Raw genomic sequence first — 144,179 nt, 5'->3', positions numbered from 1 at the left:
ATAGCAGTCCCCTGTAATTGGAGGTAGAGGACTTCTTTAAACATAAAGAAGTTATGGGTCAGGGCAAATTCCAATAATGTAAGCAAAAATTCAATTAAATCATTATCATTGGTAGACATGTAGAGGAAATATCTAACCGCTTCAATCCCGTCGTTGTGACGGATGGACGTGTATAATGACTCCACATCGAGGGTCACTAACCACATGTCAGTCGCTAAGGGAATGTCAGCCAGTCTATGAAGAACGTCCCCAGTGTCCTGGATATACGACGGGAGACTCTCTACCATAGGCTTTAAGGCACGGGCAGAACAGCTGACATGTCCCGGCTTTGATGCGGGCTCACCGCCAGAGCCCGCATCAAAGCTGGGTTTCTGACCTCGGACGTACTATCCCGTCCGAGGTCAGAAAGGGGTTAATGGTATGGTTATGTGTTTGAATGTTTTCCTTCCTTCAATTGTTGCTTTTGAGAGGTCAGCATATAATTTAAGATACCCATATGGCTCTGGGAAATTTTTCTTTTCTTTTAAATTCTGAATCTGTTCTTTCACATGATAGAAATGGATTCTCATAATGGTGTCTCTTGGGAGTTCTTTTGGGATGTTTGGTGGTTTTGATAAGTGGTGAATTCTATCTATTATTAAATCGCGTTCAGTCAGAGTAGAGATTATTTTTTTGTATACTGCTTTGATATAGTCTTCAAGCTTATTTGGAGCAACACTTTCAGGAATTCCTCTTATTTTTACGTTATTCCTCCTATTTCTATCTTCCATATCTGCAACCTTAATTTTCAGTCTGTGTAATTCAGGAAAATATCTTTGTTTTCTTTTGTCATAGTGTGCGTCTTTTTTTCTACCACTTTTAGTCTTTCTTCATGGTTCTCTAATTTCTTACTGAATAGGTCAAATGTCTCTCTAAAAAATGTTGTTTGCTTGTCAAAGTTAGCTCTCATACTATTGCTGATTTTGTCAGCTAGGCTGGACATACAGTATATACTTCAATAGTACTTTGGTCAAATTTGTATGTTTCAGCAGAATTTTCTCAATTTTGATTTCTCGGGACTAGGATTAGGTGAGTAGTCTTCTGAGTCCTCATCTGTTATATCATGTGGAGATGCATATTTTTCTCTCTGTAACCCTGGGATTTTCCTCTTAGAGGAGAGGGAGGTGTCCATATCCTCAGGTTTTTGGAGGGTTATTTTTTGAGTTATCAGGATCTATTAGTTTGTTACTATTGTCTGCTTTGTTTGACTTGGGGGATTTGTTAAAGTCTTGTTTTTCGTCCCTTCTGATTGGGGACCTAGACTTCATAGGACTTAAGGTATTAACAGAGTCTTCCGATGGATTTCGGGAAGATCCTTTATACCTATGGGGTCTTTGGTATGGAAGAAGTCATGTTTGTTAGTTTATTTTTATTATTACTCTGGCTCATTTTCTTTAGGAACCTTGTGTAAGATCAGTGTCTCAAATAGGATAAAAGCAAATCCCTTTTTCATATTTTGAGAATTCTCCACAAAAGTGACCCCAAGCAAAGGGGCTGGTTTAGAGAATTAATAAGTGAGTAGAATCAACCACTTAATGTGGTTTCAGAACAAAAAATTCTGAATTGTAGCGTTAGGGGGATTATATTGTTGTCACTGCCCCTTTAAATAATAAAAGACTAGTTGGCCTGTGCAAAATTTTCGCATATTGGTCGTCGGGGGCGCAGGCAATTTCCGAAAAAGCAAGCTGGTCAAATGTAAATGTATTTAATGAGATGATGAACACAGACAGGTTTGAGCTACGTGATCATTCTTTTCAATAAGTGTCTGAAGTTCTTTACAAACTGTAATGGCATGTAATTTAACCTTTCCCTTGTGGCAACAGATGAAAGCAGATTGGTCACAACCAACTTCCCCTAAACAGAGCTTTGCTGAACAATGTGGACATACTATATCCATACTCCCAACACCGTGGGTTTTAACTTCATTGCCTGGAAGTATAAGCGAGCACAACAGTATGTCTTTGGAAGTGAATGTTGGCACCTCCTTGCACAGATGTCTTGTTGTAGACGCAGGAAGGAATCAGGTGGAACTAAATCAATACAGTGCTCTTGCAGTAGTGTTCTACCCTGATTCACTATCTGTTGTCTGTGCTTCTGTTGAGCCTGTCTATGGTTTTCAAGTCTTTGTTGCCTTTGTTCATTAGTTTGTAGTCTGTTTGATGTTCACTGAGATGGTGTCTGAAGAGGTCTGGGATGTTTCATTCGTGTTGGCCGGCCTCGTGGCCTGCTTTTTACACGCCTCTTCCTAGTCATTCTACAAAGTAATTCCAAACCCAAACAATGTCAGGTCTTCGCTCCAAATGCAGCTTGAAATGTATAGGCAGTGTATATTTCCAATAGAATAAGCAGTGCATGTTTCCAAATGCGTTTGCATATGAGACTCACCTGCAGTGAAGTGTGCAATCTGTTTGTATTTGTTTGTGATAGTGTGCTTTGGGGTAGTGTGGTGCCACTTGCAGGTCATTTTTCTTTACTGCAGGTTTATGAAAATTAATGTTTAAACTGTATTTTGTGATCGCACGGTGGATGTGTGGTTTGTTTGGCTATTTTCTTGTTGAAGGGGGCAAGTGTACCTTTCAAATGGTGTATCATTTGTGTGTGTGTGTGGGGGGAGGGGCAGTATTAATGGAGATACAAAGTAATCACCAAAAGAGTGTTTAGAAATAATATAGAATTATCACTGAGAGTGGTCCCAAATCAAAGATTTGAAGTAAAGATATTAGTGAGGTATATTGTTTATTTGATATTACACTCACATTACCCACACCTTGTAGTATTGATTGTGGGGTAAGTCACCTTTGTAGATCTATAATGCAAAAGCACCTGAGTTTCAGACAAATAATTCAGTGTCACATAAAATCAAAGCAGTTTAGCATCAAGTCCTGCTGTAGGGTATAGGCAAATTTGAGGATTATACAAAAGTTCTCTAATAACAGAACTGTAAGAGTTCTAGTATGGCACCTTATTCAGCATTAGTAATAACAATGATATTGAGGCCCAAAAGGTCTTATGTCCATGAAGACAGTAACTTTTATATCTGATAGTTGTCTCTCTTGCCCGCTGGAATCAGCCGCTTCCTTATTAAGTGCTCCAGTGGCAAGTGCTGTGGAGAAAGACTACCTGAGTCCTCTAGAGTCCCAGAGATAGCGTTGTTCGGGGTCCCAGTAGTGAAGGATCAGTCCTATACAGGACTTTAATAGCACCTCCTTTTCTTTTGTCCTGGGGGTTTCTGCGGTCCTCCTGTGTTCTTTACGGGTCCCTCTATCGGTCTCTGCCTTTTGTCGTGTTGTACCAGAGTGCTATTACCCTGGGAGGCTTGGGGTTGTCAGCCGCCGAGCAGGACAGTTCCCATTGCAGTTGCAGTGTCCATCCGTCTCGAGTCTTTCTGTGTCCCCATGGGTTCACCGTTACCTATTCAGGGGCTTCGCAGTACACCTGAGCTGTTTCTACCTCTGCTTCTGGTTGTGCGCCTCTCCGCAGTGTTCTGGTGGCGCGCTATTTCCCCCAAGGTTCGGGGTTGTCAATCGCCCACAGAAATGAGCAGTCGCGTCTTATCGGTCCGGTCTTGATCCCGCCGAGTGCCGTGGCTTAGCCTCTTATCTTTATACCGGAGAGTCTTGTAACTCCTTAGGGGGCCGCGTTGCTAGGTTCTGGTGTGGTCTTCCTCTGTGAAAATTGTGTGGCTTTACCTCCGGGTCCGCCTTACCGCTTCTCTCTATCCCTGCTGGGTTTCTTCTTTATACCCGGGCAACCTGGGGTTCCGTCAGAGAGTTCTTGCCGTTCTGCCCTCTTTTATGACTTCTGTGTGTGATTACTCCGTACTCCGTAGAATGTAAGTCCGCAAGGACAGGGTCCTCTCCTCTCTGCACCAGTCTGTCATTGTAAATTTGTTTACTGTAAACGTTATCTATAACTCTGCACATAACCCCTTTTCTCACGTACAGCACCATGGAATTAATGGTGCTGTATAAATAAATAATAATAATAGTAACACACCCGCCGGAGGGATGTCACTTCCAAGACGCTGGAAGGCCTCACCATGCGGCCTGCTAGTCCCTGTGTAACAAAGATCGTTTTTATGCCTGGTAGCTTCAATAAAGGCAATATAGGGCTCAAAATGTTCCTTTGTTAGGAGTATTTAGTCTCCCTTGCAGATGGGTGAAAATATCGCTTTCTTTCGTCGATTTGGGTAGCCCTGAAGGATGCCTCCTCGGAGCTCAGGATCTGCACGTCCTACACCATTGCAGTCCTAGGCCATGCCCAACCCCCCCTCCCCCCAGCTTCTAACGAAAAAAATTATGCTTCAAAAATTGTGTTGATGTAAAGTAGACATGTGGGAAATTTTATTAACTACTTTGTGTGACATAATGTTAGGTGTCGAGTTCCTGCCTCTGCACAGGGGGAATCTCGGGCCATCTCCGCTGCGGTCTCCCATTCTTCTCCTGCCGCAGTGGAGCCTGCTCAGCAGAGACATCGGTCCCAGCGTCTCGCTCAGTCTGACTCTGTACAAAGAGTTACTGCTGCTTTTCCTGCTTCTGCCATTGGAGTCAGTGCTGGGCAGCGGCGAGCAGACGCTTCTGGGACTAAGTCCTGCTTTTCTCGTTCTTAGCATACCCAGAGTAAGATCTCTCAGTGGAGATCGAGGGTCACATGATCAGTTACTGCAGCCAGGGCCATTGGTCCTTCAGGAAGGTCCTGTAGGTGCTCATGTTCTGTGGCAGCCTCTCATTGGTCCTTCTAGGAAGGTCCTGTACGTGCTGTAACTATTTAAAGGGACTCTGTCACCTTAATTTGGAGGGAACAATTTTCAACCATAGACAGAGAATTAACTTCAATCCAATATTACAGCCAGCATGCAAGGAAAGGGTGAATCAAACACCCGAAAACCCCGCCTCTATGGCTGACAATTGTTCCCTCCAAATTCAGGTGACAGAGTCCCTTTAAGGCTCGCATGGCCATGCGCTAGTATTGTTCTATGTTATGTGCTTTGCGCCAGTGTGGTCACGTAAGAGTATGTTCAGGGACCCGGCTGAAATAAGCCCCTAGAATGCTGGCACCTCTGGCGAGGAGATTGTCTTTGTATGTATTCAGGGACCTGGCTGAAATAAGCCCCAAGAATGCTGGCACCTCCGGCGAGGAGTTTTGTGTGCATGCGTGACCACTGACTGCTCTCTGTTTGGGCAGTTAGCCTGTGCCTTTGTGAAGTCTAACAGGGCACAGTGCTTTGCTTTCACGGCTACTCGGTGAATTAACTGAGTTAGTCCATACCGCCATATACTGCTGCCGTTTGCTAGCAGCAGGTTCTCCTGCACGGTGGACCCCGGGCTGCGAACGCACCAATAACAATAAAAACATCTATATTTACTTGGTGCGTTCCGCTAGCCCTAACACATAACTCTCTGATATAAAGGCATAAAAATTAAAAGTTTGAAAATTGTGAGAAGTCGTATCAAACAAATTTGACTACTATCATGAAGTACAATATGTCACGAGAAAACGTTCTCAGAATCGGTGGGATCAGTTGAAGCGTTCCAGAGTTATTACCTCATAAAGTGACACTGGTCAGAATTTAAAAAAAAAATTAGCCTGGTCAGGAAGGTGAACGCAGGCTTTGGGGTGAGACAAGATGGTACAGACCTTCTATAGGTTTTTACCTGTTCAAATCAAATATTTGTGAAAGACAAAAAAAAGTCTTAGGGTTTTTGAAATAGAGAAAGGAAGAACATTTACAGAGTTTATATATGTGAAAGAACGCCATGGCCACAGTTTGCCATAGATTTTTCTTTCAGAGACATATTAAGATTTATATTAAAAACTTGTATTTTGCACTTTTTGTGGAGTATCAGGACCTCGGAAAGATGTATTGTCTTGAATTTATCATGTTGTCCTGACTTCTACTTGTCTGGATGCAACGCTTGAAGCAAAGCCCATTAGACTTTCCCTTTTTATGATCTTTGTAACTTTTGCAAAAGAAGTAAACAAATAACCCGTTGTGAATATTTTCTAATACCCATGTATGTGTCTAATTTGTGACAAAGATTTTTCACTAGTTTTTAATACCACTCTCCACTTATCTGCAATCTCTTTGCCCCGGCGTTTTGTGCTGCACTGGAAGAGCATTTGGCAGTAGCCACTATAACATTGATACTTATTTGGCAGAGAATAATCTGGGTTTTAGTCAATATTGTTTTAGGCTACTGGGAATTCTGACAAAAACAATATTTTGCTGAATTCAATATTACGGAGTAAAGCCCCATGGGAAAAGCATTTGTTTACAGCAGTTTATCTGTTCATATGGGATTTTGAATCAACCTGTTTGAAATTGTGAGTCCCCCAGAGGAAATCTTGATGACAGAAGGCGCCTGGTGCAGGTAGTTTACTTTATCAGCTGCTACCACTGGGAGAATCACAACTTAAATTCTCATTTAGCGTGTAAAGACTAGGCATACCCTGATTTGGATTCTTAGTGTCCGCCACATCAATATTTATCTGTCTTGGCAAATCCTCCTGCATGCGTAATATTAAATTAAGCTTTTGGGATTGCAAACCAGGCAGCTGTAAAGTGTCCAAACATGTGATACTACGTGGCTATGACGCCCCTCTCAGTGGTGGCACAAGCCCGCTTAGTGCCCTAGGCTTGCATTTCATAATGCTCCACTAGTCATTGGTGTTCAGCATGATAGCGGTCATTTGTTTAATTGGAGCATTTATAATATATCTTAATCTGACAAACAAAGGTGAATCAATCTAATTGGTTGGAGGTTCTTTAATCGGCCACACACAAACTGTCCTGTATGCAATTTGAGAGTGTAAATAGATTAGGGATGCACCTCCTTGCCTGATCTGAGAGGCACAATGTCAGATTGAACAAATCCCAAGAGCCACGGTAAAACTCAAAGGGAATCTGTCACCAGGTATTTGCTACCCCATCTGAAAACAGCATAATGTAGAGGCAGAGACCCTAATTTCAGTGATATGTCACTTACTGGGCTACTTGCAGTCATTTTGATAAAATCACTGTGTTATTTGCTGTAGAGCAGTTCTCTGAATGTTGAGCCCCGTATAACCCCCCCCCCCCCCACCCCACGGATTGACAGCTCTCTGCCCATGTACATAGGGGAAGAGCACAGCTCTGTCAACTGTATAGTAGCCACAATGGTTATTGCAGATCCACTCCCATTTTTTTCAAATAGAGACAGATGTACAGTGGGGAAAAAAATATTTATACAGCCACCAATTGTGCAAGTTCTCCCACTTAAAAAGATGAGAGAGGCCGGTAACTGACATCATATGTAGACCACAACTATGTCAAAATGAGAAAACAAATCCAGAAAATCACCTTGTCTGATTTGGCAAGATTTACTTAGCAAATTATGGTGGAAAATAATTTGGTCATTAACAAAAGTTCATCTCACTATTTTGTTATATATACTTTGTTGGAAATGAAATAGCTCAAACGTTTTCTGTAAGTCTTCACTGGGTTGGCACACACTGTTGTTGGTATGTTGGCCCATTCCTCCATGCAGATCTTCTCTAGAGCAGTGATGTTTTGGGCCTGTTGCTGGTCAACAAGGACTTTCAACTCCCTCCAAAGGTTTTCTATGGGGTTGAGATCTGGAGACTGGCTAGGCCACTCCAGGACCTTCATATGCTTCTTACGAAGCCACTCCTTCTTGCCCTGGCGGCGTGCTTGGGATCATTATCATGGTGAAAGACCCATCCATATTTCATCTTCAGTGCCCTTGCTGATGGAAGGATGTTTGCACTCAAAATCTCACGAGATATGGCCCCAATCATTCTTTCATGTACAGGTCCTTCTCAAAAAATTAGCATATAGTGTTAAATTTCATTATTTACCATAATGTAATGATTACAATTAAACTTTCATATATTATAGATTCATTATCCACCAACTGAAATTTGTCATGTCTTTTATTGTTTTAATACTGATGATTTTGGCATACAACTCATGATAACCCAAAAAACCTGTCTCAATAAATTAGCATATCAAGAAAAGGTTCTCTAAACGACCTATTACCCTAATCTTCTGAATCAACTAATTAACTCTAAACACATGCAAAAGATACCTGAGGCTTTTATAAACTCCCTGCCTGGTTCATTACTCAAAACCCCCATCATGGGTAAGACTAGCGACCTGACAGATGTCAAGAAGGCCATCATTGACACCCTCAAGCAAGAGGGTAAGACCCAGAAAGAAATTTCTCAACAAATAGGCTGTTCCCAGAGTGCTGTATCAAGGCACCTCAATGGTAAGTCTGTTGGAAGGAAACAATGTGGCAGAAAACGCTGTACAACGAGAAGATGAGACCGGACCCTGAGGAAGATTGTGGAGAAGGACCGATTCCAGACCTTGGGGAACCTGAGGAAGCAGTGGACTGAGTCTGGTGTGGAAACATCCAGAGCCACCGTGCACAGGCGTGTGCAGGAAATGGGCTACAGGTGCCGCATTCCCCAGGTAAAGCCACTTTTGAACCATAAACAGCGGCAGAGGCGCCTGACCTGGGCTACAGAGAAGCAGCACTGGACTGTTGCTAAGTGGTCCCAAGTACTTTTTTCTGATGAAAGCAAATTTTGCATGTCATTCGGAAATCAAGGTGCCAGAGTCTGGAGGAAGACTGGGGAGAAGGAAATGCCAAAATGCCTGAAGTCCAGTGTCAAGTACCCACAGTCAGTGATGGTGTGGGGTGCCATGTCAGCTGCTGGTGTTGGTCCACTGTGTTTCATCAAGGGCAGGGTCAATGCAGCTAGCTATCAGGAGATTTTGGAGCACTTCATGCTTCCATCGGCTGAAATGCTTTATGGAGATGAAGATTTCATTTTTCAGCACGACCTGGCACCTGCTCACAGTGCCAAAACCACTGGTAAATGGTTTACTGACCATGGTATTACTGTGCTCAATTGGCCTGCCAACTCTCCTGACCTGAACCCCATAGAGAATCTGTGAGATATTGTGAAGAGAAAGTTGAGAGACGCAAGACCCAACACTCTGGATGAGCTTAAGGCCGCTATTGAAGCATCCTGGGCCTCCATAACATCTCAGCAGTGTCACAGGCTGATTGCCTCCATGCCACGCCGCATTGAAGCAGTCATTTCTGCCAAAGGATTCCCGACCAAGTATTGAGTGCATAACTGAACATTATTATTTGTTGGTTTTTTTGTTTGTTATTAAAAAACACTTTTATTTGATTGGATGGGTGAAATATGCTAATTTATTGAGACAGGTTTTTTGGGTTATCAGGAGTTGTATGCCAAAATCATCAGTATTAAAACAATAAAAGACCTGACAAATTTCAGTTGGTGGATAATGAATCTATAATATATGAAAGTTTAATTGTAATCATTACATTATGGTAAATAATGAAATTTAACACTATATGCTAATTTTTTGAGAAGGACCTGTACATGGATCAGTTGTCCTGGTCCCTTTGCAGAGAAACAGCCCTAAAGCATGATGTTCACAGAGTAGGTATGGTGTTCTGTGGATGCAACTCAGCATTCTGTCTCCTCCAAACATGATGAGTTTTCTTTCTACCAAAGAGTTCTACTTTGGTTTCATCAGACTATATGACATTCTCCCAATACTCTTCTGGATAATCACAATTCTCTCTAGCAAACTTCAGACGGGCCCGGACATGTACTGGTTTAAGCAGGGGGACACATCTGGCACTGCAGGATCTGAGTCCCTGGCGGCATAGTGTGTTACTGATGGTATCCTTTGTTACGATGGTTCCAGCTCTATGCAGGTCATTCACTAGGTCCCCCGGTGTGGTTCTGGGATTTTTGCTCACCGTTCTTGTGATCATTTTTACCGCACAGGGTGAGATCTTGCGTAGAGCCCCAGATCGAGCGAGATTGTCAGTGGTCTTGTATGTCTTCCATTTTCTTATTATTGCTCCCACAGTTGATTTCATCACACCAAGCTCTTTGCCTATTGCAGATTAAAGTCTTCCCAGCCTGGTGCAGGGCTACAATTTTGTTTCTGATGTCCTTCGACAGCTCTTTGGTTTTCACCATAGTGGAGTTTGGACTGTGACTGTTTGAGGTTGTGGAAAGGTGTCTTTTATACTGATAACACGTTCAAACAGGTGCCATTACTACAGGTAATGAGTGGAGGACAGAGGAGCGTCTTAGAAGGAGTTACAGGTCTGAGAGAGACAGAAATCTTGCATGTTTTTAATTGACCAAATACTTATTTTCTACCATAGTTTACAATATAACTCTTGCCAAATCAGACAAGGTGATTTTCTGGATATGTTTTCTCATTTTTACTCTCATAGTTGTGGTCTACCTATGATGTCAATTACAGGCCTCTTTCATCTTTTTAAGTGGGAGAACTTGCACAATTGGTGTCTGACTAAATACTTTTTTTCCCCACTGTATATGCCCCGGCGTCTCCTGTGCTGTATATATACAGTACAGACCAAAAGTTTGGACACACCTTCTCATTTAAAGATTTTTCTGTATTTTCATGACTATGAAAATTGTACATTCACACTGAAGGCATCAAAACTATGAATTAACACATGTGGAATTATATACTTAACAAAAAAGGGTGAAACAACTGAAAATATGTCTTATATTCTAGGTTCTTCAAAGTAGCCACCTTTTGCTTTGATTGCTTTGCACACTCTTGGCATTCTCTTGAATTTCACCGGAAATGGTTTTCACTTCACAGGTGTGCCCTGTCAGGTTTAATAAGTGGGATTTCTTGCCTTATAAAATGGGGTTGGGACCATCAGTTGTGTTGTGCAGAAGTCTGGTAGATACACAGCTGATAGTCGTACTGAATAGACTGTTAGAATTTGTATTATGGCAAGAAAAAAGCAGCTAAGTAAAGAAAAACGAGTGGCCAACATTACTTTAAAAAATTAAGGTCAGTCAGTCCGAAAAATTGGGAAAACTTTGAAAGTGTCCCCAAGTGCAGTGTCAAAAACCATCAAGCGCTACAAAGAAAGTGGCTCACATGAGGACTGTGTCACAAAAGGAAGACCAAGAGTCACCTCTGCTTCTGAGGATAAGTTTATCTGAGTTACCAGCCTCAGAAATCGCAGGTTAACAGCAGCTCAGATTAGAGACCAGGTCAATGCCACACAGTTCTAGCAGCAGACACATCTCTACTACAACTGTTAAGAGGAGACTTTGTGCAGCAGACCTTCATGGTAAAATAGCTACTAGGAAACCACTGCTAAGGACAGGCAACAAGCAGAAGAGACTTGTTTGGGCTAAAGAACACAAGGAATGGACATTAGACTAGTGGAAATCTGTGCTTTGGTCTGATGAGCCCAAATTTGAGATCTTTGGTTCCAACCACTGTGTCTTTGTGCGATGCAGAAAAGGTGAACGGATGGACTCTACATGCCTGGTTTCCAGGGGGGGGGGGGTGCTTTGCTGGTGACACTGTTGGGGATTTATTCAAAATTGAAGGCATACTGAACCAGCATGGCTGCCACAGCATCTTGCAGCGGCATGCTATTCCATCCGGTTTGCGTTTAGTTGGACCATCATTTATTTTTCAACAGGACAATGACCACAAACACACCTCCAGGCTGTGTAAGGGCTATTTGACCAAGAAGGAGAGTTATAGGGTGCTACGCCAGATGACCTGGCCTCCACAGTCACCAGACCTGAACTCAATCAAGATGGTTTGGGGTGAGCTGGATTGCAGAGTGAAGGCAAAACGACCAACAAGTGCTAAGCATCTCTGGGAACTCCTTCAAAATTGTTGGAAGACCATTCCCGGTGGCTACCTCTTGAAGCTCATCAAGAGAATGCCAAGAGTGTGCAAAGCAGTCATCAAAGCAAAAAGTGGCTACTTTGAAGAACCTAGAATATAAGACATATTTTCATTTGTTTCACACTTTTTTGTTAAGTATATAATTCCACATGTGTCAATTCATAGTTTTGATGCCTTCGGTGTGAATGTACAATTTTCATAGTCGTGAAAATACAGAAAAATCTTTAAATGACAAGGTGTGTCCAAACTTTTGGTCTGTACTGTACCCCAGCGTCTCCTGTGATGTATAAATGCCCCAGCGTCTCCTGTGCTGTATATATGCCCCAGCGTCTCCTGTGCTGTATATATGCCCCAGCGTCTCCTGTGATGTATATATGCCCCAACGTCTCCTGTGTTGTATATATGCCCAGCGTCTTTTGTGTTGTACATATATGCCCCAGCGTCTCCTGTGTTGTATATACAGGTCCTTCTCAAAAAATTAGCATATAGTGTTAAATTTCATTATTTACCATAATGTAATGATTACAATTAAACTTTCATATATTATAGATTCATTATCCACCAACTGAAATTTGTCAGGTCTTTTATTGTTTTAATACTGATGATTTTGGCATACAACTCCTGATAACCCAAAAAACCTGTCTCAATAAATTAGCATATCAAGAAAAGGTTCTCTAAACGACCTATTACCCTAATCTTCTGAATCAACAAATTAACTCTAAACACATGCAAAAGATACCTGAGGCTTTTATAAACTCCCTGCCTGGTTCATTACTCAAAACCCCCATCATGGGTAAGACTAGCGACCTGACAGATGTCAAGAAGGCCATCATTGACACCCTCAAGCAAGAGGGTAAGACCCAGAAAGAAATTTCTCAACAAATAGGCTGTTCCCAGAGTGCTGTATCAAGGCACCTCAATGGTAAGTCTGTTGGAAGGAAACAATGTGGCAGAAAACGCTGTACAACGAGAAGAGGAGACCGGACCCTGAGGAAGATTGTGGAGAAGGACCGATTCCAGACCTTGGGGAACCTGAGGAAGCAGTGGACTGAGTCTGGTGTGGAAACATCCAGAGCCACCGTGCACAGGCGTGTGCAGGAAATGGGCTACAGGTGCCGCATTCCCCAGGTAAAGCCACTTTTGAGCTACAGAGAAGCAGCACTGGACTGTTGCTAAGTGGTCCCAAGTACTTTTTTCTGATGAAAGCAAATTTTGCATGTCATTCGGAAATCAAGGTGCCAGAGTCTGGAGGAAGACTGGGGAGAAGGAAATGCCAAAATGTCTGAAGTCCAGTGTCAAGTACCCACAGTCAGTGATGGTGTGGGGTGCCATGTCAGCTGCTGGTGTTGGTCCACTGTGTTTCATCAAGGGCAGGGTCAATGCAGCTAGCTATCAGGAGATTTTGGAGCACTTCATGCTTCCATCGGCTGAAATGCTTTATGGAGATGAAGATTTCATTTTTCAGCACGACCTGGCACCTGCTCACAGTGCCAAAACCACTGGTAAATGGTTTACTGACCATGGTATTACTGTGCTCAATTGGCCTGCCAACTCTCCTGACCTGAACCCCATAGAGAATCTGTGGGATATTGTGAAGAGAAAGTTGAGAGACGCAAGACCCAACACTCTGGATGAGCTTAAGGCCGCTATTGAAGCATCCTGGGCCTCCATAACATCTCAGCAGTGTCACAGGCTGATTGCCTCCATGCCACGCCGCATTGAAGCAGTCATTTCTGCCAAAGGATTCCCGACCAAGTATTGAGTGCATAACTGAACATTATTATTTGTTGGTTTTTTTGTTTGTTATTAAAAAACACTTTTATTTGATTGGATGGGTGAAATATGCTAATTTATTGAGACAGGTTTTTTGGGTTATCAGGAGTTGTATGCCAAAATCATCAGTATTAAAACAATAAAAGACCTGACAAATTTCAGTTGGTGGATAATGAATCTATAATATATGAAAGTTTAATTGTAATCATTACATTATGGTAAATAATGAAATTTAACACTATATGCTAATTTTTTGAGAAGGACCTGTATATGCCCCAGCATCTCCTGTGATGTATATATATGCCCCAGCGTCTCCTGTGTTGTGTATATATAACCCAGCGTCTCATGTGTTGTATATATATGCCCCAGCGTCTCCTGTGTTGTATATATGCCCCAGCGTCTCCTGTGTTGTATATATAACCCAGCGTCTCCTGTGATGTATATATATGCCCCAGCGTCTCCTGTGTTGTATATATGCCCCAGCGTCTCCTGTGTTGTATATATAACCCAGCGTCTCCTGTGATGTATATATATGCCCCAGCGTCTCATGTGTTGTATATATGCCTCAACGTCTCCTGTGTTGTATATATATGCCCCAGCGTCTCCCGTGTTGTATATATATGCCCCAGCGTCTCCCGTGTTGTATATATGCCCCAGCGTCTCCCGTGTTGTATATATGCCCCAGCGTCTCCCGTGATGTATATATGCCCCAGCGTCTCCCGTGATGTATATATGCCCCAGCGTCTCCCGTGATGTATATATGCCCCAGCGTCTCCCGTGATGTATATATGCCCCAGCGTCTCCCGTGATGTATATATGCCTCAACGTCTCCTGTGTTGTATATATATGCCCCAGCGTCTCCCGTGTTGTATATATATGCCCCAGCGTCTCCCGTGTTGTATATATGCCCCAGCGTCTCCCGTGTTGTATATATACCCCAGTGTCTCCCGTGTTGTATATATGTCCCAGTGTCTCCCGTGTTGTATATATGTCCCAGTGTCTCCTGTGTTGTATATATGCCCCAACGTCTCCTGTGTTGTATATATGTTCCAGTGTCTCCTGTGTTGTATATATGCCCCAGCGTCTCATGTGTTGTATATATGCCCCAACGTCTCCTGTGTTGTATATATGTTCCAGCGTCTCCTGTGTTATATATATGCCCCAGTGGCCAATGTGTTGTATATATGCCCCAGCGTCTCATGTGTTGTATATATGCCCCAACGTCTCCTGTGTTGTATATATGTTCCAACGTCTCCTGTGTTGTATATATGTTCCAGCGTCTCCTGTGTTGTATATATGTTCCAGCGTCTCCTGTGTTGTATATATGCCCCAGCGTCTCATGTGTTGTATATATGCCCCAACGTCTCATGTGTTGTATATATTCCCCAGCGTCTCATGTGTTGTATATGCCCCATTGTTTGATCAAATATATAGCAGGATAAATTAATTTCAAGTTAATAATTTTGTGTGGCCCCAGATTGATGTTATAGATATCCAAATAACCCAGGCAGAAAGAAAAGTCTCCACCCCTGGCCTAGACTTATATTTCATCCAAAATCAGATTTTTATGTCTAATATAATTTAAAATCTACAGAAGCAATTACAATTATGCAACCCCGCATTACAAATTAGTTTTATTAGCAACATTTACAAATGTTCCCCTCTTTTCAATAAGCAAGTGAAAGATGAACAGTTTGCACAGTCCAGCTATAACTAATATAACAAGTAGTTTCTAGAAACTCAACGCTAAATGCCACTAGTAATGAACTATCCAACCTCTTTATGACAAGTATCCTCAGTGCTTAATAGAGCACATTTGGCTGCAAACATGAAGCACAGCCATACACCAGCTTCTGGCAGTGTTACCGAGAAATCTTTGGCGTTTCCTCATTGGCAGTGACTTCCGGTTCACTGATATTCTAGGGTTTGTGTGATGTGACCGTCATCTTCAAATTTAGATTTTAATTGCACAAAGATAACTGATGCAAAAACCTCTTCTACCGCCACAACGCTGTCCTTCATTCATTCTATAGAAAACATCACAAGATCCTTCCTTAACATCACGTGTAGATTTATCCATATGTCGGCACGCATTCTGCACATTAAAGGAATACAGGTGAGAAGTTATGGCTTAAGACGTGCTATATGCTCTCATGTTTTATTAATGTTGCCTAATGTAGTCAGTTAATGTTTAACCTTAGTGCTGTGCATTTTAATCTGCGTGTATTTGAACTTTCCCATACTAATGAGTGGGGAGAAATCTGTGTTTTGCCTTTGCGTTTTTCCTGCGAAGAGATGTAGAAGTGGTGCAGAAATGTCTGCACCAAATACTGAACGTATGCACATACCCTTACTTGTGATGAGCGAATATACTCGTTACTCGAGATTTCCCGAGCACGCTCGGGGGTCCTCCCGAGTATTTTTTAGTGCTCGGAAATTTAGTTTTCATCACCGCAGCTGAATGATTTACATCTGTTAGCCAGCATAAGTATATGTGGGGATTGCCTGGTTGCTAGGGAATCCCCACATGTACTTATGCTGGCTAACAGATGTAAATCATTCAGCTGCGGCAAGAAAAACTAAATTTCCGAGCACTAAAAAATACTCGGAGGACACCCGAGCGTGCTTGAGAAATCTCGAGTAACGAGTATATTCGCTCATCACTAACCCTTACACTCAGCAATCACCCAATAACGTTCAAAGCCTCCGACACGGTCATTAACTTTGGTAACCTTTCCAAACCAAATCTAGGCACATGTTTTATATGTAGAAGTTTATTAAACACTTTACATTTATTTTTATTACAGTTTGTAAAAATATAAGTCGATACATTTATAAATATAAAATGTTTGTAGGATAATGCTTGGAAAATATGTTATAACAGAATAGGAGTTAATTTTATAAAAATTATATGAAATGGAATGTAAGTATGTGGCAGTAATATATAAAATACATCTGAACCAATAATGTGAGACTATTCACAGAATAATCAGGGTAAACAATCTTTTCAGCCACATAAATAGCCAATGAGATTTGCAGCAAGAAATAGGAATATATTATTTACAATTCAAATAACTGCATTCAATATCTTGAGCCCAAACTCCCTATATATACAGTACACGCTCACATACACTTTAGATGGAGTCAGCTGAAATCAGTGGCTAAATGTAAAGGGTTTGCCCCATGTGAGACATTTCGGGCACATCAATAGGATATCGCCGTATAGATGCAGGTCCCCCCGCTGTCCCTTGGATCCAATGTGTACGATCACCTGAACACTACTTTCTAACAAATGTATTGAAAAAGTTTTACTCAATATGTTTCCTTGTTGGTCCATCATCCATGTTAGAGACCCCTATGGTCAGTCTGAAATGTGATATATTTTAAGGATACAAGGACTTTTACTGATATGTACACAGATGTAGTAAATTCTTATACTGTATATAAAACATAGTGGGGTCAACTTGCATTGAACACTTTCACCCATGCACACGTACCTATTTACATCATAAACATCCGCCTTTTATCAGTGTGCAGTATCAATATACATTTTACACTAAATCAGTAGTTCCAGGCTCTGAAACTCAATTCATTAACAAAGTACAAGTTCACATTTGCTGAGAGACTCATTAATATAGAACTATTGGAATATGAGCAGAAATAATCCTATATTAGAGCCGAGTATACACAAGGAATATAATCTGCCCTGTGAGTCTGCAAGTAGCCCATAGGTTTCTATTGGGACAGCTTGTATCTGTGGTGCAGCAAACACGGCCAGGCATAGAACAGCATGTCTGCTAATGACTGGCAGGAAAGCATTGTCTCACTGCTCTATCAGAACGCTTCCATTTATAACTGAAATCATTGGAATAATATATACAGAATTCAGCCATAACTTGAAAATCACCTTCCTAATATTCTGGAGGTGTCCCCGGTGGCTGCAGCTGCACACTGGCTCTGCCATCATGCTTCGTACTGCCTTTTCTGCTATGGAGGTGGTACACAACCGACCAGCCACATGATGGAAAAGAAAGCATGGCTATACTAGTTCACCTTCTTTTCTAAATTTACAAACCAGTTGTGTTTCATATAAGCTCAGCATACCCACTTTCGGTTTAGAGAAGGCCAGCATGTGTGTTCAAACTTAAAGGGGCTATCCGGAACTTTATGGAAAACAATAAAGGGGCCTAAGCACTAAGACAGGTAGGTGATACTTACCTGCTTGTTGTGGCCAGCGCTGTCGCAGCCCGCTCTTGCCAGCGATTCAGCAGCCTATGCCGATGTCACGTCTACAGAGAGCGGACACTTTTCTGCTCCTCTCTGTTGATAGGGCGGGACTTACAACATCATTCTGATTTACAGAAGGATTCCCGCTGCCTAACTGGGGGAGACGGCTGTCTATCAGATTGATGTCAGAAGTCCCATTCTGTCGACAGAGCAGTGCAGAAAAGAAGCCGCAGATCAGAAAAAGTGACCTCTCTGTGTCGGGGAAGAACAGCGCCATGTCCAACATGTAGGTAGCAACTACCTGCCTATTAGAGTTTAGGCACATTTTTTCCATAATGTCCCGAATATAAACTTTAAGTAGCATTATACAAATAAATTGTGACACACTGTCTGTTCTGACACTTTTCCAGAATAGGCAATATTATCTTTTTTTATTTTTTTTTTAAGCAAATTATGCATAGGACCAGATGGGCCAATCTAATTCTCAAAGCCATGATACACATTACCCTGTAACCTGTTCCTCAGTTGTCCTTCAACCACTTACTGTGGGTACGGAAAGTATTCAGACCCTTTAAATGTTTCACTCTTTGTTTCATCGCAGCCATTTGGTAGATTCAAAAAAGTTCATTTTCTTCACATTAATGTACACTCTGCACCCCATCTTAACTAAAAAAAGAACAGAAATGTAGACATTTTTTCAAATTTAATAAAAAAAGAAAAACTGAAATATCACATGGTCATAAGTATTCAGACCCTTTGCTCAGACACTCATTTTAAAGTCACATGCTGTCCATTTCCTTGTGATCCTCCTTGAGATGGTTCTACTCCTTCAGTGGAGGCCAGCTGTGTTTAATTAAACTGATCAGACTTGATTAGGAAAGGCACACACCTGTCTATACAAGACCTCACAGTTCACAGTGCATGTCAGACCATATGAGAAACAGGAGGTCAAAGGAACTGGCCATGGAGCTCAGAGATCGAATTGTGGCAAGCCACAGATCTGGCCAAGGTTAAAGCCAAATTTCTGCAGTACTCAAGGTTCCAAAGAGCACAGTGGTCTCCATAATCCTTAAATGGAAGAAGTTTGGGACCACCAGAAGTCTTCCTAGACCAGTCCGTCCAGCCAAACTGAGCAATCTTTGGATAAGAGCCTAGGCAACAGAGGTAAAGAAGAACCCCAAGATCACTGTGGCTGAGCTCCAGAGATGCAGTAGGGAGATGGGAGAAAGTTCCACAAAGTCAACTATCACTGCAGCCCTCCACCAGTCGGGCCTTTATGGCAGAGTAGCCCGACGGAAGCCTCTCCTCAGTGCAAGACATATGATTTTCTGCTTTTTTTTCCAGTCAAGAAGGGGTGCAGAGTGTACATTAATGTGAAAAAATGAACTTTTTTGAATTTACCAAATGGCTGCAATGAAACAAAGAGTGAAAAATTTAACAGGCTTTGAATACTTTCCGTACCCTCTGTATGCCAGGTACTAACTCCAGCATATTTGCAGTCGTGAAGTGGTCTGACCCAATCATCTATGAAAACTTAGCCTTTTTCAAAGTTGCTCATATCCATATGCATTCCTATATATCCTGCTTCCAAGAAATCAACAATAAAAAAAAATCCAAAAACATCAGCTCTTATCCACCAAATGTGATAAAGCAATGTGTCAGATTTTCAATTGAGGCATCAACACTAGATATTCAATGTCTCTCACTTCACCTGTCAGTTGCTGTAATTCTATGGCTGATGATCTATATTACTATACTGTATTAGCTAAATATATATATATATATATATATATATATATATATATATATATATAGTTTTACAATGTGCACATACATTTGAAATTCCATTGTTAATCTTTATAATATTGTCTCATGATACAATCTGGAAGTGCATTAACCTCTTCACGCCATGGCCATTTTCAATTTATTATTTTATTTTTTTTTCTCCCCTTCTTTTTTTTTCTCCCCTTCTTTCCCAAAGCCATCATTTTTTTAAAAATTTTTCCATCAATCTAGCCATACGAGGGCTTATTTTTTGCGGGATTAGTTGTACTAATAGCACCATTGATTTATTTATCAGTGCAGTGAAATTGAAAAAAAAAAGGGCAATTCCACAATAGTGTGTTGGGTTGTTTCTTTACCATGTTCACTATATGGTAAAATAACTTGGCAGTATAATTCTTCAGGCCAGCACGAGTATGTAGAATCCAAACATGCATAGTTTTTTATTTTTTGGTGCTGGAAAAAAATTCCAAAATTTGTATGAAAAAAGTTTTTGCATTTTCCGTAGCATTTTCATTTTTCAGGGGGCTGGGTGGTGGTTTCTTTTTTGTGACCCGAGCTGATAGTTTTGTTGATACCATTTTGGGGTAGATACAATGTTTTGATTGCTTCTTATATTAACACAATGTTGAGGCAGACCAAAAAAAAAAAGAAGTCATTCTGGAAGTTAAATTTTTTGATAGAGCAGAAATTTCTGAATGCAACAATACCAAATATGTGTATTTTTTATTCTTTTGTTTTCAATGGTTCAAAAGTGGGGTGATTTGAAAGTTACTGTTTTTTATTTTTATGCTATTTTTATTTAAAAAAAAAAAGTCACTTTATTTAATAGTTCTCTTATCGGATTTGAATCTGTGATCGTCTGTTCACCTGTGCTATACATAGCAGTAATCACGATCTCCTAGGAATGCCTGCCATAAGATTGACAGCAGGATTTATCTGGTTAACAGCAGCGGGTGGAGCGCCGATCTTAATGACACATGACAGCTGATTAAATCAACTGTCGTGTGCAGGGAAAGATGCGGGCTCAGAGCCGGAACCCGCAACAAAGTCAAGGACACAAAACCAGGGATTCAAGCTTCAGGAGGCTAATTTGCATATTCCAGGTGCCTTCTGGGAGAAGCGAAGTCTCCCTAAGCTAGAAGATCGTTGGGTACAGCCGGGACCAGCTGCTTCGAAAGCATCACCAAACCAGGGATTCAAGCTTCAGGAGGCTAATTTGCATATTCCAGGTGCCTTCTGGGAGAAGCGAAGTCTCCCTAAGCTAGAAGATCGTTGGGTACAGCCGGGACCAGCTGCTTCGAAAGCATCACCAAACCAGGGATTCAAGCTTCAGGAGGCTAATTTGCATATTCCAGGTGCCTTCTGGGAGAAGCGAAGTCTCCCTAAGCTAGAAGATCGTTGGGTACAGCCGGGACCAGCTGCTTCGAAAGCATCACCAAACCAGGGATTCAAGCTTCAGGAGGCTAATTTGCATATTCCAGGTGCCTTCTGGGAGAAGCGAAGTCTCCCTAAGCTAGAAGATCGTTGGGTACAGCCGGGACCAGCTGCTTCGAAAGCATCACCAAACCAGGGATTCAAGCTTCAGGAGGCTAATTTGCATATTCCAGGTGCCTTCTGGGAGAAGCGAAGTCTCCCTAAGCTAGAAGATCGTTGGGTACAGCCGGGACCAGCTGCTTCGAAAGCATCACCAAACCAGGGATTCAAGCTTCAGGAGGCTAATTTGCATATTCCAGGTGCCTTCTGGGAGAAGCGAAGTCTCCCTAAGCTAGAAGATCGTTGGGTACAGCCGGGACCAGCTGCTTCGAAAGCATCACCAAACCAGGGATTCAAGCTTCAGGAGGCTAATTTGCATATTCCAGGTGCCTTCTGGGAGAAGCGAAGTCTCCCTAAGCTAGAAGATCGTTGGGTACAGCCGGGACCAGCTGCTTCGAAAGCATCACCAAACCAGGGATTCAAGCTTCAGGAGGCTAATTTGCATATTCCAGGTGCCTTCTGGGAGAAGCGAAGTCTCCCTAAGCTAGAAGATCGTTGGGTACAGCCGGGACCAGCTGCTTCGAAAGCATCACCAAACCAGGGATTCAAGCTTCAGGAGGCTAATTTGCATATTCCAGGTGCCTTCTGGGAGAAGCGAAGTCTCCCTAAGCTAGAAGATCGTTGGGTACAGCCGGGACCAGCTGCTTCGAAAGCATCACCAAACCAGGGATTCAAGCTTCAGGAGGCTAATTTGCATATTCCAGGTGCCTTCTGGGAGAAGCGAAGTCTCCCTAAGCTAGAAGATCGTTGGGTACAGCCGGGACCAGCTGCTTCGAAAGCATCACCAAACCAGGGATTCAAGCTTCAGGAGGCTAATTTGCATATTCCAGGTGCCTTCTGGGAGAAGCGAAGTCTCCCTAAGCTAGAAGATCGTTGGGTACAGCCGGGACCAGCTGCTTCGAAAGCATCACCAAACCAGGGATTCAAGCTTCAGGAGGCTAATTTGCATATTCCAGGTGCCTTCTGGGAGAAGCGAAGTCTCCCTAAGCTAGAAGATCGTTGGGTACAGCCGGGACCAGCTGCTTCGAAAGCATCACCAAACCAGGGATTCAAGCTTCAGGAGGCTAATTTGCATATTCCAGGTGCCTTCTGGGAGAAGCGAAGTCTCCCTAAGCTAGAAGATCGTTGGGTACAGCCGGGACCAGCTGCTTCGAAAGCATCACCAAACCAGGGATTCAAGCTTCAGGAGGCTAATTTGCATATTCCAGGTGCCTTCTGGGAGAAGCGAAGTCTCCCTAAGCTAGAAGATCGTTGGGTACAGCCGGGACCAGCTGCTTCGAAAGCATCACCAAACCAGGGATTCAAGCTTCAGGAGGCTAATTTGCATATTCCAGGTGCCTTCTGGGAGAAGCGAAGTCTCCCTAAGCTAGAAGATCGTTGGGTACAGCCGGGACCAGCTGCTTCGAAAGCATCACCAAACCAGGGATTCAAGCTTCAGGAGGCTAATTTGCATATTCCAGGTGCCTTCTGGGAGAAGCGAAGTCTCCCTAAGCTAGAAGATCGTTGGGTACAGCCGGGACCAGCTGCTTCGAAAGCATCACCAAACCGCGCGCCGTACGGCGCGCAAATTTTTGCCTGTAGGACATTATTGCAAGAGAGCTTGGCTGAGTAGATTACCCAAGAAGGAAAACACACAGCAAGTCAGCAGGATCTAGGAGCAACATGGCAGATGTGACAACCTACATGGTGAGCTGCAGCATGTGCTACATGTTCACAGATCGACCAGAAGAAGAATCCAATTTCACCTGTCAGAAGTGTAGACTAGTGGCCCTTTTAGAAGAAAAGGTGCGGGGTCTGGAAGAAAGAATAGCAACTTTGAAACTCATCAAAGAGAATGAAGACTTTCTAGACAGAACAGAAGCATCTCTACTGGTCACAGAAGGTGCAAAAAGTGTCAGAGAACCTCCAAAAGCAGATGAGTGGAAGCATGTGACCAAAAGAAGCAAGAAGACCATGGAGAAATCACCAACCACACAACTGAAGAACCGATATCAAATCTTTGTAGAGGATGAAGATGGCACACCTAAGAATGAAGCAATACCAGCAAGCAAAAAAGAAAAGGGCACACAGCAACAAGTGACAGCAAAAAGTACAGCCAAGAAGCAACGAAGAGTGGTGGTGGTGGGAGACTCACTACTGAGAGGCACCGAAGCAGCCATCTGCAGACCGGACATAACTGCAAGAGAAGTATGCTGCCTTCCAGGTGCGATGATCAAGGATGTGACCGATAGGATACCAAAGCTCTTCAGCTCCAAGGACGTCCACCCATTTCTTCTGATACATGTTGGCACCAATGACACGGCAAGGAAGGACCTACCGACAATCTGCAAGGACTTTGAAGAGTTGGGGAAGAAAGTAAAGGAACTGGATGCACAGGTAGTTTTTTCTTCTATCCTTCCAGTAGACGGGCATGGCACCAGGAGATGGAACAGGATCCTTGATGCAAACAACTGGCTAAGACGATGGTGCAGACAACAAGGATTTGGATTCCTGGACCACGGTGTGAATTACTGGTATGATGGACTCCTCGCCAGAGACGGACTACACCTCAACAAACCTGGGAAACACACATTCGCCAGAAGACTCGCTACACTCATCAGGAGGGCGTTAAACTAGAAGAAGAGGGGACGGGAAGAAAAACATTAGACTCGAACAAAGACGACCCAGGAAAACATACTCAGAAGGGAGGTAAGAACATTTCTAAAACAATCCACAGTGAGGAGATTGGAACAAAACAAAATCCTCTAAACTGCATGCTCGCAAACGCCAGAAGCCTGACAAACAAGATGGAAGAACTAGAAGCAGAAATATCTACAGGTAACTTTGACATAGTGGGAATAACCGAGACATGGTTAGATGAAAGCTATGACTGGGCAGTTAACTTACAGGGTTACAGTCTGTTTAGAAAGGATCGTAAAAATCGGAGAGGAGGAGGGGTTTGTCTCTATGTAAAGTCTTGTCTAAAGTCCACTTTAAGGGAGGATATTAGCGAAGGGAATGAGGATGTCGAGTCCATATGGGTTGAAATTCATGGAGGGAAAAATGGTAACAAAATTCTCATTGGGGTCTGTTACAAACCCCCAAATATAACAGAAAGCATGGAAAGTCTACTTCTAAAGCAGATAGATGAAGCTGCAACCCATAATGAGGTCCTGGTTATGGGGGACTTTAACTACCCGGATATTAACTGGGAAACAGAAACCTGTGAAACCCATAAAGGCAACAGGTTTCTGCTAATAACCAAGAAAAATTATCTTTCACAATTGGTGCAGAATCCAACCAGAGGAGCAGCACTTTTAGACCTAATACTATCTAATAGACCTGACAGAATAACAAATCTGCAGGTGGTTGGGCATTTAGGAAATAGCGACCACAATATTGTGCAGTTTCACCTGTCTTTCACTAGGGGGACTTGTCAGGGAGTCACAAAAACATTGAACTTTAGGAAGGCAAAGTTTGAACAGCTTAGAGATGCCCTTAATCTGGTAGACTGGGACAATATCCTCAGAAATGAGAATACAGATAATAAATGGGAAATGTTTAAGAACATCCTAAATAGGCAGTGTAAGCGGTTTATACCTTGTGGGAATAAAAGGACTAGAAATAGGAAAAACCCAATGTGGCTAAACAAAGAAGTAAGACAGGCAATTAACAGTAAAAAGAAAGCATTTGCACTACTAAAGCAGGATGGCACCATTGAAGCTCTAAAAAACTATAGGGAGAAAAATACTTTATCTAAAAAACTAATTAAAGCTGCCAAAAAGGAAACAGAGAAGCACATTGCTAAGCAGAGTAAAACTAATCCCAAACTGTTCTTCAACTATATCAATAGTAAAAGAATAAAAACTGAAAATGTAGGCCCCTTAAAAAATAGTGAGGAAAGAATGGTTGTAGATGACGAGGAAAAAGCTAACATATTAAACACCTTCTTCTCCACGGTATTCACGGTGGAAAATGAAATGCTAGGTGAAATCCCAAGAAACAATGAAAACCCTATATTAAGGGTCACCAATCTAACCCAAGAAGAGGTGCGAAACCGGCTAAATAAGATCAAAATAGATAAATCTCCGGGTCCGGATGGCATACACCCACGAGTACTAAGAGAACTAAGTAATGTAATAGATAAACCATTATTTCTTATTTTTAGTGACTCTATAGCGACAGGGTCTGTTCCGCAGGACTGGCGCATAGCAAATGTGGTGCCAATATTCAAAAAGGGCTCTAAAAGTGAACCTGGAAATTATAGGCCAGTAAGTCTAACCTCTATTGTTGGTAAAATATTTGAAGGGTTTCTGAGGGATGTTATTCTGGATTATCTCAATGAGAATAACTGTTTAACTCCATATCAGCATGGGTTTATGAGAAATCGCTCCTGTCAAACCAATCTAATCAGTTTTTATGAAGAGGTAAGCTATAGACTGGACCACGGTGAGTCATTGGACGTGGTATATCTCGATTTTTCCAAAGCGTTTGATACCGTGCCGCACAAGAGGTTGGTACACAAAATGAGAATGCTTGGTCTGGGGGAAAATGTGTGTAAATGGGTTAGTAACTGGCTTAGTGATAGAAAGCAGAGGGTGGTTATAAATGGTATAGTCTCTAACTGGGTCGCTGTGACCAGTGGGGTACCGCAGGGGTCAGTATTGGGACCTGTTCTCTTCAACATATTCATTAATGATCTGGTAAAAGGTTTACACAGTAAAATATCGATATTTGCAGATGATACAAAACTATGTAAAGCAGTTAATACAAGAGAAGATAGTATTCTGCTACAGATGGATCTGGATAAGTTGGAAACTTGGGCTGAAAGGTGGCAGATGAGGTTTAACAATGATAAATGTAAGGTTATACACATGGGAAGAGGGAATCAATATCACCATTACACACTGAACGGGAAACCACTGGGTAAATCTGACAGGGAGAAGGACTTGGGGATCCTAGTTAATGATAAACTTACCTGGAGCAGCCAGTGCCAGGCAGCAGCTGCCAAGGCAAACAGGATCATGGGGTGCATTAAAAGAGGTCTGGATACACATGATGAGAGCATTATACTGCCTCTGTACAAATCCCTAGTTAGACCGCACATGGAGTACTGTGTCCAGTTTTGGGCACCGGTGCTCAGGAAGGATATAATGGAACTAGAGAGAGTACAAAGGAGGGCAACAAAATTAATAAAGGGGATGGGAGAACTACAATACCCAGATAGATTAGCGAAATTAGGATTATTTAGTCTAGAAAAAAGACGACTGAGGGGCGATCTAATAACCATGTATAAGTATATAAGGGGACAATACAAATATCTCGCTGAGGATCTGTTTATACCAAGGAAGGTGACGGGCACAAGGGGGCATTCTTTGCGTCTGGAGGAGAGAAGGTTTTTCCACCAACATAGAAGAGGATTCTTTACTGTTAGGGCAGTGAGAATCTGGAATTGCTTGCCTGAGGAGGTGGTGATGGCGAACTCAGTCGAGGGGTTCAAGAGAGGCCTGGATGTCTTCCTGGAGCAGAACAATATTGTATCATACAATTATTAGGTTCTGTAGAAGGACGTAGATCTGGGGATTTATTATGATGGAATATAGGCTGAACTGGATGGACAAATGTCTTTTTTCGGCCTTACTAACTATGTTACTATGTTACTATGACACAACATATGATGTAAATATATGGCATATGTCGTGAAGGGGTTAAAATAAAGTGTTCCTGGTTTTATAGATTAAACAAAATTTTTATGTAGAGCTAAATGGGGAAATCTATAAAATTGCATCTGCCCACAGACATATGTATCAACCTAGTAACATCATACATCCAAAGATAAAAAGTAGAAACTTTATTGGTAAGTGCTTCACCTGTACTTTTGTGGTCTGATTACATGAAAGGGAATATGTCACAAGGTTTTTGCTACGTAATCTGAGAGCAGCATAATGTAGGGGAAGAGAAGAGACACGGATTCTAGCGATGAGTCACTGAGCTGCTTGCTGCAGTTTTGATTGCAGCCTGGTTTACCTGCCACAGATCTACCAGCTTTGGATGCTGAGCTCTGTGTAACCTTGTGTACACTACTGATTGACAGCTGTACACTGTGCATAAACAGAAAGCTGCCAATCAGTGATGGGGGCGGGGTTATACAGAGCTCATGAATATGGAGGACTACATGGCAGCAGATTTACTATACCTTTAGTGATAATCTCCTGCTGATAAAACTGTGAGTTTATGAAAACTACACTTAGCAGCCCATTATGTGATACATCGCTGGAATCAGGAGCTCTGCCCCTACATCATGCTGTTATCAGATTAGGTGGCAAAAGCCTATTAACAGATTCCCTTTAAGATTCATTTGCCATTAAAACTATGGGCTAAACAGACATTAACTACGTGTCTCTATTGCTTACATGTCATTACAAATATTTCCAGTTTATGTAAAAATGTGTTCTACCTCTATATTTGTGATGCAAACCAGGGACCATGGGCCAGTATAACATACTAGCCCTTATGCACACTGCTTTATTAAAGCACGGGACAAGCTCTGAGCCGCATAGAGCTGTATGCACGAGACCTAATATCAGAACAGACACCTATCTCAGAAATAATTCTATAAAACATATTACCCATTTTATTTACTGTGGTAATGGTGCGTAATTATCATTATAGCGATATACCATATAGATATTATATGTATAAGATGTCCAGCAATGCAGATTTTTTTCCATCCATAAACAGTTTTCTTGCCGGATGGTTTCCCATTGGGAAGGAATAAGATTATTTATAGATTTATGGTGTATGGCAATGGCAAATATCTGGACTCTGATTATTTACTATGGGCAGCCACCATTTCTAATGAGTAATGATGTCGCCTGCCGTTATATGTCCTACAGTAAGGGTTATAGGTAATAAATAATGATCGCTTCATAGGAGCATGCAGAGTACATACACAGATAACTGTGCTACCTATATATTCATATGAACTGACATAAATCCTTACAAACGTCTTAACATTCTGTACATTCCCATAACATTTCCCACATGCTGATACTCTCTGTTCTTCTGTCTTCTATATTCCCTTCTTGTATCCCGGCCGTTTATAGCTTGTGCGTTCACATATCTTCTTCTTTCCTGTAAATACATAAGATCCATTCAGATTAATATATGTATACAAGTGTTCTCCTGGATCTATAACTCCGGGGCCCGTGGGGACGATATGATCTGCGTTTTAGGTCCCTTCCTTTATTAAACTCGCCAGATCTATGGATTATAAAATCTAAATCTCTATCTGTGGATTTCTATAGCAAATAGAGCTAAACAACATGAATGGAGACTTTAGTACTAACCCCCACTACATAAACTGTAAGGCTGGGTTCACACTGCGTTCAGTGTCTCCGTTAAATGGACTACATTACACCGCGGCATAACGTGGTGTAACGTAGTCCGTTAACGCCGCCATTGAATGCAATGTCGGACGCATCGCTAGTGCATGCCCACAATGGGTGTGCGCTAGCGCTGTGCCAAAGTCGGCACTTGCGTTAGCGCAGTCCGTTTAACGTATGCGTTGAATGGACTGCACTAACGCAATGTGAACCTAGCCTAACAGCGGCAGACTGCAATCATGTCTAAGATCTGCTTTTTTTCCAGAAATAGCGCCACACTTATCCATAGTTTGTGTATGGTTTTGCAGCTCACCCCTATTGACTTGAATGGAGATGCAATAATTAAAGGGAATCTGTCACCCTCAAAATCGTATATGAACTGCGGCCACCGGCATCAGGGGCTTAACTCTAGCATTCTGTAATGCTGTAGATAAGCCCCCGATGTATCCTGAAAGAGGAGAAATAAAGGTTACATTATACTCACCCAGTGGCGGTCCTGCTGCGGTCCGGGTCCGACGGGTGTCGCGGTCCGGTCCGGGGCCTCCCATCTTCTTACGATGACGTCCTCTTCTTGTATTAACGCTCCGGTGCAGGCATACTTTGTCTGTCCTGTTGAGGGCAGAGCAAAGTACTGCAGTGCGCAGGCGCCGGGCCTTTCTGACCTACTCGCGAATCCTGTTTTGGGGAGGTTCCCGACGGGGTCATCAAACGAGTGTCTGAATGCAATGTGACAGCACCCCTACACATTGTATAAAAAAACCCTCCAGGAGCGAGGGGAAGATGTGTGCTGCTCTTATGCTTAGCTGCCCGACGATTGTCAAGACTTGACACAATAGTGTTTACCGCACAGCTGTTAAAAGCATTAGGTTTACAGGTGAACTAGAATGTTTCTAATTAATGAAAGGAAACATCTTGAAATAAACGAAGACTTGAAATACACAGTATAATCTCACAATAAAATGGAAAACCTCTTAACATAGCATTTACCTGTTTAAGACATACAGACTGGACCAAGAGTTTTCTCTGCTTACATTCTGTCCAAACACAATCATAGAGTTTCTGTCTCCTCTCTTAATCTCACCATGTATGAGATCTGGCCTGGTAAAAAAAAATTGCATTATATGATACCGTACTCTATAAGCAGAAAACAACAAGATGAGCGCGCAATGTAATTACAGCGATGATGAGAAGTGATTGCACTTGAGTATCAGGATGTGTCAGTGCATCTGGAGGTGCTGGACACACAGCAGAAATATATATCCACATTCATCATTTCTTGTGATTCACACACAACACATTCCAGTCTCAGCCGTGGAAAAACACATTCACGATCTCAATACACATTCATAGCAAATTGGTTTTAGTTAGTAATAAACAGGAACTTAACAATCAAGACGATCATTCAGCGGTAAATATATATATGTACTGTATATATGCTGTTAAGGACCGGCGGAACGCACCAAGTATAGATAATAAGAAACTAGGTGCGTTCGCAGTCCAAGGTCCACCGTGCAGGTAAAAGACCCTGCTGCTAGTAAGACGGACTATATGGCGGTACTAAGTATACACACATGGGTTAACTTCACCCTGCGTGAAGGAAGCGATCCTGTTGCGTCACAGGACCGCAGTACCGCACATAAAGCGCGAGCAAGAAGTCAGCGGACTCAACCCCTACACAGGATTGAAGTCCGATTAGACACTTGCTGGCACAACACCACAACTGGGTGTGTCAGAGGAACATAAATAATATTATAAAGGCACAAGAGTGCGTGCGGTGCCGCACTGACGGACGCCACTAACCACCCAGGCTTGGGTCAGCAAAGCGCAGAGCAAGCGCACGGCGCCGTACTGGCGGACACAGCAACTGGTAGCTGTAATGTGTGTTTCGTGCTGTTGGATAAGTCGGGCGCTAGATAGCAAACATACACCTTCCGCGAACAGACATTCAATAGGGAGGGTTATTTAAAGAGCGACTTTCACTCACAACACACACACATATTTACAAGACAATACTAGCGCATGGCCGTGCGGTCATGCGCAGTTTATATAGTAGCAGCACAGGAAGCAGCTCCAGAAGTTTTGCCCTTTCAGGACCTGCCAAGAGGACCAATGGGATGTGCTGCAATACCTGAGCATGTGACCCTCGATCTCCAACGGGAGATCCTGCCCTGGGCATGCTCAGACAGAGAAAAGCAGGACTTAGATCCAGAAACGTCCACTCGCCGCTGCCCAGCACTGGCTTCAATGGCAGAAGCAGGAAAAGCAGCAGTAACTCTTCGCACAGAGTCAGACTGAGCGAGACGCTGGGATCAACGTCCCTGCTGAGCAGACTCCACCGCGGCTGGAGAAGAATGGGAGACCGCAGCGGAGACGGATCGAGATTCCCCCAGTGCAGCAGAGGAAACTCGACTCCTAACATATGCTCTCTTATTTTTAAATTTTAAAACTTACAAAAATGAAAATGGGCTGATGCAAAAGTTTGGGCACCCTGCATGGTTAGTGCCTAGTAGCACCCCCTTTTGAATGTTTCACAGCTTGTAAACACTTTGTGTAGCCATCTGAGAGTCTTAATTCTTGTTTGAGGGATTTTCATCTATTCTTCCTGGGAAAATTCTTCCCTTTCTGTGAGATACTTGGGTTTTCTTGCATGCACTGCTATTTTGAGGTCTATCCACAGATTTTCAATTATCTTCAGATCAGGGGACTGTGAGGGCCATTGTCAAACCTTCAGCATGCACCTTTTGAGGTAGTCTATTGTGGATTTTGATGTGCATTTAGATCATCCATTTGTAGAAGCCATCCTCTTTCAACTTCAGCTTTTTTACAAATGGTGTTCTGTTTGCTTCAAAAATTTGTTGACATTTCATTGAATCCATTCTTCCCTCTACCCATGTAATGTTCCCCATGCCAATGGCTGCACGACAACCCCAAAGCATGTTTCATTCACCCCCTTGCTTTAATAGTTGGCGAGATGTTCGCATATACCTTTTATCATTGTGGCCAAAGAGTTCTATTGTAACCTCATTGGTCCACAGGACTTGTCTCCAAAATGCTTCAGGCTTGTTTACATGTTCTCTTGCATACTAGTTACTCTGAATTTTATGGTGAGGATGCAGGAGAGGTTTTCTTCTTATAACTCTTCCATGAAGGTTATATTTGTGCAGGTGTCTCTGAACTGTAGAACAATGTACCACAACTCCAGAGTCTGCTAAATCTTTATGAAGTTATTTTGCAGTCAAGTGGGGGTTCTGATTTGCCTCTCTAGCAATACTATGAGCAGCACTCCAGACCTTATATTGACCTTCACTGTTCATATTAACTGCAATTTCTTGATTACATTTCGAACTGAGGAAAGGGAATGCTTTGCTATCTTCTTCTATCCTTCTCCTGCTTTGTGGGCCTCCATGATTTTTATTTTCAGAGCGCTAGGAAGCTGCTTAGAAGAGCACATGACTGAATTTTTTTGGCACAAGGTTAGAGGATGCTGGGCTTTTATAAAGCTGGGAAATTTGCATCACCTGGCCTTTCCTAACAATGATAGTGACAAGCCATAACGTTAACAGGCTAAGTAAGGTCTGAAACCTTGGTCATAGTTACCTGAGCACACAAATCTCCAAGTGTGCCCAAACTTTTGCATTCGCTCATTTCTCTTTTTTTATTATGAAAATGTAAAAAATGACATTATATATATATATGTAAGTACAGACCTAAAGTTTGGACACACCTTCTCATTTAAAGATTTTTCTGTATTTTCATGACTATGAAAATTGTAAATGCACACTGAAGGCATCAAAACTATGAATTAAAACATGTGGAATTATATACATAAAGGGAACCTGTCACCTGAATTTGGCGGGACCAGTTTTCGGTCATATGGGCGGAGTTTTCAGGTGTTTGAAAGGCGTGTACTATGGAGGACAAAGAATGAACTTCAATCCAATATTGCGGCCAGCATGCAGCCGGTGGGTAAGGAAAGGGTAAATCAAACACCCGAAAACCCCGCCCATATTACCAAAAACCGGTCCCGCCAAATTCAGGTGACAGGTTCCCTTTAACAAAAAAGTGTGAAACAACTGAAACTATGTCTTATATTCTAGGTTCTTCAAAGTAGCCACCTTTTGCTTTGATGACTGCTTTGCACACTCTTGGCATTCTCTTGATGAGTTTCAAGAGGTAGTCACCGGAAATGGTTTTCCAACAATCTTGAAGGAGTTCCCAGAGATGCTTAGCACTTGTTGGCCCTTTTGCCTTCACTCTGCGGTCCAGATCACCCCAAACCATCTCAATTGGGTTCAGGTCTGGTGAGTGTGGAGACCAGGTCATCTGGCGTAGCACCCCATCACTCTCCTTGGTCAAATAGCCCTTACACAGCCTGGAGGTGTGTTTGGGGTCATTGTCCTGTTAAAAAATAAATGATGGTCCAACTAAACGCAAACCGGATGGAATGGCATGCTGCTGCAAGATGCTGTGGTAGCCATGCTGGTTCAGTATGCCTTCAATTTTGAATAAATCCCCAACAGTGTCACGAGCAAAGCACCCCCACACCATCACACCTCCTCCATGCTTCACGGTGGGAACCAGGCATGTAGAGTCCATCCGTTCACCTTTTCTCTGTCGCACAAAGACATGGTGGTTGGAAACAAAGATCTCAAATTTGGACTAATGTCCATTCCTTGTGTTCTTTAGCCCAAACAAGTCTCTTCTGCTTGTTTCCTGTCCTTAGCAGTGGTTTCCTAGCAGCTATTTTACCATGAAGGCTTTGCTGCACAAAGTCTCCTCTTAACAGTTGTTGTAGAGATGTGTCTGCTACTAGAACTCTGTGTGGCATTGACCTGGTCTCTAATCAGAGCTGCTGTTAACCTGCAAATTCTGAGGCTGGTGACTCGGATAAACTTATCCTCAGAAGCAGAGGTGACTCTTGGTCTTCCTTGTCCTCATGTGAGCCAGTTGCTTTGCAGCGCTTGATGGTTTTTGCAACTGCACTTGGGGACACTTTCGAAGTTTTCCCAATTTTTCGGACTGACTGACCTTCATTTCTAAAAGTAATGATGGCCACTTGTTTTTCTTTGCTTAGAATTTGTATTATGGCAAGAAAATAGCAGCTAACAGTCTATTCAGTAGGACTATCAGCTGTGTATCCACCAGACTTCTGCTCAACACAACTGATGGTCCCAACCCCATTTATAAGGCAAGAAATCCCACTTATTAAACTTGACAGGACACACCTGTGAAGTGAAAACCATTTCCGGTGACTACCTCTTGAAGCTCATCAAGAGAATGCCAAGAATGTGCAAAGCAGTCATCAAAGCAAAAGGTGGCTACTTTGAAGAACCTAGAATATAAGACATATTTTCAGTTGTTTCACTCTTTAAGTATATAATTCCACATGTGTTAATTCCTAGTTTTGATGCCTTCAGTGTGAATTTACAATTTTCATAGTCATGAAAATACAGAAAAATCTTTAAATGAGAAGGTGTAACCAGACTTTTGGTCTGTACTATATATATATATATATATATATATATATATATATATATATATATATATATATATATACCTAAAATACAATGGAAATGTGTCATCTTTAACTTTAGACCTTTTAGAGATCATTTCATCTTCAACTTCCCAATAACAGTAATTTTGACCAGGAGTGTCCACATTTTTACATGCCACTGTATATATGTCTAGATACAACTATACATATATGGGCCATCAGTGGCCATAGTAATAGAAATGAATTAACTTTTTAATTTATTTGTGGAAAAACATTCTTCATTTACATGTCCCTGGTAAACCATCAGAACCGTCACTCCCGCGACCCATTTATTACCTTCACCTCCTTTTTCCATGCATTGTCTTAAAAGCAGATATATATAGAAGCAATGACCTCTAGTCACAGTCACTAATTCAGACGCTTGTTTACTGGTCTGTTTACACGGGCTGATGGGAGCAGAAAGATCGTTAATAAGATCTTTCTGACTCCATAAATCATGTTATCAGCAGCACATCAGCCATTTTCAATGACAATGATTTTTTTTTTCTCATTCGTCGGGTGATCATCAGCATGTTTACCTGGGCCAATATGTGGGGACAAGCATTTTTACAAATGCTGGTTCACGGATTCCTTTCTTGTCTGAACACACCAGACAGTAAAACGTCTGGGAGATATTTTCTTTAGAAATTCAGCACTGGATCTATTGGATAAATCTATTCTCTGTACATGAAAGAAGGAGAGGAAAGGAACACATGGCTGTGGCAAACCCCTTACGTGAGATAGAGGAAAAGCAGGTTTTTAATACATATACCGTAAATCAGAAAGGCGATTTATGTGCCTTTACATAGCGAATACCAAAAAGGTATATGAGGACAGACAACTCATTCCCAATCTGATAAATGTACGTATGTCACGTTTCATATCTCCCAAGTGGCTAGGTAAATTGAAGGAACAATAACAAAAAACTAAATATATTATATACAAAAAAATAATAATAGAACTGCATGTGGATCATTCTTTGTTTTGTTCTTTGACAATGAGGTCAAAAAAGCAATTCAATTGTTAAAAAGGAAGTGCAGAGAATATGCTGTGGTCTGGGTTTCTTTAGTTTTAAACAATAGAAGGAAATTCTGAGGTTGACTACAGATGATAATGTCACTGTATGGACTTATTTGAAGAATAGGTATATATATTATATATATATATATATATATATATATATATATATATATACTATTTTCTTTGAGCTTATGAACCAAAAAGTGACCCCTGCTTTTTCCACTATTTCTGTTGGATGAATTATGATCACGGAAGGATATCATAAACCCTGGAAACACTGAATTGCTAGGAATGTGAAGCTCCATTTTTAAGTCTATAACTAATTACAATGGTTAATGGTAAAGAAAAATAACAACGTGGAGTTGGAAAAAAAACAAGTGGGACGAATCTATATCCTTGGTCTTAGGGGCTTAGATAGACATTTTTACAGGTTCTACCTGTCAGAAACTCACATCATTGATGATGAAAGTTGTCTAAAATTATGAGTGCAGCAAACTGGATATTTTATCAGGTCTTATCATTTATAAGACCAGTAACAACCCAACTGATGGAATAGTACATGCTGCTGACGATCAGTGTCATGAGATCGCCGGAGGACTCAGAGGAGGAGGAGAATCGGTCTGGGTGGTAAGTTTGCTGTTCTTATTTTATTTAGTACAATGTTAGGTATTAAGCAGCCCAGCCAATTCAATCATTACAGATGTATTAATAAAAGGAAAGTAGTAAAAAAAATAAAAAAAACACTTGCTCGCCTGTACAAATTTAGGTACTGAACGGAGCTTTTTGCAAGTAAAAGAAAATCTGACTGTAAGGCCCGTTTTTACACTTAGCGTTTTTTTTATTGTTGTTGGTAGCATTGTTGATGCATATTCTTATTTTTAAACTGTATAGCTGCAGATTTGTCCATCTTCAAGTAAAAAAATGTATTTGTTGTTGCCAAAAGTTAAAGTTTAAGCAGCAAAGTTCAGACTGGCAAAATGACAGAATTTCGGAAAGATTTTGAATGTGGCATAATAATAGTGTTAAAAAGGTATTGAAAGTTATCCCCTGTCCATATGAATGAAATAGAAAGCTGACCAAAAACACACTTAATGAGCGGGCACCATCTGCATATATGGTACACTTTTAGGGGATCACCACCTGCATACTTCATATAACATAAACCAAACCAGAAAAAGTGTATGCATGAAAATTGGGATCACCACAACAATACAAAAATAATTAGCAAAATACAACTTTATTAAGGGAACATTAAACAACATACATAAAAACATTTAAAAACCCCATAATGTGACCTGGGGTAACGGGTCCATACAAATAACAGTTAAATGCTATAACACAAGAAACAACATTGCACAGCTCATATGCATCAGTACATCGGTAACAAAGTCAAAATTCCCAACGTATGGGTATGATAGAATATAATACACCCCCACATACCAAATCTATGAATAAATCAAGGCACACGTAATAATGCCCCCTAGAAAAAGGGTCAGAGGAGAAACAGAGAATAACAAACTCCCCCTCAAAAAACACTTGACGTCTGGATCCCTAGCCCCTGATGTTAAAGTCCTATATCTCTTACCCTCCCTGTATAGGTTAGACACTACTGCCTAACCTATTCAGGGAGGGTAAGAGATATAGGACTTTAACATCAGGGGCTAGGGATCCAGACGTCAAGTGTTTTTTGAGGGGGAGTTTGTTATTCTCTGTTTCTCCTCTGACCCTTTTTCTAGGGGGCATTATTACGTGTTCCTTGATTTATTCATAGATTTTGGATTTGGTATGTGGGGGTGTATTATATTCTATCATACCCATACGTTGGGAATTTTGACTTTGTTACCGATGTACTGATGCATATGAGCTGTGCAATGTTGTTTCTTGTGTTATAGCATTTAACTGTTATTTGTATGGACCCGTTACCCCAGGTTACATTATGGGGTTTTTAAATGTTTTTATGTATGTTGTTTAATGTTCCCTTAATAAAGTTGTATTTTGCTAATTATTTTTGTATTGTTGTGGTGATCCCAATTTTCATGCATACACTTTTTCTGGTTTGGTTTATGAAATAGAAAGCTGAGTACAACATTGAGCCAGTTTACCTGTAGAGTTGGGGGCAGGATCTTTTTAGTGACGCTGAGGATAATCCAAGTTTATTCTGGTTCTTATTTTTGGTCTTCTTGAGGAGATCTCTGACTCTTCCCCACGGGTGGAGATCAAGCTAAAAAACAAGAGCAGAGATATGACAGAACATACCCAAGACATATAGGACCCTGAAGATTCAATAGCCGTTACCCTGTGACCCTCTAAGACTAATACTATAATGGATGAGTCTTGGCCTCACACTTACAATCAGAAACAGATTTTCAGATTCATCTTTCGATTGGATGATCAGATGTTAACAAAACAGGCTTTGTTAGTTTGGCTTCACACCGTTCTGATAAAACTTATTTTACCCTGTGCGTAATAATATCTTTCCCACTCTGGAATAATGTCATTTTGCTGGAAGCTATTTTCTTTTGCTATTTTGGAGTTCTCCAGTGCTAACAAGCCAATCCTGCCAGAGAACTCACGCAGTGTAGAAAAGCAAATAATGAAGTGCAGGTTTCAGCTTGTTGAGGAATACTGGAGGAATGTCTGAGCCTCCATTAGGGGCGCAGACACCTTATAGTCTGAAAAGCATGGCTGCTGATTACGGTCTCCATGATCATCCTTTTAGGAGCCAGACTCACACCTGGTATTTTCAGCTGAAAATCTTTCTTACCCTTACATTAATTAGTCTGGCCTCAGACTGCCGTAAAAGGTGTCTGGCAATGGAGCAGATGACCTGAGAATAGCACTCAATGGCCGCTGCAAGAAAGATCACCCCACTATGTAAAGTAAATGGATGTGGCCCTACATAGGTTCCCTGATTTGATGTTGACATGGCATCTTTTAGAGGTTTTTGTCAAAGGGTTCTGCCCTGGGCCATTTTACTTGTAAAACCTTTCCTTTACATGTCAGTGAAAAAAGGGCAAGATTGAGATTCGTGTGTTAAAGAAGCATGGCGGGCAGTGAGACATTTAATTGAGAAATGTCAAACTAAAGGGAAACTGATAGGTCCCCTATGTTCCACCAAATCACCAGCATTTGTATCTTCCTATATAAACACCCTGTATAACAAACCCTTTATTACATTTGACACATTAACAAATCTTGAGAAAAAGTGTCGGTAAATTTTTCATGTGCAAATTAACCGTTTGACTATTTGATGGGGCATTTGTGTGCCCAGACTAGCCGTCCCACTCAGTATGTTATGGCGCCCCTGTGGGTGTGATTACATTATTTGCCAGCGTGTGACTTCCTTTCATACAAATCATAGCGCCTCTGAAGCCAGGAAATGTACACCTGACTTCAGAGGCGATCTGCGCATGTGTGGCAGCAGAGGAGAAGCTCGATCTTCATCTCTTCCGTTGCTGTTGACTTCTTCTCTGCCCCCGAACATGCACAGTGCACATCTGACGCCGAGTGTACACTTCCTGGATTCAGAGGCGCAATGACGGGCATGAAAGGAAGTCACACACAGGAAGCTGGCGATGAAGTCGGCTCTTGGAAATCACACTTGCAGGGGTTATTATGACAAAAGGCTGAGGGGGACAACTAATCTTGAGAAACAAATGCCCGATAGACTATTCAAAAGGTAATTTGCATGTGAAAAATGAACTTTAGAAATATTTTTTTCTAAAAATCTATTAATGTCTCAAACATAATAAAGGGCTTGTTGTTAGACAGGTTGCTTATATAGGAAGATATAAATTCTGGTGATTTGGGTGACCTGTCAGGTTCCCTTTAAAGGAAATACTTTAAAAAAATACTTTTTTAAAAAAAATTTAAGCTGAATATTGAAAAAAATATTAATTTTATTTATCAGATCTTATTTTCAAAATTTGTCTTATTCTTTTTCCTGCAGCCTTGATTGAGCTTCTAGTATCAGCATGTAGAGAAATGTTTTACAGCAGATCTGATGACCATAGGAAACAATAATCTGAATATGTTCATTGACTCCCATGTTAAGAGTTTTCTAGACCAGCATTGTGATCTGTGCAGAAGTCACTGCAGAGAGGGAGAGGAGGTGAGCTGTGACTATGACTTATTGTTGCCTTTCCTTTTTCTGTAGGATTTGCTATATGCCGTGAGGCCTTGGAAACATTGCGAGATACCTACACACAGTCAGAAGTCTGTATGGCAGTGAGCAGCAGCCATGGAGATTCAGTACCAGGGAGCACGTGCCCTAAGTTATCCAATATTACTGACTACACAGATGTTCTGAAAACCTTCCAAGGATTCAGAAGACTTTGTATGGATTATATTATAATGTAATATGCTTAGAATAGACAACATAATATAAACATCTTGGTTCAAGAAACATATTAAAACCATTTGTGAAAGTCACTTCGAAGTCTATTTGTTCAGCTGCATAATATAGTCTTCCTAATTATCATCTGCCAACTAATGTCAAGGTATTTCAAAATCCAAAATACTGGTTTTATTAGTGAGTGGTAGGAAGTTATACTGTAAAAAGAAAATCTAAGGCTTTGTACCTTATATTTGCCTAATTATAAACTTATGGTTGGAAGGGGCTGGGTGCGGAACCCGATGCATTAGGTATTTATGTAATGCTACAATAATAAAGCTGTCATGATTATTATAGTGGTGCTTACAACTCATACATTTATGGCACATTCTCAGGCACACGCAGCTCTCACCATTTTATTTGTATGGGACTTCCAATCACTTGCCCACTGACTGCTGCACATGATGGAGCCCCGTTCTCAAAACTGATGCAGATCCCATTTGTGGTACTATCTGCTATACATGTTTGGCGTATATTGAGGATATGGTTATAAATGTACAAGATATAAATATCCCTTTAAAGCTACATAGTACAGCCCCTGACACAAGTCATCATGTATAAGCATATGAAGAAAAGAAACAGCAAACCTTTTTTATGTCTTGTTCTGATTGTGTATAGGCGTCACCGTAATTCCTGTCCCACATTTGCTTACTTTCTTTGTCATCACATTTCAATTTAGTAAAGGGTTTCCTTACTCCCAATATAGAAGGACTCCTCCAGCCATCTGTCTGGGCAAGATTTCCTAAAAAAAAGTAATAATAGTGATATGGAAAAATTACAACACAAAGAAACAAAGTTTCGTCCAATCAATGACTGCAGTCATGCTTTCATTAACCCCTTCATGACCCAGCCTATTTTGACCTTAAAGACCTTGCCGTTTTTTGCAATTCTGACCAGTGTCCCTTTATGAGGTAATAACTCAGGAACGCTTCAACGGCTCCTAGCGGTTCTGAGATTGTTTTTTCGTGACATATTGGGCTTCATGTTAGTGGTAAATTTAGGTCAATAAATTATGCGTTTATTTGTGATAAAAACGGAAATTTGGCGAAAATTTCGCAATTTTCACATTTTGAATTTTTATTCTGTTAAACCAGAGAGATATGTGACACAAAATAGTTAATAAATAACATTTCCCACATGTTTACTTTACATCAGCACAATTTTGGAAACAAAATTTTTTTTTGTTAGGAAGTTATAAGGGTTAAAATTTGACCAGCGATTTCTCATTTTTACAACGAAATTTACAAAACCATTTTTTTTAGGGACCACCTCACATTTGAAGTCAGTTTGAGGGGTCTATATGGCTGAAAATACCCAAAAGTGACACCATTCTAAAAACTGCACCCCTCAAGGTACTCAAAACCACATTCAAGAAGTTTATTAACCCTTCAGGTGCTTCACAGCAGCAGAAGCAACATGGAAGGAAAAAATGAACATTTAACTTTTTAGTCACAAAAATTATCTTTTAGCAACAATTTTTTTATTTTCCCAATGGTAAAAGGAGAAACTGAACCACGAAAGTTGTTGTCCAATTTGTCCTGAGTACGCTGATACCTCATATGTGGGGGTAAACCACTGTTTGGGCACATGGCAGGGCTTGGAAGGGAAGGAGCGCCATTTGACTTTTTGAATCAAAAATTGGCTCCACTCTTTAGCGGACACCATGTCACGTTTGGAGAGCCCCCGTGTACCTAAAAATTGGAGCTCCCCCACAAGTGACCCCATTTTGGAAACAAGACGCCCCAAGGAACTTATCTAGATGCATAGTGAGCACTTTGAACCCCCAGGTGCTTCACAAATTGATCCGTAAAAATGAAAAAGTACTTTTTTTTCACAAAAAAATTCTTTTAGCCTCAATTTTTTCATTTTCACATGGGCAACAGGATAAAATGGATCCTAAAATGTGTTGGGCAATTTCTCCTGAGTACACCAATACCTCACATGTGGGGGTAAACCACTGTTTGGGCACATGGTAAGGCTCGGAAGGGAAGGAGCGCCATTTGACTTTTTGAATGAAAAATTATTTCCATCGTTAGCGGACACCATGTCGCGTCTGGATAGCTCCTGTGTGCCTAAACATTGGCGCTCCCCCACAAGTGACCCCATTTTGGAAACTAGACCCCCCAAGGAACTTATTTAGATGCCTAGTGAGCACTTTAAACCCTCAGGTGCTTCACAAATTGATCTGTAAAAATGAAAAAGTACTTTTTTTTCACAAAAAAATTCTTTTCGCCTCAATTTTTTCATTTTCACATGGGCAGTAGGATAAAATGGATCATAAAATTTGTTGGGCAATTTCTCCCGAGTACGCCGATACCTCATATGTGGGGGTAAACCACTGTTTGGGCCAGGGCCGGCTCCAGGTTTTTGTGGGCCCCGGGCAGAAGAGTCTCAGTGGGCCCCCCCTTTAACACATACCACGATTCATGATCACATATAAACACAGCCATGTAGTGTATAACACAGCCCACGTAGTATATAGCAGCCCAGCCCACGTAGTATATAGCAGCGCAGCCCACGTAGTATATACCAGCCCAGCTGCCCATGTAGTATATAGCAGCCCACGTAGTATATAGCAGCCTGAGGGGGGGACATGTGCTGTACCAGGGCAGAATGAGTGGAGCCCCTGTGCCCTCAGGGCCCGGAGTGTGGCATCAGCAGTGGGCAAAAGGGCTCTCAGGCCGGCCTCCAGCACTCACAGGGGAATAAGTGCCCCCTGCAGCCAACTATTCAGGAGTAAGGTGGAAAGTTGCGCGGCGCCCCCCCATACCTGCTGATATAGCCGTCGCCGTCCGTCCCCATCACAGGTCTGGAAGATGCACCTCATGATCCTCTCCTCCTCGCCGGTGCTGGAGAAGTTGCTGCTACCTTTGCAGCTGCTGCTCTCGGTGACTTCCACAGCCGCTGCGCCCGATCTCCTGGACTAGTGCCCACCAGTATCCCTGGCTGCCCCCACTCCTCAGGGTGTGTCCTGCTCAGCGCTCTCCCCCTGGTCACCTAGAGGTCGCAGTCAGATCCCCGATCAGGCGCCCCCCGGCTCGTCTTGTGGGGGAGGTGCAGGCAGCACACGTGGGGGGAGTGTCGTGTCGTGTTGTAGTGTCTTCCTCAGACAGTCACTGATAGCAGCATGGCGGAGGACAGTGCCAGCACCCCTCTCCGGGGCAGTTGCTCCATGTCCCGGCTCTCCCAGGCCTTGTCACACACCCACCTGGACCTGCTGGAGCAAGAAGCCATGGTGGCGTCACCCCTGCTGTCCCCGCGACCCCCCGGCCCTGCTGCCAGCAGCCGCAAGAGGAAGCTGTCCAAGAGCCAGAGCCTGTCCGGCTCCCAGGAGAGTCTGAGCGGCCTCGTCAGCGAAGCCCGGGTGCTGGTGGTCAACACCGGGGGCACCATCGGCATGATGTACCAGAACGAAGGTGACCGGGGAGGGAAGGCACAGCTGACGGGGAACTACAGCTCCCAGCATGCACTGCCGCGCGCGGGATGGAGTTATTGCCAGTGTGATAGTGCACGGCTGGGCATCCAGACTGGCCACTGTTGGATGAGGAACATCCCGGACTGCTAGCTGCGGACACAGCCACCAGGACCCTGCCCAGCTCTCCTCTCTCCCAGGGGCTGTTCCTGTTCCTTTCGCGCTCCCCTGCCACACCATGCGCTGAGTGCGCTCCTCCCCCCGCTGAGGGGAATAGTGAGGAGGGCGGGACCGATGCAGGTCCCGGCGGCCCTGCTGAACAGTGTATGTGCGCAGCAGTATCCCAGCGCGAGTGGGCCCCCCCGTCTCGCCAGGGCCCCGGCATTTGCCCGGGTGCGCCGGGTGCTGACGCCGGCCCTGGTTTGGGCACTCGGCAGGGCTCGGAAGGGAAGGCGCGCCATTTGACTTTTTGAATGGAAAATTAGGTCCAATTGTTAGCGGACACCATGTCGCGTTTGGAGAGCCCCTGTGTGTCTAAACATTGGAGCTCCCCCACAAGTGACCCCATTTTGGAAACTAGACCCCCCAAGGAACTTATCTAAATGCATATTGAGCACTTTAAACCCCCAGGTGCTTCACAGAAGTTTATAATGCAGAGCCATGAAAATAAAAAATAATTTTTCTTTCCTCAAAAATGATTTTTTAGCCTGGAATTTCCTATTTTGCCAAGGATAATAGGAGAAATTGGACCCCAAATATTGTTGTCCACTTTGTCCTGAGTAGGCTGATACCCCATATGTGGGGGTAAACCACTGTTTGGGCGCACGGCAGGGCTCGGAAGGGATGGCGCGCCATTTGGCTTTTTAAATGGAAAATTAGCTCCAATCATTAGCGGACACCATGTCAGGTTTGGAGAGCCCCTGTGTGCCTAAACATTGGAGATCCCCCAGAAATGACCCCATTTTGGAAACTAGACCCCCAAAGGAACTAATCTAGATGTGTGGTGAGGACTTTGAACCCCCAAGTGCTTCACAGAAGTTTATAACGCAGAGCCATGAAAATGAAAAAAAAAATTATTTTCTCAAAAATGATCTTTTAGCCTGCAATTTTTTATTTTCCCAAGGGTAACAGGAGAAATTTGACCCCAAAAGTTGTTGTCCAGTTTCTCCTGAGTACGCTGATACCCCATATGTGGGGGTAAATCAGTGTTTGGGCACATGCCGGGGCTCGGAAGTGAAGTAGTGACGTTTTGAAATGCAGACTTTGATGGAATGCTCTGCGGGCGTCACGTTGCGTTTGCAGAGCCCCTGATGTGCCTAAACAGTAGAAACCCCCCACAAGTGACCCCATTTTGGAAACTAGACCCCGAAAGGAACTTATCTAGATGTGTGGTGAGCACTTTGAACCCCCAAGTGCTTCATAGAAGTTTATAATGCAGAGCCGTGAAAATAATAAATACGTTTTCTTTCCTCAAAAATAATTATTTAGCCCAGAATTTTTTAATTTTCCCAAGGGTAACAAGAGAAATTTGACCCCAATATTTGTTGTCCAGTTTCTCCTGAGTACGGTGATACCCCATATGTGGGGGTAAACTACTGTTTGGGCACATGCCGGGGCTCGGAATTGAAGTAGTGACGTTTTGAAATGCAGACTTTGATGGAATGCTCTGCGGGCGTCACGTTGCGTTTGCAGAGCCCCTGATGTGCCTAAACAGTAGAAACCCCCCACAAGTGACCCCATTTTGGAAACTAGACCCCGAAAGGAACTTATCTAGATGCGTGGTGAGCACTTTGAACCCCCAAGTGCTTCATAGAAGTTTATAATGCAGAGCCGTGAAAATAATAAATACGTTTTCTTTCCTCAAAAATAATTATTTAGCCCAGAATTTTTTATTTTCCCAAGGGTTACAGGAAAAATTGGACCCCAAAAGTTGTTGTCCAGTTTCTCCTGAGTACGCTGATACCCCATGTGTGGGGGTAAACCACTGTTTGGGCACACGTCGGGGCTCAGAAGGGAAGTAGTGACTTTTGAAATGCAGACTTTGATGGAATGGTCTGCGGGCGTCACATTGCGTTTGCAGAGCCCCTGGTGTGCCTAAACAGTAGAAACCCCCCACAAGTGACCCCATTTTAGAAACTAGACCCCCCAAGGAACTTATCTAGATATGTGGTGAGCACTTTGAACCCCCAAGTGCTTCACAGACGTTTACAACGCAGAGCCGTGAAAATAAAAAATCATTTTTCTTTCCTCAAAAATTTTGTTTTAGCAAGCATTTTTTTAGATTCACAAGGGTTACAGGAGAAATTGGACCCCAGTAATTGTTGCGCAGTTTATCCTGAGTATGCTGGTACCCCATATGTGGGGGTAAACCACTGTTTGGGCACACGTCAGGGCTCGGAAGTGAGGGAGCACCATTTGACTTTTTGAATACGAGATTGGCTGGAATCAATGGTGGCGCCATGTTGCGTTTGGAGACCCTTGATGTGCCTAAACAGTGGTAACCCCTCAATTCTACCTCCAACACTAACCCCCCCACACCCCTAACCCTAATCCCAACTGTAGCCATAACCCTAATCACAACCCTAACCACAACCCTAATTCCAACCCTAACCCTAAGGCTATGTGCCCACGTTGCGGATTCGTGTGAGATATTTCCGCACCATTTTTGAAAAATCCGCGGGTAAAAGGCACTGCGTTTTACCTGCGGATTTTCCGCGGATTTCCAGTGTTTTTTGTGCGGATTTCACCTGCGGATTCCTATTGAGGAACAGGTGTAAAACGCCGCGGAATCCGCACAAAGAATTGACATGCTGCGGAAAATACAACGCAGCGTTTCCGCACCATGGGCACAGCGGATTTGGTTTTTCATATGTTTACATGGTACTGTACACCTGATGGAACACTGCTGCGAATCCGCAGCGGCCAATCCGCAGCCAAATCCGCACCGTGTGCACATGGCCTAATTCTAAAGGTATGTGCACATGCTGCGGAAAAGCAGCAGTTTCCCATGAGCTTACAGTTCAATGTAAACCTACGGGAAACAAAAATCGCTGCACACATGCTGCGGAAAAACTGCACGGAAACGCAGCGGTTTACATTCCGCAGCATGTCACTTCTTTGTGCGGATTCCGCAGCGGTTTTACAACTGCTCCAATAGAAAATCGCAATTGTAAAACCGCAGTGAAATGTGCAGAAAAAACGCGGTAAATCCGCCATAAATCCGCAGCGGTTTAGCACTGCGGATTTATCAAATCCGCAGCGGAAAAATCCGCAGAGGACCAGAATACGTGTGCACATACCGAAACCCTAGCCCTAACCCTAGCCCTAACCCTACCCCTAACCCTAGCCCTAACCCTAACCCTACCCCTAACCCTACCCCTAACCCTATTCTAACATTAGTGGAAAAAAAAAATTTCTTTATTTTTTTATTGTCCCTACCTATGGGGGTGACAAAGGGGGGGGGTCATTTATTATTTTTTTTATTTTGATCACTGAGATATAATCTATTTCAGTGATCAAATGCACTTTGGAACGAATCTGCCGGCCGGCAGATTCGGCGGGCGTACTGTGCATGCGCCCGCCATTTTGGAAGATGGCGGCGCCCAAGGAGAAGACGGACGGGACCCTGGCAGGATCGGTAAGTATGATGGGGTGGGGGGGACCACGGGGGAGGGGGGATCGGAGCACGGGGGGGGGGAATCGGAGCGCGGCAGGCATGGAACGGAGCACGGGGGGCTGGAACGGAGCACGGGGGGGTGGAACGGAGCACGGGGGGGGGTGGATCAAAGTGCAGGGGGGGTGATTGGAGCACGGGGGGGTGATTGGAGCACGGGGGGAGCGGACAAGAGCACGGGGGGGAGCGGAGCACTGGATGGAGGGGAGCCAGAGCAGTGTACCGGCCAGATCGGGGGGCTGGGGGGGGCGAACTAGTATTTCCAGCCATGGCCGATGATATAGCAGCATCGGCCATGGCTGAATTGTAATATTTCACCCGTTATAATGGGTGAAATATTACAAATCGCTCTGATTGGCAGTTTCACTTTCAACAGCCAATCAGAGCGATCGTAGCCACGAGGGGGTGAAGCCACCCCCCCTGGGCTAAACTACCACTCCCCCTGTCCCTGCAGATCGGGTGAAATGGGAGTTAACCCTTTCACCCGGCCGGCAGGGACGCGATCTTTCCATGACGCCACATAGGCGTCATAGGTCGGATTGGCACCGACTTTCATGACGCCTACGTGGCGTCATGGGTCGGGAAGGGGTTAAAGACTTGGTCCGGTCACCTAAAAAGTATTTTCTAAATATCTATCTTTACATCCTAACCACTTTTGGAGACTGTAAGTCCGCAAGGACAGGGTCCTCTCACCTCTGTACCAGTCTGTCATCGTAAATTTGTTTACTGTAAACGATATCTATAACGCTGTATGTAACCCCTTTCATGTACAGCACCATGGAATTAATGGTTCTATAAAAATAAATAATAATTTTGTAATCATCTTTATTACACAATACCCTACACTTTTCACCTTCTAGCTAATCCCTATGTTTTTTTCACTTCACTTCATGTGATGTTTCGTTAGACTGAAGCCTCAAACAGGACATCACAGGAGACTGGTACTGCACTTCTGCCTAGCATTTATCTTCCCTACTGGTACTGTACGTCATCGGAGGCGGCGATGCAGTTCCCTACTACAGTTTTTTGCATCACCACTCTCTGAATATGTCCTGGATGCATGGTGATAAGATGCTGTGGGAGAGGCGAGTGCAGCACCGGCACTCTGCTTCTATCTCCTCTTCATCTTCTAAATGTGAAATAAGACGTCAGGGGGCGGTTATAGAAGGTGTGACAACAGCGCCACCCCAAAGCTTCGGCTATTTCCCTCAAATGAATCGTCATCACTAGGTGGTGCTGGTATGACTCACTGCTTGCATCATCGGAGGAGATAGAAGCCGAAGTAAGGGCACTGTGCTCACCGATCGAGCAGCGACTACCACTGTGGACTCAGGACATCTTTAAAGGCTGGTGATGTAAGAAACTGTAATGAGTAATTATAGCACTGCTCTTTGATGATGTCCTGTTCCAGGATGGGTGATAAACGCTGCAGGAAGGTGAGTGTAGCCCAGACTCATGTGACATCCCGTTTGAGACTCCTCACAAAATGTCACAGGAAGTGCAGTAAAAACAATACATCTAGGGATTAGATAGATACAGAGAAGTGTATGATATTTTATTATGAAGCTAATTACAGAAGTGGTTAGGGTGTAAAATTTAGGTATTTAGAAAGAACATTTTAGGTGCTGGACCAATCTAGGTTAGTAAGCTTTGAAATATTTTCTATTTTCCCATATAATAATATTAATTGTGCCTGGTCCCAAGTAACATCCTAATCGTTCATAGTAAGGACTCCGTTTATGCTTGGCCATGACAAGGAGCTTATACATAGTTATGCTTGCGCTCAAAAAAAGGTTGAGCGATTCTGTCCCGTGGTTTGAGCAAACGGGGGGGGGGGGGGGGGGGTTGTCTTGGATCACAGCTAATACAACATACCAAAAAAAGATTTGGAGGCTTATTTCCCTTTATAAAATCAATTTAAGTGTTATCAATTTATTTTTCAATTAATATACCCCACTGGCAGTCAAGAAGCAATTCTGATCCACACATATTGACCCAATAGTGTCATCTCTGGTTCATTTCAGTAATATGTTAGTCATTGATGTCCACTGAAGACAATATCTTAGCACTTATAAGTCTAAAAGGGATGTGACTACGATTTACCTACGATCACGACCAGCGATACGACCTGGCCGTGATTGTAGGTAAATCGTAGTGTGGTCGCTGGGGAGCTGTCACACAGACAGCTCTCCAGTGACCAACGATGCTGAGGTCCCCGGGTAACCAGGGTAAACATCGGGTTACTAAGCGCAGGGCCGCGCTTAGTAACCCGATGTTTACCCTGGTTACAAGCGTAAAACTAAAAAAAAACAAACAGCACATACTTACATTCTGGTGTCCGTCAGGTCCCTTGCCGTCTGCTTCCCGCACTCACTGACTGCCGGCCGTAGAGTGAAAGTGAAAGCACAGCCGCTGTGCTCTGCTTTCACTTTACGGCCGGCAGTCACTGAGTGCGGGAAGCAGACGGCAAGGGACCTGACGGACACCAGAATGTAAGTATGTGCTGTTTGTTTTTTTTTAGTTTTACGCTTGTAACCAGGGTAAACATCGGGTTACTAAGCGCGGCCCTGCGCTTAGTAACCCGATGTTTACCCTGGTTACAAGCGAACGCATCGCTGGATCGCATCGCTAGATCGGTGTCACACACACCGATCTAGCGATGACAGCGGGAGATCCAGCGACGAAACAAAGTTCCAAACGATCTGCTACGACGTACGATTCTCAGCAGGATCCCTGATCGCTGCTGTGTGTCAGACACAGCGATATCGTAACGATATCGCTGGAACGTCACGAATCGTACCGTCGTAGCGATCGAAATGGCAGTGTGTGACGGTACCCTAAGTCATATGCTCCTCACTTGTTCTTTGGAGTTTTATCAGGGTGTGTTAAAACAGACACATTGAGATAAGAAACCAACCTTTGTAGCCAAACTTTTCAGAGTTAATACCAATTTCTGGGATCATGAAGAGGTCAGATTGGTTTCCACTTTGTACAAACATACTATGCGGCCGGTTCCTCCTTACAGGAAAATGCTTCTTAGACTCCTGGTACGGAGTGAGGAAAATATTCGCTGCACCACAGGAGCAATGCTGTCCAGCGTACTCCTACACCAACAGGAGAAAGGAGTCATGCAATGTTACATCTCAAACCTTCCAGTAAGTGCGGTGATATCATATGCCCACATTGCTAGCATTCCAAAACTAAGCCCCTTCTAATGGAATTCCTGGATCCCTGAGTTACCATTTTTTATATGGACTCTGGGTAAACGGGCTGTGATTGGTTATTTGATAAATTGATTACTTAGACATATTTATTAGCATCACTTCAGGTATGTTTGTATATTTGGTTTTATCAGTTCTGTACTTATTGTTACCTGCTCTTAACTTCTAGTAATTGGCATAATGAGAATATTTCATATACAGCTCTGGCAAAAATCAATACAACACTGCACGGTTTTATAAAAATCAGCTTCTCTACATGTCTGACAGCCATTCCATTCCAGTGTCAGTTGAATTCCAACCAGAGTACACCTCATTCTACTTAAGATGCTTTTGATTAGGTGATCACCTGAACCAAATCTTATATAGCGAAGGAAAGAATAAAAAACACTGCTGTGGTGTTCACAATCCTCTTGCAATAAGACAAGCTGGATGGCAAAACAAGGGCGAAAACGACTCTCCACTGACCGGGATGACCGTCATCTTATTGGAATGTCACTCAGCAACCGCAGGATGACCAAGTAACCTACAAAAGGAATGGCAAATGGCAGCTGGGGTGAAGTGCACGGCAAGAACAGTTCGTAACAGGCTCCTAGAGGCAGGAATCAAGTCATGTAAAGGTAGAAAAAAGTCTTTCATCAATGAGAAGCAAAAGAGAGCCAGGCTGAAGTTTGCCAAAGACCATAAGGATTGGACCACAGAGGACTGGAGTAAGGTAATCTTCTCCGATGAGTCTAATTTTCAGCTTTGCCCAACACCTGGTCATCTAATGGTTAGACGGAGACCTGGAGAGGCGTACAAGCCACAGTGTCTTGCACCCACTGTGAAATTTGGTGGAGGATTGGTGATGATCTGGGGATGCTTGAGCAAGGCTGGAATTGGGCAGGTTAATCTTTGCGAAGGATTTATGAATCAAGCCGCATACAAGGTTATCCTGGAAAAACAGTTGATTCTTTCTGGTCAGGCAATGTTCCCCAACTCTGAGGACTGGTTTTTCCAACAGGACAATGCGCCATGCCACACAGCTAGGTCAATCAATGTGTGGATGAAGGACCACCACATCAAATCCCTGTCATGGCCAGCCCAATCTCCAGACCTGAACCCCATTGAAAACCTCTGGAATGTATTCAAGAGGAACATGGATAGTCACAAGCCATCAATCAAAGAAGAACTGTTCCTGAGTTAAAACATTAGTATTGTTTCTAAATGATTATGAATTTGTTTTCTTAGCATTATTTGAGGTCTGAAAGCACTGTTTTTTTATATTTGACCATTTCTCATTTTCTGAAAATAAATACAAAATTTAGTGCTTGGAAATTCAGTATTTTATAGAAAAAAAGAGCAATTTACATTTTACTCAAAAATATACCTATAAAGAGAAAAATCAGACGAACTGAAATTTTTGCAGTGGTCTCTTAATTTTTGCCAGAGCTGTATATTCTCCCCTCACCTGCTGCATCTTCACCCATCCCTTGAAGATTGTGAGCCCTCGCGAGCAGGGTCCTCTCTCCTACTGTACCAGTCGGTGACTCGTTTTGCTCAAGATTAGTGTACTTGGTTTTATTATGCAATACCCCTTTTCACATGTAAAACCCCATGGAATAAATGGTTCTATAATAACAAATAATAATCTGGATCTAAATATTTTAGATCATTGGCAATCAGTACATCAATACATTTTCAGAGGAATACAAAATATCAGCAACATCTATGAATTGTAATGCTGGCCATACACATGAGAGATCTGTTGGATGAACTCTCTTTATGCCTACACATTTCTACCGACTCCCCCTATGCCCATGAGCACACAGATTGGCTAAACAGTTTTATGTTTTCAGTGGGGAAAGAGGAAATAGCCGCTGACTCTAGCAGCATTCCCCCTGAAAACAAAAGCATCTGTCGTTGATATTTCAACTAGCGGATCCTTTTCTCCCCTGCCATCATCAGGAAGCATCCATACACATCGGAAGGTCATTACATTCAACTGGCTTTTGACTAATGTGTATGTGTCACAGGTTTACCACGACAGATAGGAGCCAGAGGACCGCAGGAACTGATTACTCCTGTGCTGATTAGAAGCTCTTCATCTTCATATTAAATAATGCAGATTTCTTTTAGCAGTGCAGGGGTTAATCTGCTCAGTTCAGAGCTCTTGGAAGTTTTCCTGCATTAAGGCTCTCAGCTGTTCACTGTTGGCCACTTTTATCTCCTATATAATCTGGGCTCTGGCAAGCACTCATTGCCATAGCTAGCTCATGCTACATGGTTAATAATTGGTAGTTGGAGACTGTTGTTTGAGAAGGCGTTTGGTGGATTTATCTGAGACTGTTGCTAGGTTTTTTGTGTGTGCTCATTTTCATTGTTGACCCCATCCTCCACTCCCCAGTGTTTACCTCTGTTGTTTGTGTGAGTATATTTGTATTATTGCCATTTTCCTTTATCCCTGTTCGTATTACCTTGTTAGTCTGGTTGGTGTCTGGTAGGGTGCTCCTAGTGTTAGGGGCAGGGAAGGAGTCCCTTGTCCCGGGATACCCGACAACAGAGTTGTGACAGTATGGGTGTCTTTTGTCTCACATTACTTGTTTTATAAAGCCTATACTGTACATATATTTATACAAATATGAGAGAAACAAAACTACATACAATCCCTAATGTGCAGCTTGAAACCATAAGAGCTAGTTCCTGCACAGATAGGCACTTTATACGACGGTCATGTGTTCTCCCTTCATTACAGCTGTTTCATCAGTGTGCAATATGGATATCAATGCTGTATGGCAAGAGCCAGCTGTATAAAAGATAATATGCATATATGTGCTACATTTTAAGCAGTATCTTATTTTGTGCATTGGTGGTCCTGGAAGCCGTGTAATAACCCTCGGGGCAAAATCCAATTATTTATTGCAGAAGAAACATAAACCACTTTATTGGGATTTGTAATGCAATGTTGCATAGCACGTCTGTTTTAAAAGGAATGCCAGCGGATTTCACCCCACCCCAACTATTTATATGCCCATGTTGCTTTTATTATGATAAGTTTAGTAATACCTTTACGTGGCCAGTCCGTTCCTCCATTGCTGAGAAATTTTAATTTCAATTGATAAGCAAATGAGCCTGAAGAGCTATTTGTAGATCTGAAGCCTCTGTCACTTCACCTTATTAAGGTACCGTCACACTCAGCGATGCTGCAGCAATATAGACAACGAGCCGACCTAAATTAGATCGCTGGAGCGTCGCTGTTTAGGTCGCTGTAGAGACGTCAAACACAGCAACTCTAGAACGATGCAGGAGCGATCCAGTGACGTAACGGCGACTCACTTCTCGTTCTCGCTGGTTGTTAGCTCCATGTCAAACAGCCGGAGTGTACTGATCCGACACACATCTAGGGGCCCTATGCTCGTTGCTGGTGTCGTTGCTTTTGATGTCAAACATGACGATACACGCCGACCTGGGGACGAAATAAAGTTCTGGACTTCTAGTTCCGACCAGCAATGGCACAGCGGGATCCAGATCGCTGCTGCGTGTCAAACACAACGAGATCGCTATCCAGGACGCTGCAACGTCACGGATCGTTGTCGTTCTCTTTGCAAAGTTGCTGAGTGTGACGGTACCTTAAGTTAAACAGGAAGAAGTATCCCTGTACAGTGAATAAAGCTGGAGTGATATGGCTCCAACCTCATCTGCATATCATTTCAAACGTTGATTTCTCAGTAACAGAGGAACAGACTGGCCACATAAAAATGTTGCTGGACTTGACATTGAAAGAGCTACATGTGCATATAAAAAGTTTGGAGAGTGAAATCCTGCTGACAGATTCACGTTAAGATGTGAAAATTGTATCTGCCGATGATGATACACATTGTATGAGTCAATGCTCTACAGCAGTGGTCGCAATCCTTTCTTACTTTGAGTGCCATATTTAACTCAGAGATTGTCTCAAACCACTTCAGGCCTACCCCACACAGAAGTGATACTCAGAGACCACCAACCAGTATGACTGCCAAAACTTCTCAGCAAAAAACACAATGCTACGTTATACCTTCACATATAGGCAGTATAATTACATACACTTTAAATATACTTCGCCCTTATTTGATATTCACATATTAAGCACATCCTCCACACTATCTCATCCAACTTAACCCCTTCAAGACGCAGCCCTTTTTCGTTTTTGCATTTTCGTTTTTCGTTCCCCTCCTTCCCAGAGCCATAACTTTTTTATTTTTCCGTCAATATGGCCATGTGAGGACTTGTTTTTTTGCAGGACGAGTTGTACGTTTTAACGTCAACATTGGTTTTACCGTGTCTTGTACTAGAAAATGTAAGTATGGTGAAATTGCAAAAAAAGTGCAATCCCACACTTGTTTTTTGTTTGGCTTTTTTGCTTGGTTCACTAAATGCTAAAACTGACCTGCCATTATGATTCTCTAGGTCATTACGAGTTCATAGATACCAAACATTTCTAGGTTATTTTTTAAAAAATTGCGCAATTTTCCGATCCCCGTAGCGTTTCCATTTTTGGGATCTCGGGTCGGTTGAGGGCTTATTTTTTGCATGCCGAGCTGTCGTTTGTAATGATACCACTTTTGTGCAGATACGTTCTTTGATCGCTCGTGCGGATCCCTTTCTCTCCAGTGGGTGCTGTCACGGACTCATTAAAAGAGCATTACCGTAAGTAATCCGGTTATTTTCAGCTGAACTGTTGCACATTTGCACACATACTGCAGTTAAAAAAGACTTTTCAAAAACAGGGCTGCAGACACATAAGCTTCTAAGATGGCTGATAGACAATGAATGAGGAAGGGAGGGGTTACTGACATCAGAGACAGGGAGAGAGGAAGGGCAAACTTCTAAAGAGAGCAAACCTTATTGTATAGGAACAAAACGGCACACTGGAAGGAATTTTTCCCCAATGTGGAGCTTACTCTTTGCCATATGTTTTTTTTTGCCTTCCTCTGGATCAACATGTTAGGGCATGTTAGGTTAGGCTATGGGTTGAACTAGATGGACTTAAAGTCTTCCTTCAACCTTAATAACTATGTTACTATGTTATTGCATTTTAATGCAATGTTGAGGCGACCAAAAAAATGTGATTCTGGCGTTTTGAATTTTTTCTTGCTACGCCGTTTAGCGATCAGGTTAATCCTTTTTTTTATTGATAGATCGGGCGATTCTGAACGCGGCGATACCAAATATGTGTATGTTTGATTTTTTTTTTATTGTTTTATTTTGAATGGGGCGAAAGGGGGGTGATTTAAACTTTTTTTTTTTTTTTCATATTTTTTAAAAATTATTTTTTACTTTTGCCATGCTTCAATGGGAGGCTAGAAGCTGGCATAGCCTGATCAGCTCTGCTACATAGAAGCGATCCTCAGATCGCTCCTATGTAGCTGAATTTCTGTATTGCTATGAGCGCCAACCACAGCAATCCGGCATCAACAACCATAGAGGCTATGGTTATTATGCCGATTCATCGCTGACCCCCGATCATGTGACGGGGTCGGTGATGCGTGCATTTCCGGCCCAATGACCAGAAGCGGTAGTTAGGTGCTGCTGTCAGAGTTTGACAGCGGCATTTAACTAGTTAATAGCGGCGGGTGGAACGCGATTCCACCTGCCGCTATTGCGTGCACATGTCAGCTGTTCAAAACAGCTGACATGTCGCAACTTTGATGTGGGCTCAGCGCCGTAGCCCACATCAAAGGGGGAGACACGACATGCGCTGTACTAGTACGGCGCACGTCATGAAGGGGTTAAAGTACCCGCTAAATTACAGAATCATGTTATCTCTAGCTTTATATTTTCATTTATCTCCCCATTCCCTCCACCAGCATATGAACATCCAGATATTCTCTTCTGTGCAGGGCTACTCATAGAAGTCACAATTTGGAGACCTCATTTTTGCACCAAGTCACACATCTTGGGCCCGCAATCCAAATATAGCTCCTAAGCTACAGGTTGGGCACCCCAGCTCTACAGTAGACAGTACAGTAGACCTTCACGCTTCTTACCTCTTTCATTTGTTTTACTCTATCTTCCTTTTGTAATGAGAAGACTTGCTTCTGCAGTTTCAGATTATGCTCCTGAAGCTGTCCTATTTTTTCTATTAGTTGACAAATGTGTTCCAAATATCCAAGACCAGATCCGAGTGCTTTCTCTGCTCCCTGGTTGACCTGCAAAATTATTTTAACAATTAAGTTTAAAATACGTTTTTCAAAACATTGAAAAGTATACAAATTATAGGTGGCATATTCTCCTTAGATTCATATGGGTTTAGAGCAGCTTGTTCCCCCTTCTGGCACACATAATTTTATATTTTGCTTTACTCAATTTTTTTCTTCAATCCTGTTCCACCAAAGCTTACTCAAAGGGCTGGTCCCACTATTAAATATTATTTTATATTGTTGGATAAGGCAAAATCTAACATCTATAAAAAGATATTCTTGTGTCTAGACATTGATGCTTTATACTTATTGTGGCACCCCCTGCTGTTCCTTTAATTTCCACTTATATTCCCTCTTATCAAACTCTCCCCTCTCCAATCTGTCCTGAATGCTGCAACCAGGATCATATTCCTCACCAATCGTTATACCGATGCCTAAACCTTGTGCCAGTCATTACACTGGTTACCCATCCACTCCAGAATCCAGTACAAAACTATTACCCTCATCCACAAAGCACTCCATGGCTCAGCACGACCCTACATCTCCTCTCTGGTCTCAGTCTACCACCCTACCTGTGCTCTCCGCTCTGCTAATGACCTGAGGTTAACACATCCTCAATAATCAGAACCTCCCACTCCCGTCTCCAAGACTTTTCACGTGCTTCGCCAATTCTTTGGAATGCACTACCCATGTTAATACGATTAATCCCCAATCACCACAGTTTTAAGCGTGCCCTAAAAACGTATTTGTTCAGACTGGCCTACCGCCTCAACGCATTAACCTAACTATCCCTGTGTGGCCCATGCAAAAAACTTAAACCATAATCAGGTTCCTTGCATCATGTTCTCATACACTTTATGCAGTTAATAGCCCTCTGTGTCTGTACTGCTGCATACTTAGGCTGTTAACTCGTTCATGCAGCTTTACATGAATACCTGATCCTTACACTATGGCTGGTCCGAACAACGAAAGCAATTGTTACCATCCACCTCTCGTGTCTCCCCCTTTTCCTCATAGATTGTAAGCTTGCGAGCAGGGCCCTCACTCCTCTTGGTATCTGTTTTGAACTGTGATTATTGTTATGCTGTAATGTCTATTGTCTGTACAAATCCCCTCTATAATTGTAAAGCGCTGCGGAATATGTTGGCGCTATATAAATAAAATTATTATTATTACAATATCCATCTAATATGTCCATTGCTGATGAGAAGACTATTCTTATGGACTGGTCTGTGCAATATCAATGATCACCTGCCAGGGTGTACAAAAAAAAACAGAGAAATTGCTGACCGGTAGCACATCACCGACTTACACATATGAGGTGCTGCCAAGAACGATAATTGGAACTGTGGCATGAACAATCCAATCATTTGTTTGTTGGGTGATCCCTGTCACGTGTACACAAGCGTTCTAATGAACACTGGTTCTCAATTATTGTCTTATCCAAATAAATCTTAAAAGAGGACCTTTCACCAAATTGTTCATGTTGATTTGGACACAGGATGTAGTAGTGGCTGCAGAGCTGAATAAAAATAATACGTTAACACCCACTTGGATTTAAGAAAGTTATCAGACAGTTTTCACTGGGTTTAGTGTTACCAGCATATGATTGGACAACATCATAAAAGGGGAGGAAGTACACATCTCCAGTGAAAACTGTCTGATAACACTCATTGGAATTAAGTGCCAAATAATTTGATTGCTAATATTTCTGTAATGGAGAGGCTAAATAAATAAATAAATATTTATTTTACTTTTTAGCCCCTATTACATCGTCTGTCTAGTTCAACATTAAAAATTTGATGACATGTCCTCTGTAAATAACATCTGAGGATAGTAAGCATCTCAAGGGAAGAAAGTTATTTACATGGGGAATTAATTACATTTACAGATATTTTTTCCCAAGGTGGAAGTCCACTTGAAGTAATGTCTATTGTTATCCTTTAGTTACCTGTCTTACAATCGAGCGGCACAGAGGAAGGAATGGACAATCATACTAGTCCTTTTTACAAATCAAATCAGTTTCCTTTTTGTGAAGGAAATATTTGCCCTTCAACATTCAGCTAAGTATTACAACAAGGTGTTTCTGTGAGTTGTCAGTAGAGGAAAGGATCACTGCTTTTAACCAGATAAATAGTGTTAGAAGGTTACATCAACAGAAAATGTGTAATGATGCATGGCAACTGACCTCATGGCTGAATTCTAGGAAGAAGCAAGATTTATGGTACTCCTGTGATGTGTAGGTCAAACACACTATATTTTGTCAGCTTTACCTATGAACTAACGGATAGTAATCCCCAGCCCAATATATTCTAGTCACCTATCTTTTTTAAAGGAGGGGGCAGGAATAAGCACAGCTCAATGTAGGCCCCCCATGACTATACTTGGACATAGGCATTATTTAAAATTGTGCCAGGGTAAGATGATTGGGTAAAAGGGGAGCGTAGGGAGGGGTTTTAGTGGGGGGCGTGGGGTATATAGGGGGAAAGTGCGGGAAAGGTGTCACTTTCACACCGGAAAAGCCAGTGTGAAGAGACCCACCCTCCCTTTATTCATGTGGTTAGATGTATTTATATGTAGATATACATATTTAGTTGGCAGCATTAACCATAGGTTGGGTTTAGGATTAGATGGTGGCGGACAGTTTTTTGAGGGTTGGTGATTGATTTGTCTCAGTGGCTGTTGGCGGGGGGGTGGGGTTCTTGGAGTTGATGCGGATTCAGCAGCGAAGGAATTTGAAGGAAATTCCGGACAGTTAAACGGGTTTGTTGTTCTGGCATTTTGGTTACAGGCTCTGGACGGGGTTTTTACCCTGGGAGCTGGTGGTGGTTAACTTTTCCCGAAACGGGAATTATGGTGCCCTCGAGCTGGTGGTACGGCTGAGGGTAAGTTGAGGTGTTTAAGTTCTGTTTTTTGGTTTTGCCAAAATATTTTAAGCCAGATTTTTCCCGGTGGGCTCCAAGAACCCTCCCCTCGAATTTTTGCATAAATTATGTTAATGCTTAAAGAAAATGTTTGTTATTGTTTGTTAATAAACTGGCCGCTGTGGCCAAAATTATCCAAAGAAGCTATTGTGTTTCGTTTTTATTTAGCCCCTTAGTAACAGAGCCAATTTGGTACTTAATGACCGAGCCAATTTTTGCAATTCTGACCACTGTCACTTTATGAGGTTATAACACTGGAACGCTTTAACGAATCCCGCTGATTCTGAGATTGTTTTTTCGTGACATATTGTACTTCATGTTAGTGGTAACATTTCTTCGATATTACTTGCGATTATTTATGAAAAAAACGGAAATATGGCAAAAAATTTTAAAATTTTGTAATTTTCAAACTTTGTATTTTTATGCCCTTAAATCAGAGAGATATGTCACGAAAAATAGTTAATAAATAATACTTCCCACATGTCTACTTTACATCAGCACAATTTTGGAAACATAATTTTTTTTTGTTAGGGAGTTATAAGGGTTAAAAGTTGACCAGCAATTTCTCATTTTTGCAACACCATTTTTTTTAGGGACCACATCACATTTGAAGTCATTTTGAGGGGTCTATATGATAGAAAATAATGAAGTGTGACACCATTCTAAAAACTACACCCCTTAAGGTTCTCAAAACCACATTCAAGAAGTTTATTAACCCTTTACGTGCTTCCAAGGAACTGAAACAATGTGGAAGGAAAAAATGAACATTTAACTTTTTTTTGCAAACATCTTAATTCAGAACCATTTTTTTTATTTTCACATGTGTAAAAACAGAAATGTAACCATAAATTTTGTTATGCAATTTCTCCTGAATACGCCAATACCCCATATGTGGGGGTAAACCACTGTTTGGGCGCACCGCAGAGCTTGGAAGTGAAGGAGCGCCGTTTTACTTTTTCAATGTAGAATTGTCTGGAATTGAGATCGCGTTTGGAGAGCCCCTGATGTGCCTAAACAGTAGAAATCCCCCACAAGTGACCCCATTTTGGAAACTAGACCCCACATGGAACTTATCTAGATGTGTGGTGAGAACTTTGAATGCCCAAGTGCTTCACAGAAATTTAGAATGCAGAGTCGTGAAAATAAAAAATATTTTTTTTTCCACAAAAAAGATTTTTTAGCCCCCAAGTTTTTATTTTCACAAGGGTAACAAGAGAAATTGGACCCCAAAAGTTGTTGTCCAATTTGTCCCGAGTATGCTGGTACCCCATATGTGGGGGTAAACCACTGTTTGGGCGCACGGCAGAGCTCGGAAGGAAGGAGCGCCGTTTTGGAATGCAGACTTAGATAGAATGGCCTGTGGGCATTATGTTGCGTTTGCAGAGCCCCTGATGTACCTAAACAGTAGTAACCCCCCACAAGTGACCCCGTTTTGGAAACTAGACCCCACATGGAACTTATCTAGATGTGTGGTGAGAACTTTGAATGCCCAAGTGCTTCACAGAAGTTTATAATGCAGAGTCATAAAAATAAAAAATATTTTTTTTCCTCACAAAAAAAGATTTTGTAGCCCCCAAGTTTTTATTTTCACAAGCGTAACAGGAGAAATTGGACCCCAGAAGTTGTTGTCCAATTGATCCCGAGTACGCTGATGCCCCATATGTGGGGGTAACCCACTGTTTGGGCGCACGGCAGAACTCAGAAGGGAGGGAGCACCATTTGACTTTTTAAGCGCAAAATTGGCTGTCGTGTTTGGAGATCCCCTGATGTACCTAAACAGTGGAAACCCCCCAATTCTAGCTCCAACCCTAACCCCAACACACCCCTAACCCTAATCCCAACCCGATCCATAATCCTAATCACTAACCCTAACGATAATCACAACCCTTACTCCAAAACAACCCTAATGTCAACCCTAACCATAACCCTAATCAAAACCCTAAATCCAACACACCCCTAATCCTAATCTCAACCCTAACCTCAAACCTAATCCTGATCCCAATACACCCCTAATCACAACCCTAATCTTAACCCTAATCCCAAACCTAACCCTAATCCCAAGCGTAACCCTAATGCCAACCCTAATCCAAACCCTAACCCTAATCCCAACTCTAACCCTAACTTTAGCCCAAACCCTAGCCCTAACTTTAGCCCCAACCCTAACTTTAGCCCCAACCCTAACCCTAGCTCTAAGGCTACTTTCACACTTGCGTTGTTTGGCATCAGTCGCAATCCATCGTTTTGGACAAGAAACGGATCCTGCAAATGTACCCGCAGGATGTGTTTTTTGCCCATAGACTTGTATTGCTGACGGATCGTGACGGATAGCCACATGTCATAGTAACATAGTAACATAGTAACATAGTTAGTAAGGCCGAAAAAAGACATTTGTCCATCCAGTTCAGCCTATATTCCATCATAATAAATCCCCAGATCTACGTCCTTCTACAGAACCTAATAATTGTATGATACAATATTGTTCTGCTCCAGGAAGACATCCAGGCCTCTCTTGAACCCCTCGACTGAGTTCGCCATCACCACCTCCTCAGGCAAGCAATTCCAGATTCTCACTGCCCTAACAGTAAAGAATCCTCTTCTATGTTGGTGGAAAAACCTTCTCTCCTCCAGACGCAAAGAATGCCCCCTTGTGCCCGTCACCTTCCTTGGTATAAACAGATCCTCAGCGAGATATTTGTATTGTCCCCTTATATACTTATACATGGTTATTAGATCGCCCCTCAGTCGTCTTTTTTCTAGACTAAATAATCCTAATTTCGCTAATCTATCTGGGTATTGTAGTTCTCCCATCCCCTTTATTAATTTTGTTGCCCTCCTTTGTACTCTCTCTAGTTCCATTATATCCTTCCTGAGCACCGGTGCCCAAAACTGGACACAGTACTCCATGTGCGGTCTAACTAGGGATTTGTACAGAGGCAGTATAATGCTCTCATCATGTGTATCCAGACCTCTTTTAATGCACCCCATGATCCTGTTTGCCTTGGCAGCTGCTGCCTGGCACTGGCTGCTCCAGGTAAGTTTATCATTAACTAGGATCCCCAAGTCCTTCTCCCTGTCAGATTTACCCAGTGGTTTCCCGTTCAGTGTGTAATGGTGATATTGATTCCCTCTTCCCATGTGTATAACCTTACATTTATCATTGTTAAACCTCATCTGCCACCTTTCAGCCCAAGTTTCCAACTTATCCAGATCCATCTGTAGCAGAATACTATCTTCTCTTGTATTAACTGCTTTACATAGTTTTGTATCATCTGCAAATATCGATATTTTACTGTGTAAACCTTCTACCAGATCATTAATGAATATGTTGAAGAGAACAGGTCCCAATACTGACCCCTGCGGTACCCCACTGGTCACAGCGACCCAGTTAGAGACTATACCATTTATAACCACCCTCTGCTTTCTATCACTAAGCCAGTTACTAACCCATTTACACACATTTTCCCCCAGACCAAGCATTCTCATTTTGTGTACCAACCTCTTGTGCGGCACAGTATCAAACGCTTTGGAAAAATCGAGATATACCACGTCCAATGACTCACCGTGGTCCAGTCTATAGCTTACCTCTTCATAAAAACTGATTAGATTGGTTTGACAGGAGCGATTTCTCATAAACCCATGCTGATATGGAGTTAAACAGTTATTCTCATTGAGATAATCCAGAATAACATCCCTCAGAAACCCTTCAAATATTTTACCAACAATAGAGGTTAGACTTACTGGCCTATAATTTCCAGGTTCACTTTTAGAGCCCTTTTTGAATATTGGCACCACATTTGCTATGCGCCAGTCCTGCGGAACAGACCCTGTCGCTATAGAGTCACTAAAAATAAGAAATAATGGTTTATCTATTACATTACTTAGTTCTCTTAGTACTCGTGGGTGTATGCCATCCGGACCTGGAGATTTATCTATTTTAATCTTATTTAGCCGGTTTCGCACCTCTTCTTGGGTTAGATTGGTGACTCTTAATATAGGGTTTTCATTGTTTCTTGGGATTTCACCTAGCATTTCATTTTCCACCGTGAATACCGTGGAGAAGAAGGTGTTTAATATGTTAGCTTTTTCCTCGTCATCTACAACCATTCTTTCCTCACTATTTTTTAAGGGGCCTACATTTTCAGTTTTTATTCTTTTACTATTGATATAGTTGAAGAACAGTTTGGGATTAGTTTTACTCTCCTTGTCGCGTCCGTCCGTTTCTGACCGCGCATGCGTGGCCGTAACTCCGCCCCCTCCTCCCCAGGACATAGATTGGGCAGCGGATGCGTTGAAAAACTACATCCGCTGCCCACGTTGTGCACAATTTTCACAACGTGCGTCGGTATGTCAGGCCGATGCATTGCGACTGCCCCGTACCGACGTAAGTGTGAAAGAAGCCTAACCCTAAATTTAGCGCCAACCCTAACCCTAAATTTAGCCCCAACCCTAACCCTAAATGTAGCCCCAACCCTAACCCTAAATTTAGCCCTAACCCTAGCCCTAACCCTAATCCTAACCCTAGCCCTAACCCTAATTTTAGCCCCAACTGCTCTTCTCCTCCTGGCCGGCAGATGGAGACAGATGGCGGGCGCACTGCGCATGCGCCCGCCATTTTCTTTTCCCCATAAGATGCCGGCGGCCAGGAGGAGCAGCAGGAGGACCCAGGGACACCGGTAAGTATAATAGGGTCCCCGAATTCCCCTATTTCTCTGTCCTGTGATGTGCGATCACATCAGAGGACAGAGAATTACACTTTGCTTTTTTTTTTTTTTGCGGTCGCCGGTAAACAGTTAATTACCGGCGATCGCAAAACAGGGTCGGTAAAACCGACCCCGATCATGCTCTTTGGGGTCTCGGCTACCCCCGGCAGCCGAGACTCCAAAGATTCTCCCGGGGCCGGCCGGCGGGCGCACTGCGCATGCGCATGCGCCCGCCATTTTGAAGATGGCGGCGCCCACCGGGAGCCACGAGGAGCACCGGGGGAGATAGGTGAGTATCGGGGGGCGATCGGGGACCCCTTTTCTCTGTCCTCTGATGTGCGATCACATCGGAGGACAGAGAAATTAAAAAGAGATCGCGGTTTTTTTTTTTGCGATTGCCGGTAGACGGTTAATTACCGGCGATCGCAAATGCGGGGTCGGTACAAAACCCCCCGAATCATGTTCTCTGGGGTCTCGGCTACCCCCGGAAGCCAAGACCCCGGAGAAAATCCGACTCTGGGGGGCGCTATTCACTTTTTCCACAGCGCCGTTAATTAACGGCGCTGTGGTTTAAGTACCCTTAGCGGCCGCCATTAAAAGGCGTATCGGCGGTCGCTAAGGGGTTAAGCTGCGAAAACAGAAAAAAAACATCCATGGGTCTCGGCTACCCCCGGCATAACACTATACTGATGGGAAAAAAAAGATACATATTAAAAGTGGAGAAACAGGTAAATGTGGTAAGCAATGGGGTAACTAGATTAGATGCCCTGGGGTGGTATCTGACCAGTTGGTGAGAGATGTGTTTTTTAATTTTCTAATACTTTAATCTCAATTGTTTTTTGGTTATGTTGTGCACCAGAATGGGAGTATGGGTTCATTGGGGAGGGTGTATGACTTTTTGGCTGTGTTACTATTTCCTTTTTGTATTATATGCAGTAGGTAAAAAATTTATAAGGATTTTATGCGTTAGGGTTGGCTGATTGCGCTAAATAAAATATAAATTAAAGTGCAATTGCAACCCGGAGTCCATCATGCAGAGATGTATAACTGCCGCTAATGTGAACAATGGCGAAATAAAGCAGTGAGCGTTAACCATAATCAGACTGCGTTTACTCCACAGTATGAACAGAACGCAAAGTACCCAGCTCAGTTACTTCACTGAGAGGTAGTGTACTCAGTATTTTTATGTGTGAAGAAAAATAATGCGGCACTCACCAAATGGATTGATTATGCCAAAGTCCTTTTTTAATTTATCCAAGTGAACAAGAGATTTTGTGTGGAGTATGTGGGTCAGGGAGCGTGCAGATGGACGACGGCCGTTTTGCGCAATGGGTCCAGGTGTGATGAGTACTATGATGATAACACATGGATTGCGCTCGCTCTGCAACTAAACTGTGCTAACTGCACACAAGAATGAAGCAGATGCTGAGCCAAAGGAAAGAACAAACCCCCGATGCTCTCCCTGAAAGATGTAGCCTGAGGGTTGGACTTGCTCTGTAACTCAACTTAACAGATGCTAAGCCAAGGGGAAGTTACCCAGTCCTAACCCTACCTGCCAACGAAAGTACTCTCAGTGAATAGAGCGACACGTGCAGAGTGGTAGAGTATCCACTCACATACACCTCACATACAGTTAGGGCCAGAAATATTTGGACAGTGACACAAGTTTTGTTATTTTAGCTGTTTACAAAAACATGTTCAGAAATACAATTATATATATAATATGGGCTGAAAGTGCACACTCCCAGCTGCAATATGATAGTTTCCACATCCAAATCGGAGAAAGGGTTTAGGAATCATAGCTCTGTAATGCATAGCGTCCCCTTTTTCAAGGGACCAAAAGTAATTGGACAATGGACTCTAAGGGCTGCAATTAACTCTGAAGGCGTCTCCCTCGTTAACCTGTAATCAATGAAGTAGTTAAAAGGTCAGGGGTGGATTCCAGGTGTGTGGTTTTGCATTTGGAAGCTGTTGCTGTGAGCAGACAACATGCGGTCAAAGGAACTCTCAATTGAGGTGAAGCAGAACATCCTGAGGCTGAAAAAAAAGAAAAAATCCATCAGAGAGATAGCAGACATGCTTGGAGTAGCAAAATCAACAGTTGTGTACATTCTGAGAAAAAAGGAATTGACTGGTGAGCTTGGGAACTCAAAAAGGCCTGGGCGTCCACGGATGACAACAGTGGTGGATGATCGCCGCACACTTAATTTGGTGAAGAAGAACCCGTTCACAACATCAACTGAAGTCCAGAACACTCTCAGTGAAGTAGGTGTATCTGTCTCTAAGTCAACAGTAAAGAGAAGACTCCATGACAGTAAATACAAAGGGTTCACATCTAGATGCAAACCATTCATCAATACCAAAAATAGACAGGCCAGAGTTAAATGTGCAGAAAAACACCTCAAGAAGCCAGCTCAGTTCTGGAAAAGTATTCTATGGACAGATGAGACAAAGATCAACCTGTACCAGAATGATGGGAAGAAAAAAGTTTGGAGAAGAAAGGGAACGGCACATGATCCAAGGCACACCACATCCTCTGTAAAACATGGTGGAGGCAACGTGATGGCATGGGCATGCATGGCTTTCAATGGCACTGGGTCACTTGTGTTTATTGATGACATAAGAGCAGACAAGAGTAGCCGGATGAATTCTGAAGTGTACCGGGATATACTTTCAGCCCAGATTCAGCCAAATGCTGCAAAGTTGATTGGACGGCGCTTCATAGTACAGATGGACAATGACCCCAAGCATACAGCCAAAGCTACCCAGGAGTTCATGAGTGCCAAAAAGTGGCACATTCTGCAATGGACAAGTCAATCTCCAGATCTAAACCCAATTGAGCATGCATTTCACTTGCTCAAATCCAGACTTAAGACGGAAAGACCCACAAACAAGCAAGACCTGAAGGCTGCGGCTGTAAAGGCCTGGCAAAGCATTAAGAAGGAGGAAACCCAGCGTTTGGTGATGTCCATGGGTTCCAGACTTAAGGCAGTGATTGCCTCCAAAGGATTTGCAACAAAATATTGAAAATAAAAATATTTTGTTTGGGTTATGTTTATTTGTCCAATTACTTTTGACCTCCTAAAATGTGGAGTGTTTGTAAAGAAATGTGTACAATTCCTACATTTTCTATCAGATATTTTTGTTCAACCCTTCAAATTAAACGTTACAATCTGCACTTGAATTCTGTTGTAGAGGTTTCATTTCAAATCCAATGTGGTGGCATGCAGAGCCCAACTCGCGAAAATTGTGTCACTGTCCAAATATTTCTGGCCCTAACTGTAAGTGATACTAGCACGACCGCGTGCGCCGCTGAGATTCTTTTAAATGCTAGGCTCTACCCCCAAACAATCATGCCCAGTCTGTCGAGGCATCGCCCACCGACCAATCCGGGACTGCCACATCACCAGAGCAGCTAGCGTCCGACCACCAATGAGAAGATTCCACATCACGGACATGCTGAGAAGGTGATCTCTAGACTTAGACTACAGAGTGTGGAGCTGCACCAGAATATCACTGGTTACCATAGACTTGCCTGGAGAGCCAGCAGTAACCAAATGTATAACACGAGCCTGAGCAAGACACTGGAACTGACGTGTGTGCTGAGCAGCACCTGCCTTGGCTGGACCGGAATGGGAGACCACATTAGCAGCTAATGCTTGGAAGCTATCCTGTGCAGCGGGAGAATCCTGACGCCTAACATTGTGTTTAACAAAAAGATTGGCGTTGATCAGAAAAAGATTTTGTGTTTGACGAGACAGTGCTGACACTCAAATTTTTTAACTGAACCCCATTTTGTTTCTGAAGCCTATAGATCATTACAACGTTCTCCTTTTGGTATAACCGAGTGGGCTTCCAGGGTGTGATTCAGTTGATTCGGTAACCAGTAGAATTAGCAGCAGGCTGAATTTATACTCGTCTAAGTTTCTCAATGATCAGTGGCCTGACGTTTCCATAAAATCTATCCAAAAATGATAAATCAAAGGAATTGTTTATTTTTCTTTAAAGAATTCATGGTATAAATTCCCTCTAATGCTACAGCAACTAAAAATACATTGTTTTCATGATGCACATTGTAAAATAATTATTAGCAAATCATCAGGATCAAAAGAAGCCTCAACACTTGTGATCACCGCTATCATCACTTTTTGTTTAATTTACTGAATGCACATTAGCGTTTTCCGTGTTACCAATGTCATCACTATAAAAAAAAATGAACAGTCAGATTCGTGGAAACAAGCTGTGCTCATTTCTTTTACACTCTTCAACTCGCTCTACAAAAGCAGGAAGTGAACTCAAAGCTTTCCCATAACAAATGCAATATTAGGGAAATGCCAAACCAATGACTTTCCGCTTTCTTCATTATGTGTGGACTACTGCAAAGATGAAATTTTCAACAATAATACCACCCGGAGCACATGATGATTGCACATGATTTCCAATGAGGTTTTACCGGTGTAAAGTCACACAATTTCCATCCCATGTGTAGAGGTGCATCGTAATACTCCTAATTTATCTTGCTGTCACACAGGAGCATCTGCCCCACACTTACTTATTGGGTAGCTGTAGAACAAAGACCACAACTAGGACATATTCCTCTAATGACTGCAGACAAAGGTGTCTCCTGAATTTATGGCTCCAAAAAAAAAAAAAATACTATATTGATTCTTGTCAGGCTGCTCTTCCACTTCCACCAGATGTCTTGACTTGGCCAAAGGATGGAAGAGTAAAGCCAACGCTGATTGGCCGCAGTAATCCCTGGGAGAGCCACAACTGACATCACTGGAACGGCACCAGAGGGGAGTGTGAGTGTTATTATTTTACTGGGGGAAAACAGGGATTCAGAAGGGGTTGTTAAAGGGTCTTTTACACATAAGTTCTTAATATATGTGCTATCCATTATTTTTTTATAGATATATCACAGACCCATTACAATCCATGTGCCTTTTCACAGAATCACGTGTCCTTGATTTTACGGAATGATTGTCCGCAATGAAAAAAACAAACAGAAATGAAGACATTCTACCTTGACCATGTCATTTGCTTGCTGTCCATATTATACTTTTTAAATGGGTATAAATGGCTAAGAACAAGGATTCAACAAGTATTGTGAAAGAAGACACATGGACCAAAAAAAAAAAACAGACTTTTTTCATATGTGTGAGAAAAAGTGTGTTTCAGCACAAGAACTTCATCTCAATCAAATATAAGGTCAAACACAGCTCATCAAATTATTTGTTTGGTTTTGTTGAGACTTTGCCCAATCCCCATTTTAAGAGAGAAGCTTATAAATATGGGACAAATCCCTTTGCGCTGCAGCAACAAGAGATAGTAAGTGCCCTACTATTTCACCATCTTCAAAAAAGATGATTCCCTGAAAGGCTCTTTTCCTCTAAGCTTTTTGTAATAACGTCTGTGTAGCCAGGGACAGGGCTATTTTAAGCCTAGTTTGAGCCTCAGGTGTAGGATCACCTATCACGTTAACTTTAGGTTGCCTGAGTTCTTGAAATACTGCATGATCTGCTGTTTCAGTTTTCGTTTTGCTCCTCGTTATTTCTGTAATAAATATCCCTCTCAGATAGGCCTTCATAGGCTCCTAGACCATTGGAATAGATTCTGTTCCATTAATTTGGAAAACCTCTTTGAGGTCTACGGACACTTTCTACATTTATGATTTGTTGCCAGAACTGATTTAATCTCCAGAGCCTAGGGGAGTGTGTGCTCAATCTGAGTGAAACCCGAAGAGGACTGTGATCTGAGATAACGCTAGCCAAGTATTGAATATCTCCCAGGATCCATAGCTACTGTATATTCCCCAGCACCAAATCTGTACGTGACAAGGAATTATTTGTTGTTGAATAACACGAGTATTGATAGGTATCAGGAAATCTATTTCTCTATAAAGTTACCAGCGCAACCTCTTTAATGAAGGATCCAAAAGGTGTTATGTTCTCTTCATCCCAATGGGAGTCCATAATGTTAACATCCCCAATAAGAGCGGAGTCCCCTGATTCAACGCAGATAAACCTAATATTTTTTGCATAACCTTACCAGTATATGATCTTAGCTGCACCTTAAGCTTGTTCCCACATGCCTGACTTCCACCAAGAAAACTGCCGATTGCAGCAGCAATATCCTGAGGACATGCAGCTGGAAGACCAGATGTACATTTTTGCCTTAGGTCAATAGACATTTCTTTGAAGTGAAAAAAATCACAAACTACACATAAGTAACACGACTGGATTAAAGTGATATTTTCACCTCCTACGAAAGAAGCTGTAACCTTTTGTTACAAGAGTGACATTAAATTGCCTGGTCCATTATCCAGATCACTCACTCCAAGGTATCTCCATGTTATAACCTACGCTTATCTAAGCAGAACGTTAAAAGGGAGAGATGAGGCTAACCCTCTGGTTACTTTCCATGATGTCTTTGTGAACCTGCACTAACAATTGATGAATTATTAGTCAAAGGATAATACATTGCCTTATTTACCTATGAGCATAGCACTACCTGTACTAAGAAGCACACAGTAAACTCATGATGATATATAAAAGATATATATTAGATGAATTTTGCAATATAAGACAACAAATGCCAAGAAGATCATATCTCTTATTGTATGGAAAGTAGGTTTTAACAGTAGAGGGGTATTTCCAGCACTTGAATATGTCATCACTTGTTCTCAATCAAGTGATCGGACTTCTGGGACCTCTACCGATCACAAATTTAAAGGGGATATGGTGTTTATAAAAAGCTGCGTCCCCTTCATTGTTTTTTTTCTAGCCAGCAAACTGCTCAGGGAGAAGTCAAATGGGGTTTGTGTCAGCTTCCTACACAGCAGTGCGCCCTCATTTACGGGGTCCGCTGGAGTCCCACCGCCAATTTATAGCAGTCTTCAGTTTAGATTCCTGTAAGCTCAGAAGCTGCTGAGAGCGCAGAGCTGAAGTTGTCTAGGATCTTGATTTATGTGTCTAGTCAACTAGGATGTCCTTGCTATATCCTGTTGTGTAGTCTATATGATGCACATTTCCCTTAATACTAACAGTTCCAATTCCTGGATTTACAACTTCCTAAATGATTTGTCAAGTGTATGTCAAGTAAAGATACTGTAGGTAAAGGGAATATTTCCAACAGCATGATGTCAGGTATTGCAGCTCCACACCATTTTACTTACAAGAGTGGTGAGCATCTAGGACAATCCATTTGTAAAGAAAGAGTGGGATGGCACTCACCGTCCTGTAAAATCCGAATATTATTAAGACATTAAAAAATCTTCAGCAGGGGAGCAATGTGTGGGATATAAGGACGACGGCCGTTTCTCACGGGACCTGTAGAAGCACAGCCGCGCAAAACGGCCATCGTCATTGTATCCCACACATTACTCCCCTGCTGAAGATTTTTTAGTGTCTCAAACTACGGATTTTACAGGATGGTGAGTGCCATCCCACTCTTTCTTTGCAAATGGACTTTCGGTGATGTTTTTTTCTGAATTGAGCACCTGCACGTCCAGGCATGTGAGCCTGCAGCGTCTGTGAACCCGCAGCTGGGTTAGTTGATTTGGCGGTGCAGTAGTGTGGATTGTTTGTTTCTTTGCAAATATGCATCTAAGACAATGCACTTTAAATTTTGAATGCACTCACAAATCAAATACATATGAATGCTGTGAGACACCCTAAAGCTGGCTATACATATTTGATAGCTGAAAGCCATCTCAACCAATTTTCCCATACACAGAAGCTCTCATTCATCCAAGTGCTCCCTTGTTCTCCATGAGAAAGCTGTCGACTAGCTTATCTCCGAGAAAACCATGCGTTTTGCAGTCTGAAAATCAGACAAGCGAGATCGACATCTCCTCCAAGCATGACTCGGCCAGTGCCTCCATAAACATGAGACCACTGGTCGAACGCGTCAATATACAGTTAAGTCCATATATATATTTGGACAGAGACATTTTTCTAATTTTGGTTATAGACATTACCACAATGAATTTTAAACAAAACAATTCAGATGCAGTTGAAGTTCAGACTTTCAGCTTTCATTTGAGGGTATCCACATTATAATTGGATGAAGGGTTTATAAGTTTCACCCTGTTTTTAAAGGGACCAAAAGTATTTGGACAATTTACTCCAAGGCTATTTCATGGCCATGTGTGGGCAATCCCTTCGTTATGTCATTCTCAATTAAGCAGATAAAAGGCCTGGAGTTGATTTGAGGTGTGGTGCTGTTATGACCTGGTGGTTAGGAGCACCCGGCACGACCTGATAGTTAAACTCACAGGACAAGCTCTGGGATGTGGGAGCTCTGCTGACCGCAACCCCTAATCCTATCACACACACTAGAAATAGCCGTGGAGCGTACCTGACTCTCCCTAGACGCCTCTTCACAGCCTAAGAGCTAGCTAGCCCTAGAGATAGAAAGTAAAGCCTACCTTGCCTCAGAGAAATTCCCCAAAGGAAAAGGCAGCCCCCCACATATATTGACTGTGAGTAAAGATGAAAGTCACAAACGCAGAAATGAAATAGGTTTCAGCAAAGGGAGACCAGACTTACTAAACAGACAGAGGATAGGAAAGGTGTCTTTGCGGTCAGCACAAAAAACTACAAAAGACCACGCAGAGTGTGCAAAAAGACCTCCGCACCGACTAACGGTGCGGAGATGCCACTCTGCATCCCAGAGCTTCCAGCTAGCAAGACACAATCATGATAACCAGCTGGACAAGGAAACAAAGAACAAATAATAACTATCAGGAACTTAGCTTCTGCTGGAGAAGACAGGTCACCAGAAAGATCCAAGAGCGAACTGAACCAATGCAGGAACATTGACAGCTGGCATGGAGTAACAATCTGAGTGGAGTTAAATAGAGCAGCCAACCAAAGGATAAACCACGTCACCTGTGTAAGGAACCTCAGAAGCAGCAGCTTCACTCACAGCCACCAGAGGGAGTCCATGGACAGAACTCGCCGAAGTACCATTCACGACCACAGGAGGGAGTTCGACAACAGAATTCACAACAGATGCTTGCATTTGGAAGGTTTTGCTGTGAAATAAACATGCGGTCAAAGAAGATCTCCATGCAGGTGAAACAAGCCATCCTTAACCCCTTAGTGACAGAGCCAATTTGGTACTTAATGACCGAACCAATTTTTGCAATTCTGACCACTGTCACTTTATGAGGTTATAACTCTGGAACGCTTCAACGGATCCCGCTGATTCTGAGATTGTTTTTTCGTGACATATTGTATTTCATGTTAGTGGTAACATTTTTTCGATATTACTTGCGATTATTTATGAAAAAAACGGAAATATGGCGAAAATTTTTAAAATTTTGCAATTTTCAAACTTTGTATTTTTATGCCCTTAAATCAGAGAGATATGTCTTGAAAAATAGTTAATAAATAACATTTCCCACATGTCTACTTTACATCAGCACAATTTTGGAAACAAATTTTTTTTTTGTTAGGGAGTTATAAGGGTTAAAAGTTGACCAGCAATTTCTCATTTTTACAACACCATTTTTTTTTAGGGACCACATCACATTTGAAGTCATTTTGAGGGGTCTATATGATAGAAAATAACCAAGTGTGACACCATTCTAAAAACTACACCCCTAAAGGTTCTCAAAACCACATTCAAGAACTTTATTAACCCTTTACGTGCTTCACAGGAACTGAAACAATGTGGAAGGAAAAAATGAACATTTAACTTTTTTTTGCAAACATCTTAATTCAGAACCATTTTTTTTATTTTCACATGTGTAAAAACAGAAATGTAACCATAAATTTTGTTATGCAATTTCTCCTGAATACGCCAATACCCCATATGTGAGGGTAAACCACTGTTTGGGTGCACCGCAGAGCTTGGAAGTGAAGGAGCGCCGTATTACTTTTTCAATGTAGAATTGGCTGGAATTGAGATTGGACGCTATGTCGTGTTTGGAGAGCCCCTGATGTGCCTAAACAGTGGAAACCCCCCACAAGTGACACCATTTTGGAAACTAGACCCCTTAAGGAACTTATCTAGATGTGAGGTGAGCACTTTGAACCCCCATGTGCTTCACAGAAGTTTATAACGTAGAGCCCTGAAAAAAAAAATTGCATTTTTTCTACAAAAATGATCTTTTTGCCCACAAATTTTAATTTTCACAAGGGTAACAGGAGAAATTAGACCACAAAAGTTGTTGTGCAATTTCTCCTGAGTACGTCGATACCCAATATGTGGGGGTAAACCACTGTTTGGGCGCACCGCAGAGCTTGGAAGAGAAAGAGTGCCGTTTTACTTTTTCAATGTAGAATTGGCTGGAATTAAGATCGGACGCCATGTCGCGTTTGGAGAGCCCCTGATGTGCCTAAACAGTAGAAATCCCCCACAAGTGACCCCATTTTGGAAACTAGACCCCTCATGGAACTTATCTAGATGTGTGGTGAGAACTTTGAATGCCCAAGTGCTTCACAGAAGTTTATAATGCAGAGTCGTGAAAATAAAAAATTTTTTTTTTCCACAAAAAAGATTTTTTAGCCCCCAAGTTTTTATTTTCACAAGGGTAACAAGAAAAATTGGACCCCAAAAGTTGTTGTCCAATTTGTCCTGAGTATGCTGGTACCCCATATGTGGGGGTAAACCACTGTTTGGGCGCACGGCAGAGCTCGGAAGGGAAGAAGCGCCGTTTTGGAATGCAGACTTTGATAGAATGGTCTGTGGGCATTATGTTGCGATTGCAGAGCCCCTGATGTACCTAAACAGTAGTAACCCCCACAAGTGACCCCATTTTGGAAACTAGACCCCCCAAGGAACTTATCTAGATGTGTGGTGAGAACTTTGAATGCCCAAGTGCTTCACAGAAGTTTAGAATGCAGAGTCGTGAAAATAAAAAAAAAAAATTTTTTCACAAAAAAGATATTGTAGCCCCCAAGTTTTTATTTTCACAAAGGTAACAGGAGAAATTGGACTGCAATAGTTGTTGTCCAATTTATCCTGGGTACGCTGATGCGCCATATGTGGGGGTAAACCACTGTTTGGGCGCACGGCAGAGCTCGGAAGGGAAGGAGTGCCGTTTTGGAATGCAGACTTTGATAGAATGGTCTGTGGGCGTTATGTTGCATTTGCAGAGCCCCTGATGTACCTAAACAGTAGTAACCCCCCACAAGTGACCCCGTTTTGGAAACTAGACCCCCCAAGGAACTTATATAGATGTGTGGTGAGAACTTTGAATGCCTAAGTGCTTCACAGAAGTTTATAATGCAGTCATAAAAAATATATATATATATATTTCCACAAAAAAGATTTTGTAGCCCCCAAGTTTTTATTTTCACAAGGGTAACAAGAGAAATTGGAACCCAGAAGTTGTCCAATTGATCCCGAGTACGCTGATGCCTCATATGTGGGGGTAACCCACTGTTTGGGCGCACGGCAGAGCTCAGAAGGGAGGGAGCACCATTTGACTTTTTGAGCGCAAAATTGGCTGTCGTGTTTGGAGACCCCCTGATGTACCTAAACAGTGGAAACCCCCCAATTCTAGCTCCAACCCAACTCCAACACACCCCTAACCCTAATCCCAACCTGATCCATAATCCTAATCACTAACCCTAACGATAATCACAACCCTTACTCCAAAACAACCCTAATGTCAACCCTAACCATAACCCTAATCAAAACCCTAAATCCAAAACACCCCTAATCCTAATCTCAACCCTAACCTCAAACCTAACCCTAATCCAAATACACCCCTAATCACAACCCTAACCTTAGCCCTAATCCCAAACCTAACCCTAATCCCAAGCGTAACCCTAATGCCAACCCTAACACCAACCCTAATCCAAACCCTAACCCTAATCCCAACTCTAACCCTAACTTTAGCCCCAATCCTAGCCCTAACTTTAGCCCCAACCCTAACCCTAGCCCTAAGGCTACTTTCACACTTGCGTCGTTTTGCATCCGTCACAATCCGTAGTTTTGGACAAGAAACGGATCCTGCAAATGTGCCCGCAGGATGCGTTTTTTGCCCATAGACTTGTATTGCCGACGGATCGTGACGGATGGCCACACGTCGCGTCCGTCGTGCACTGGATCAGTTGTGTTTTGGCGGACCGTCGGCACAAAAAAAGACCAATGAGACTTTTTTTGTACGTCGCATCCGCCATTTCTGACCGTGCATGCGTTGCCGTAACTCCGCCCCCTCCTCCCCAGGACATAGATTGGGCAGTGGCTGCGTTGAAAAACTACATCCGCTGCCCACGTTGTGCACAATTTTCACAACGTGCGTCGGTATGTTGGGCCGACGCATTGCGACGGCCCCGTACCGACGTAAGTGTGAAAGAAGCCTACCCCTAAATTTAGCCCCAACCCTAACCCTAAATTTAGCCGTAGCCCTAACCCTAGCCCTACCCCTAACCCTACCCCTAACCGTAACCCTAATTTTAGCCCCAACTGCTCTTCTCCTGCCGACCGGCAGATGGCGATAGATAACGGGCGGACTGCGCATGCGCCCGCCATTTTCTTTTCCCCGGCAGCCAGGAGGAGCAGCAGGAGGACCCAGGGACACAGGTGAGTATGCTAGGGTCCCCGAATCCCCCTATTTCTCTGTCCTCTGATGTGCGATCATATCAGAGGACAGAGAATTACACTTTACTTTTTTTGCGGTCGCCGGTAAACAGTTAATTACCGGCGATTGCAAAATAGGGGTCGGTAAAACCGACTCCGATCATGTTCTTTGGGGTCTCGGCTACCCCCGGCAGCCGAGACCCCAAAGATTCTCCCGGTGCCGGCCGGCGGGCGCACTGCGCATGCGCCCGCCGTTTTGAAGATGGCGGCGCCCACCGGGAGACACGAGGAGCATCGGGGGAGATAGGTGAGTATTTGGGGGCTACCTGGGACCCCTTTTCTCTGTCCTCCGATGTGCGATCACATCGGAGGACAGAGAAATTAAAAAGAGATTGCGTTTTTTTTTTTTGTGATCGCCGGTAAACGGTTAATTACAGGCGATCGCAAATGCAGGGTCGGTTAAAAACCCCCCGAATCATGTTCTCTGGGGTCTCGGCTACCCCCGGAAGCCAAGACCCCGGAGAAAATCCGACTCTGGGGGGCGCTATTCACTTTTTCCACAGCGCCGTTAATTAACGGCGCTGTGGTTTAAGTACCCTTAGCGGCCGCCATTAAAAGGCGTATCGGCGGTCGCTAAGGGGTTAAGCTGCGAAAACAGAAAAAACCCATGCAAGAAATTGCTACAATATTAAGAGTGGAAAAATCTACAGTTTGGTACATCCTGAGAAAGAAAGAAAGCACTGGTGAACTCATCAATGCAAAAACACCTGGGCGCCCACGGAAGACAACAGTGGTGGATGATCGCAGAATAATCTCCATGGTGAAGAGAAACCCCTTCACAACAGCCAACCAAGTGAACAACACTCTCCAGGAGGTCGGCGTATCAATATCCAAATCTACCATAAAGAGAAGACTGCATGAAAGTAAATACAGAGGGTTCACTGCACGGTGCAAGCCACTCATAAGCATCAAGAAGAAAAAGGCTAGACTGGACTTTGCTAAAAAAAATCTAAAAAAGCCAGCACAGTTCTGGAAGAACATTCTTTGGACAGATGAAATCAAGATCAACCTCTACCAGAATCATGGAAAGATAAAAGTATGGCGAAGGCGTGGGACACCTCATGATCCAAAGCGTAGCACTTCATGTGTAAAACACGGCGGAGGCAGTGTGATGGCTTGGGCATGCATGGCTGCCAGTGGCACTGGGTCACTAGTGTTTATTGATGATGTGGCACAGGACAGAAGCAGCCGAATGAATTATGAGGTATTCAGAGACATACTGTGTGCTCAGATCCAGCCAAATGCAGCAAAACTGATTGGTCGTCGTTTCATACTACAGATGGACAATGACCCAAAACATGAAGCCAAAGCAACCCAGGAGTTTATTAAAGTAAAGAAGTGGAATATTCTTGAATGGCCAAGTCAGTCACCTGATCTCAACCCAATTGAGCAGCATTTCACTTGTTAAAGACTAAACTTCAGACAGAAAGACCCACAAAGAAACAGCAACTGAAAACCACCGCAGTGAAGGCCTGGAAGAGCATCAAAAAGGAGGAAACACAGAGTCTGGTGATGTCCATGAGTTCAAGACTTCAGGCAGTCATTGCCAACAAAGGGTTTTCAATCAAGTACTAGATATGAACATTTTATTTAAAATTATTGAATCTGTCCAATTACTTTTAGTCCCTTTAAAAACAGAGTGGCACATGTTAAGGTACTGAAACTCCAAAACCCTTCATCCAATTTTAATGTGGATACCCTCAAATGAAAGCTGAAAGTCTGAACTTCAACTGCATCTGAATTGTTTTGTTTAAATTGTGGTAATGTCTATAACCAAAATTAGAAAAATGTTGTCTCTGTCCAAATATATATGGACTTAAATGTAGGTTGGTTTGGCTTTCATAAGGTGTATGGGAGCCTTAAGGCTTCTCTCTTACAAGCAATCCGAATATGTTAACTCACTCTTACATCCCAAGATAAGCCATGCCACTATTGCCTAGAAACAAGTCTTTTCTCTGTACTTAGAAATTACAATGCTATTGACTCCAAGGTCAGCAAAAGTTATCCATCATATAAGCTCCACATAAAATATGGAAACTTGGCAGCCAAATGGTCACAAAGAATCGAGAGTCATTCCAATAAAAATGGCCAGTGTCTATGATTGGAAATTTAGATTGTGAGACCTTGTATACAGGGCTGCATGATATGTTGGTGTTATAAAAGCAACAGGAAATCCATGAAATATGGGTCATGTTGTAAAGACATTTTTGACTATTTTGTTATTTTGACATTATAGATACTAGTAGCTGCGATACCGATAAAAGGGTCACAAATCCTCTGTTATATTTTTCTCAGACTTGACCAGCAGGTTGGATGGAATTTGAGTTATGGTCTTTTGTGTGTATTATTTTTCAGCATCACTGAACCACAAAGAAATAAGCAGGTAAACTTAGAACGGGTTTCTTTATCATTGTTTTAGAACGTCTAGAAATGTCAGGTGTTTTCTATCTGTACAATTGCATTACATCCTCTATCTTTGTAAAATAAATGACCTGGATCTTTGACAAAATGCTAATATATATATATATTTATTTCATTTAAAACATTTCCAACCACTATGTAATGTCACCTGAAGTAATGCCCATTTCCTTCAAATAACAAAGGTGACGTAAAAATGATGAGAAAATAAAAAATCCCCTTGAAAACCACAGACCTGCGTAGGACCCATTTCCCTGAGGAATGTGCAGCATTGTCTACGTGGTGAACTTCTTTTAATAACATCCTCGTGATCAGAAATAGAGTCCGCTGCTGGGAACAACTTCACAGCATGGTTTTCCTCTTCTTGATCTTGGCTTCCTCTACTTTGAGGCTCAGGATGTGCTAGACAATCCTGATCTTCTTACTGCCTTTTGGCTGGAATTATCAGACCAGATGAGAGACAAGTCACCAATACGCTTTCGTTTTTATGTTAGGACGTTCTAGTAAATCCTATTAAATTATTTGGAAATGTGAAACAAATAAATTTAAAGGGCTATTAAATTGATAATATGCAAAAATGCCATAATAGGTGTCAACTATGCATATACAGTAACAACTCTTATATATACACAAAGGACATATACACACAAAGGACATATACTTTTGAAATTATGGTTGATTTAGAATGGCTGATAATTATTGGCATACCAGTGTTTGTAGGAACTTTCACTCCTAATTATGGTCTCAAATCACGGTAGTGATTTCTCCAAGAACCATCAAAATAAACGTACATGCCGGTATAAAGATCATCATTATCGACTACAGATCTCCCAGTGTGAACACAAGATCTGCTGCTGAAAACATGATATTGTTGGTTGCAGAATGATGGTATAAGCAATTGTCCCATACCCATAGGCATTTGTTAGCCAGTAAAGGAGCACTGATTGACTTGTATATATTCTATCCATGCTTGTTGTTACATGGCTATGTGGACCATTACACTTATAATAATACTCTTACTACAGTAACTCAGTCTTACAAAAAGGTAAAACAGTAATGGCTGACATAGTTGGAGACCTGATGGATGGATCTGAAACCTTCTAATACAGTTTGATCAGCCCATACGGTACTGAATTTCTGGTGATATTTAATGTTCAGACTGATTTTCTGCTACTTTCTAGGCTCAAGCATAAACAACTCAGTGAGCTCACCTCCAGCTGGTACTCCTGAACAGTCCATGAATGCTGCCTTAGACTCCATTTACAGTAGATAGGCCGACTGTTGACGCTAAACAACTGCTAATCAGTAACCCTTTACCCAATAGTTTATTAGTCTGTTTACACATACAGACTGAAGTAAATGATGCACACCGAGCGATCTCTCAGTGTACATAGCCTGCCATGGTTCAGAGCAGTGCAAGTCCTCTTTCCACAGGCTTGTGCACTTCCGAGAACGATGATCTTTTGCACTGCGGAAAAGATCATCTCACCTTACAAATGAGCGTTTTGCCAATTCTTCGGTTGATTGGCAGCCTGTTTACACTGAAAGATTAGTGCGAAACGAGCATTATTAATGGAAATCGGTCAGATGGATCAATCCTTCAAAGCCGTCTATATGGTCATGCAGGTCAAAGAGAGCTGAATAAAATGATGCCTTGATATCTGCAATCCAATGTCTTTTTCCAGAGAAATCCATGTCTTTCTTATATGTAAATGCGCTGTTCAAGGCGATGGGCAGGACACTGATCTTCCTGAGAGCCTGCCTCCAAAGATTATTTTAAATTACAGGAGATGTTATCAGTGTGAGACATGTAATGACTGACAGTCTGCTCCCCGTAACAGCCCGTTTGTGTATTAAAAAAATGTGGATTTCTCTGGAATAAGACATCGGATCGAATATATCAAAGTATCATTTTATTCAGCTTCCTATTACCTACAGGCCCATCTAGATGGTTATGGAGGGTTAATCCTACTCACAGATTCCTTTTAAGAATGCTTATTCACTATTATTTTTCAGTATAAATTTACCCTTAAGGTACCTTCACACTGAACAATTTAACAACGATAGCGATCCGTGACGTTGCAGCGTCCTGGATAGCGATATCGTTGTGTTTGACACGCAGCAGCGATCAGGATCCTGCTGAGACATCGCTGGTCGGAGCAGAAAGGCCAGAACTTTATTTTGTCGCTGGATCACTCGCTGAATCGGCATGTGTGACGCCGATCCAGTGATGTCTTCACTTGTAACCAGGGTAAACATCGGGTTACTAAGTGCAGGGCCGCGCTTAGTAACCCGATGTTTACTCTGGTTACCATTGTAAATGTAAAAAAAAAAAACACATACTCACATTCCGGTGCCTGCCACGTCCCCCAGCGTCCGATTCACTGCACTCCTCCTGCATCCTGTGTCAGCGCCAGCCGGCCGTAAAGCAGAGCACAGCTCTGCTTTACGGCCGGCGCTGACACGGGATGCAGGAGGAGTGCAGGGAAGTGGATGCCGGGGACGTGACAGGCACCGGAATGTGAGTATGTGTTTTTGCTTTTTTACATTTACAATGGTAACCAGGATAAACATCGGGTTACTAAGCGCGGCCCTGCGCTTAGTAACCCAATGTTTACCCTGGTTACCCGGGGACTTCGGCATCGTTGGTCGCTGGAGAGCTGTCTGTGTGACAGCTCTCCAGCGACCACACAAGGACTTTCCAAAGATCACGGCCAGGTCGTATCGCTGGTCATGATCGTTGGAAAGTTGCTGAGTGTGATGGTACCTTTACAGTGGCAGCCACTGCTCCATTCATGCCTAGGCTGTCATACCTAGGCTGTCTCTAGTTCCAGATTAAATGCTTTACTACTCTTTAGGAACAGATTTACAATGCCAGTTTCTACCGTTTTCCATCCAGCCAAGTCCCTATATCATTAAATGTGTCACATTTTTACCATCTGTAAGTTTTACAACTCCCAGAGTTCCTAACCTCGGCTCCGCTATAGACGTTTGTCATGTTTTAATTGCATAAATCCTAACACCCTCAGCTCATATGCTCCAGGGTTATGAAACCTTCTTATAGTTTTGCATAGGGTTTAATTATACAGCATGATGAGTGAAAATCTGTCTTATTAGTATGTTAAATTCACCGATGTATCACCAGTCAGAGAACTTAAATTAAGCAAACCTCAATGGGAACCATCTACTTTACTATGATCTGCTGACCGGTCACCTTTATAGTGCTAAAAGGGTTTGTTTTTTTTAAATTTCTCTTCTTCGGGGTCTTTTGAGACCCTTCTTACTTTATTTACATGTATCCTAAAAGGTTATCCATTATATTGTACAATGTATCTATCATAAAAAATATAATGCTCCTTGTACATCTGAAATACTACTGTAATATTGAGTCATAGTGAAATACCAGTACGCCATTTTTTTTCCCCCCTCGGAGGATATGATAGTTTTAATAAATGTGAATTCCTGCAGATAAAGATGTACAAATAAAATTAGGATGTTGAGTAAGTTATAGTATTTCCTCATGGGTTTTCTTTTCATTAAACCAGACAATAGCCTGGGGCAGTGTTTAATATGTGTATTTAATTTCCATTGAAACATGAGTTAATTCATTCTCGGGAATTTCTAAAATATGTTTTTGGACCCCTGAGCAGGTTCTCACGTAAACATTCATATGTATGAGGGATGTCTGATTCTATGGTATGTCCACTAATTCCCATAAAGAAGCTGAAGTTCTTTAGTTCAGGATGAAAATATTATTGTAATGACGTTCTGTTCATGGTCACCTGGCAGTTCTAAAATGGCTGTCATGGACAGCCTGAACGCAAACAACTCCACCTACCAGATTCAAGGGGTTGCCCTGACCTTCACCCTTTAACACCTGGAGAAAAATCTGGACTTAAACAGGGGCCCCTGGGCTTGGGCCACAGAATAAGCTGCTGTTCAGTGGTGCAGGCTGGCATGAGGGGCCAGGTAGCCGAGTCAAAACCAAGAGGGCAAGAAAAAGTACAAAATCATAATACGTAAGAAAAGTCAGAAACACAAGCTGAAGTCAAAAACAATGAAATGATACTATAAGGAGCTAAATAAACAGAAATAAACTAGAGGAGAACAAGGCTATATCTGGCAGCTTCCAGAAGTAAACTGGAAGCTTAAGTATGGTGTGGTGCTTTACAATTGCCTGGAGCAGGGATCTGATACAGCACATACACTCTTGCTGCCAGACTGCACAGAACACACACCTATTCTATCAGACTGGACAGCACACACACTCTTACTGCTAGACTGGATGGCACTGCAGGTCCCAGCCTCCCTAATCTAAATGGCTGGACAGAGCCTGTGTTGTCTAGAGCTTCTGTTCTCAACGTCTCTTTTATCACCACCGCCACCTGCCGAACAAACATGGTGGCGCCTGGTGATGGAAGAAAACCTTTCTGAAGCACGTCCTGGTGGAGATGGAAAGATGGGTTCTCTATACAGTGGTTTGTGAAAGTATTCACCCTCTTGAAATTTTTTCGGGTTTTGCTACCTCACAACCTGGAATTTCAATTTTTTTTTTTAGGGCTTGCATCAGTTTATGCAGAGAACATACCTACAGCTGTGAACATTTGTTTTTTTTTAAATTGTGACACAAACAACAAATAGGACAAAATAACTGGAAACTTCAGTGTGCAGAACTGTTCACCCCCTAAAGTCAGTACTTTGTAAAGCCTCCTTTTGCAGCAATTACAGTTTCAGTCACTTTGGATACGTCTCTATGGGCTTTCAACATCTTGGCACTGGGATTTCTGCCTATTCCTCAAGGCAAAAGTGCTCCAGCTCCTTCAAGTTAGATGGTTTCCTCTGGTGAACAGCAACCTTCAAGTCTGACCATAGATTCTGAATCGGTTTAAGGTCTGGGCTTAGACTAGGCTGCTCCAAAATATTTACACGTGTCCCCTTAAACCACTCGACTGTTGCTTTAGCAGTATTCTTTGGGTCATTGTTTTGTTGGAAGGTGAACCTCCGTCCCAGTTTCAAATCACTGACAGACTAAAGCAGGTTTTGCTCAAGAATATCTGTCATGTCCCATGATTTGGAAATCATACAGACAGTATTGTATCATTGTGTCGTATTGTAACATAGTTATTAAGGTTGAAGGAAGACTTTAAGTCCATCTAGTTCAACCCATAGCCTAACCTAACATGCCATAACATGACATAACAGAGGAAGGCAAAAAAAAACCATATGGCAAAGAGTAAGCTCCACATTGGGGAAAAATTCCTTCCAGTGTGCCGTTACAATATACAATAAGGTTTGCGCTCTTTAGAAGTTTGCCCTTCCTCTCTCCCTGTCTCTGATGTCAGTAACCCCTCCCTTCCTCTTCATTCATTGTCTATCAGCCATCTTAGAAGCTTATGTGTTTGCAGCCCTGTTTTTGAAAAGTCTTTTTTACCTGCGGTATGTGTGCAAATGTGCAACAGTTCAGCTGAAAAATAATCCTTCTTCTGGAATCGTCACACCTGCCTCCCACAGTCGAGTTCAATCTATATGATAATATATCTACGTGTGAGTACTGATTTTATACTGAGACAGCCTAGAAATGGTATTTCAAGCGCACTACATTTGCAGTCTAGCTATGAAGTCAGAATAACATTCCTGGAAGCCCTCTCCTGAAGCCAAGTATGCGGGGAGGTCTCATGGAAACACAGACCCTACAGTTTATTTTTCATTTCTTACTTTAATTATCACTTTGGTTTTATATTGGTTGGTTTCTGATATGAATTTTTAGGGTTAAATGAGTAATGTGGTAACACGAGCTGGTTATTTCTGGTTTTTGTTGGCGCTTTTTATGCCTTTTCATTGGTCAGCTGTAAAAGACCGGGAAGAATTTTGTCTATAAATAGGCAGCTTTACCTCAGTTTTCCTCATATCGTTAATGAAGAGAGAAGTTCCCGCCCGCCCTCCCTATTTTGTTGTGTTCCTTTCCTTGTTGTGGTTGTTTATTTGAGGGTAAAATTGCCCAACTATTGGGTGGATTGTTTCAGTTATTTATTGGTGTTATTTAATTAATTTATGAAATTCTTGGTATTAATTTATTAAGATATTTATTGGTAATATTCAATTAATTTATTTCATGTCACCCTAAATAAACACCACGGCCATTGATTTCCAATTTGAGGCTTTGTGTCTGTATTTTAGTTAAGAATGGGTTTTGTGTTACCATGTATTTTGCACCATTCATTTTCCCTGTCCCTGCTGCTAAATGGCATCCCCACAGCATGGTTCTTGGGGTGATGAGCTGTGTTGGTTTGGTGCCAGAGATAACATTTACCTTGGTGGCTAAAAAGTTAAATTTTGGTTTCAACTGACCCGAGCACCTTGCTCCCTACATTTGGGGAGTCTCCCAAGTCTTCTGGCAAACTCAAAATGAGCCTTACAATTTGTGTGTGTAAGTAAAGGCTTTTGTCTACACACTCTTCCATAAAGTCCACTTCTCTGGAGTGTACGGCTTATTGTGGTCATATGGACAAATACTCTAGTCTCTGCTTAGGAACTCTGCAGCTCCTTCTGGGTTACCTTTGATTTCTGCGCTGCCTCTCTGAATAATGCCCTACCTCCCTGGACTGAGAGTTTTGGTGGACAGGTGTTTCTTGTCAGGTTTGTTCTGGTACCGTGTTCCTTCCATTTAATGATAATGGATTTGATGGTGCTTCCGGGGGATCATCAGAAATTGGGATTCTTTTTTTTAAAGGGAACCTGTCACCTGAATTTGGCGGGACTGGTTTTGGGTCATATGGGCGGAGTTTTCGGGTGTTTGATTCACCCTTTCCTTACCCGTTGGCTGCATGCTGGCTGCAATATTGGATTGATGTTCATTCTCTGTCCTCCATAGTACACGCCTGCGCAAGGCAAGATTGCTTTGCGCAGGCGTGTACTATGGAGGACAGAGAATGAACTTCAATCCTATATTGCAGCCAGCATGCAGCCAGCGGGTAAGGAAAGGGTGAATCAAACACCCGAAAACTCCGCCCATATGACCCAAAACCAGTCCCGCCAAATTCAGGTGACAGAGTCCCTTTAACCCAACCTTGAGTTAGACTGCTCAACAAATGTGTCCCTGACTTGTTTGGAGATCTCCTTGGTCTTAATGGTGTTGTTTGGCTAGGGGTGCCTCTTGCTTAATGGTGTTGCAGCCTCTGGCTTTTAAAAAAAAAAGTGTGCATATACTGACAGACCATGTGACACTTACATTTCATACATGTGGACTTCCTTTCTTTAATCATGTGACTAATGAAGGTAATTGCTTTCACCAGAAATGTTTGATTGCTTCATCTCAAAAAGGGGAAATACATATGCACATGCCAATTTTTAGTTACGGTATTTGTTCCCATAAATGTAATTTATGCCTATATTTTTCTCACTTCACCAACTTAGACTATTTTGTGCTGATGCATCACACAAACAGGATGTAATGTAACAAAAGAGGTAACAAGCAAACAGGGTGAATACTTTTGCAAGCCACTGTAACTAGTAAAGAAACCCCAGTATTTATATGTCATATGACAAAGGTGTAAGGCTACGTTCACATTAGCGTTAAGCTAATGTGCGTCGGGTTTGCGTCGGCGACGCAGCAGCGACGCATGCGTCATGCGCCCCTATACTTAACATGGGGGACGCATGCGTTTTTGTTTGCTGCGTTGTGCGACGCATGCGTCTTTTTTGCCGCAAGCGTCGGACCAAGAAAACGCAACAAGTTGCATTTTTCTTGCGTCCGATTTTCGGCAAAAACCGACGCATGCGTCGCAAAACGCAGCGTTTTTGCGTGCGTTTTGCCGTGTTTTTGCGTGCGTTGTGCGTTGCGTCGCCGACGCAGCGGCGTACAACGCTAGTGTGAACGTAGACTAAGTGGTATCGTTTCTCCTTGTGGAGAGTGACATACCATCTCTGGCTTGTCAAGGTAAGGAGGCTTATTCGCCGTGCAATGCTCCTCTGGGAAATTAAATATGCAAATTGCCTCTTCTGAGGAAAAGAGGACTTAAACTCTATAGCGCCACCTGTTGGCAGTAGCGATTCTACAAGTCACAATCAACTTTTTAACGAGTCGAGTTGTTTGCCATATGACAAAGGTGTCATGTGCTTTACAAAGCCATTTTATGTTCCTTTTTCACTCTTTCTACTTGTTTCTTGCCTTTTTTCTTTCCATTCAGCAGATTGTGTTTTACTGATTTCATATATCCTTACATTGCATCTACAGAATAATATTGTCATATATTTATATAGATCGTTTCTATAAGAGAAATGCGTGATCGGCTGTGAGTAATCTCTTGATGTCACAGAGTACACATATCATTCAATCCTTTAATACTGTTTAATTTTCATTTCAGTGTTTACAATGTTCTCGCAAGATTGATGTCGTTTTAGCTGAATGTTTAACAAAGCGCAATATCTCTGATCACAATTTTCTTTTTCTTCTGAAGATAAATTACATGATTGCTTTTAAAGCCCGGGCGATGATAAAGGCTGAACAGAAAACAACAATCTGTCAGCGCAGAGGATAAACCTGAGCTTCTGAAGTATGGAAGCAGCAGGAGCTGGAGCCAGGCCAGGCTGCTTATAAAGCCTCATTCAACAAAGATGCCTTTATTGGCCTGAAACATAAATAATTTAATCAATGTCGAACCTGTGTTGAAAAATGTAGCGTGTTGTACGATGCAAAAGTTACAGGGCAGGACAAAGCAATTGCATTCTTCATGGACTGCAAAGACTTTGAAATCATCTTTAAATATGATATAATGGGAGTTCTGTGTCCTATGTCCAGCTTGTCTGTCATGTGTGGCCTCCAATGCCTGCTAATTACTACACGTGAAGGGGCCACGCAGAGAGAAGGAATGCCGCACGAACAGTCGGGCCTAAGGAACAATGTGTGTGCGGCCTAATGATTAGAAGTCAGTGCTCTTACAAGGAACATACAAAAGAGCCAGGAACCTTTCTTAATCCCTTTGGTTCAACAACATTTCACCATAGAATGAGTCAAAGACGGCAAATATGTATACTCTTGTATTATACATATATATATGAGTCAGTGTTAGTTTAACGTATTCCTTACAATGTAATCAAATACTATTCATATGTCCATTGGTATTTTAATGTAGAATATACAGTGTCAGAGGCCTGAGTAATGTTCACATTATCACATCAGAAATTAAGAATATAATTCTTAGGTTTGTGCAGACTGCGCCTTTGTTTTCTGTTGGGCTGCCATATGGTTGCTTATTTTTTACTATATAAGAAAGAGCAGCAGACTTCACTTTCCTATACATTGGGCAGACAAAAATATATGTACTGAGTGGTACAAGTTGTTTCACATGCAAAGTCAATTACACCATCAGCGGTATATGTCTAAAAATCCTCCAGCTGTCATTCTATTTTTCTCCGACATTGATTACAAACACGACATATAGTTCTTGGAGAGGTTCATGGCATAACACTATGTAGTACTTTGAAGCCTTGAAATCTTCAGGATACCCATTACTTAGGCCATAGTCGCGGATTTTGGCATGCTCGCCCAATCATCTAATATGCATAGAGACCTTCCAACTCTACTGAGACAACATCCAATGTCCAACTACCAACCTTTTTTTTTTTTTAGGCGAGAGGAGGGAATGATCCTATGGAAGACAGAGAGAGATAGCTGCTTGCCATAAGATTGGCTGAGCCATTATTCATCTGACAGGTATTATATACAGTACAAACCAAAAGTTTGGACACACCTTCTCATTTAAAGATTTTTCTGTATTTTCATGACTATGAAAATTGTACATTCACACTGAAGGCATCAAAACTATGAATTAAAACATGTGGAATTATATACTTAAAAGTGTGAAACAACTGAAAATATGTCTTATATTCTAGGTTCTTCAAAGTAGCCACCTTTTGCTTTGATGACTGCTTTGCACACTCTTGGTATTCTCTTGATGAGCTTCAAGAGGTAATCACTGGAAATGGTTTTCACTTCACAGGTGTGCCGTGTCAGGTTTAATAAGTGGGATTTCTTGCCTTATAAATGGGGTTGGGACCATCAGTTGTGTTGTGCAGAAGTCTGGTGGATACACAGCTGATAGTCCTACTGAATAAACTTTTAGAATTTGTATTATGGCAAGAAAAAAGCAGCTAAGTAAAGAAAAGCGAGTGGCCATCCTTACTTTAAGAAATGAAGGTCAGTCAGTCCAAAAAATTGGGAAAACTTTGAAAGTGTCCCCAAGTGCAGTGGCAAAAACCATCAAGCGCTACAAAGAAACTGGCTCACATGAGGACAACCCCAGGAAAGGAAGACCAAGAGTCACCTCTGCTTCTGAGGATAAGTTTATCCGAGTCACCAGCCTCAGAAATTGCAGGTTAACAGCAGCTCAGATTAGAGATCAAGTCAATGCCACACAGAGTTCTAGCAGCAGACACATCTCTACAACAACTGTTAAGAGGAGACTTTGTGCAGCCAGCCTTCATGGTAAAATAGCTACTAGGAAATCACTACTAAGGACCGGCAACAAGCAGAAGAGACTTGTTTGGGCTAAAGAACACAAGGAATGGACATTAGACCAGTGGAAATCTGTGCTTTGGTCTGATGAGTCCAAATTTGAGATCTTTGGTTCCAACCACCATGTCTTTGCGACGCAGAAAAGGTAAACGGATGGACTCTACATGCCTGGATCCCACCGTGAGGCATGGAGGAGGAGGTGTGATGGTGTGGGGGTGCTGTGCTGGTGACACTGTTGGGGATTTATTCAAAATTGAAGGCATACTGAACCAGCATGGCTACCACAGCATCTTGCAGCGGCATGCTATTCCATCCAGTTTGCGTTTAGTTGGACCATCATTTATTTTTCAACAGGACAATGACCCCAAACACACCTCCAGGCTGTGTAAGGGCTATTTGACCAAGAAGAAGAGTGATGGGGTGCTACGCCAGATGACCTGGCTTCCACAGTCACCAGACCTGAACCCAATCAAGATGGTTTGGGGTGAGCTGGACCGCAGAGTGAAGGCAAAACGGCCAACAAGTGCTAAGCATCTCTGGGAACTCCTTCAAGTTTGTTGGAAGATCATTTCCGGTGACTACCTCTTGAAGCTCATCAAGAGAATGCCAAGAGGGTGCAAAGCAGTCATCAAAGCAAAAGGTGGCTACTTTGAACAACCTAGAATATTAGACATAATTTCAGTTGTTTCACACTATTTTGTTAAGTATATAATTCCTCATGTGTTAATTCATAGTTTTGATGCCTTCAGTGTGAATGTACAATTTTCATAGTCATGAAAATACAGAAAAATCTTTAAATGAGAAGAAGATGTGTCTAAACTTTTGGTCTGTACTGTATGTAAGAGGCCCCTTAGTTGTGGAAGAACACTTTAAGTAGACCTGCAGCTCAAAACCTGGAAGGGAGGAACAACGCTCCTGCACAAAACCTGGGAAGGAGAACTGAACTGCAGCACAAAAAGAAATAGGAAGGCGGACAAAGCGTCATCTTGATTTTCTGATGAGAAAAGTGTATTTCTACAGCTGCCCATACACATTCTTCCAATCCCCCCATCATATGTTAACGTCTGGCTCATAAAAACTGACAATCATCATTCAGATGCAGTTTGGAATGAAAAATGCATCAGTAAAAATGGTGACATCATGTCAACAGTATAAGGCTATATCCAACAGTAGTGTTACCTGTGAAAATTAATCAAATCCCAAATGACTTATAACAAGGGGAGAGTCATTGTCCTTTTTTTCACTTAGTTTCATAAATAAGCCCTTGTGCCAAATGTGTTATAAACGAAAATAAATATTAAAATAATCAGATTTCAGCCACTATTGTTCCAGTGTTACGTAGAAGAAGAACATGGGGATCTGTGTTGTTTTGATGAGCCTCCATCCCTCTTCCTTTACTGTAATCTATGATAGAAGTGCATGCTAAACATCCTCCTTTCACCAAGATCAGCTAGTTATAAATATAAATGCCTTTATAAATGTTTGCATGAAGATCCTATCAATTGATGTTTACCGTAGTGTCGGACATGTAGCTGCCGTAGTAGGACCTTTGGAGAAAGAGGGCACAGGCTTGGTTAGTCCCATTAGCTTTGCTGCTGAGTAGCAAGAATCGGTGCAGAACTCTCCAAAAAAGCTGTACAGAAGAACGCAAACACCAAGTCTACCAGTCATGGGTAAAAAATCCACATTATTTATTGCCCCTTCTCTTTTATTTATACCACTGTTGATGTTGTATATAGAATAAAAATGTAGTGTTCTAGTGAATACAACTTTGGCTTTGCTACAGCAAACAGACATTGAGTAACAGGTTTAGTTGCCCAGTTAAATAAGCTCCATTACAGCAACGTTCCGCCACATTTTAGTGGTTTGGATGCTACACTTACTTGGGCAGCTCAAATATTTTTCTTTGTCAGAAATACATTGTCAGAGGTCCAGAACGCAGGCATTCAATAGCAGTACCTGTCAATGATTAACTACTATCAGCTGCTATATTGTTGGCCAGCCTCTCCCTACTAGAAATGTCAGGGAAAACGTTCTTCGCTTCATTCTGAATTAAACATAAGAAATGGTTCTGGGTGAACTTTACTCACCTAAAACGATTATTCAGATTACATTTGTAACATGGATGGGATTTGTGGTGTGTAGTGAATAAACTTTAACAGCAAGTGTTTAGGTAAATATTGTATCCTGACAAGAGCGGGTAAGGCATATGTGCATGATATTGTTTGCGTAATGAATCACATAAGCGATGGTATATTCAGCTGGCCATACACATTTAATGTATATTATCAATCCCCCAAGCCCAGTCAGGCATCTACTGTGTATAGGGGGCCTCCTGACTCTTCCCTGACAGCAGATGTTGAGTCCCATGAGGACATACCTGCACATATGTACGGGCTAGGAAAGATAGGCACTCATAATAATCAGTGGGGAAAATGTGCACCAAAAAACGCATATTTTTGCCTCTGCATTTTTCCTGACAAAAGATGCAGAAATTTCTGCACCAAATACATAACGTGTGTGCATACAGTGGGGAAAATAAGTATCTGCTGATTTTGCAAGTTTTCCCGTTAGAATTTCTTATGTTAATGGGGTTTTTACAGGGATATACCGTATTTCCCGGCGTATAAGACGACTTTTTGACCCCTAAAAATTGTCCCAAAAGTCGGGGGTCGTCTTATACGCCAGGTACGGCGTGTGCAGGGAGCGATCCTGGATGTCGGCGTTTGGTTCCCAGGGTCTGGAGGAGAGGAGACTCTCCTTCAGGCCCTGGGATCCATATTCATGTAAAAAATAAAGAATAAAAATAAAAAACATTGATATACTCACCCTCGGACGGCCCCTGGATCACAGCGCTGCTAGCGTCTACCTCTGTTCCTGAGAATGCAGTGAGTGAAGGACCTTCGATGACGTCGCGGTCAGGTGACCGGTCACCTGACCGCTCATGTGACCGTGACGTCATCGAAGGTCCTTCACTCACTGCATTCTCAGGAACGGAGGCAGACGCTAGCAGCGCTGTGATCCAGGGGCCGTCCGAGGGTGAGTATATCCATGTTTTTTATTGTTTATTTTTTACATGAATATGGATCCCAGGGCCTAAAGGAGAGTCTCCTCTCCTCCAGACCCTGGGAACCACACGCCGTATAAGATGACTGGGTGTATAAGATGACCCCCGTCTTATACGGCGGGCATATCCCAAATTCCATATTTTATATGGAAACGTTGGGGGTTGTCTTATACGCCCAGTCGTCTTATACGCCAGAAAAAAACGGTATGTCTTATTGGTTTGGGTGAAGGTTTAGTACTGTCATAGCAGTGAGGCGGGGGAGGGAGGTCCTCGAAGTCAGTGGAAAGGGGGACTGCGGATTGTAGGGGGGGGGGGATCTCTATTGGTCCTGGACTCCCCCTGAGTGGATCCCGTGTGGATGTAGTACATCATTCCGTGGAACGGATGATTAAGGGATTTGGATTTGGTTGGTTTGGCCGGGTTGGTCACTATCTGCCTCCGAGCTGGTGCTTAGTTGCTGGGGGTAAGACTAAGCCTGAAGGCCAAGGAAAAAGAAATGTGCATATCGGTAGTGCTTAATTTGTGGCTTCGAGGACCACCCCCTATATGTTAATAAAAGGCTGCTGTGGCCATTTAATCTAAAATTTGGTCTAATGTCATTCTTTGGGATTTTTCAACTCAATCTCTTTTAGGTCAGGTGGCTTGTTCTAAAGAAGGGAGTGGGGGAATGTTTAAATGTCCAGAGGCGGTTATGAGTCAAGTGTACCCCTCACGTCACGTAATTTTTATCCTAGGTATACTTCAACTGCGAAAAACAAAATCTAAAAAAAAATTAAAAAAAAAAAAAAAAATCACATTCATGGAGGCTTTAGATCTACAATAACCTCTCAGCCTCATCTGCATGTAAACTAAAATGCTAATTTTTCAGTTATGGAGGAACGTACATGGAAAGCTATTGCTGGACTTGTCATTGACAAATAAACATGCATATATACAGTGGGGCAAAAAAGTATTTAGTCAGTCAGCAATAGTGCAAGTTCCACCACTTAATAAGATGAGAGGCGTCTGTAATTTACATCATAGGTAGACCTCAACTATGGGAGACAAACTGAGAAAAAAAAATCCAGAAAATCACATTGTCTGTTTTTTTTAACAATTTATTTGCATATTATGGTGGAAAATAAGTATTTGGTCAGAAACAAACAATCAAGATTTCTGGCTCTCACAGACCTGTAACTTCTTCTTTAAGAGTCTCCTCTTTCCTCCACTCATTACCTGTAGTAATGGCACCTGTTTAAACTTGTTATCAGTATAAAAAGACACCTGTGCACACCCTCAAACAGTCTGACTCCAAACTCTACTATGGTGAAGGCCAAAGAGCTGTTAAAGGACACCAGAAACAAAATTGTAGCACTGCACCAGGCTGGGAAGACTGAATCTGCAATAGCCAACCAGCTTGGAGTGAAGAAATCAACAGTGGGAGCAATAATTAGAAAATGGAAGACATACAAGACCACTGATAATCTCCCTCGATCTGGGGCTCCACGCAAAATCCCACCCCGTGGGGTCAGAATGATCACAAGAACGGTGAGCAAAAATCCCAGAACCACGCAGGGGGACCTAGTGAATGAACTGCAGAGAGCTGGGACCAATGTAACAAGGCCTACCATAAGTAACACACTACGCCACCATGGACTCAGATCCTGCAGTGCCAGACCTGTCCCACTGCTTAAGCCAGTACATGTCCGGGCCCGTCTGAAGTTTGCTAGAGAGCATTTGGATGATCCAGAGGAGTTTTGGGAGAATGTCCTATGGTCTGATGAAACCAAACTGGAACTGTTTGGTAGAAACACAACTTGTCGTGTTTGGAGGAAAAAGAATACTGAGTTGCATCCATCAAACACCATACCTACTGTAAAGCATGGTGGTGGAAACATCATGCTTTGGGGCTGTTTCTCTGCAAAGGGGCCAGGACGACTGATCCGGGTACATGAAAGAATGAATGGGGCCATGTATCGTGAGATTTTGAGTGCAAACCTCCTTCCATCAGCAAGGGCATTGAAGATGAAATGTGGCTGGGTCTTTCAACATGACAATGATCCAAAGCACACCGCCAGGGCAACGAAGGAGTGGCTTCATAAGAAGCATTTCAAGGTCCTGGAGTGGCCTAGCCAGTCTCCAGATCTCAACCCTATAGAAAACCTTTGGAGGGAGTTGAAAGTCCGTGTTGTCAAGCGAAAAGCCAAAAACATCACTGCTCTAGAGGAGATCTGCATGGAGGAATGGGCCAACATACCAACAACAGTGTGTGGCAACCTTGTGAAGACTTACAGAAAACGTTTGACCTCTGTCATTGCCAACAAAGGATATATTACAAAGTATTGAGATGAAATTTTGTTTCTGACCAAATACTTATTTTCCACCATAATATGCAAATAAATTGTTAAAAAAACAGACAATGTGATTTTCTGGATTTTTTTTTCTCAGTTTGTCTCCCATAGTTGAGGTCTACCTATGATGTAAATTACAGATGCCTCTCATCTTTTTAAGTGGTGGAACTTGCACTATTGCTGACTGACTAAATACTTTTTTGCCTCACTGTATATATAGTTTTGAGGGGGTGAAATCCTGCTGACAGATTTAATTTAAGTTTCATGAACTCAAATATCTGTGTAATACAGACCTGTGATAAAGTTCATCAGATCCCAATGGGCGCACATTGTATCTAGACCATTTGCTTGACCCTTAACGTTTTCATGACACATTGTCATATAAGTGTCCTACAAATACTCTTACCTCACTAAGCCTGCAGCATTCATCCATATATTCGTCCAGGCTGTCACTTGTTGGACATCTTTTTAATTGATGCAAATTCTGGATATCTTCAAAAGTGTCTTTATAAAAGTCACCCATGGCTTTCGCTTCCTCCTCCATTGTGGAAGAAAGCTCTGTATTAAACAAAGCAATGGCTGAAGGTTCATTTTCCTCATTACATGGAGGTAAGTCTAGCTCTTCCTCTTGGCAGTCAATAAAATCTTCTACACTATTTTCATTCTCGTCACCATGTTCTTTACTAAGGTCCGTGTGGTCTTTAAATTTCTTTACATTTGAAAGGAATGTATGGGTCACATCTACAGTTGCTCCTCCATCACTTATTTCCATGTGACCCACAGTGGGTGAGGATGATGCACTAAGCACCCCAGAATCACAGGATGAATCCCGGCTATGCATCACAAAACTCTTCTCAGAACCTTTGGGAGTAGAAGGTGAGTTTGCCCCACTTGGCATCTCAACCCCAGAATCCTCTGACTCAAACTTGTACATCCTCTTGAACTGCTGAAGAGGGTCACGCACTGGTAGTTCACATATATCATCTTCTTTAGCTGGAACATCAGACGGACAATCTGAAGCCGCATCTGTGTGATCAAACCGATCTCCATTCAAACTGTGAGCACTTATAGAGTCATTTTCATATTCATCTATTAGTTTCTTCATGTGGGTCAGCACTACTTCCCCTTCAGTTGAGACACTTTTCTTTCCTGTGGAAACAGAAAAAGATGTAAAATACTGAAACGCACATTAAAACAATGGAAAGAAAATTATTTGCAGAGCATCCTATTTTTGTTACTTTTAAGTTAGTTTACACTGTAATTAGAATTATTTAGCAATTTAAGGATAATTTACAAACAAAAAAATTACTTTCTTTAGGTTCCCTGTGTAGCGGACCAGTACAAAACACCTTTACCAGTGTTTACCAATCACTCCACATTTCAACTTTAGGGTGTTTGTAGTGTAATTTTTTTTTTTACATAATTATGGACATATTTATATAGAATCCCTTTCAGTCCTGGACCGTTTTAGCCTATAAAATCAAAAGATTATCTTAGTTTTTGCTTTGCCACGTATTGACAAAACAGATTTTTGCTCCTCTATTTTCATATTCTCTTCATGGTTATAGAAAATCCAAATATGTATGTATAATATATATATATATATATATATATATACACACATACACACACTTGCAAAAATATTCATCCCCTTGGCTTTTTACTTTTTACCTATTTTGTCACATTACAACCAGTGATTAAATATTTTTGCAATCCAATTTGTGTGTGATGCACCAGCACTAAATTGTCTAAGTTGGTGAAGTGAAGTGAGAAAAATATAGACCTAAATGACATTTATTGGGTCAAATAACTAAAAATTGGCATGTGCACATGTATTCTTTCCTTTTGCTATGAAGCCCTTACAAATGCAAGCTATTACCTTCATAAGTCACATGCTTAGTAAAATGAAGTCCACCTGTGTGCAATCTTAAGTGTCACATGGTCTGTTAGTACATACACACCTTTTCTGAAAGGCTGCAACACAATAAAAGAAATCATCCACGACTAGGACAACCCCTTCTTAATCGAAAATGGTTGCCCCCCCCCCCCCAAAAAAAAATAAACCTTATACTCACCTCTTGTGGTTACTCTCCTCGGGGGTCTCGTGCGGTGTTGTGACACGTGATGCCGGCGCCCAATCAAACATGAATAGGATGTCCAGGATCAGCTGCAGCCCAGACTTCCTCTTCATGATCAAGACGGAAACGGGGCCTGCATGGAAGGCGAATATAGGTTTTATTTTTTTTTACCATGGGCACAGCGGATTTGGTTTTCCATAGGTTTACATGGTACTGTAAACGTGATGGAAAACTGCCACGAATATGCAGCGGCCAGTCCACTGCGGATCCGCAGCCAAATCCACACCGTGTGCATATAGCCCAATTCTAACCCTAACTGCAACCCTAACCCTAGTTCTAACCTTAACCCTAGTGGAAAAATACAAATAAATATATTTTATTTCATTATTTTCCCTACTTATGGGGGTGATAAGGGGGGGCATTATTTACAATTTTTTTATTTTGATCACTGTGATATAACCTATCACTGTGATCAAAATGTACCTGTAATGAATCTTCCAGCCGGCAGATTCGGCGGGCGCACTGCGCATGCGCCTGCCATTTTGGAAGATGGCGGCACCTATCCTAGATGCCGGATGGACATCGGGAGGGACCCCGGGACTCCAGAGGTATGGGGGGTTGGATCGGACAGCGGGGGGGGGGGGGGGGCGCTGGACAGGACGGAGAGGAGGGGAGAGGAAGGCAGCTTAGCACAAAACGGAGGGGAGGAAAGACTGACAGCGGCGGCAGATTGCCGCTGTCACTCGGTGGAGGGGGCAGATCGCGATTTCTAGCCATGGCCGATGGTATTTCAGCATCGGCCATGGCTGGATTGTAATATTTAACCAAGTTTCATAGGTGAAATATTACAAATTGCTCTGAATGGCTGTTTCACTTTCAACAGCCAATCAGAGCGATCGTAGCCACGTGGGGGCAAAGCCACTCCCCTGGGATGAAGTACCACTGAAATTGGAGTTAAGCCTTTCACCCGATCTGCAGGGGCGTGATCCCTCCATGACGCCACATAGGCATCAAAGGTCAGATTGGCACCGACTTTCATGACGCCTACGTGGCGTCACAGGTCAGGAAGGGGTTAAGGAGGTTGTGTGGGTGTAACTCATGTGCTGATAAAAGGTCAAGCTGAATTATGATCATGTAGACAGATACACATTGAGTATGCATAAATCCCATTCGCTGAACATCCCCAATCAAAGTGCTCTCTTTCAGCTAAGTTGACTCAACACTTTGAGCGGTGTAGTAAGTTTCTTCCATAATTCCTTGACCCTGGTATTGTCGAAGCTTCTTGGGAAAGAGGGAGATACCCCCTACTGACACTCTTACCATCCCTTACCTTTTTTCCACCAGCGCGACCACCCGAACCCCTTCTCCCAATTAAGACAGAGACAAGAGTTTCTTTGGAATTATGTAGGCCACAGCAGCCTGTTTATTAAACAAAAACAACGGTTAACAATTAATGTAAAAGCATATATTTCAAAACTAGGGGAAGTCCTTGGAGCCCAAAAGAATCTGGTGATTTTAACCATACCGCGAACATAACTCAAACCATATTTTACTCCCAGCCGTTGTAAGCCTGGCTCGGGAGCACCAAAAACCCCGCAAGAGGGTTCACTGTTCGCGGTAAAAACATGAGATCCGACCACCCCTGCCGGGATTCCCCACCACCAATCACCAGATCCAAAACATAATAAACTTCAGAACAGAGGAGCCATATACCTATGGACCCCCCAAACCAATTTCCACCAACTCCAAGGACTCCCCCCAACCGCCCAGGCCGCAATGACCCAAAAAGAACCATGTGCATACTAAAACCACCCGCTCACCGCGAGTAATTTACACCCACAGAACCACAAACCAAAAAGGGAGGGATGCTTTCAGTGCTGGTGAGCGGGAACTGACCGGCCCCCGCCCCCTGACACTTCCCTAACCCTCTCTTCAACTATCTCCCCCGCCCCCTATACTGTTAACCCTTTCAGCCCCACCCCCTCCTCTCCAACCCATTGTCATGCTGGCCTTCGCTTAGCCGTGGGGGGGAGGGGGCGGCTCGCTCCGGCCTGTCCTTGACCCTGGTATTGTCGAAGCTTCTTGGGAAAGAGGGAGATACCCCCTACTGACACTCTTACCATCCCTTACCTTTTTTCCCCCAGCGCGACCACCCGAACCCCTTCTCCCAATTAAGACAGAGACAAGAGTTTCTTTGGAATTATGTAGGCCACAGCAGCCTGTTTATTAAACAAAAACAACGGTTAACAATTAATGTAAAAGCATACATTTCAAAACTAGGGGAAGTCCTTGGAGCCCAAAAGAATCTGGTGATTTTAACCATACCGCGAACATAACTCAAACCATATTTTACTCCCAGCCGTTGTAAGCCTGGCTCGGGAGCACCAAAAACCCCGCAAAAGGGTTCACTGTTCGCGGTAAAAACATGAGATCCGACCACCCCTGCCGGAACTCCCCACCACCAATCACCAGATCCAAAACATAATAAACTTCAGAACAGAGGAGCCATATACCTATGGACCCCCCAAACCAATTTCCACCAACTCCAAGGACTCCCCCCAACCGCCACAACGAGAGGCCTTTGAAAACCTTAAAGGCCCGAGACCCCACCCGACCGAAAAGCTATGGCCTTCTCAATGCCCTCCTGTAACCCGAGAGCCCAAAAATCCATTCCTACAGCATTCAAATGCACGCCGTCCGCCAACCAATACTCCCCATTTCCAGATTCCAATTCAAAATATCTGACCGCCGCACCCCCATTCCTAACCACAAAGGCAGACACCGCCCTGTTCACCTTTATGCGGGCCTTATCAATTTTTTGCAAAGACCGCATGTGCTTCCACCGTTTCCGCGGCACGATTTCGGACCAGACGACAGTCAATCCCGGGTACAAAACCCACAAACGTAAACAGTCCTGTTTGATGTCTCTAACCAACTCCCGAAAAGGTCGGACCCCAAGATCGTTACCCCCCACGTGCAAAACCAAAACGTCGGGAGCTCTGTCCAGTCTCACACTGTTCTGGATTTCCCGCAACACACGATTCCAGGCCATACCCCGAAAACCGAGCCACCGGATGACTGCGATGCTTCGATCAAATCCGAGTTGCCTGCCCTCCGTCCGAACGTCGGCTCGCAGAGCTCGCCAGTGCACGTACGAGTGTCCAAGAATCCACACCAATAAACCTTGGTGACCTGGAAAACAAACACAAACTTAACAACTGTCCCCTACTGCAGCAAAACGCTCCATAAAGCCTATAAAACCCCATCGACCACCCCCTGTGGCCGCACATAACTTCTAAAGCAGTTGGAGCGCCACCTACCGATCCTACGAATGGCGGAATCCTCCAATCCCCCAATTGCCGCTTCAGTTGCGGCACCTATCCGGAAGGAGTGAGGGGCGAAACAAGCCCCATCCAACCCCACCGAGGAAATCGCCTTTTTGAAAACCGCCGTGAACTGGTATCGAGACAAGCAGGAATCATCCTGGTGACATAACAATGCCCCATCCCGCTTAGGCTGCAGGCCCCAAAAGTTGCTAAGGCAAGAGACTGGACACATAACGGACCCCGCAACTGAGCCCACCACAATTCTGCTGCCCCACCCCTCCTGATCCGACTTTGACCTTCGCAACCATAACTCCACCTGGCCCCCAGCCAACAATACGTCCCTGGCCAATAAACCCCCCGGCCCTTTTTTGTTTGGTGCCACCAACTCTCCTACTCTAAAGGCCCCAAAAAAAGGCCAATGAAAAGGCCAGCCGAAATAAACAAAGCTCAAAAAACGAAGAACACAGTGATGACAATGCTTCGCCCAATTTTTCCAAAACATTAAAAGACACCGACCTCCTAGAATCTGTTCCTCTGGGCCGCCGCCTAAAACCTCTTACGGCCCTCTGCACCAAAAAGGACTTGGTGATATCGTCCCGACCCCGCAATTTGCAACCAAAGGCCAGGGCCGCCATGACTCTTGACACTTTTGCGGGAGACCAACCCGCTGATGCCCCCCGGCTCAACCATGACAACAGGATCCCGATCTGATCCTGGTAGCTCCACCCACCAGATTCCGCTGCTAGCAAAAACTCCCACTCCCGCCAAGTTGCCTGATAAGCCTCCCAGGTTCTGGGAGCCAACGACGCCTTAATCAATGCCTGAGCGTCCCGGACACCGCAAGCCAAAGTTCTGGAGGGCACTCCAAACCGACCATCTCCGCCTCCGGGGCCAATGACCGAAAACGATCGAACTGCAAACGAGAAAGAGAGTCAGCGATGGAGTTATGAACTCCCGGCACATGCGACGCTGTGACATGCGCGTTCAAATTCAAACACAACAGCACCAAACACCGTAACACGCAAACCACCGGCGGCGAAGATGCAGACAAACTATTAATCGCGCAAACCACCCCCATGTTATCGCAACGAAAACGAACACGCCTGTTCCGAAAATTATCTTGCCACAAGTGCACCGCTACCAAAATAGGGAAAATCTCCAGGAGAGCAATGTTACGAACTAAACCAGTAGAAATCCAACTCGCAGGCCACTTTGCCGCGCACCATTGCCCTTGGAAATATGCTCCAAAACCCGAACCTCCGGCTGCGTCAGTGAATAATTCCAACGACTCGTTGTCAATCACGCCCCCAATAAACAACGACCTACCATTACATGACTTCAGGAACTCACTCCACACTGCCAAATCCTCCTTGTGCTCAGCTAATAACCGCACAAAATGGTGAGGAGCCTTAACTCCCGCCGTAGCCCTAGCCAACCTCCTAGAAAAAACTCGCCCCATTGGCATGACTCGACAAGCAAAATTAAGCTTACCGAGCAGAGATTGCAGGTCTCGCAAAGGCACCTTACGCAGGCGACCAGTTCGCACAACGTCTTCCCGTAGGCCCGTCAATTTGTCCTCAGGCAAACGAAACTCCCACCGCACGGTATCGATGACTATGCCTAAGAAACACAAGCACGTACTCGGGCCTTCCGTCTTACCCAGTGCCAGCGGGACCCCGAACTGCGAAGCCACCCATTCAATCGCATTCAAAATCCTTGCACAGCAATCGGACCCCGCCGGGCCGATGCACAAAAAATCGTCTAGGTAGTGTAGGACCGCATCGCAACCAGACACGTCCCGTACCACCCATTCCAAAAAGGAACTAAACGCCTCGAACAGAGCACAAGACAGCGAACAACCCATGGGCAAACATCTGTCAACAAAAAATTTTTTCTCCCAAAAACATCCAAGAAGTCTAACGCTAGACGGATGAACCGGCAACAATCGAAAAGCGGCTTCTATGTCCGTCTTTGCCAACAGGGCACCTTTTCCGCATCTCTGCACCCAAGCTACCGCTTCATCAAACGATGCGTAAACCACCGAGCACAAATCAGGATCAATGCCGTCGTTCACCGACCTACCCTTAGGATACGACAGGTGCTGGATAAGGCGAAATTTTCCCGCTTCCTTCTTAGGGACCACCCCCAGAGGGGAAACAACTAAGTCCTCAAACGGAGCATGGTCAAAAGGGCCAGCCATGCGGCCCAAAGCCACCTCTTTACGTAACTTCTCTGAAACCACCTCAGAGTGTAACAAGGCTGAATGCAGATTTTTCCTAACAACGGGAACCACAAAAGGAGGTGCTGGAATAACAAAACCTTCCGTAAAACCGGACAGTAACAGTGCCGCCTTTTCCTTATCCGGGTACCTACTTAGATAAGGGACCATCCTTTCCACCATCACCGGAGTCTCCCCCATGGGAATTACCTGGACCTGCTTTTGCCTTGCCCTTCTTAAAGCATTTTGCGGCTCCGTGGGAGGAACCACTGCAGTGGGAGCACAAATGTTTACATCTACAATTGCTTCCAAATTTGCACTGTCCCTCATTAAATTGCCAGCAGACACCCAACTTCTGTCCTCCTGCCTGACCGGCGTTGCCTGAGGAGCTCCCTGCACCGGACTGAGATCCATGGCCGGACCCACCGGCCCCCCCTTGAAAGGGATGGCCGAACTTGTACTGCGCCATCACGCGCAACCAGAGACCAATATCCTTCTGGTCCCACCTAATAGCCGGCCGCACAGCTTTTCTCTGCCTAAACTGCTCATCGTATCTCAGCCACGCCTGACCGCCATACACCCTATGAGCCTCACTGATGGAATCCATGTAGCAAAACAGCCCCGAGCAATTCTCCGGAGCCTTCTCGCCAATAACACTGGCCAAAATGGCAAAAGCTTGAAGCCAATTAGCAAAAGTCTGGGGAATCAAACGCCAACGCCGCTTTTCTTCCTCCTCCTTTTTTAAATCCTCCTTCTTCCCCTTGTCAATGTTAAATTTCTCCAAGGGGAGCAGTGAAAAAATTTCCACGTACTCATCCTTACTAATCTTTTCCCTGACCTCTTTCTTAAGATGCGCCCCCAACGGGCCCTCAAAACACACGTATACCTCGCCGTGCGCCCTATCATCTAAGTGGACCCTACACTCCTTCTCCTTCTCAGTCTGCACAGAAACCGAAACTGGCTCCGCAACCTCGGCCTGCGCTGCTGTCGCACTAACCGGACTCCGTGTTACACCAGACCAAGCACCCAAAAAACCCTGCAGAGCCACATCACGATCCAATCTAGCTAGCAGGTTCTGCACATTAACCAAAAGCTCCCGCACCCCTGCCGCTTCACCGCCGCCTGCTACCCCTGCCACAGCTACGCCGCTAAGCGCTCCCTGACCACCACTAAACGCAGGCGCACTAGCATCATAAGAACAAGCACGAGACACAGACGCATACTCACCGGGCTGCAAGGGATCTGTGGTCCCTCCAGCCGGAGTGCTGGTATCCGGACATCCACGAACGGCCCAATCCGCCACCAACCCGTCCAACGATGTGCCTTGGAGGTGTCCGTCAGACCCGCTGCTCCCGGACGCAGCTGGCCCGTGGGACACTGGATTCGGACTCCCCGCGATGGGGGGAGACGCCGCCTGGACCGGTGAGGGCACATCTTGCTGACCGGCGCCAGCCGCAGTCCAGGCCACCGTAAGAGGCTGTCCGCTCCAAGGCCCTGGAGCAGGGGGACCCCCCGCCACTGTAGTAGGGGCCGACCCAGCGCCGTCCTGCCTCGGGCCGCCCGCCCCGCTTCCATCCACCGCTCCTCTGGGCCCCGCTCTCACCGCCGAGGCAGACCGCGCGGCGGAACCGGCACCGCCGCGGCCTCCCGCTGCTCTAGGCCCCAAGCGCTGCCCGGCGCGTCTTGGCTCCGCCCCCACCGCACCACGAGGTGAGGGCCTAGCAACCGCCGCTGCGCCCCCCCTGGCAGTCGGATTCCTCCCAGGCCGGGGCCTACTCGCCGCTGCTCTTACCGGCGCCCGGCCTGGAGGGTCCCGGGAGGGGCTCCTACGCCTGCGGGGGGCGCTAGGCCCAGGATCCGGCGATAGGCGCTCGGGGGCCGTGTCCGCCGAGCCCGCCGATCAAGATGGGGGACCGCCGGCGGGGATCCGCTGCCGCCGGCGCCGCCGTCCAGCAGGTGGGCCACCTGCGCCTCCAGCCATCCGGAAGGCCGAGAGGCTGCAGCCGCCCTCAGGCTCTGCAGCACAGCGTCCACACCTGACATGCTGCTGCTTTCAGTGCTGGTGAGCGGGAACTGACCGGCCCCCGCCCCCTGACACTTCCCTAACCCTCTCTTCAACTATCTCCCCCGCCCCCTATACTGTTAACCCTTTCAGCCCCACCCCCTCCTCTCCAACCCATTGTCATGCTGGCCTTCGCTTAGCCGTGGGGGGGGAGGGGGCGGCTCGCTCCGGCCTGTCCTTTTTATTCTATGTGCTGTATATGCTGTATTGTTTTGTCCCCTTTGTAAAATCTTTTGTGTTTTTAATATGCACTGCCTCGTTTGGAATAAATATAAAAAGTTATAGTTCTGTTCCTTTTGTTCTGAAAGCCACATTCCGAAGCCATACCCTACCAGAGATCAGGCCCGTAAAAACGACTGGTGGTGGCAGCTAATAATCTTTCTTTGGTCATCATGGAATTCACAGTGACCGTATCGGAGGAATATACATATATTCCATGCATTGGAATCGGAGATCTATACACCATGGGTTCACTGTTAGTTTCCCGATAATCGACCTGTTAGTGGAAACAGCCTGCGACCTCCTCCATTAATTGTCAGTCAGTCATGCAATTGTCAGGACCATTGGGGGAAGCAAAGAGCTGTTCGCTTCAAAGATAACAGCAGATGGATGTGAGATACAACCCGCTAACTGCGATCTTTGACAATTGGTGTCAGCGATGGGTTGTACCCTCCTTGACAATCATCAAATAGAAAGAACCACAACAAACTTGCCAAGAAAGGGCAAAACTCTCAGCCCGGGCAAACAGGGCATTAAATTCAAAAGGCAGCACAGAGGACATAAAATTCAAGAGGTAGCACAGAGACCATAGGTAACCCTGAAGGAGCTGCAGAGTTCCCAAGCTGAGACTAGAGTATCTGTCCAGATGACCGCTATAAGCAACACACTCGATAGAATGTGGCCTTTATGGAAGAGTGGGTAGAAAAAAAAAGCCTTTACTTACACATAAAAATTGTAACTTCTTATTTTGAGTTTGCCAAAAAACATGTGGGAGACTCCCCAAATGTGTAGAGGAATATGTTGTGGTCAGATGAGATCAAATTTTAACATTTCGGCCACCAAGGTAAAAGCTATGTCTAGCACCAAACCAACACAGCTCATCACCCAAGAACACCATCCCCACAGTGAAACGTGGTGGTGGCAGCACCATTCTGTGGGGATGTCTTTCAGCAGCAATTACAGGGAATAGGTCCGAGGCAAGGGGAAGATGGAGGGCGCAAAATACAGGGATATCCTTAAGCAAAACTTTTTTCAGTCTGTCAGTGATTTGAGACTGGGAACGCAGGCTCACCTTCCAACAAGACAATGACCCAAAGCACAGCTAAAACACTCGAGTGATTTAAGTGGAAACGTGTTAACGTTTTGGAGTGGTCTAGTCAAAGCCCAGACGTTAATCCAATGGAGAATCTGTGTTCAGACTTGAAGACTGCTATTCACCAGAGGAAACCATCTAACTTGAAGTAGTTGGGGCAGTTTTGCCCTGAGGAATGGGCAAAACTCAGTGGCAAGATGTGTAAAGCTCATAGAGACTTATCCAAAGTGACTTGCAGGTGTAATTGCCACAAAAGGAGGCTCTACAAAGTACAGACTTTATGAGGGCGAATAGTTATGCATACTGAATACAGAATGTCTACATGCCAATAAACAAGAAAAAACAACAGAAAAATGTCAACCAAAAGCATGTTACAAAAAAGTTATAATAATTGTTTAGAACTTGCTCCTCTTATCCCTTAGGTTTTCTAAAATAAACCAAAACACCTTTTTATACAAGAAGAAAGTGTTTGTTAACCAAATTTATAGAGCACCTTCTCGTCTCGTTTTACTGAAATCCAAGAAAACAATGTTATAAATCGTCTTGAAGAAAAATGAAACCTGCCAGACATTCATTCCCTTTCACTAAGATGTTGAATTTCCTCACACATCGAGAATAAATCCAACACACGCCTGCTGATCTTAAGAAATAATTCACGAGTAATATTCAAAAGTCACACAAACATCTGACCTTGCTTGCTCCTGAGTCGGTAATGTGTAAGGATGCTGGCAGGAAGTATTTAGTAATTAAAACTGTACTTTTCAAGCAATTATTGAGCCAGAGGATTAGTTCAGTAGTTTCATGGCACAGTATTGGTGGTAGCATTAGCTCTAGCTACTAATACTTACAGAAAACTAAGAAGGATTCGTCAGTGTGTGCAAGACATCTGGTGGATTTGGCTGACATTAGTCTAATGTGTCTTCAACCTTCAACCAGACGTGATTGTAGCAGAGTTGAGGCTCATTCAGACATCCTGTATTCTGATATGAATGCCATCTGTGCTTTTCACAGATAGCATTTGTACCTATAATTGTCTATGGGGCCATTCACATGTCTGCGATTTTTCATGGACCGAAAAGTCCACCGAAAATTGATGACACATGTCCGCTTTTGATTAAACGGTTGGATAAATAACGGCAATGCTAATGGGTCAGTGAAAAATTTGATCAATTTCTGAGTGCGGTCCAATTTTCATAGCCTGTCAGAAAGGAAAAGGTGAAGAAATTTTTTCATGAGAAAATTTGATAACACTTGGACAACCCTCTGATCAAAGTTTCATAAAAAATAATCGTCCGTTTTCTCGTACGTGAAAAAACACTGATGTGTGATGAGGCCTTAAAGCTAGCTATAGGATATCAGAATAAGGGCTCAAGCTGACGAACGTCCAAGTGCGATGTGACAAAACACTAGATCGCACTCAGACCAATGTTATTCTATGGGGCCGTGCACATGTCCAATTTTCTTCTCCCACAGAGTCTGCCCGAGGAAAAACAGTTGCAGCGTGCACAAATTGCATCCATAAATCTGATCGCACTCTGCCATGCAAGTCAATTGGTTCATTAAAAAGAATTATTTTTTCCATCTTTTCCACATCTGAGAAAATTGTTTCACACTGTGATCAAACGCTGATCGGAGTGTGATTAGCATAATTGGCCCGATTTTTTTCTCGGGTGAGAGAAAATATGGTCGGGTGACCCCAGCCTTAGAAATAATTGCTTTCATGCCACATACATATATGCAAAGATAGATTGGAAAGAATTTCTTCCAGGATATAAATACCAACAGAAAATACCACAATCAACTCAGACTCTAAACAAAACAAGGAAGAAGAGAGACACTAAGACTGGGCTGTTTGGGGACAGGTTGTTTTTTTAGCTAATGAAAGGGAAGTATGTAAGTCATATGTTTGCACTGTGCGAGATCCACTTGTATTGATAGATGTTTGCATAGTGGTGAATGTGGCTGCCCACAGTGCAGTGTGATTGCTGATAATCAAGATAAGATCTTACTGCATCTTTGATGAGACAATTTATGCACAAAACTAATTCCACAAAAGTTGGGACGCTGTGAAAAATGGAAAAATAAGAATGCTTTGATATGAAAATATCTTATAGCCATAGTTTTTTCACAACAGAACACTTACCAGAAGCTGAAAGTTAGACAGTTTTCCATTTAATTAGATAAAATGAATTAATTTAGAAATTGATGACAAAATTACTTTGCTATAAAATTTATAATAATATATATATATATATGAGTCCATATTCATATCCGCAAAGCACATACGGTACTGTACTTCCGAGTCCTTAAATTGCTGACACACGAGGGGTTATGTGTGCCCCCATAAGTGCCAATGTAATGACAGTGTCAAGGGTTTACCACGACAGAGAGGAGCCAGGAGACCGCAGTGTCTAATTTCTCCAACTCATTTGGGCAGTACAGGGGTTAATCTGCTCTGTTGAGAGCTTTTGGAGCTAAGGCTCTCAGCTGTGCACTGTTAGCCACCCTCATCTATATAATCTGGGCTCTGGCTAGCACTCACTGTCAGACATAGCGTTTGCTGCATGACTGGTGGTTGTTGTTGGTTATTATTGGAGAAGGCATTTGGTGGACTTATCTGTGACTGTTGCTTGGTTTTTGAATGTGTGATAATTCCCTTTCTTCTTCTACAGGTCCTTCTCAAAAAATTAGCATATATTGTTAAATTTCATTATTTACCATAATGTAATGATTACAATTAAACTTTCATATATTATAGATTAATTATCCACCAACTGAAATTTGTCAGGTCTTTTATTGTTTTAATACTGATGATTTTGGCATACAACTCCTGATAACCCAAAAAACCTGTCTCAATAAATTAGCATATCAAGAAAGGGTTCTCTAAACGACCTATTACCCTAATCTTCTGAATCAACTAATTAACTCTAAACACATGCAAAAGATACCTGAGGCTTTTATAAACTCCCTGCCTGGTTCATTACTCAAAACCCCCATCATGGGTAAGACTAGCGACCTGACAGATGTCAAGAAGGCCATCATTGACACCCTCAAGCAAGAGGGTAAGACCCAGAAAGAAATTTCTCAACAAATAGGCTGTTCCCAGAGTGCTGTATCAAGGCACCTCAATGGTAAGTCTGTTGGAAGGAAACAATGTGGCAGAAAACGCTGTACAACGAGAAGAGGAGACCGGACCCTGAGGAAGATTGTGGAGAAGGACCGATTCCAGACCTTGGGGAACCTGAGGAAGCAGTGGACTGAGTCTGGTGTGGAAACATCCAGAGCCACTGTGCACAGGCGTGTGCAGGAAATGGGCTACAGGTGCCACATTCCCCAGGTAAAGCCACTTTTGAACCATAAACAGCGGCAGAGGCGCCTGACCTGGGCTACAGAGAAGCAGCACTGGACTGTTGCTAAGTGGTCCCAAGTACTTTTTTCTGATGAAAGCAAATTTTGCATGTCATTCGGAAATCAAGGTGCCAGAGTCTGGAGGAAGACTGGGGAGAAGGAAATGCCAAAATGCCTGAAGTCCAGTGTCAAGTACCCACAGTCAGTGATGGTGTGGGGTGCCATGTCAGCTGCTGGTGTTGGTCCACTGTGTTTCATCAAGGGCAGGGTCAATGCAGCTAGCTATCAGGAGATTTTGGAGCACTTCATGCTTCCATCGGCTGAAATGCTTTATGGAGATGAAGATTTCATTTTTCAGCACGACCTGGCACCTGCTCACAGTGCCAAAACCACTGGTAAATGGTTTACTGACCATGGTATTACTGTGCTCAATTGGCCTGCCAACTCTCCTGACCTGAACCCCATAGAGAATCTGTGGGATATTGTGAAGAGAAAGTTGAGAGACGCAAGACCCAACACTCTGGATGAGCTTAAGGCCGCTATTGAAGCATCCTGGGCCTCCATAACATCTCAGCAGTGTCACAGGCTGATTGCCTCCATGCCACGCCGCATTGAAGCAGTCATTTCTGCCAAAGGATTCCCGACCAAGTATTGAGTGCATAACTGAACATTATTATTTGTTGGTTTTTTTGTTTGTTATTAAAAAATACTTTTATTTGATTGGATGGGTGAAATATGCTAATTTATTGAGACAGTTTTTTTGGGTTATCAGGAGTTGTATGCCAAAATCATCAGTATTAAAACAATAAAAGACCTGACAAATTTCAGTTGGTGGATAATGAATCTATAATATATGAAAGTTTAATTGTAATCATTACATTATGGTAAATAATGAAATTTAACACTATATGCTAATTTTTTGAGAAGGACCTGTACTTTGGTTTAACCCAATCCTCCACTTCATGGTGCATACCTGGTATATGTGTGCATATATTTGTATGTTTGGTATTTTCCGTTACCCCTGTTTGTATTATCTTTTTGAGTCTGGTGGGTGTATTACGGTACACTGCTGCTCCCCTCTTCCCTGGGTGGGGGAAGGATACAGACTGAAGGTAGATTCAGGAGTTAAGGCAAGATACGTGGCCCCGACGTCTTCACCAACAGAAGTAATCTGTTGAACAGGGTGGGCTAGTGCGCCCCCTAATGTTAGGGACAGGGAAGGAGCCCCTGATCCTGTGACTCCCGACAACAGAATCGTGACAGACAGGCTTTATAATAAGTAATTCATTTAGCTAGTTTCATAGATATAATAAATAATTAGAAGGAAGTTCATTAATGAACAGGAACATCTTTGGCTCAGATGAATAAAGTAAGCATTGTCCTTCTATCCTCTGGAGAAGAAATTGCCATTTGTATAGTAATCCACTGCAGTGCCCAATTACGTTATTCTGCAAGGTGTACTATTTACGTTTGCAAAATCTTAGGATCCTGTTTATCCGGGTACAACAATGATGGGGTACGAAGCCAGAAAAATAAGCAGAAAACAACAGCTCTCTCCCTTACCACAGGCAGGTTATTATGTGGCACCATGCTCATGCCAAGACTTAAAGGGAACCTGTCAGCAGGACTGTGCACAGTAACCTACACACAGTGTCAGGCCGGTGCCATTATAATGATACCTTGGTTGATGAAATCTGTCTTGTGGCTGTTTCTTAATCTTTATTTTCAGTTTTGTGTTAATGATATGCTCGTGCCCTAAGGTGTGGCTGGGGTATGTGGTGCTCTGATTAGATATTCATAATGCAGCCTGCTGACAGGTAGCACTGATCTCTCACTGACCTGCCCTCTAGTTTGCGTAATGAATACCATCACATACTGAATAATGAAAAAAACAAAAATGCGTCTGCAGGCAGGTGCCGGCCGTGGCACCCGCGCTGCAGCATAATCGCATGGTTACTGTGCACCTAATAATCCCTTTTATTAAGTGCACCACAAAATCCTCTACGCTAGCACGAAGGTGACCACAGATCAAATCTAGTACTTCACCTACCACTGAGAAATTGCCACTGTGAGATAGCCAGACCTCGTCTGATACAACAACTCATAAGTAGGGTTGAGCGAAACGGGTCGAAATTGTTCAAAAGTCGCCGACTTTTGGCAAGGTCGGGTTTCATGAAACCCGACCCCAGTGGGGGATCGGCCATGAAGTCGGCGATCTTTTGAATCTGGAATCGGAATTCCGATCCCGATTCCCGATATGTTTAAGATATCGGGAATTGGTATCGGAATTCAGATTAAAGTGTAAAATATAGAATTAAAATAAAAAATATTGCAATACTTACCCTCTGACGCGCCCTGGTACTAACCGGCAGCCTTCCTCCTTCGAATCCGCGCTTCTAGGACCTTGCCGTGACGTCGCGGTGACGTCGCGGCTTGTGATTGGCCGCGCGGCCGCCCATGTGACCGCTCGCGCGGCCAATCACAAGCCGCGACGTCACCCGCGACGTCACCGAAGGTCCTGGAAGGGCTGATTCTTAGGAAGGAAGGCTGTCGGAAGGAAGCAGGGCGCTTCCGAGGGTGAGTATATACCTAATAGGAATATACTCACCCTCGGAAGCGCCCTGCTTCCTTCCGACAGCCTTCCTTCCTAAGAATCAGCCCTTCCAGGACCTTCGGTGACGTCGCGGGTGACGTCGCGGCTTGTGATTGGCCGCGCGAGCGGTCACATGGGCGGCCGCGCGGCCAATCACAAGCCGCGACGTCACCGCGACGTCACGGCAAGGTCCTAGAAGCGCGGATTCGAAGGAGGAAGGCTGCCGGTTAGTACCAGGGCGCGTCAGAGGGTAAGTATTGCAATATTTTTTATTTTAATTCTATATTTTACACTTAAATATGGATCCCAGGGCCTGAAGGAGAGTTTCCGCTCCTTCAGACCCTGGGAACCATGGAAACCCAATGCACTGCATTGGGTTTCGAGTTTCGGCCGACCCCGACCCCGACTTTTTTATAGGATCGGCCGATTTCACTCGACCCGACTTTTCCAAAAGTCGGGTTTCGTGAAACCCGACCCGATCCTATAAAAGTGAAGGTCGCACAACCCTACTCATAAGTGTTGCCAAACTCAACAATTTGCTGTTTGCAGAACCTGTAGGAGCAGAAGCCACATACTTCCTTCCACTGCTCCCAATGTCTAATGCATTGACAGGGAATTTTACTCCTAAGCAAATGGTAGTAGAGTTCCTGTCAACAGGAGAAAGATGAGGTGATGAAAGAGAGAAAGAAGGAAAGGTCAGGAGCAGAAAGGCAATGACAACCAGGGAGTGTGAGACAAGAGGTGAAATCCAACATTGTTTACCATTCTTTCACAATATTGTCACTTTTATTACCCACTCATTTGACTCTCAGGTATAATAAATCACATCATTCTTATCTGCTTAAGTGACTATTACCCAGGGACTGGAGTCATGTGATTAATCCTGCACAAAACAACATTATTGTGTAACCATTATTATAGTTTTTCATAAATCAATATTACATATAGACAACAACAAATCTGCTAGGGTCACGTTTGCGTTGTGCACTCCGTCTAGTGCATACGCCAACGGACTGCGTTAACGCAGTGTTTAAAAGGGGATTGCGTTTAGCGATCGCGCTAGCGCAGATGTCCGATCTGCGCTAGCGAGAACGGACCCAAACACGCTGCAGACAGCGTTCGAGGTCCGTCAGAAAATAATGCAGCATCGCTAACGCGTGCCAAAAATGGCATGCGTTAGGGATGCATTACATACATTGCGGTCAATGGGTGCGCTAATGGATCCGTTACATTGCGTTAGTGGCGCTATGTAACGGATTCCGTTAGCAGACACCCACTAACGCAATGTGAACCTAGCCTCAAATTCACAACTTCCTTATTCTCTTGAAGCCAACAGTTCCCCCTTTCCCTTTCTGTAGGGTCTCTGTTCAGCAGCAGCAATTGGAAGACAGATGCTGGTTTTCCCCCCATTAGGATGTGTTTACACCGTGTTTTTCCACCATTTTCCGTGGGGATAACTCCGTAAAAAACAAAAACCTTAAAACGCTCAAAATAAGAATATTGATTTCTATGTAAAAACCACTTGCTGGTCAAGTGTTCAGGCTTCTGAGCTTCTTTTGAATGAGTCAGGCATTTAAAAGATGATATTTAAAAGGGAACCTGTCACCCCCAAAATCGAAGGTGAGCTAAGCCCACCGGCATCAGGTGCTTATCTACAGCATTCTGTAATGCTGTAGATAAGCCCCCGATGTATCCTAAAAGATGAGAAAAAGAGGTTAGATTATACTCACCCAGGTGCGGTCCCGCTGCGGTCCGATCCCATGGGCGTCGCGGTCCGGGGCCTCCCATCTTCATAGGATGACATCCCCTTCTCTTCATGCTGCGGCTCCGGCACAGGCGTACTTTGTCTGCCATGTTGAGGGCAGAGCAAAGTACTGCAGTGCGCAGGCGCTGGGAAAGGTCAGAGAGACCCAGCGCCTGCGCACTGCAGTACTTTGCTGTGCCCTCAACATGGCAGACAAAGTACGCCTGTGCCGGAGCCGCAGCATGAAGAGAAGAAGAGGGTGTCATCGTAAGAAGATGGGAGGCCCCAGACCGCGAAGCCCATCGGACCAGACCGCAGCGGGACCGCCCCTGGGTGAGTATAATCTAACCTCTTTTTCTCATCTTTCAGGATACATCGGGGGGCTTATCTACAGCATTCCAGAATGCTGTAGATAAGCCCCTGTTGCCAGTGGGCTTAGCTCATCTTCGATTTTGGGGGTGACAGATTCCCTTTAAAAAACTGACCTGTTAAACTGTAAAGTGCTGCGGAATATGTTGGTGTTATATAAAAATAGATTATTATTATTCTTATTATTAAAAAAGTAACATCCATTCTTCAGGCATGTTGCACTAGGAAGACACCCAATACTTTACAATCCATGTCAATGGTAAGGCTATAAAAACAGCTGGAAGATGTCCTGACAATTTTTTGCGTGTTTCTTATACTCTTCACGTTCCCACCACAACAAAATTCTACCATTTTCTTCATTTCTTTATGGATGTCAGAAAATACTGAAAAAATTGACAGGATCCCCCTCCCCCCCCCCCCCCCACTCAATAATAGAATTTTAATTGAAAGTGGCATTACCAGTGTGATGTGTAATGACTGACAGTCTGCTCTCCTGATCTATAGGTCTCACTGGTAACCCCTCTTGTTATGTAAAATAAGCTGTGGAGGCAGATTTCCTGGAGATCTAGGTCCAGCTCATAGATCTTAGCTCATTTACATATTAAGAAAAAACATGGATTTCTCTGGAATAAGACATCAGATCGCAGATCTCAAGGTATCATTTTATTCAGCTTCCTATGACCTACATGCCCATATAGATGGAGAGTTGGTCTTACTGACAGATTCTCTTTCAGGTCCTAAAGCTCCATAGTAAATAGTTAACGACAATCTTGGAAGTCGATTGGTGCTTGTTAAGGACCATTTTCAAGTAGCAATGACAAGGAGAGGGGAGTGTATGAATGACTGTATAATATTTTGTTCCCCTCGTCATTACTGTCAGCAGCACATCCCAATCATTCAATCAATACATGAGGGGAGAATCTGCCAACCAGTGACAAATTTCAGTTCTGCATAAAAGACATGATCAGGCAATAAATAAGTGATTTCTCCTTTGGCAGCTGATCGATGGACAGGTATAAATGGGGCAGAAGTGTTCCTATGAATGTTTGGCCAATAATCGACCTATGTCAAAAGGTCTAGCACCAACACTAAACCACCAGATTAACTTCCGTCGGTACAGGGCCGTCGCAGACCGTCGGCCCGACGTACCAACGGACGTTGTGCAAAGTAGTGCACAACGTGGGCAGCGGATGCAGTTTTCAGACGCATCCGCTGCCCATTATGAGTTCCGGGAAGGAGGGGGCGGAGTTTCGGCCGCGCATGCACGGTCAAAAATGGCGGACGCGTCGCACAAAAAAAAGCAAAAAATTGAACTTTTTTGTGACAACGGTTCGCCAATTACTGATGCATGCAGTGCACGACGTATGGAAAGTGTGTCCATACGTCGCGCTGCGTCGGTAATACAAGTCTATGTGCAAAAAACGCATTCAGCGGGCAACTTTGCAGGATGCGTTTTTTGCACAGAATGACGCATTGCAACGTCTTTATAAAGACGGAAGTGTGAAAGTAGCCTAAGACCACAGTCTCAAGAAGCATGGAGAGAGAAAATATGTATTCACTGAAACCAATTAAAGAAAAAAAGATGGAGGTTAGATACAACTTTTCAGCTTACAGTACATTTACTGCACACCTTTACCCTTGATAGCGATAGCTAAGCTTTTAGTATACGTATAAACCTAAATAAAGTTTACAATGTTCCATGAACGCTGAACTACAGCTAAATCAACAGATAGAAATCCCTCAGATATATGGCTCCAAAGTGCTCATCTAGGGACAAAAAATGTGTCATGTCACTTGTCTTACTCCAATTAAAGATTCAGATGGAAAAACGTGCACGTATACAAGAAATTACCAGACTGCCAACTAAAGCTTTATGTTAATTGATTTTTTGTAAAGGGCTGGAAATTTGTTTAAAGAATTACTTATATATTCAATTTTCCAGTGTTGCCGCTCTGGTGGTGACTGACTGCAAGTGCTGCAGTGATGACGTCTCATCTATCAATCACATGACCACTTCTTCCAATCACTGGCCTCAGAAGCAATATGTGCATTCACGGTATGTGACTGCTAGGGCAAGTGATTGGCTGCAGTGATCATGAGAATGATAGTGTTATAGCTGAAGATCCAGCGTGAAATAACAGAGCATTCAAACAGGAACTGTGGGGTATATATTGGTTATTTTATTATGTTAACAATTTTCCAGCTTTTTTTTTTATTTTGTTTAACCCCTTTACCACCTTTTTTTTTCGTTTTTTGCTCCCCTCCTTCCCAGAACCATAGCTTTTTTTTCTGTCAATATGGCCGTTAAGGTCTTGTTTTTTGCAGAAATAGTTGCACTATTGAACAACAACATTGATTTTACCATATACGTAGTGTACTGGAACATGGGAAAAAAGTTTCAAGTGCGGTTAAATTGCAAAAAAAATGCAATTCCGCAATTGTTGTTTCTTTTGTTTCTACCATGGACACTAAGTGCTAAAACTGTTTTGCCATTATGATTCTGCAGGTCATTATGAGTTTGCAGATACCAAATATGTTTTGGTTCTTTTTTATTTAAGTAGTAAAAAAAGGCGCCATTTTCTGAGACCCGTAGCATCACCATTTTTCGAGTTCTGGGCTGGGTGAGAGCAACGCTCATAGCTGTTCATCAATGACAACCATAGTGGTCTACTGCAGACCCCGGGTTGTCTTGCCAGCCCATCGGCGCCCTGCGGTCCTGTGATATGGGTCGAATGGGCAGAGCTAATGACACGCATTCAGTTTGCACCGTGGGAGGATCGCAATTCGACCTCTGGCTGTTAGGGGCACATGACAGCTGACTAGATTAGCTGTCGTGACGGAAAATGTGCAGTTTCAATGCCCGAGCCCACGCCAAAGAGGGAGAGGCGTCCTATGATGCATATATGCACCATAGGTCGTAAGGGGTTTAAATCTCGAACAACCACTATATGGAAAGTCTTTTGGTGGGTGCTTGTAAGCTCAAGTTTAAGGCTTTTACTATGTATTTATATGTCTCTTGTAAGAGGATCTGTTTTGGTGTTATGTACCATTAAAATCACAATCATACCACATGTAAATGGCTTAGCAGTGCAAGTAATTAATTTACTCAAAGGAGTTTCTCTCCTAACAAAATTTTCTAAATGGCAGGGAATGTTGCAACATGATGCATCACCAGCTCAAACTCCCATGGATCCAGTACTAGCTGTTCCGGATGTCCTCACTGGGACAAGAAAGGTTACTTTCCGTTCCTCAATCACTTGACCTATGAGACTGTTAGTTAACTCAATGATTCATGTAACTGTAAAGGGACGTCATGTGATATGGGGAGGTTAACATCCTGTTTTACTCACCTACCCTTAATCCGCTAGAGCCATCACCGGCCTCAGCGGTCAAGACAATAAAAACGATACATGACCACTTCCTGCCTTGGTGCAGAGAAGTGTAGAAGCCAGCGCCGGTGAGTATGCCTTATTACGTTATAATATTCCCAGGAAGACCTTCCCATTGTTTTGTCCCCTTGCAGCTGATATTTTGCGAGGATTACTAAGGATTCCTTTGCCTTATTGGTTGTCACTTTCCATAGATAGATAGATAGCAAGACAGACAGGTGGACACGTGGACTTAAAGCCCATTTTTATAGGTCAATAATTACAAATTAGCCTTCCTAGGAATTGTTTTCCAATTATGGTCCAGGCCAGATAGTCACCCAATGGCAAGCAAAATGCTTGTTCTTCAGTTGAGATAATTTTTAAACTTGCCTAAAAATTATCATTCTCCGCAGCACATCATCCTGTATAAACAGGACATGTGCTGCGAATAAAATCATGTTTTATCAACACATTAAATGTATTAAAGATCATTCTATGTGCATAGAAGTGTGGTCAGCCCATTCAATGACCGCTGATCAGCGTCTATGTCGTAATCGGCCAGTGTAAATGGCTAATGCATTAAGAGGATCCAAGTAAGGCTACTTTCACGAACGTCACAATGCATTTTTTCTCCAAAACTACGCATCCTGCAAAGTTGCCTGCAGGATGCGTTTTTTTCTCCATAGACTTTCATTTGCGACGGATTGCCACACGTTGCATCCGTCGTGCGACGGATGCGACGTGTTTTTGCAGTCCTTTGGGACAAAAAACCGTTGCTTGCAACTTTTTTTGTCCATCGGATCCACTTTTTCCGACCACGCATGCGCGGTCGGAACTCCGCCCCCTCCTCCCCGGACCTTACAATGGGGCAGCGGATGCGTTGTGAAACTGCATCCGCTGCCCCGTTGTGCTTTTACTTCACAGCATGCGTCGGTACGTCGGCCCGACACACTGCGACGGGCCCGTACCGACGCTAGTGTGAAAGTAGCCTAAACGGAAGATTCAGTGCTGTTTCTATCTCCCATAAAAAACAATTATTGGGGAAAAATCCAAGTTTTGTTGCCTAATATAAGGCACAGTAAATGACTACTAACTTATAGCACACTCCAAGGTGTTTGAGTACTTGGGATGTAGCAAGCATTATTGACTTTATCAATGTTACAAGGTTGATGGAATTGATGTTGATGGAATTCAGACCGGATCTGTGGCAAAGGGTCAATGCAATTATCCAATGAACCACTTGTTTTCTTTCTGTTTTAGGCCAGTGCACGAGAATACCCCCATTCAAGCAACTTCACAATTACATGAAATGGGCACTTGGCTATGGTGATGTGGCAATGTGTCTGTGCTGCATTACCATTCGCTTCACTGATTAACACTACATCATCGCCCATTGTGCTGACACACTTGCGCACCTTTGCAATGTCCTGTATAGATCATCCTGTGTGGAATTTAGAGGCAACCCCCTCGCACGCCTTAAAGTGTCTAGCCTGATCAGATGTTATGGGCATGTTAAGGCCGGACTAAAGAAGATTAAAGGATAACATGTCAATAGTGTTTACAATTGTAAAGGAAATAGTCGCCTTAAAAGTTGTATTTTGGAAAAACACATCCCTCTGTTGTCTTGCTTTTCCTCACTTTTTCCGCTGAGAAGAGGGCACTGATCTGTAACATGATTGAAGTGTGTTGAAAGGATTTCATCAGATTATTTTCCTAATTTGAGGCTTCAGGGAAAAAGTTGGTTTTAAGAGTTTATGATCAAGCAGAGATAAGATAATTTATGGTAGGGCAGTGTTTAGGCAGGGTTTCCAGTTCTGTTTAGACAGATGTTATAGGGTGTAGGATGTACAACATTTGCAAAATGGCACCTTGCTGTTTCCCAGTCCCTTTGATCAGGCTCACTGCTAAAAATCATACAATTACTGTTATGTAAACTAAACTGTCTGTGTGTATTTAAATGTTAATTTCCCTCTAATTCATAAAACAACATTCTACAATGATTCATAAAGGGATTTATATAAAGGGGTTCTCTGCTATGCCCAAATTGTTTGCATATGTGCAATGAAAGAGTTTTGTTCTAATAAAATGGGTTATTTATAACTATATAACTATAGTGTATTCTTTGTGTTGTTATATTCTGTATGATAATATAGCAGAGCTGAATTTGTCATTCAAATGTTTCACTACAATGGCTTGCAAAAGTATTCACCCTTTTTGGCAGTTTTTGTTTTGCTACATCATAACCTGGAATTTCAGTGTTTTTTTTTAGGGTTTGCATCAGTTCATGTAAATAACTTGTCTACAATTGTGAACATTTTGTTTTTCTTATTTTTGTGAAGCAAGCAGCAAATAGGTCAAAATAACTGAAAGCTTCACTGTGCTTAACTGTTCACCTCCTAAAGTCAGTATTTTGTAAAGCCTTCTTTTGGGGCAATTACAGCTGCAAGATGCTTTAGATAAGTCTCTATGAGCTTTCCACATATTGCCACTGGGATTTTTGCCCATTCCTCAAGGCAGAACTGCTCCAGCTCTTTCAAGTTACCGTATATACTCGAGTATAAGCCGAGATTTTCAGCCCAAATTTTTGGGCTGAAAGTGCCCCTCTCGGCTTATACTCGAGTCACGGTGGGCGGCAGGTGAGGGGGAGAGGGCGCTGAGGCATACTCATCTAGTCCCGGCGCTCCTGACGCTCCCCCTGCCCATCCCACGGTCTTCGGGTGCCGCAGCTCTTCCCCTGTTCAGCGGTCCCGGGACCGCTCATTAGAGAAATTAATATGGACTGTGAGCGGTGCCAGTGACCGCTGACAGGAAGAGCTGCGGCACCCGGAGACAGTGTGACAGGCAGGGGCAGTGTCAGGAGCGCCGGGACTAGGTGAGTATTTTATATTCACCTGTCCGCGTTCCACCCGCCGGGCGCCGCTCTGTCTTCGCGTCCTCTTGCAATGACTGTGCAGGTCAGAGGGCGCCGCCCTCTGTCTGCTCAGTCAGTGCGGAGAGACGCTGGGAGCTGCAAGCAAGAGAGGTGAGTATGGCATTTTTTTTTATTATTGCAGCAGCAGCAATGGCAGAGCTTTCTATGGAGCATCTATGGGGCAAAAATGAACGGTGCAGAGCACTATATGGCACAGCTATGGGGCAATAATGAACGGTTCAGAGCACTATATGGCACAGCTATGGGGCAAGAATGAACGGTGCAGAGCACTATATGGCACAGCTATGGGGCAATAATGAACGGTGCAGAGCACTATATGGCACAGCTATGGGGCAAGAATGAACGGTGCAGAGCACTATATGGCACAGTTATGGGGCAAGAATGAACGGTGCAGAGCACTATATGGCACAGCTATGGGGCAAGAATGAACGGTGCAGAGCACTATATGGCACAGCTATGGGGCAATAATGAACTGTGCAGAGCACTATATGGCACAGCTATGGGGCATTAATGAACTGTGCAGAGCACTATATGGCACAGCTATGGGGCAATAATGAACGGTGCAGAGCACTATATGGCACAGCTATGTGGCAATGAACGTTGAGAGCACTATATGGCACAGCTATGGGGCAAGAATGAACGGTGCAGAGTACTATATGGCACAGTTATGGGGCAAGAATGAACGGTGCAGAGCACTATATGGCACAGTTATGGGGCAAGAATGAACAGTGCAGAGCACTATATGGCACAGTTATGGGGCAAGAATGAACGGTGCAGAGCACTATATGGCACAGCTATGGGGCAAGAATGAACGGTGCAGAGCACTATATGGCACAGCTATGGGGCAAGAATGAACGGTGCAGAGCACTATATGGCACAGCTATGGGGCATTAATGAACTGTGCAGAGCACTATATGGCACAGCTATGGGGCAAGAATGAACGGTGGAGAGCACTATATGGCACAGTTATGGGGCAAGAATGAACGGTGCAGAGCACTATATGGCACAGCTATGGGGCAATAATGAACTGTGCAGAGCACTATATGGCACAGCTATGGGGCAATAATGAACGGTGCAGAGCACTATATGGCACACCTTTCTATGGTACATCTATGGGGCAATAATGAACGGTGCAGAGCACTATATGGCACAGCTATGGGGCCATAATGAATGGTATGGAGCATCTATTTTTATTTTTGAAATTCACCGGTAGCCTCTGCATTTCCTACCCTAGGCTTATACTCGAGTCAATAAGTTTTCCCAGTTTTTTGTGACAAAATTAGGGGGGCGGCTTATACTCGGGTCGGCTTATACTCGAGTATATACGGTAGATGGTTTCCTCTGGTGAACAGAAATCTTCAAGTCTGACCACAGATTCTCAATTGGGTTAAGGCCTTGGCTTTGACTAGACTACTCCAAAGCATTATACCTTTCCCCTTAAACCACTTGAGTGTTGATTTAACAATATGCATTGGGTCATTGTTTTGTTGGAAGGTGAACCTCCATCCCAGTCTCAAATCACTGACAGACTGAGACAAGTTTTGCTTAAGGATATCACTGTATTTTGCGCCATCCATCTTCCCCTTGACTAGGACCATCTTTCCTGTCCCGGGTGCCAAAAGACATTCCCACTGAATTATGCTGCCACCACTATGTTTCACTGTGGGGATAGTTTTCTTAGGGTGATGAGCTGTGTTGGCTTGGCACTAGACATAGTGTTTACCTTGGTGGCCAAAAAGTTCAACTTTGGTATCACCTGACCCCAGCCCCTTCCTTCATACATTTGGGGAGTCTCTCACATGTCTTTTGGCAAACACAAAACGAGCCTGACAATTTGTGCGTGTAAGTAAAGGCTTTTTTTCTGCCCACTAATCCATAAAAGCCACCTCTATGGAGTGTACGACTTATTGTGGTCGTATGGACAGATACTCCAGCAGCTACTTCAGGATTACCTTTGGTCTCTGCTCTGCCAGATTAATGCCATTCTTATCTGGGCTGAGAGTTTTGGTGGGCGGCCCTCTCTTGGCAGGTTAGCTGTGCTACCATATTTTTTCCATTTGATTATAATGGATTTGATGGTGCTCCAGGGGCTCATCAGAAATTGGGATTTGTTTTATTACTTAAACTTGGACTTCTCAACAACTTTGTCCCTGACTTGTCTGGAGATCTCTTTGGTCTTCATGGTGTTGTTTGGTTAGCGGTGCCTCTTGTTAATGGTGTTGCAACCTCTGTGCCTTTCAGAGAAGGTGTGTATATACATTGCACACAGGTGGACTTCCTCTCACTAAGCATGTGACTTATAAAGGCACTTGCTTTCACCAGAACTTTTTAGGGGCTTCATCGCAATACATATGCACATCCCAATTTTTATTTATTTGATCCCATAAATTTAATTTATGCCTATATTTTTCTCACTTCACCTACTTAGACTATTTAGTGCTGGTGCATCACACACAAAGCGGAATGCAAAAATGTTTTAAACACAGGTTGCAATATAATAAATTAGGTAAAAGCCAAGGGGGTGAATACTTTCACAAGCGCCATGTCTGATCATGAGCTACATCTGGTATTGACTTAAATGAGAATGAGCTGCCAGATCACACACATGGCGGCTCTTTCTTTTTTCCATACTTGATATTACCTTAAATGGGAATTGTACTTTAAACAAACTTATATTACAACTAAATATAAGAAACATATTATATATACTGTATATATTGTATACATATATATATAATCTTATCAGAGACACCTGCTTCTTCACTTATCAGCCATTTCTCCTCCACCCCATGCCTCTTGAACATAAAGGATATAACTATATACCAATATTAGAAGTTACCTCCTATCCATATGATAGGGGATAACTTTCCAATCGCTGGGGGTCTGACCGCTGTGATTTCCACAGATCAAGAGAATGGGGCTTTCCCCAACTGAATGCAGCGGAGGTCAAGCATACACTCCTTTGCTCCATTTATTCTCAATGGGACTGCCGGAGATAGCCGAGCACTGCTGTAGTAAAATGGTGTTCAGAGATGCACACGACTTCTAAAGTATTGGATATGTCCTTCAATGCAATAATTTGGTCAATGCAGAAAACTGGAAAAAGGTTCATGACATATTGAAATCTTTTGACTGCAAACTGAACCAAAACTACAAATTTTTCAGGAGATTCAATGACCTAAAAGCGATAAAATAAACCATACATGTATTTCTTTCTCATTCATATACTGTATATTAGCCATGTCTAGTGCTATAGCTGCAGTGATTGTAGTACAGCTGAACCAAACAACAACCAGCCATATAAAGCAGTCAGGTGACAGATTCTTCCATAGATTCTACGTTATGGTGGACGGCAGCCCGTATTCTGAAATCTCACAGTCTTGCCTTCATTTCTGCTCATTCATAAATGTGAAGAGACGTGACAGCTAATAATCAATCTGTAGCACTTTTATTGCAGTGTTCTGCTTTAACTACAAGTTTACAAGTAATAAAAAAAAAAAAAAAATTCTTCTACACATTACCCTCTAATCCCCATCATTTCCATAAATGTACTACTTTTTTTGTTTATTTTCAGTAAAAATGTAATAAAACCAAAGCCATTTATCTTTTGGGCATTCACGTTGCAGTTTGGACTATGTGATGGTGTGATGTGGCACTTTGTCAAGGTTAGGGTCTCTTAAATGACTTTTGAAAAAAAAAAAAAACTTAAAGCATGAAGAAGAAAGTATGCTGATAATAGAGTAACAAGCAGTGAGCCCTAAGAGCTGATAGACCCTAGATGACTAATAAGCACATGGACTCCTGGAGTCACAGATGGATTTTCTGTCTACTATGGTCATTATTATTATTATTTATTGTTATAGCGCCATTTATTCCATGGCGCTTTACATGTAAGGAGGGGTATACGTAATAACAACAAGTACAATAATCTTAAACAATACAAGTCATAACTGGTACAGGAGGAGAGAGGACCCTGCCCGCGAAGGCTCACAATCTACAATTATCTCTATTATTATTGTAATACATCTATTACTGTGTGATAATTGATATTAGTAAAGAGCATTGAAGCCATACCTCTCTTCCAATGTGGCAAGATTGCAAAGGTTTTGTGCCAGTTAAACATTGTCCCCCTGTGACAAGCAGATGGTCGCAGCTTGCGGTGTGCACTTGTGTCTCCCTCCGGAAAGTAGAGGCTTTGGATCTAATGCTGCGGAATCCTCTTTGCTTAATTCAAGGCTATAAAGTAATCGGCTTCTCGGTCCGTCTCCATGATAGTCGGGTCCCAGATTGCAATGTGCACAGCCAGTTATCTAAGGAGAAGCAGCTTTCCAGCTGGAGAAGGGAACCGGAGACTGGACTCTTGTCTCTGCCACAGAGGAAACTGAGCTAAAAGCTCAATCAGTGCTGCTGGCTCTCTCAGAGGCCGTTCTGATCTGTAGGTGGCTCCCAGCCAGGAGCGAGTGAAAAAAAAGGGAGCAGCCCTTAGGAATGTATCTCCCTACCTCTGTTAGGGGAGCACCCCTGAAAATGCCTGAGATCTTACACAATCCCAGTGCGCCCAGTGTAATAAAATAACAATATGGAATGGGAGCAATGAAATGGAACATCTCTGGCAAACAAAGAGCTCAGGAGTAAATATTATCTTACACTGTATGGTACCAGCTAGTTTATTTGATTTTTTATTTACAGAGAAGCAGCATCAGTTTATGATTTTGCATTACATCGTTTAATAGCAGGTCTACTTATTTTCTCGGTTTTCTCACCGGCATTCATTATTTTTGCTGAAATTGATTTCATAAATAAAATAAAATAATATTTACGGTAAAATGACATTTCACACGTTATCTTCTTTACTGTATGTAAGGACCATATTAAAAAACCAAGAGCACTCGGACCGATTTTTTTTCACAAACCAAACCTGTGTGTGAAAAAAAAATAAAAATCGCAGCATGCACTAGTTTCTTCCATGAATTGGATGAGACTCAGACATTCAAGTCTATGGGTGCGCAAAAAAACATGCCATACGTATAGCATCCGACTTTTATATATATATATTGCTAATGGCCTAGTAAATGATTAATAGCGGGTGCTGTAAAAATTAAAAAAAAGAAAATAATAGTTTTCTGGATGAAACTCTGATGATTTTTTTTACATGGTTGTGTGAATCCAGTGTAAGATTCACATCACACTTGGCAGTTTTGAAAAAAAAATGCAGCTTTTAAGTGTCTATTTTTCCCACGTTTTAATTTTTGGTCTAAAATGGTGCAAGCATATGTTTTCTGGGAGTAAGAAGGGAAGTAATAAATGCAATACATCAGCTGCATTTTTCTTTCATGTTTTTTCACTTTAGATGATTATCATGTCCACCTTTCATGCCTGAGACAGACATAACCGAAGCTGAGCTCTGTTTCTGTAATTCTCATAGAAGTTAAAGGCATGCATGGAATTCTAAATTGGGAGTTACTGGTGGACCGGAGTCATTCCCACCTCAGCCATGAAAAGCTGAGAAGCAAATCACCCTTTAATTATTAATTTTTTATTAAACTGCAGCATGCTTTATATAAGATGTTTTAATCTTACTAATCATGTGACTTTATAATAAATGTTGGAATCACATGACTATTTATATTCTTTTAACTCCTTAAAGGGATTGTCCACTATTCAGATATCCTCTGATCAACCACAATATACCCCCATGTAAAATAAAAATACCTTATACTCACCACCAGTGCAGATACCGCTCCAGCAACGGGTTTACTTTCTCAAGCAGTGAATGGTGATGTCAGTGAGGTGACCGGGGTTCATCAGCTATGAACTCCAGTGACCTTTCTCACATCAGCATTACACACTGCAGGAGCAGCAATCACGCTCCTGTTTCAGTGTGTTCCGACTAGCTTGCTGAGTGGTTTCATCATGCCATCAACCTCAATCCTATTACCCCACTTGCCACCACACTAGGGCAAGTGGGAAGAGCGAGGCTAAGCACCAGATTTGATACAACTTATGGATGCGCTATGCTTGAGGCCACTGAGGACTGATGTTCTTAGTCTGGGGGGGGAGAAGCAATATCCATGGCCCCATCGTAGTGTATTAATATCAGCCCGCAGTTGTCTTCCTAGCGTTTGCTGGTTATCAATTATAAGGGGGACCCCCACATCATTTTTTTGGGTGGTTCTCCATTATAATAACCAGTAAAGGCTAAGCAGAAAGCTGTAAGCTGATATTTATAGGCTGGGAAACTCCAGGTTTATTATCCCGTTCCCAGACTACAAACATCTGCCCCCAGCTGTCAGCTTCCCTTTGCTGGTTTTTAAAAATGTGAGGGACCATATGCCATGTTTTGTTATATATATATATATATATATATATATATATATATATAGTACAGACCAAAAGTTTGGACACACCTTCTCATTTAAAGATTTTTCTGTATTTTCATGACTGAAAATTGTAAATTCACACTGAAGGCATCAAAACTATGGCTTAACACATGTGGAATTATATATATAGGTTCTTCAAAGTTTCAAAGTAGCCACCTTTAGCTTTGATGACTGCTTTGGACAATCTTGGCATTCTCTTGATGAGCTTCAAGAGGTAGTCACCGGGAATGGTCTTCCAACAATCTTGAATGAGTTCCCAGAGATCCTCAGCACTTGTTGGCCCTTTTGCCTTCACTCTGCGGTCCAGCTCACCCCAAACCATCTCGATTGGGTTCAGGTCTGGCGTAGCACCCCATAACTCTCCTTCATGGTCAAATAGCCCTTACACAGCCTGGAGGTGTGTTTTGGGGTAATAGTCCTGATGGTCCAACTGACGTCCTAAATGATGGTCCAACTAAATGCAAACTGGATGAAATAGCATGCCGCTGCAAGATGCTTTGGTAGTCATGCTGGTTCAGTATGCCTTCAATTTTGAATAAATCCCCAACAGTGTCACCAGCAAAGCACCCCCACACCTCCTCCTCCATGCTTCATGGTGGGAACCAGGCATGTAGAGTCCATCCGTTCACCTTTTCTGCATCGCACAAAGACACGGTGGTTGGAACCAAAGATCTCAAATTTGGACTCATCAGACCAGAGCACAGATTTCCACTGGTCTAATGTCCATTCCTTGTGTTCTTTAGCCCAAACAAGTCTCTTCTGCTTGTTGCCTGTCCTTAGCAGTGGTTTCCCAGCAGCTATTTTTCCATGAAGGCCTGCTGCACAAAGTCTCCTCTTAACAGTTGTTGTAGAGATGTGTCTGCTGCTAGAACTCTGTGTGGCATTGACCTGGTCTCTAATCTGAGCTGCTGTTAACCTGCGATTTGTGAGGCTGTTGACTCGGATAAACTTATCCTCAGAAGCAGAGGTGACTCTTGGTCTTCCATTCCTGGGGTGGTCCTCATGTGAGCCAGTTTCTTTGTAGTTCTTGATGGTTTTTGCAACTGCACTTGGGGACACTTTCAAAGTTTTCCCAATTTTTCGGACTGACTGACCTTAATTTCTTAAAGTTATGATGGTCACTCGTTTTTCTTTATTTAGCTGCTTTTTTCTTACCATAATACAAATTCTAACAGTCTATTCAGTAGGACTATCAGCGGTGTATCCACCAGACTTCTGCACAACACACCTGATGGTTCCAACCCCATTTATAAGGCAAGAAATCACACTTATTAAACCTGACACGGCACACCTGTGAAGTGAAAACCATTTCCGGTGACTACCTCTTGAAGCTCATCAAGAGAATGCCAAGAGTGTGCAAAGCAGTCATCAAAGCAAAATGTGGCTACTTTGAAGAACCTAGAATATAAGACATATTTTCAGTTGTTTCACACTTTTTTGTTAAGTATATAATTCCACATGTGTTAATTCATAGTTTTGATGCCTTCAATGTGAATTTACAATTTTCATAGTCATGAAAATACAGAAAAATCTTTAAATGAGAAGGTGTGTCCAAACTTTTGGTCTGTACTGTATATATATATTCTTATAGTTTGAGAGTTCGGGTTGTGAATTTACTGTAGTCGGCTGATGAAATGTCGGGTTTTCAATGAGATGGGTGCGTAAAAATCACATGGCACATGCAAGGTCCATGTGCAGTGCAATTTTTTTTTCTTACACTCATTGACTTACTTTGGCAAGTTTTGTCTGATATATGCGGCCACTCACAGTATGCTGTGATATTTTTCTTAGTCCGATCTGAGCTGAAAAAAATCCCAGATGAGCAGGGAGTCATAGAATAATATTGGTCAGCGTGCAATCTGATTTTTTTTATCTGATTTCACTCTCTGTTTTTAATGCAGTACTAGCCCATCAATTTAGTCCAAAGTATGTGAGAGTGAAGCAGAGCACTAGTGGCCGTTTGTTGGCTGCAGGGCTCATGTGACATGACATCAACATTTAGCCCCAAGAGACCCCTGTTGCTGGTACAGTGCCCACATCGGATATGAATGTATGGTGTTTTTATTTTTTGTAGATGAATATTATAATTAGGAAGTTTTCGGAGTTGTTGACGGCCCCTTTAAGGACTTGCCCGTTTTGGGACTTAAAGCACCACTCCAATGTTTTTTTTTTATTGTAGTGCTGGAGTAGAGTCACTAGTCTAAGTTTCCCTGCACTTAGTCTCATACTTACCAGCCGCCGTCTTCATCTGTTATCGGCAGCACTCCGGTCGGTCTCCAGCAGTTTATGACCTTCCGGATCGCTCCAGTGTTTGCTGGGCAAGTCAGGAGTCACACCTCTATGTAAGTCTATAAGAACGAAAGCCAGAACGAGGCTCTCACAGAGTTCCATTTGAGAGCTTGTTACCATTAAGTTTGCCTTCCAGTCAGTCAGATGTTCCAGTCACAATATTACGGATCAGAACTGGAGCAGCGCCAGAATAGAATGTTAGGATAATTAAACTCATAGATTAACACTGTATACAAAAATGATTAAATAAATAACCAAAGAGTATATACCTGTTTAAAATAATTTTACTAACCCCTTAACCCCCGGAGCTTTTTTGTTTTTGCATTTTTGTTTTTCGCTCCCCTCCTTCGCAGAGCTATAACTATAACTTTTTTATTTTTCCATTATGATTCTCCAGGTCATTACAAGTTCATAAACACCAAACATGTCTAGGTTCTTTTTTATCTAAGTGGTGAAAAGAAATTCCAAACTTTGCTAAAAAATTTTTTAAAAAAAATTTGCGCAATATTCCAAAACCTGTAGCGTCTCCATCTTTCGTGATCTCTACTCCGTCCCCCAGCACCTCCCCCCTCCCCCCTCATTTCTGCTGAAGACTTCGCCTCTTTCTTTAAACAGAAGAGCGATACGATCAGAGAAAGCTTTGGCCCACTGCCCCTTTTAGCTGCTAAACCCTGCTCCTCCAAAACCAGCTTCTCCACCATGACAGAAGATCAGCTCTCCACCCTCCTGTCAAGATCACACCTCACCACCTGCACGCTTGACCCGCTCCCATCCCACCTCATCCCTAACCTTTCCACAGTCTTCATCCCAACCCTAAGGCACCTCTTCAACCTCTCACTCACAACAGGTGTCTTCCCCTCATCCTTCTAGCATGCCAAGATCACACCCATCCTCAAAAAGCCCTCCCTCGACCCATCCTCTGTGTCTAGCTATCGCCCGATATCTCTTCTCCCTTATGCCTCCAAATTGCTGGAGCAACACGTCCATCTTGAACTGTCCTCCCACCTCTCCTCCTGCTCCCTCTTTGATCGGTTACAATCAGGCTTCCGTTCCCATCACTCAACTGAAACTGCCCTAACTAAAGTCACCAATGACTTACTAACTGCCAGGAGCAAGCGACACTACTCTGTCCTCCTTCTCCTGGACCTGTCTTCTGCCTTTGACAGTGTGGACCACTTCCTTTTGCTACAAATCCTCTCATCTCTTGGCATCACAGACTTGGCCCTTTCCTGGATCTCGTCATATCTGACAGACCGAACATTCAGAGTCTCCCTCCCCCACACCACCTCCTCACTTCGCCCCTTGTCAGTCAGTGTTCCTCAAGGCTCTGTTCTAGGACCCCTACTCTTCTCCATCTACACTTTCGGCCTGGGACAGCTCATAGAATCCCACGGTATGCAGTACCATCTCTACGCTGAAAACATGCAGATCTACCTATCCGGACCTGACCTCACCTCCTTACTTACCAAAATCCCGCACTGTCTGTCTGCTATTTCAGCCTTCTTTTCTGCTCGCTTTCTACAACTGAACATGGACAAAACAGAATTCATCATCTTTCCCCCATCTCACTCTACCCCTCCACCAGACCTATCCATCAATGTCAATGGCTGCTCACTTTCCCCAGTCCCACACGCCCGCTGCCTTGGGGTGATCCTCGACTCTGCCCTCTCTTTCAAGCCACATATCCAAGCCCTTGCCTCCTCCTGCCGTCTCAAACTCAAAAATATTTCCCGGATCCGTGCTTTCCTTGACCGCAACACCGCAAAAACGCTAGTGCATGCCCTTATCATCTCCCGCCTCGACAACTGCAACCTCCTACTCTCTGGACTCCCCTCTAGCACTCTGGCACCACTCCAATCCATCCTACACTCTGCTGCCCGACTAATCTACCTGTCTCCCCACTATTCCCCAGCCTCTCCCCTATGTCAAGCCCTTCACTGGCTTCCTATCGCCCAGAGACTCCAGTTCAAAACCCTCACAATGACATACAAAGCCATCCACAACCTGTCTCCTCCATACATCTGTGACATGGTCTCCCGGTACCTACCTACACGCAACCTCCGATCATCTCAAGACCTCCTTCTCTATTCCCCTCTCATCTCTTCTTCCCACAACAGCATCCAAGACTTCTCCTGTGCTTCCCCCATACTCTGGAACTCTCTACCCCAACACATCAGACTCTCGCCTATCATAGAAACCTTCAAAAAGAACCTCTTCCGACAAGCCTACAGCCTGCATTGATCCTGAAGTTACTGAACCGCCGCACAACCTGCCCTACCCTCTCCTAGTGTTTCATCGCCCATCCCCTGCAGACTGTGAGCCCTCGCGGGCAGGGTCCTCCCTCCTTATGTACTCGTATGCCTTGTTATCTGCTCATGTTTAATGTATTTGTCTATATTTGCCCCGTATTCACATGTAAAGTGCCATGGAATAAATGGCGCTATAAAAATGTATAATAATAATAAATAATCTCTGGTTGGGTGAGGCCTTATTTTTTGCATGCCGAGCGGGCGTTTTTAATAATACCATTTTGGTGCAGATACATTCTTTTGATCACCAGTTATTGCATTTTAATACAATGTTGCGGCGACAAAAAAAAGGTAATTCTGGAGTTTTTACTTTTTTTATCGCTACGCCGTTTAGCGATCAGGGTAATCCTTTTTTATATTGAAAGATCACGCGATTCTGAACTCGGAATATGTGTATTTTTTTATTATTGTTTTATTTTGAATGGGGCAAAAGGGGGGTGATTTTAACTTTTATATATATATTTTTTTCATGTTTTTAAAAAATTTTTTATCTACTTTTGGCATGCTTCAATAGCCTCCAAGGGAGGCTAGAAGCTGCCACAACTTAATCGTCTCTGCTACATAGGGGGGATGCTCAGATCGCCTCTATGTAGCAGAATTACAGACTTGCTATGAGCCCCGACCACAGGGTGGCACTCATAGCAATCCAGCATCAACAACCATTGAGGTCTCAAGGAGACCACTGGTGCCGACGCACCACTGACCCCCAGATGGCCAGAAGCGCTTGTTAAATATCGCTGTCAGAGTTACTAATCCATCCTATGGCAGTAAGGGGTTAAATTAGATATATTAAAACAAAAAATAAATTAGAAAAAAAATATACTACTGGACACAAAATAATGGGGACGCCAAACAGTACAACATAGAGCATAGTAAAAATGCCTATATCAAATAAATCCACAGAGGTAGAATATATGGGGTAGCATTTGTCCAACAGATTACAGCATAACAGCGTTACGTACATGAAATTAGATTTGTAAAAGCGTCCCCACCGCCCCAACGCACGTTTTGTCTTAGTATTTCAACAGGAGGCGACTCCTCGGGAGCTGCCGCGCACAATCCTTGGGAAACCAAGTTCAGTGAAACACGCAAACGTTTACTAGTCAGTCCAAGTTCAAGTTGTAATACATGGGATAGGACACAGCAATTTACATTTCTTACTCAAGAAAGTAACTTAAGAAAGCACAGCACATCTTCAGCCCTACCGTTTGTATCTCCTTGAGCATCACTTTGCCCGCTGGGTCTGTTAACCCCAGGGATCTCCCTTCCTGTTCGGCAGTGCATCTGGGATCCATTATCTTCCGTCTAAGCCACTGTCCATCTTCCCCTGTACACCATAGGATACAATGTGCCCGGCAGCCCCTATGCCAGACCTTGGGCTCCGGGTTAGACAGAGAGAATACTCGAGATTCCAGTATGGCATCCCACTGCCTCAAATGTTAGACACATACTGTCCCTAGCAGCCCACTGAACTTGAACTTGGCTTTGTCAAGGCACTTCTCTATCTCTCTTACAATCAGGAAATGCACTCCTTTTATTAACACTTTTTCTTACCCACTGGGCTAGTACTATTATTATGTCCTATCCTATAGACTAAACCTATTTTTCTTATCCTATACCTTTTCTAAACCACTTACTATATAAACAGAATGTATCTTCTCCCTAATCTAATCCTCTGCTTATCCTGCACTATGCACTACACCAGGCTTGGACTGGCCCATAGGGTAACGGGAATCCCCCATTGGGCCCCTGTGCAAATATGGGCCCCGTGCAAATATGGGCCCCCACATCACTGTATGGGCAGCACTTGGCATAATTCACTTGATTCACTCTGTACAAAAAAAAAGCAGCATTAGGTAGGACCGGGTGCAGTATTAGGTGGGATCGGGTGCAGCATTAAGTGGGACCCGGTAAAGTATTCAGTGGGACCCGGTGCAGTTTTAGGTGGGACCACACAACCAGGTGTAATATCAAAATCAGCAGCAGAATCCAGATTGGGAGAATTAGGTGACTCATTCCTGGAAAAAGCTGATAATAAAAGCAAATGACTGCCATCATCGATGTCAACACTGTGCTTCTCAATGCTGTTTGCTTTTGTTCTGCCCCTTTTGTTTTGTGTCCCATGTCAGGAACTTGAATGTTGTAATTGGATTTGTTACTCAGTCAATTATTTCCTTGAGCCCAATTAGTCACTTATGACTTTGTGCTGCAGGCGGGATGTGAACACCATCTAATCTAATGCATTTCTCCACAGCACATTAGGACTCATTTCTACATACTAACCTGCATATACAATCCGCCATCATGGACAGTAAATATGGTTATAAATAAGCTGCCAGTGAGAATAATTAATGCGCCCTATCTAATACTGTGCAGTCTGCCATCCTGTCCTGTTAGATCATGGCAAGAACAGACATCACTTGGATGATGGACACAGAGGAACGTGTATATTCCACATGTCCTGTACAGTAATAGATTGCTGATTCATCCATATCTGAACTGCAGGAGATAAAGCAGACAGGAATATTCAGTATGATGGAAGCCATGCCAGAAATGTAAAAAGACAGAAGCATGCCCAAAAAGAAAAAGATTTTCTGTGACCACTGATCTATTAAAGCAATTGTGATCAGCACTGGTCAGAAACCTGAAAGCATATTATACCGTGCACATACTGCTGAGACGCTAGATGGAACGTGGTCCCACTGCTTTATGGGGTTGTTCCACAGTGAATTTTGTTTGTTTTCAGGCATGGATCATTTTAAATGAATAAATGGAAACATTCATTTTCCAGCACCCCAACAGATCAGGCATATACTGCTCCAGAGGTCTGCGTTGACTCAGAAAGTGTTGTATGTTCCATTTTGGAAGTCACAAGACTGCTGCAGTCTGTGATTGGCTGCAGCGGTCCAGTGACTAGAAAAGCACGTCATCAGAGTAACAACATAGTAACATAAAGTCAGCCAATAGTCTAGTCAGTAGACTGTAATGTCAGGAGAGCAAATTTCAACGGCTGATCCTTTTGTTTGTTGGAGGTGAGTATACATGGGTTTCCTTGTAATTGAGGTCCTGAATTGATGAAGCAGGGGTTGTCCAGTAATGAACAATCCCTTTAAGGCTCCGTTAACATTTCAACATGGCTGGTATTCATAATGCCTGATTCAAATTGGTCCAGAAGAAATTGGACAAATTCCATTCAATTATTATGCACAATATGTGTGACGCCCAGGAGACCGGGATACCCAGCACCGGACCAATGGGGTCTGTCTCTTGAGGGGGGTGTCACGGGTGGCTTGACCCGGTGCTGTGGCCTCAGGCAATGCACAGTGTAAGGGGTATCGTGAGGGGACAGGCACTTACTTGATCAGCAGCAGGTTCTCCCAGCGGTGACGATCCCGATCCTGGATAGATGGCTATTGTCCAAATGAAAGACTGAGGCACTGAAACGTTTAACCAGTTTACTTTAACATAAAAGGATTTACAACCAGTCCTGTCACCGGAGTCTGTATGGAAACTCTGAGTTACTTTGACCCTGCCGGGGTCTTCGCCTCTTATTGTGCGCAATTTCTGTGTGGCCCTGCTGCTGTATGTGAACTGGCTGCCGGCCCAATCTGTCCCCTCCAGGTCCTGGTTCGACGGGCAACCCGAGTCCTTTTATCGGTTTACCCCCTCTGGGAGTACCGCTGAACTCTGTGTCTGTTGCTGCGTCCGGCCCTAGTGAAGCTGATATCACCTCACGTTTTTCCGGTTGCTGTATTATATATAATGAATACAGCCACGGATCCGGTATCCGTCTTTGCGCCTGTTCTGGGTAGTGATTAATGCTACCCGGTTCTCACAATGTCCTTTTTCTCTATCCCTCTTCTCCTCAGGCCGGTGATTTAGGCCTGGTAACAGTCACAGGGCTGTTAGAGATTCAACTGTATGACCTCTCACTTTCAGCTCCTTGGCCCAACTGCCATTTCTTCTCTCAGACCAGAATGGATCAAGGGGAGTCTCTGGAGCTCCCCCTTCTGGCCGGAGGTGGTAGTGCAGTCTTGCTATTTTAGTATTTGTACTTACTGTCAGTAACTATTTTTGTGGCAAATACCCCTAGGGGTGCCACATTCCCCCTTAGTTAAGAACAGTACTCCGGGACTGTGGGACAATAACATTTTGAAATAACAATTAATATGTACGGAGTCTTAAAAATGAAAAGTTACAAAAACCACTCAAGGAAACAAAAATAGAGTTCTGTAAAAAAGTCACTTCAAATAGCGTCTATTAATACAGTTCTATCCTTGAAGGTATTAGGAAAGGCACTGTACTTAGTGTCCAGGAATTTAGTTCCATTTTTCCAACGGAGTTATCAATATAAAGTCTAAAGAAAGTTCAAAAAGAGCAAAAAGCAAAGTTCAAAAAGCAGTCTTTCCGGAGCCTTGATTTAGTGCCTCCGGGCTGATAAAAAGTTCAAGAATATGCAATAAGTTCATACAGACAAGTCTCTGTAGGCACTGGGCTTAAACGTTGCAGACTGATAACAATGACTATACTACATTTTCTGTTTAACTATATACGGCATAACATATATACAATTCACATTATGAGCTTTATAGTTGGTAATCTGCATACCTGGCCGGTAATTGACCCTGGGTACTACGCTGTGATCTACGTAATAGCGGTGTCTCTTCATGTGGTGTACTACTGTCTACTGCGGATGTAGTATCTGCCCGCTCTGCTAAAGATAATTCCACGACTATGGAGTTGGCAAGTCCACCGTGAATGGGATTACTCTGACCAGGAATCTGTTCTTCCTGGCCTGGAACCTCCTGTAGTACGGGGTCAGCCTCTTCCTGTCTTGGGACTTCTGGTATTGGGTTCGGTGTTGGGTAAAAGGCCACCATGGGAACCACTACTGCACCATGGTATGTTAGTAGGGTTTTGGGAAAGTCTCCTATACAGGTGTGATACACTTCCTCTTCTTTTTCCTTTACTGGTTGAACCTGTATGGGTTGAATAACTTCTGGTTCTGGCTGGACAACGTCTGGCTCTTTCAATGCTTCCGGACACAATTTAAGATTGTCTCTTGACACTAGTACAGATGTTAAGCCTCCGTTTTTGCTAATGAGACACATTTTAGGATTATCCACTCTTGTTGGTAAAACTGTGTAGGGTACGGCTTCCCACTGATTGTCCAGTTTATTGGTTCGACGATTTCTCTTGAGCACTTGGTCACCCGGTCTTAATGGGGTCGCTAGAGCATTCTGGTTGAAAGTTCGCTCTTGTCTTTCTCTAGTTTGCTGAAGGCTTCTTTCCACACTCTCTTGCACTTGGCGATACTGCTTTTGCCGTATGATATCCCAATTGGAGTCTTGAACTTCTGCGTCTGGTTTCAGAATTCCCATTTCTAGATCGATTGGTAATTGGCCGGGTCTTGCACGCATAAGGTAAGCTGGGGTGCAGTTGGTGGAGCTCACCGGGACATGATTATACAGATCCACCAAGTCAGGCAATTTCTCTGGCCATTGATTCCTTTCTGTCTCAGGTAAAGTCTTTAGTAGGTCTATTACAATATGGTTCATCTTCTCGCATAAGCCGTTTGTTTGTGGATGATAGGCCGTCGTCCGGATCTTTTTGCAACCATACATATTACAGAATTCTCTGAAGATCTCTGATTCAAAGGCTGTACCTTGGTCGGTGAGAACCTGTTCCGGATATCCATGGGGTCTACAAAAGTACGTTTGGAACGCTTTGGCTGCTGTTTTTGCTGTCAGATCTTTTACGGGTACTACTACCAAGAAACGTGAATAATGGTCCACGATGGTCAAGGCATAGACATAGCCGGACCGGCTTGGTGTCAACTTCACGTGGTCCATGGCTACAAGTTCAAGTGGTTGTTTGGTGATTATGGGCTGCAGTGGTGCTCTTTGGTTCTTTTGATCGTTTCTTCTGAGGTTGCACGGGCCACAATTTCTGCACCACTGTTCGATTGATTTTCTCATCCCGACCCAATAAAATCTTTCTCTTAGAAGTACTTCTAACTTTTTCCAACCGAAGTGACCAGCACCATTATGGTAAGCTTCGAGGACCATCTTCACATCTTGTTTAGGCACAATAATCTGCCAAACCAATTCATGTGTTTTCGGATTGGTGTATCTTCTACAGAGCTTCCCTTGATACAGGAACATTTTGCCTCTCTCTTTCCAGAGTTGATGCGTCTCTTCTGGGGCATCCTCATCGGGATATGCACTTTGCTCAGTCAACAGTTCCTTCACCAACTTCACAGCCGGATTGCTGTCTTGGGTGTCAGCCCATCTATGGTGTGCTAACGGATTAAAATTCACCTCTTGTTGTTTCTGATAGGTACTTGACTGATGATGTTTTGCCTTGGGACGATGGAAGGCTGGTAGTTCAATTTCTTCAAGCTCCCCCGTTTCCTCTTCTACATCTCTCAAGTGTGGCATCCGGGATAGGGCATCGGCATTTCCATTCTTGCGACCTGCTCGATACTTGATTATGAAGTTGTAATTAGATAACCGGGCTATCCATCGCTGTTCTAACGCACCTAATTTGGCTGTGTCCAGGTGGGTCAACGGATTGTTGTCAGTATAGACAATAAATTCTGCAGCGGCCAGATAGTGTTTGAAACGCTCCGTCACAGCCCAAACTACTGCCAGTAGTTCCAATTTGAAGGAGCTGTAATTTTCTGAATTTCTTTCAGTAGGCCGGAGCTTTCTACTTGCAAAGGCGATGACTTTCTCCCGACCTTCTTGCTTTTGTGACAGCACCGCTCCTAGTCCCACATTACTGGCATCGGTGTAGAGGATGAAAGATTGATGGTAATCTGGGTATGCCAGAACCTCTTCTCCAGTTAGTGCCTTCTTTAGTTGTTCAAAGGAGTCTTCCCTTTCGTCGTTCCACTGAAAAGGAGGGTTTCGGTTTGAAGGTTTCTTCGTCTGCCCTACCAAGGTGTCTTGCAAGGGTGCTGCCAACTTGGTAAATCCTTTTATAAATCTGCGATAGTAACCCACCAATCCCAGGAATTGTCTCACTTCTTTTGCGCTGGTAGGTCTTGGCCAATCCCTTATGGCGCTTATTTTCTCGGGATCTGGTGCTACTCCCTCCGAACTCACGATGTGTCCCAGGTACTGTACCTTTGGCTTGAGAAGGTGACATTTGGATGGCTTGACTTTCATGCCATACCTGGATAAGGCTTCGAACACTTCTGCCAGGTCTATTAAGTGTTGTTCGTAAGTCTTTGAGTAGACGATCACATCATCTAGGTACAGGAGGACGGTCTCGAAGTTCTTGTGTCCGAGGCAGCATTCCATCAGCCGCTGGAAGGTACCGGATGCGTTGCAGAGTCCGAACGGCATGCGATTAAATTCACATAGACCCATTGGTGTGGTGAATGCCGTCTTTTCCTTATCTCTCTCAGCCACAGGGACTTGCCAATACCCGCTTGTTAAGTCTAAGGTGGAAAAATAATTAGCAGATTTCAAAGCAGTTAAGGACTCTTCTATCCTAGGCAAGGGGTAGGCGTCTTTATGGGTGATGTTATTAATCTTCCGGTAGTCTACGCACATTCTCATGGTTCCGTCCTTTTTTTTGACAATCACTAGAGGGGCCGCCCAGGGGCTACAGCTGTCTCTTATTACCCCGGCCTGTTTCATTTCCCTCAGCATATCTTTTGCACATTGATAGTGAGCGGGCGGTATGGGTCTATATCTTTCTTTTATTGGGGGATGGTCACCTGTGGGGATTGTGTGTTCTACCCCTTCTATCCGTCCGAAGTCCAATGGGTGTTTACTGAAGACTTGTTCATATTCCGTCACTAGCCTATACACCCCTTGTTTTTGATGGGTAGGTGTTGAATTTATGCCCACGTGTAGCTGTTGGCACCAATCCTCCATTTCTCCATCTCAGCCATTGCCTTCCACCTGACAGGTTGGTTCTAAGGGCTCAATGGTTGTGATGGCATTGTTGTCAACAGTATATAGCTTTGCCATTGTAGCATACCTTGGCAAAGTGACCTCTTCCTCTCCACAGTTCAAAAGTCGTACCGGCACTCGTCCCCGGTGTACCTCGACTATCCCTCGTGCTGTGAGTATAGTGGGCCTGCTGTCGGTGTACACTGGTTCTATTAAGGCTTGATAATCTCGTCCCTTAGTACCAATGGCTGCTCTACACCATACCAGCATTTCTGTTTTTGGTGGGATTACAATAGACGTTGGATCACTTACCCTCACACTGCCGATTTCTCCACCTGCAACTTCTACCTGTTGCCTTAACATCAATACTTTTATTTCCCTCCGGAGAACTCTCTGCTGGCAGGATTGGGCAGTTTCAGCAATTTGCTGTAAGACAGAAATGACTTCGGAAAAGCAGTTCTCTAACACATTCATTCCTATCAATACAGTTGGTTCACAGTTCCGCCGGTCAACATCAACAACAATTATACCCTGTTTCTTCAGTTCTACTTTACCAATCTTTATGGTCATCTCCCTGAATCCTAGTTTCGGTACCAACTTACCATTACTGGCCCATATATCTAGTTCAACATCAGAGGGCCCTTTATCAATATCTGCATCAGCCCAGTACCTCTTATAAAGGATATACGGTATAGATGAAATCTGGGAACCTGTGTCCAGCAAAGCGTTGAGGGGAATTCCGTCCAGCACGATAGGGATAATGGGTCGTCCTCCGATGTACCTGTCGTGCCAGGGTGTTGGGCCTTGAAAGTTCATTCCTGCGAAGCGGCCCGCATTCCCAGGGGATTCCCGTTTAAATCACAATCTCGTGCAAAGTGGCCCGGCTGCTGGCAACGGCGGCAAATGGGCTGTCCATCCGGTTGGTAGCGGTCGCGGGGTCGTCCTCTCCATGTCGGGTATCTCCGGGGTCTCATCCATGGAACATCCTCTCTACAGTTTGCCAACTCCATCTTGTGTCCTCTCATCTCCTGCATGGTTTTAGCCATTGAAGCAACAACATCAGCTAAAGAGTCAAGCTTTTGTTGAAGAGCCTCATTAGTACTGGGCCCCAGGGGCTTAGCAATGGCCCCAGACATAGCTGATGTCACTGGCACTCCCTGTTGTTGAGGTGCCTCTGCCATGGGTTGCGCAGGATCCTGATCCCGAGGTGCCTCTGCCAGCTGGAGACGTATAGCGCTCTCCTTTAATTGGGCAAATGTCAATTCAGGGTTCTTAAAAACAAGCATGCTCACATGCCCCCGGTGAGAAGGGGTGTAGAGTCCCTCAATAAATTGATCTCTTAGCAGTTTATCCGCTCCGGTGTTAAAAATGGGTTCAGCCAGTGTAAGTGATTTAAGGGCTTCCTGCAGGTTTAAGGCAAAGTCTCTCACGCCCTCATTAGCTTTTTGTTTGCAATTAAAGAATCGTATTTTAGCTTTGCTGCTGGCCGTGGTTTCAAATGTAGCTTTTAATCCAGCAAATATGCGTTCAACAGTGCCTTTTAGATCAGCTGCCCATGCTGTGACTTCTCGCTTAGCATGGCCACTTAACTGCATCATCAGGAGACTAACACGCTGAACTTCACCCACAGGGAACATGTCAAAATGGGCCAGCATCTTTTCTCTGAAATCGTCAAGGGTATTAGGCTCACCTTCATACATTGGAAGCCATGGGCCACCCGGGGTATATGGCATCAGCACCGGCATGATGGGCGCCACTCCTTGCACCGCTGCGCTGCCGGACTCTCTATTGACACTCTGTCTTTTAGCTGCATTAGCGTTGCCGGGTGCTGCGACGTCTCCGTGCTGCGACATACTGTGCCCCCTTAGTTAATCCGGACCCTTCCGGTCCTCCGCTTCCGTCGGGATAGTGTAGATTCGTTCCGCTGTGCAGCAGGATCGATTTTCCCCTTGCTCTGATGTCAGAGCGCTCAGCTTGGTGCCGCCCACAATGACACACCCCCTGCTGCTCCCACCCACCGCGCTCTGTAATGGCGGATTCTGAAGTTTTTCAGTTAGACTGGGGCTCAGGTGATGGCGTAGCTCAATTAACAGTCTCGTGCCTAACGGTTATGAAGTGATTACCTCAGGGGATGGCGGCCATCTTTACTCCATTATAACCAATGGGGAAAAGTCACTTTCAATAGTTTTCAATGGGGAATGGATTTTTCTTTAATAAAGTCAATTTTCAAGATTTTTCATCCCAGTTTTCACAGTTTTGGGCTCCAATCACGGCACACAATACCCGGTATACGGGCTGGCTAGATCCTGTTCGTGACGCCAATTGTGACGCCCAGGAGACCGGGATACCCAGCACCGGACCAATGGGGTCTGTCTCTTGAGGGGGGTGTCACGGGTGGCTTGACCCGGTGCTGTGGCCTCAGGCAATGCACAGTGTAAGGGGTATCGTGAGGGGACAGGCACTTACTTGATCAGCAGCAGGTTCTCCCAGCGGTGACGATCCCGATCCTGGATAGATGGCTATTGTCCAAATGAAAGACTGAGGCACTGAAACGTTTAACCAGTTTACTTTAACATAAAAGGATTTACAACCAGTCCTGTCACCGGAGTCTGTATGGGAACTCTGAGTTACTTTGACCCTGCCGGGGTCTTCGCCTCTTATTGTGCGCAATTTCTGTGTGGCCCTGCTGCTGTATGTGAACTGGCTGCCGGCCCAATCTGTCCCCTCCGGGTCCTGGTTCGACGGGCAACCCGAGTCCTTTTATCGGTTTACCCCCTCTGGGAGTACCGCTGAACTCTGTGTCTGTTGCTGCGTCCGGCCCTAGTGAAGCTGATATCACCTCACGTTTTTCCGGTTGCTGTATTATATATAATGAATACAGCCACGGATCCGGTATCCGTCTTTGCGCCTGTTCTGGGTAGTGATTAATGCTACCCGGTTCTCACAATGTCCTTTTTCTCTATCCCTCTTCTCCTCAGGCCGGTGATTTAGGCCTGGTAACAGTCACAGGGCTGTTAGAGATTCAACTGTATGACCTCTCACTTTCAGCTCCTTAGCCCAACTGCCATTTCTTCTCTCAGACCAGAATGGATCAAGGGGAGTCTCTGGAGCTCCCCCTTCTGGCCGGAGGTGGTAGTGCAGCCTTGCTATTTTAGTATTTGTACTTACTGTCAGTAACTATTTTTGTGGCAAATACCCCTAGGGGTGCCACAATATGTCAGTTTCTCTTGTGAGTATTAGGGCTGGTGGAATGCACCAAATAATATTAAGGAAGATATAAGGTGCATTCGCAGCCCGGGGTCCACCATGCAGAGATGACACATGCTGCTCGGTAATGGCGGACAGTATATGGTGGTATAATGTGAACACACACGGGTTAGCTTCACCTGGTATGTAGGAGGCAAACTCTGTTGCATCACAGGGCCGCAATACCGCAGGGTAAACGCTAGTGTTTGGTCACAGGACTCTGGGGTTAGAGTCCCTCTAGACCCAATTGCACTCGGCGCCGCAACTTTGGTGCCAGGAGAAAACGAAATATTAATAGATTTAGAGCACTAGGTGCGTGCAGTGCCGCTCTGGCGGACGCCATTTACCATCCTAACTAGGGCCTGGAAAGCGCACTAGAGGCACATGGAGCCGCACTGGCGAACACTGCTGAAATGACGCAGTATTTTGTGCTGGATTGCACTATCTGGCGCTAGTCAGCTCCAAACACCCAACCACATACAACAACACTAGGGAAGGGGATCATTAGGAGCTACTACACACACAGTAGTAGGTTTATATTAGCGCATGGCTGAGCGGCCATGCAAACATTTAATAGATGCAGCCCTCCTGGACATTCCCAGTGGTGCAATCAGAGCCACTACAGGACCTAAGCATGTTACCTCCGGCCTCCAATGAAAGGTCGTTCCACGGGCATGCTCAGTAGACAAAAAACAGGACTTAGTCCGTGGAGCGTCTGGTCGCCGCTGATTAATGCTGGTTACAATGGCTGAACCTGGGACGGCAGCAGTAACCGGACGCACAGTATTAGCTTGAGCTAGACACTGGGACCGACCATCTGAGCAGGCTCCTCTGCGGCTGAGGAAGAATGAGAAACAGCAGAGGATATAGTGCGAGATTCCCCCCCCCCTCATGCTGTGGCAGGAACTCGACACCTAACAGTGAGAATGTTGAGTTTTATGCCCGGATTTTATCCACACAATTGAATTAGATGTGGTCTATTACTGAACAGCAAAAAGTTCAATCCTTTTGCATTCACTCTTTGAACTACAGTGTAATGGATAATACATTTATTTGCAAAATAAATCTTGCAAAATCAGACAAGGTGATTTTCTGGATTTGTTTTTTTCATTTTGACTCTCATAGTTGTGGTCTACCTATGATGTCAATTACAGGGCTCTCTCGTCTTTTAATGCAGGAGAACTTACACTATTGGTGGCTGACAAAACTTTTTTCTCCACTGTAAATACAATATAATAAAACTTCATCCATGGAGGAATGAACTTTGCATTGTGCTTAGGCTTTGGAACATGTAGACTATATCATGGAACCAAGAATAATGATGCAATTAGTATGTGTACAATATTAATTTTTTTTATACTGAATAGCGTAGAAGAGACTGAACCTCCAACATTGAAAAGCCTAACAATTAAGGGGTTTGTTTTCACCTGCATATATTCTCCATGTCCATTTTGCCAAATTTCCTAACCCACAGTTTTGTACCAATGGCCAACCAACAATGTCGATATGTACCAAAGAGCAGAAATGCTGGTAAAGAATTCACAGGATTTAGATGTATAGAAATAGATAGTAGTTGATTCGCAACTCGTTTCAAGGTCGTACGGACCTCTTCGTCAGTGGAGAAGCAGCTGGTGGGTATTGCTATTTAAGGTTATTCAATTGCTGTAGTTTCATAGCATCACAAGGTGAGCTAAAAAAACTGCATTCTATATGGTTAATGCCCTATGTGCGCTTTTTGTCACTCTCTTGTCTATTGCAATCAGCTATGTCATTCATATGTTGTGGCCCTTATTCCTATGTTCCAATAGCAGCTACATTGTCTGCTCAGTGATATTTTGTTTAAAGCAGAAAAACAACTGGAAGTTCCTAGGCCACAATGTCAAATCTGATTTTATAACACTTGTGTCCTGTTGTGTTTTTTGGTACTCTTTGGCACCGGGCTAGAGTGTAACTGCTACCTCTTTATTCTCTTTGGCACCGGGCTAGAGTGTAACTGCTACCTCTCCACTCTGTTTGGCACCAGGCTAAAGTGTGACTGCTACCTCTCCACTCTCTTTGGCACCAGGCTACAATGCGACTGCTACCTCTCTACTCTCTTTGGCACCAGGCTAAAGTGTGACTGCTACCTCTCTACTCTCTTTGGTACCAGGCAAGAGTGACTACTACCTCTACTCTCTTTGGCACCAGGCTAAAGTGTGACTGCTACCTCTCTACTCTCTTTGGCACCAGGCAAGAGTGACTACTACCTCTACTCTCTTTG

The 144,179-nt window shown here is 43.4% G+C and overlaps 1 protein-coding gene across 1 annotated transcript; it reads right to left on the bottom strand.

Moving 5' to 3' along the window:
- Positions 1–26,753: 26,753 nt before the first annotated feature.
- On the bottom strand, positions 26,754–124,201 carry LOC138665686 (uncharacterized). The gene is made up of 8 exons (XM_069753400.1): positions 123,863–124,201; positions 94,845–95,587; positions 55,734–55,895; positions 49,425–49,611; positions 40,010–40,164; positions 37,132–37,250; positions 29,464–29,574; positions 26,754–28,225 (listed from the first exon to the last, which is right to left on the bottom strand). Exons 1-8 carry the CDS (start codon positions 123,909–123,911, stop codon positions 28,207–28,209), a joined length of 1,545 nt encoding a protein of 514 aa, XP_069609501.1. The 5' UTR covers positions 123,912–124,201; the 3' UTR covers positions 26,754–28,206.
- Positions 124,202–144,179: the final 19,978 nt, after the last annotated feature.

The sequence above is a fragment of the Ranitomeya imitator genome, chromosome 2, assembly GCF_032444005.1.
Source record: "Ranitomeya imitator isolate aRanImi1 chromosome 2, aRanImi1.pri, whole genome shotgun sequence".
NCBI lineage: Eukaryota > Metazoa > Chordata > Amphibia > Anura > Dendrobatidae > Ranitomeya > Ranitomeya imitator.
Note: the sequence above shows the minus strand (reverse complement) of the source record. Positions and strands in the feature narration are given on the sequence as shown.

Coding starts and splice junctions, on each gene's coding strand:
- LOC138665686 (XM_069753400.1), bottom strand. CDS start 123,911: ATGTTTAACTGGCACAAAACCTTTGCAATCTTGCCACATTGGAAGAGA. Junction 95,588..123,862: donor CTTGCCACATTGGAAGAGAG/GTATGGCTTCAA, acceptor CTGTTTCCACAG/GAAAGAAAAGTGTCTCAACT. Junction 40,165..49,424: donor TGAAAAGTTTGGCTACAAAG/GTTGGTTTCTTA, acceptor ACTTTTTTTTAG/GAAATCTTGCCCAGACAGAT.